The 142,364-nt window shown below is 44.2% G+C and overlaps 1 protein-coding gene across 1 annotated transcript; it reads right to left on the minus strand.

Moving 5' to 3' along the window:
• Positions 1-43,211: 43,211 nt before the first annotated feature.
• Positions 43,212-120,756, minus strand: DNAAF9 (dynein axonemal assembly factor 9; the record flags this gene model as incomplete). Its single annotated transcript, XM_080344013.1, has 37 exons — positions 43,212-43,324; positions 45,143-45,236; positions 46,466-46,531; positions 48,578-48,780; positions 49,098-49,172; positions 49,875-49,981; positions 52,189-52,275; positions 52,635-52,770; positions 58,707-58,744; positions 60,694-60,819; positions 64,080-64,238; positions 65,412-65,500; positions 67,012-67,129; positions 67,381-67,479; positions 67,713-67,801; positions 72,413-72,559; positions 75,653-75,756; positions 78,077-78,164; positions 78,963-79,013; positions 79,441-79,511; positions 80,567-80,678; positions 81,017-81,062; positions 81,519-81,563; positions 81,841-81,917; positions 82,295-82,382; positions 85,981-86,017; positions 86,931-87,012; positions 88,389-88,524; positions 90,657-90,712; positions 91,271-91,369; positions 93,306-93,383; positions 96,643-96,749; positions 97,805-97,901; positions 101,368-101,492; positions 103,102-103,221; positions 109,591-109,670; positions 120,671-120,756. The coding sequence occupies 37 exons, from the start codon at positions 120,754-120,756 to the stop codon at positions 43,212-43,214; spliced, it is 3,531 nt and encodes a 1,176-aa protein (XP_080200139.1).
• Between the last annotated feature and the right edge of the window lie 21,608 nt (positions 120,757-142,364).

Genomic DNA, 142,364 nt, shown 5'->3' on the forward strand with positions numbered 1-142,364 from the left:
AACTCTTTGCAGTGTTTCTAGGAGCTCATCAAACACACCGTTGTTGTTGTGAGATGCCGGCGCCATGAGTTCAGGAAGCAGAATGTGCCCAATCTCTGCGGGACATTTAGTGCTTTTGATTAACAAGAGTTGACTCATTTCTGGTTCAAGTATTCACCTGAAAGAAAAAACAAAACAATATAAAACAAAGAAAAGCGAACTATGATGGAAGGGAACTGTCAAAAGCCCTGTGTTCTCCCTCAGCCTGCGAAAAATAACTATTCATTAAGAGAAAGCACTTGAAAAAGGTCGTCAAAGACAGTGATGCATAAGATGAGGCAACTCAGTGACAGACCCGAAATATTATTCCCCGTGTTGTTCCTTAAAACGCACCTTTGTGCCACAGCAGCTCCCTGCTGTGGATGGGTGAGCTCTACCAAGCAGGAGCTCCCATTGAGGGGTCTTTCCATAGCGCTGTAGATCTGTTCCTGTGCTGCAGCAGTGGGGAAAGGTTCCACCTGCGATCGAGGTCTCAGATGAGAAATCAGGAATTCCACTTCTCCATTTCTTTTTTTTTTTTCCCCCAAACTTCTAATCTCTTATTTTCATGAATACTGAGGGAACAGAGTGAACTATCAACAAGTTTGCTGATGACATGAAGCTGGGAGAGTGGTGACACTGGAAGCTGTGCTGCCATCAGAGACCTGGACAGGCTGGAGAGCTGGGCGGGAAAAATTTAATGAAATATAATAAGGGCAAGTGTAGAGTCTTGAATCTGGGCAGGAACAACCCCAGATTCCAGTGTAAGCTGGAGAATGACCTATTAGAGAGCAGCGTAGGGGAAAGGGACCTGGGGGTCCTGGGGACAGCAGGGTGACCATGAGCCAGCACTGGGCCCTTGTGGCCAGGAAGCCAATGGGACCTGGGGTGGGTTAGAAGGGGGTGGTCAGTAGGTCAGAGAGGTTCTCCTGCCCCTCTGCTCTGCCCTGGGGAGACCACACCTGGAATCTTGTGTCCAGCTGTGGCCCCTCAGTTCCAGCAGGACAGGGAACTGCTGGAGAGAGTCCAGCGCAGCCACCAAGATGCTGCAGGGAGTGGAGCATCTCCCGTGTGAGGAAAGGCTGAGGGAGCTGGGGCTCTGGAGCTGGACAAGAGGAGAACAAGGGGTGACTCATTTATGGGGATCAATATGGAAAGGGGGAGTGTCAGGAGGATGGAGCCAGGCTCTTCTGGTGACAACCAATGACAGGACAAGGGGCAATGGGTACAAACTGGAACACAAAAGGTTCCACTTAAAATAGAGAAGGAACTTCTTCTCAGTAGGGGTGACAGAACACTGGCCCAGGCTGCCCAGAGGGGTTGTGGAGTCTCCTTCTCTGCAGACATTCCAACCCGCCTGGACACCTTCCTGTGTAACCTCATCTGGGTGTTCCTGCTCCATGGGGGGATTGCACTGGATGAGCTTTCCAGGTCCCTTCCAACCCCTGACATTCTGGGATTCTGTGAAAACCAATTAAGAAAAACCCCAACACTTTAAAATCCAGCATTAGAGAGACCTCCAAATCAGAAAACCTGCTGAAGCAACCCATTTATCTTTTTCTTTGACTTCGTTTTTAAATCTCATGCTCTCAAAGGCCACTCTAGAAAACAAACCCATCCCCAGCTTGGATTGCTGTAAAATTCTTAGACATGAGCAGCATCACTTAGACACTATCCCCAACCCAGCAGGTGTTGCACAAATGGAGTAATAAGGTGGCCCTGACGCACAAAAAGTGCACATTTTGGCCAATGTTTTTTGAATCAAGCAGATGGATGGATCACCAGTGTCCAGCAGCTGTCCCTTGTGGAAAATCACAGATTCCAAGTAAATCAAGGGGTTTTAGCTGCAGGAACAACACAGAGTTAGTTTCTGAGCAGCTGGAGTGAACTCACTCACACAGAATCCCAGAATGTCAGGGGTTAAGGGCCCTGGAAAGCTCATCCAGTGCAATCCCCCCATGGAGCAGGAACACCCAGATGAGGTTACACAGGAAGGTGTCCAGGCGAGTTGGAATGTCTGCACAGAAGGAGACTCCACAACCCCCCTGGGCAGCCTGGGCCAGGCTCTGCCACCCTCACCGGGAACAAGTTTCTTCTCAAATTCAAGTGGAACCTCTTGTGTTCCAGTTTGAACCCATTACCCCTTGTCCTACCATTGGTTGTCACCAAGAAGAGCCTGGCTCCATCCTCCTGACACTCATCCTTTATATATATGTAAACATTAATAAGGTCACCCCTCAGTGTCCTCTTGTCCAGCTCCAGAGCCCCAGCTCCCTCAGCCTTTCCTCACACGGGAGATGCTCCACTCCCTTCAGCATCTTGGTGGCTGCGCTGGACTCTCTCCAGCAGTTCCCTGTCCTGCTGGAACTGAGGGGCCACAACTGGACACAATATTCTAGATTCAACCTGGATGCTTTGACTGGAGTTGGGTCTCCCCCCTGAAAGGCATGGTGTCCTTCAAACACAGCTCACCATGGGCTGAAAAGCCAACCTAGACCAACGTTAGGTGAAGGTGCTTGTCTGGAAAGTTTTAAAATATTTCTTTTGCTTTATTTCTGTGTAATTCATCCCCTCTTTCCAGGGAAATAAACTGGAGAAGCGGCTTGCTGCCAATATCTGAAGACTGAGCAATTCTCTCTTGTCTCTTAAATTCTGGATTCCTGCCGAGTGCTTTATGAAATAAAAAATAATAAAAGAAAACCCAAAAACCAGCTCCTGGCTTTCGAGCCAAGAGACTCCCTGAGTCTGGAAGGCTTCACAAGTAAAACAAAAGATTACAATGAAAATTACTTTCTCAATCACACTCTGCATGAGAAGGCTGCAGAACTGTTGCCACGATGGGTACGCCGTGGTCGGGAGCCCACGGCCAGCACTGCTTCGGGTCCCCGTCCTGCAAATCCCAAGTTGCTCGTGGTTCTGCAGAACTGAAGCAAACAGCACGAGACAAGCCCCAGTTTAGAGTTTGATACTTGTCTGTCTGAAATTTGTCCTTGCTCTGCAGTGTTAGTAATGTCACGGGATGGGTATGGCCTGGAGGCTGCATCCAACACAACGGGGTGGTTTTATCTGCTCTCCACCATGCCATGTAACCAAGGTGGGGACAGGACGGCTGGATTTACCTTGGTTGGATCTGCAAATGCCCACCTACAGCTACAACTGGATATAGAAACTGGCCTTTCGTGCCATACGTGGATAATTAGGATCAAATCAGTAGCAGCTTTAGTTGGTGTGGGCAGGTTTTCTCACTTTTCTGGAGCCTGTGTCACTCCCACCTGGCAATTTGAAGCATCCACACAGCCCACCAGCTCATCAAGGCCCTTGTCTCCGCACAGGGTTACTGCCACAGCCCCTCCTCTGGGCTCATCTGATGAAAATTTCCCTTCATTGCATATGCAACATACCTCTCTGCAAGAGTATCTTTAGTTCCTTGCACTGGTCAGGTCGACTGTTTCTGTATCTTGGTTTTCTTTGCGCTGTTTCTCTCTCTGGAAGGAGGAAATAAGTGATTTGCTTTTGTTATACGAGGTGTCTATGCCCCCTCTTGTCTCACCTTTGATCCCAACCCCATCTCCAGGCTCACCTGGTACATCCTCTACTAGCTGCGGAATCTCCAAATGAGTGATCTGGTGCCATTTTACCTGTCTGTCTTCACACTGAGAAAAGCTCCCAAATACAAATCACAGCAATGCCTCATCCCTCTGCTTCAAACCTTCCCTGCAACTTCCCCTTTTCCTGCAACACCTGCAAAAACCTTGTTAGATGGTCAATAAAGCTGCTCAGCCATGGTGACTCATATGGGCTCATCACTTTTGGTGACTCCCTCAGTCTGTCTGGCATGGTTTTTTTCTAATATTTCAATTACAAAAGCTTTTATTTGCCCTTCAGATGTCATCTAGAGAAAGAGTTCCACAGCAAGGACAGCGACAACTTGCTGAATAATGTTCAATCTCATCTTCCTTGTCTCACGGATGAGATGAATCTCTTTCTGTAGCCAGTGGAAGGGATGTGGCCAGCACCCAGGTGAGATGTCACTGATTTCCTGGACTAAAGACCCAGGGTTCCATTGATGGTGAGCTCCACCATGGCCAGACTGCTGTCCATAAGCCTGCCTAGAGGCTTGAACTCATTCCTTGCATCCAAAACTACCTTAGCCAGAGGGGTGTAATTCCTTCCAGAGTCTTTTGCAGTGTTACAGTTGATCTCTGGACCAGGTGGAGACCAGTACAGGGTCACTAATTGCAAAACAGACCTGTTAATGGCCACACACAACTGGAAACACCATTGAGTTATGGCATCTCCTACTCTCCTCAAAGACCCACAGCATTCCTTTGCCAGCCTCCCACCACCAAAATCTACTCACTGGGAATATTTCATCTTTAAACCATCTTCTATAAGTTTGGAAGGTCTCATTGCGAGGACCCAACTGACATGTTGTGCTCTCCCATAGCTGGGTCTGGTGTTCCCTGCTGTCCCAGGTAAAGAGACTGAGCCTGGCAGGGTAAAATCTGGGGGGGACTTTCAATGAAATGTTGCTTTTTTTTTTCCAAAGTAATCTTCTTCTCCTTTATTTTTTTTCCCCTTCATACTTTCAGCCAAAAACCAGGAAAAATTCTTCCAAAAAACATATTTCCATTCAGTTGGCAAATACTTTTCCTCCCTTATTATTTCCTGTCTGTTTGATGGAGAAAATTTTCAATATTTGGAGACAGAGTTAAGATGAGTGAGCAGAAACAAGGGATATGATGCCACTTAGTGGAACATAGTTAGATAATAATAAAGAATGATACTCCAGCACCGGTGCTTCAAATTTTTTGGTTACCTCTATGAGATGGTGTTCTTAATCCTGATATGCACTGGGGACTTCCCAGGGTACTAAGCTAAGGACAAGGGCTGCCAAGTAGCCTGTGCTGTGCAAAGCCAAGATAAAATATTCCCCCTCCAATTCTGAAGATGCAGCCTGATGGCACAGGGAATTTTGCAGAAGAGTGGGAAAATCAAGGATGCAATAAGGTCGAGGCAGATGGAGATGATGCAGAGGAGCTGTGAATTGCTCCATGAGGATCTCACAAGCGAGCAAGACCTGGTGCTCTCCAAGCAGTTCTAATGAGAAGAAAGGGAGAGAAAAAATGCCACCAGCTTGCTGGATAACTCCGCTCTTGACACAAGCCAGCTGGGCAGAGCCAGGGCTGCCCTGCCAAAGCTTGGCTGCTGATAAGGGAAAGCCTCTTGTCTCTTCCCTACCCCTCCTGTAAATACAATTTAGCCTGGACGCTCTGCACAAGTGCCAGGTCTGCAGAGGCTTTGTTTGGCAGCAGCAATGTTAGCGTGTTCGCCATCGCTTTGCAGTATTTTTAGCTCTCCTGACATTAGCAAGGTGCAAAATAGAAAAAAGCAAAACCAGATGACCCTGATTTGGCCCATGTATAAAAGGGATGGGGGGATGCTGGGAGTTGCCGGCCTTTCGCAAACGTCGGAGAGCCACAGCTGTGTCGCGAGCAGGGTGAGTAGGAACAACCCCCAATTTCAAGGGCTTTGCTAGTTCTGCCGTTAGCACGAGATGCTCTGGGTCTCTCCAGGGACACCCGCCACCGCACAGACTCACTGGAGAGCTTTCCCCAGGGTTTTGTCATCCCTCTGCTCTTATTCTCTCAGCTCCTTCTACTCCCTTGTCTGTACCACAGCAGGACAAAGTGCCACATCCCCACGTGGTGTGGCCAGGGTCCAGTATGGCTTTAATTTGGTGACCTCTTTGTGGTCCTCCCCAGTCTCCTTACCACCTCCACCTCCCTCACCCAACAGTTCTTTTGCCAACTCATCATTCCCCATATAATTTCCCTTCTCCATCCCCTGCAAGGCTCTTCACCACGGGGGGGGATGCTGCAGAGATGTCAGATGGTATCTCTCTCTGCATGATCATCAGAGAGTCACTATCCCTGGAGAGGTTTAAAAGATGCATAGGTGAGGTTCTTATGGACATAGTTTAGTGGCAATGTTAGGTTAATGGCTGGGCTCGATGATCTTGAGGGTGTCTTCCAACTGAAATAATTCTATGATTCTATGATCTTGTGGAGGTTTCTATTTGACCCGTTACAGATTATAGAGGCAAAGCAACTCCTCTACTCCCAACACTGAAACTGCACAGACCTGCCGGCGACAACGTTGCCTGGCGTACTTTAAAATTGCATTTATCTGCTCGGAGCGTGGTCAGGGCAGACTGAAATGCGTGCTCAAACAGGAGTCAAGAGCCTGCTGATAGCACAACCATCCCTGGGAAGGCACGGGGTGCTTCTCCTGTTCAAACCTTCTGGGGTTTCATACATTAACATGCTATAATCTCCAGGGCACTCTGGGACATGGGGAAGGGGCTGACCACCCTGTGGGTGCAAGCAGGGATTGCACTAAGATCAATGTTCTAAAGACCTGTCCTCTCCAACCACAGACGCAATTTTTGGGGGAAAGTAAGAAAGCAGCAGTCCCTCGTTATCCTCTTCTCCAAGTGATTTAGGGGCTTCTGAGCTAGGGGTTGGGTATGAAGCATCATGTTTAATGCATCGGGAGAGGAAACTGTTTAGGCTAAAAGTCTAAAAGTGATGCTTTTGCTTAAATTTCTTTTAAAGCCATAAAGGCAGAAGCGATATGGAATAGAAATCAAACATTCAGTTCGAACTCAAGAAAAAGTGCTCAGATTAAAAAAATAAAACCAGGCAAGTGAGGATTTTCATATTTTAGTCACTTAGAGATAAATTAGTTTTTCCACTATTTCTAAGACCCAATCACCAAGGGGACATCATCTTCTACCCCATTCCCAGGCTACTCACCTCCCAAATGCAGGACAGAAAAAAACAGCTGTGGAAAACTTGGGCTTAGATCCCCCAAATCCTTCTGAAATAGGGTACATTTGGCAGGAGTAAACCCAGCTGAAACACATGGAGAAAGGCTGGGGTTCCTGGCATCCGCTGGAATTTATTTATTTTTAAGTTACCATGCCCTGGTTCACATCAGGTAACAACTGTGAAGGATTCAGAAGTGGCCTCTTGTTGCTCACTTAGAAAGTGGCAGGAAAAATCCCTCTGTGCCTGTGACAGCGGGTGTCTGCGCCTGGGGATGGGAGAGGAGCCCAGCAGCGACTGTATCTCACACGCACAAGGACAACTTGAATGTGTTTTCATCTCTTTGTGCTCAGGAGTAAATAGAGAACATGCAGCCTCAGTGGGATGTGCAAAACCCCCACGGCAGCAGGGCGGTTTGGGCTCTGGTTTGGTTGTCCCATAAATGAAAACATCCTACAACCTCAGGACCTATCTTGGGGGCATCTTCCATTGGGGCATCCTCTGATTATTTGAGCATCCAACACTGGATTAACTCATTGGTGCTGTTTGCATGCTCCCAGTGTTTGTACGTGCATGCATGAAAAATAAAATTGGCAAGTCTGGAGTGGTCATGATCTATTATCCCTTCTGGATGAGGCTGTTCTACCTCTGCAAGCCTCAATCCCGAGCTGGGAGGGAAAAAATAGGGTAGCAGAGAGAGGGATGAGTGACATTTTCTCTCTTTCCTAGAAGACCGAGGCCGGTGCCCCAGTGCCACTGCTGAAAACCCAGTCTGCTCTGCATGGGAGAGGGTGGAGGGATATGGAGAGTGACATTTCTGGGCTATGTTAAATGGCTCTCAGCAGGATCTGCTATTTGCCTTGCACAAATAGTCATTTCATGATTAAAAACAACAACAGCAAATAGAAGCTTAACCAAGATAAAACTAGCGAGTGCTGTGCAGACATTAAGGGCATGCAAAAGCTGGGTCTACCCACAGCTTTGACCCCCAAAGCCTCATCAATCCTGGATTGCACCTTTCCTTCCACTTTTTCATGTATTTTCTCCTGAGGTTTTCTCACTCAACAGACCTACATTGCAAGTGTAAAGCAAGGATAGACAAAAAAATGACATTTTTTTCAACAGAACCTGAGTGGTAGAAGCGAATCTGAGCAAAAATCCCCACACACTAGGTATGAGGTGGGAGTCCTCCTAAAGGAAATGTTTTCTGGCAGATGTACCTCTCTGGAGCAACAAAATATTAAATCTACTAAGACTGGATACTTTTAAGATTCAGCTGGACAGGGTGCTGGGCCACTTTGGCTAGACTGTGCTTTTGCCAAGAAAGGGTGGAAGAGACGATCCCTGTAGTCTCGTCTCATCTCATCTCTTCTCTCTCTTCTTCTTTTCTCTTCCTCTTCCCTTCCTCTCCTCTTCTCTTCCTCTTCCCTTCCTCTCCTCTTCTCTTCCTCTTCCCTTCCTCTCCTCTTCTCTTCCTCTTCCCTTCCTCTCCTCTTCTCTTCCCTTCCTCTCCTCTTCTCTTCCCTTCCTCTCCTCTTCTCTTCCCTTCCTCTCCCCTTCCCTTCCTCTCCCCTTCCCTTCCTCTCCCCTTCCCTTCCTCTCCCCTTCCCTTCCTCTCCTCTCCCCTTCCTCTCCTCTCCTCTCCTCTCCTCTCCTCTCCTCTCCTCTCCTCTCCTCTCCTCTCCTCTTCCTCTTCCTCTTCCTCTTCCTCTTCCTCTTCCTCTTCCTCTTCCTCTTCCTCTTCCTCTTCCTCTTCCTCTTCTCTCCTCTTTGATACTTAGCTCTCAGGATGAGGAGAAATGCTAGGTGACTAGCCCTAGTTTCATACAGGGAAACTGAGGTGCCCACTCGTTCCCTGTGCCCACTTGCAGACCCTTCCAACACACACAAATGTCTCCTTGCCATTTCTTTGCAAAAGGAATAAGCCTGAGTTTTCCATTCCCTTCCAGTGCAGAGATGTAAGTGCTGATAACCCACCACTGAACCTCCAACAAACCAGAAGAAAACCCACCAACCTGTATTTGCACTTGGAAACAGGCCAAAGGCTTTTCTCTAGCATTGCCATCCCTCCTCACTTCTGGAATTAGGATAAAAACCAGTACTTTTGGCTAAACCCAGCTGAACAAATCCTGGTTTGCTGTAATTAACCATACAGATAAGAAGGCTCTGAAGTAATCAGTGCAGAGTACATTTTTCTTTTTAAAAAATAATCTATCTTTCCATCAGCAGACCTCTGCGGTTTCTTCACCCCCTTATACACTGCACGAATGAAGATCAGCTATGACAGAGACAAGCCATCCAAATCTCAGACTATCAAAGCAAATGAGACAATTCCCTCCCATCGCCCCAAGAATGCCAACCACCATGAAAAACAAACCACTCAAAGCGTATCTAAAGCTCATCCCAGGAACCACAGAGAAAACGCAATGCAATCCCGAGTAGAAAATGTCTTGCCTGGCTGGAGGGGAGCTCAGATGTCAGATGTTTGCAATGGCAACTTTCCCCTGGAACATGTTTCTGAAGAAACTGGCAACAAGACCTCAGAGAAACTGTCTCACCAGGTCACCAATGTGAACAGGAACAAGGAGGGGGGGCTAAACAAAGTCCCAACTACACAAAAAGTCAGAGGTGAGCCCAAGGATTCCACCTCCAAGGCTGTTTTCACATTTTGGGCCAACAAAGTTAACAACAGCAGCAAAACGACTACCTTCCAAAAGCCACTGCAGAAGTCACCCATGACAGCGAGAAGCTCATTTCCAGCCCCCCTTCCCAATGAAGAGTTAAGCAGCTTGAAAGAAGAGAAGCAGGCTAAAAAATCCCAGAGAAAGACCAGGAGACATCTCTTCTCTGACTCGAAGGTTTTCAGCCACGTAGATGCCCACGTCCTACACGTGAGCCAGCAGGTAGGTCCTGGTGTCCTTCAGCAGGAACAGATGGTGCTGTCAGCAGATGGTACCAACAGCAGATCCACATCCCAACATTCAACTTCTCACCATATGCCCTGCTGACAGCAGTGACAAGGTGTTGCCTTGTGGCAAAATCAGAGGATTTGCTTGTGAATTTGTCCTAACCATGGCCAAAGATCACTGTGCAACCTCTGAGGATCTGCTGCCCACCCAGGACCCACTGCTGCCCGTTTCCATCCATCACTGGTGTGTAGCTGCAATATACAGCATTTGTTGCAGCTCACCATGCAAAACTGGGAAGAAGGGTTGGTGTCATCATGGGATAGAATGTTTTCGGGGTCTCAAACAAGATCACAGTAGGGTAGAGGGATCCTGGAAACCCTTCTAGCAAGGGTGAGAGGGGGAGACGAAGGGACTCAGACCGCAGGATGCCCCAAGGCAGCATGGTCTATGTTTAGTTATCCTGCATACGTGCCGCCTGCATAAAAAACACACAGAAACAAATAACCACACTGTCTGGCCATATTATACATTCAGTACTTAAAAGGGGCCAATAAGAAAGATGGGACAGACTTTTGAGCAGGGCCTGTTGTGATAGGACAAGGGGTGATGGTTCTAAACTAAAGGAGGGAGATTCGGGCTGGACATGAGGAAGAAATGGTTGTCCTGAGGGTGGTGAGAGCCTGGCCCAGGTTGGCCAGAGAGGTGGTGGATGAACCATCCCTGGAGACATCCCAGGCCAGGCTGGATGGGGCTCTGAGCAACCTGAGCTGGTGAAGAAGTCCCTGCTCATGGCAGGGGGGCACTGGGGGAGCTGGGAAGGTGCCTTCCAACACAAAATATTCAATCATTCTATATCCATCAACCCCTTCATATCCATGCCAGCCCAAGTCCTGCTTTTTCTCAAGCAGAAGGCATCGGTTTTATCCTCTTTTCAGGCTGTCTGACACTATACGATGCTCAGAAGCCCAGAAGAGAAGCACTGAATTTTGTAAATCTTTCCCGTTACCTGAACCCCACGCTGTTGGTTCAATTTCTCCCCCAGGCTCAGCATAATTTGCCTAAGCAGCGAACGCTGGACCAATGCAGCACTTCCAGCTTACACGTCAACTTGTTAGTGAGAGCGAAGAGGCAGAAGGAATAATTGTGCTCTCCGTTATTGTGGAAACCTGTAATTTGTACCTAGCCTGAGGCAAGTCTCCCTTGGGAAGAAGGGTGCTTGAGGATGTCAGAGTCTACCTAGTCTATTAAAAAGAGATGAGAGAGGGAGAAAGCTGGAAGATAGGAAAAATAGGGTAATAAACAACCAAAAATACCTCCAAGGCAATGGAGGAACATAAAAACAACTTGTTTCCCTGCTTATTCAAAGTGTTACCTGCACTAAAACCAGGTGCGCTTCATCTTTTCCTCCTATCCGTGAATTATTGGTGCCAAGAGCAGCAGTGGAGCAGTTTACTGACCCCCTGTGAGTAGGTTATTGCACCTTCGGTGATGGATTCTGCTTGGTCAGTGGTGCTGTGGGGACACAGACAGGACTGTCCCCTCTCCCCATGCACCAAGCCCTGGTAACAGTCCCTGGGATAAGGTGGTTGATGGGAGAGCCCCAGGTAGTGCAGGCACAAACCCAAACCTGTTTACTGGCTGTTTAGGAGCAGCCTTGACACAACGGTTTCCTGGGTGTTTTTGGAGAAAATGACTCCATCCATCACCTCCAAACACTCCAGCAGAACCAGCAGCTACCACAACACAAGATGCTCCAACCCATTTCTCCAGGGTCCTCAGGAGGACCAGAATCACTTCGGAACATCACAACTCTCAATGCAAGTCCGACTTTTTACCATCCCTGACTTGAGCAAAGAATAGGCTGATTTAGGCTGAATTTGCACCAAGATGTGCCAGCAGCAAAACATGCAGCTAGATATTTAACGGCTATTATCTTTTTTCCATAGGAATAATTCACACTATTTGTTTGCCTCGCAGCTGCACGCTCATAACAACTTCATGACAGAAAAGCAAGAGGCCAGCAGGAGCACCATCATTTTGAAATAGGTGCTTTCCTGGCTGCATTGTCGTTTTTAAACCCGTATCCCAAGGAAAATCTTCAGCCATTGCAAATGCAGCATTTTCCACAAGCAAAAAGAAAGAAATCTCCATCTGTGTGAAAATATCTTACAGATGGTTGGGGCAGGAAAGTCATTGAGAAATGAAAGAGTAAGGATGGGAGTTTGGAGAAACGAGCTGGGCTAAATTTAACTCGGTGAAAGAAAAGCCTGCTCCTAAAAATGCTTGTGCTGGCACAAAGGAGGGAAGAGCCCAGAAATGTGAATGTGTGAATGGGAGGAAAGGGGCAGAAAGGCTTTCTTTGGGGTCAGGGACGGATTAAAAAGTTAGGGAAGTTTTAGTCATGGGCCAAAAAACTTTTTTCTACCTATTTTGGGGCATGGGTTTTGAGTGAGGTTCTGGAACCTCAAGGTCTGAGTCACAAGTCTGGTCCTCTTCTGCATAAATACATGGAGATGTTAAACATCCCGCTGTGCCTAGTGAAGTGTTGCAGAGTAACACTACTGGAGACACCCACCTGTAGGACAAGACCTTCTGGGCCAGAGGACACGTTGAACTGGACAGAGAGGACACCAGAGCAATGACACTGTATGTCCCAACCAGCTGCTGCAAAGGAATGGGAAATGTTACCTTCATTTCATCCAGCTTGCAACTCCAGCCCTCAGGCTTTTACAAATCCATGTCTAGGAAAAAGGGGAAGACACCCTGTTCTACCACAAACAGCGTTTTTGCATTTTAAATTCGGGGAGGCGGGATGGGGGAATGCAGCTTTGGGGTTTTTGTGGTGTACATTTTCTCTCCAGCAAGCCCACCATGTAGAGCAGCGGTCACCCAGTCACACAGCGGTGACTCCCAAATTCCCTTTAACTCACCCGTCCTCTCCATTGCAGCTGAAGCCTGGGCACGCCGGGTTGTCCATCCAGGCCATCGTCCCCCTGATCACAGCCAAATCCGAGAGCAAACTGGAGACAGTGCGGGCAATATGGTTCTGGCTCTGCCACAACATCGGTAAGTCTGGTCCCGCTGTTTTGCAGAGACGTGAAAAGCCCTTTCTTTATATGCCATCTCCAGGATGTTGACTCTCCATGCCCTGCAGATTGAAGACTTCATACTACTCGTACTGCAGTCATAAAATCATAGAATAGAATCATTTTGGTTGAAAAAGACCCTCGAGATCTTCAAGCCCAACCTTCAACCCAAAACTAGCACTGCCCCATGTCCCTGAGAACCTCATGTCCGTCTGTCCAACCCTCCAGGGATGGTGACTCCACCACTGCCCTGGGCAGCCTGTTCCAATGCCCAACAGCCCTTTGGGGAAGAAATTGTTCCTAATATCTGATCTAAACCTTGAAACGTATCCTTTGACTTCATGAAAGTGCCTGCAGTAGTAACTGGTTCCCACCATGTGGCCCTCCATCCTGGAAATGACACCTGCTTCAGGCCAAACCTACACCAGCACTCAGGTGGCCAGACTCCAAGGGACACTGGTGGAGCCCACCCACCTCCAGTGCATCAGTTTCAACACATCTGAGGCTATTTCCTTGATAATGTAAATTTGATGAGGCTGAGTCATGCCTGGCAGGAGTCATCTGGGGACACAGGAATCTCAGCACAATGCAGCTGCTTTACCCTACTACATCCATGTGTATGAGACAATATGGTTGTCCCTGTACCTCGCTTGGATGGCACAAGGGCTGTTTACATGCACTGGGAACCCAACACCCCTAAGGCTTCGGCAATTCTTTCCCCATATGCAGAACTGTCAAACTCTACAATAATGATGGGTAGAAGAGCTGTCATGGCTTCCAGGGTGGGTAGGCAGAGAAAGAGGGTTTGGCAGGAGAAGGAATGGGATCAGTTTGGAAATAATAAGCCCTTACATTGGCCTGAAATTATATAATATTCTTCCTTTCCTAGAATATGATGTGGATGGCTTCTTGGGGCTGTCTCAGAAGATCCACATGCCGGAGCAGGTCCTACAAACGGGGAGGGCTGTGTGTTCCGGTTATGCCCATTTATGCCAGGAAATGTGCAGGTAAAACTCACCTTGGGCTTTCTCCTCTTGGCCCATCAAAGATCTGAGGTGGAGACATCCATCTGGCACGGGGCTTGCTACACAACCAGCATAGTTTACCCACCACGCCCCTGGGCACAACAGTTGTGTCCCTTCTCTTCTACTTGGAGAAGTAGATATGGCTTTGACAGATCAGCTAGAACCAGTGAGGGATGAGGGTTGGGAGTAGCTGTAAGGGGAGCAGGGGTGTAGATAAAAGCCGAATTTGGCAAGCAGCTTACATGAGGACCTGGCTTCAAGGAGAAGGAAGTTCTACGTACCGTGCAGGTTGGGTTGCTCCCAAGCACAAAGGCTGGTCTGTGGTTATCTCCTCTGTTGGCTGTCCCTGGACAGGGAGGCGGGTTTGAGCTGCGTGGAGGTCCCGGGGTTTGGCCGCAGCCCAGGCTCCCGGGGAGGCCAGTGGTGCCAGCAGCAGAAGAGCAGCCACATGTGGAACGCGGTGGAGCTGGAAGGACAGTGGTGCCTCCTGGATGCTTGCTGGGGTGCAGGGACCGTGGATGCAGAGAGCAGGTTGTTCATGCCCAGGTGAGACACAACTTCCCCTGCCATGGTTCCCAACACAAATGGACAAGGCTCAACTTTGAATACACACTGGAACAGTCATCCCAACTGTTCCCATATACTCCTTAAAGATTGTTTTCATCCGACCTTGAGCCCCTTTTTTCAGGTGCACCCCCAGAGGCTACTTGCAGAAGGTCCAGAGAACTGTTCTGCTCGTCCTCAACTATGATGGGTGCTCTGGGACCTCATCCAAACGTGGGCCACCTACGTGCAAACATTTACATTAAGTGCCTTATTCCCTGAGCTGGGGCAGTAACTTTTCAGATTATAACTTCCCCTTGCAGCTTATTTTTAATGTGCAATGAGTGTCACTTATGAAGTAACAACTCCTCATTTTCAGAGCAACTTTGCTCTTATGTGGTTCCATATGTAATTACTTGAGATTCCTCAGCCCATGCTAAGCAAAAAATGACTCTCATGAAAGTTATTTGTACAATTTAATTTCCATTAACTGCATTATGGGATGGCATTTTTATTTTTTTTTCTCTAATAATGCATAATGAAATAATTGTGGAATTTCTAATAGGTAATTATCTTGCTGAGAACAGTTTAAAACATCAGTGAGTGTGGGTTGTTTTTAGCTGAGCATGGGGAAGAGAGGAGAACGAGAATGAAAGCAACAGGCAGAGATAATAGCTGCTTGTGGGTCCAGCTCAGTGTCCTCAAATCCTTCAGGTCAACAGATGAAACAGGGCTTCACAAGGTGACCCCAACACAAGGCTGAGTGTGTATCTGCAGGTTGACCCACACAGTAAACATCTAAGCAGGGGTGACGTTTAGAATGTCAGGTTAGGCACATTCAGATAGGAACCAAGATACATTTTGTTTCTTGAACCATCCATAAATTCTTGGAAGAGCTTTAAGCCAAGATCAGATGGCATATTGAAATAAATCCTCAAGTAACACAGGCCTTGGTAGAGGAACCACTCAGTCAAATTATCTTCTCTACAGCTCATAAGGTCATCTCAGGTGGTTGCTGGAAGAGGTCTGTGACAGGGCTGGGAACTGCAGATTCAGCTCTGGGCATCTCCACAGGAAAAAACAGGGAGAAAATGGGGGCTGCAGAAAACAAAATGCCAAATGAGAGCTCGGTCCTCCCGTACTGAAGCTGGTGAAGCTCGGATGGTTAGAGGAAGGTCCCTTCTCTTACAGCGGTGCGTCACAACCACTTGGGATGCTGAGGGGTTTCTTGCTCCCTCCATGGTGTCTTCTCCTCTTACCTTGCAGGCATGATGATTTTTTCTTCCTTACCGACCCTGAGCACTTCATCGAGACCCACTGGCCAGAGGACCCCCAATGGCAGCTCCTGCAGCCCCCCGTCTCACAGGAAGACTTTGAGCAGAGAGTTTTTAAAACTTCAGAGTTTTTCAGGCTTCAGCTCTCCCTCCTTTCTCCAAACACTTCCCTCCTCAAAACAGGTAAATGCGAAGCGATGGCTAAATTCTAGTCATATAAAAGCTCACATTCATTTGAGAAACAAGATTGGGTTGAGGAAAATATTTCTCCTCCACAAACGGTCCATCTGTCTAATTTTATGTACACGTTTAGCGTCTAGTAGAGCAGAGTCACATATTTAAGCAATTTCTGAAATGACAGCCATTGTGTGACACTGTGATTGGTAAACTGGGAATTAGGATTCATAACTTATGGTTAATGGAGCCAAATCACTTAAGCTCTTTTGTGCCTGACTTTTCCCATCTAAATCTACCAGCAGTAGCGAAATAGCTTCAACATACCTGAGACACAATCCTCATTGTGCTCTTAAACTTGGGAGGGAAACTCCCAGATAAAACATGGCTTGAAACGTTCATGTTCCATCTTTTGAAAATGAAGCCGGGGGGGTGGGTGGTTTTCCTTGATTGTAGTTTTATAATGATTTTTCGGGTTGGATACAACACGATCTTCTTTTTACCTGGATACACTTTGTACATTCCTTCCCCTGGGTGGACGCTTTCGTGTGTAACCTCATCTGGGTGTTCCTGCTCCATGCGGGAATTGCACTGGATGAGCTTTCCAGGTCCCTTCAACCCCTGACATTCTGGGATTCGGTGATTCTGTGGTCCCAAGAGTATATGGATATATTATGATATATTATTTTATCAAGACAGCAAGCTAGGAGATAAAGCAATCTCAGACTGGGGGGAGTTGTCAGGCTTACAGAAAATGAATGTATGGCAGACATCACCCAGTAAAGCTTTTGATTGAGAGAGGTTGTTACTCACTCAGAAGTCAAACTCCTCCAGCATTCCAGGATGCTGGGGCTTTGCCGAGGTGGGTTCTCATGCACCTTTTGAGCAGCAAGTAGCCTGTGCAAATCAAAGTAAATTGGGAATAGCTGAGAGGTTGATGCTGTGTTTTATTCTGCCTTTGTGCATCTCCATCACAGCACCTCGGAGCATCTGCCACTCAAGGGCACACAGCACCCACATGGCAAATGAAGGAATGGAGACTTGGAGAAACCCTTTTCAGGTCCCGACCACCGGGGAGGCTCCGAGTCAAAGCCAAAAAGCACAATGTTTGCGGTCTGAGCAGAAAAAGAGGAGATCAATGGTCCAACCAGTCCCTTCATCTGTGTGCCAAAGCGATAAATTGCAAAACGTTGACTCCTACCCAATATCATCAGTGGTGGTACAAAAGCCCAAAGGGAAAAATGAGGAAAAAAATAAGTAATTCATTATTCTCTCCCCTCCTTCCCCCAGTTTTTGATAGCCAAAAAACAGAGATAGAGCCCAGAAGCAGCTCAAGCTATTAGATCCTTACTGGCCATTAGCTGCCGTGAGCCAAAATGGACCTGGGGAGATGTTGGGGAACCAATTGCTCCTTCGCACCCCCTGGGCTGGAGGAACTCCTGTCACTCAACCACAAAACTCACTGTATGACCTGGGCTATAGGCACAGTTTTCTTTCTTCCTCCAAAACTGAGATGGAAGGAGATTTTTTTCATTAGAAAATTAAAAAAAATGCTAACTTCCCCCCCTTCTGAATTTCTTATCTTGTGGAGGGAAAGAACTGTTTTCTTGGACCCAATCTGAAGAGTTGAACCACTTCAATTAGCCTCCACAGCCAGCCCCATATCAGAAGTGTGCTTAAAACACCAAATTGCAAACCCAGATTGTGAACCAAACCAGATGTCTGGTTTTGTTGATGCAAAATTATGGTTATGTTGATCTAGGTTGATGGAAGTAAGCCATTGTTTCACAGGGTACACTTAAGCATCTAAGGCAAACTCAGTGCAAAAATACTTAAGATATATGGTGCAAAATCTGCCTATTTTCCTGCTTTGGTTACTGCGGATCTGTTCCTGCTCTATTATATTTAAGCAGCTCCCATCTGCTTAGAAGCTTTCAGCCAAGATTCTTCCTACAAATCACTCTCTGATGGTAGCTGAAGGTGGGATACCTTGAAAAGGGATCTGATTTTTAGGAAATACCTGGCACTCACCCTCTGAAAATGCAGCTCTTTTAATTGCTAACATGGCCCAGGCATTAGGGTTGGGAACCACAGTGATGAAGGGCATTCAGTCCTATGGAATTAGGACTTTATATGATTATTTTTTGTTGTTTTATAGAATGGCAGTCATTGGTGGCTTGTTGTAGACACAATAGCAAGGGTGGGAGAGGGAAAGGGAAGCATTTTAAACAAGGCTTTAGGAAATTGGAAACATGCTTATACTTGAACGGTGGGGTTTTTTCCCCAAAACAATTAACGCAACATTCATTGATCTCCTGTAGCACTGAGCGTGCTGACATGGGAACACATCCCCAGCTTCACCTGGCCTCCCCAAAACACAGCAATCGCTAATGCATGGCTTGAATTATCGCAATAAAACAAACAAATGTTTGTTTTAAACGTAGCCGTTAATTATCTCCTTGGGTCTCCCTTCCTGAAGCCAAATGCATCGCTGGCTTCCCTATCTCATCATCGCTGGCTCTGCTGCATACAATGTTCTGTTCTTTGCTTTCTTCCTAAAGATCCTAATACGATGCAGCCGGTCAGGCCAGCAGCTTTGGAAACTAGCATAGAGCGAATTTAATAACAAGCAAACCTGCAGTTAATAAAGTCTGTCATCAGTAATGTCTCCACTGAACGCTTGCCAGGAGAGAATTGTTTGCACTTACTGTGTGAGCCAAGTCACAGCTTTAACAGGCAAGGCACAAATAAAACCCAGCCTTCCCATTCTTTTCACATCTCTGGTTCGACCTACCAACAAAAACTGTGGGGCAAACAATGAAAAAATCCAAATTCAAACAGGAGGTGGGGGGGGGAAGAAACTAATTCCCCCCATTATTCATTAGATTATGAAATGCATTTCATAATCTAATAATTAGCAAGGGACAATTTTTTTCAGCATGAATCTGGAGTCTTTTGTCGTTTCACGTTAGCACCCGAAACAAATGGGCATTGTGCACAGCGCGGGTGCCGATACCAGCCGCGGGCTCCCATGGTGCCATTACCTCCCCTCTTTCCAGCAAAAACGTGATAAGGATGGGACGATGCAGAGCAGCCGCGCTCTGGACGTGGGACAAGCCACCCTTGGACACTTGAGAACCCTGGGTAATGAAGAGCAGGCTTAATTTCCACAGACCTTGAGGGTGGTGGGTTTAAGCACACACCTCAGGACATCTATGTGCCAGCATCAGGCTCTGTGAAGCACCCTGAGATCCTTCAAGGGCACCCTGAGATCCTTCAAGATCCTCAAAGTCTTGCTCCCTGTGGCCATTTTTCTCATGCTTTCATCTATGCCTGGAGAAAAACAGGTATATTAGTAAAAGACCATTAAACTAGGGTTTTCTAATCAGGCTGCCCCAGTACCTGTGGCCTCACATGGGATGATGCAGCTCACCACGTGTTGAGAGCAGCCTGCTGTCTGCTGGTTAGATGGTCCCGTCTTCTTCAGGGCCAAGACGTGAGGGATTGCCAAACCTTGCCCTGTCTCCATTGCAAAATCAACCAACCATCCCCTTCTGTTCAGGAGCAGATGGAAACCCTTTGGGTTCTTGCTGCACCGAGAAGTGCTCTGTCTTACTGCTACATGGGTTTACAAGCAGTAAGATGTGGCACGTGGAGGGTGGAGGTGAAACCAAGGCCACCGTGACTCTTCGCCTCTATGGTGACCTCCCCCAGAGGTGCTTTGTTTCTAGGTGTGAAGGTGGGTACAGCTTGGCTTTAAAGCCACCTGCTGCAGCCTGCCTGGGGGAACAGGTTGGTTTGCTGCTGGGGAGGTGCTGAGTGGTGTATGGTAGCCCTGAGAAGGTCCACCAAGGAGTAAGAGTCTTTTGGAAAGACCCTCAGCACTTATCCACCAACCATGGTACCACCATGAGACACCCATACCAATGTACATCTACTTTGGACCTCCTGCTCTCCCCAGCTCCCCAGTTAGTGCTCAGTCCAAGCCAGAAGCTTGTGGATTTTTCATGATTTGGTGAAGCCAAAATTTAGAAAAGAGATTTTAATAAAAATAATGGGAAGAACTCAATTAGTTCCTAAAATGTGGCAGTGATGTGGGAACTCCTAGCAGCCAGGCTGGGATATTTTGATCCTCCCAGCTGCTTTACTGGTTTGACACACCAGCAGCTCAGAGAAACGACTCCAGCTCAAGGAGCCATGTAACAATTACCCCCATGTGCGACACCATTAGCTTCGTCTTGGGTGTCTCATAGCCCAAAGGATAACTATTTGTACCTGTCCCCTTCCACTCTAGATCCAGTGGTTTCATCCTTTATCTTCCAGCAAGGGAAGAAGAATGGTAGAAGGTGAAGAAGGGTCTTGCTAAGGTCCTTCAGCAGGTAGAGGCAGAAAGAGAAGGAGAATCAGGTCTCTGTCTCTCATATGACTGATCTGGGTCAACACTGCAAAAATGCATGCGTGACACTGATGATAAAAGGCTTCTAAAAGGTGTTTTGTTCACCCTTCTGCAGCCCATGGGGAGGTATCAGTGATGCTGGGGACCACCCATCCAACAGAGTTCACCTACCAGCTTTCCAAACTCCAGGGTACCACAACCGGAGAGGATGTAGGAGCAGTTCATGGGATGATGACTGTGTCTGAGAACAACGTGACCATCAAGGTGACTCCACCAACCAAGGGCTTGTTCGACCTCATGATCTTCGCGCGCCACGCAGACTCTCAGGACCCTTACAACTGGGTGTGCTCCTACCAGATCCAATGTCTGGAACCACACAATGGAGAGAAACTGCCTGAAAACCCGTTTCATTTCTGGGGTCTTCATCAAAAGGTGAGAGATTTTGGTATCAGGGAGAGCAGCCACAAAGAGGAGATGCTTGTTGCTCCACAGGGAACTTTGCTCTTGACTCTCCAGACATCCCAACGCTTGCTTGCCACGTATGAGCTGGTTAATAAAGATTTAGATGCTGTTCTGAGCAAGAAGTGCCTGGCTGCTCAAGCTGAGGAGGAGAAGCTGAGTTGCCACGTGCTCTGTCCTTTCCAAGGTTATTACCGGCTGTCTGTGTTTGTGAAGGGTTTAGGAGGGAACACCTTCAGGAATGTGGCCAATTTCCTCATTCATTGTTTGAAGCCCATCAACCAGAACGAACTCTTCCCCTCGGGGCTGAGCATCCACTGCGGGAGCGGGATCAGCTCCAGCAGCCATGGCCTCTCCAACCCCAGCCACACTTCCCCCATCATCACCACCAAGGTGGGAAAGTGCAACATCACCTTCCACACACTCACCGATGTTGAGGTGATGGCCAACCTGAGTAAGGACAAAGTCATCAACGCCAAGTTCCCCTTGGAGAGGTACGTCCTGGTCACCCACCTGAGGACCAAAGTCAGCGTGTGCGTTGTGCTCCCTGAGTCGGGCATCTACAAAGTGGCGCTTTTTGGGAGATGCGAGGACCAGCAGGACTTTGTCCACATTTGTGACTATGTTATACGCTGCTTCTCCGACCCCAGCTGGCCTCCCTTCCCCAGGGTGTACAGCCTGTGGAGAAGAGGCTGCGTGCTCCTAGAACCGCGCACGGGGGTGCTCCAAGAGCAGAGCTGGGTCCGGTTCAGAGTCAAGGTGCCCAAAGCCTGCCAGGTTGTCGTCCTCGGGCAGGAGAAGACGGTGCTGCAGCAAACCCCGAACGCGGTCTGGGAAGGGGATGTGTTCACCGGGGCCGAAGGGATGCAGGTCAAGCTGGCAGCCAAGTTCAGCCAGCTCTGCTCCTCCTTGGAGGTCATCCTGGCATTCGAGGTGGAGGGTGGCTCACCTGCCACCATGGGGTGTTCAGGTTAAGCCACAGAGAAGTGCTGGGAAGGACTAAAAAAAGCCAGGGAAGGAAGCAAATGCTCTAAAACTGAAGGATAGTGAGGAGACACAGAGAAAACTCCCATAACTTTACGGTATGTCAGGGGGGTCTGGGTGTTACCCGCAGAGCTTTTCTTCCTGCACGATATCCAGATACTTGCTGGGGCCTCCTATCCACTTGAAGATGTTGCCACTGTTTAAATCAGCACCAGCATATGGAAGGCTCCTAATACTTTGCTTCTGTCGGAGGAAACCATTGTTCAGCTTCTCTACAGGAAGGATGTCTCATTGCTTATTACCAGCTTGAATAATTGTTTGGAATGTTTTGTTTGACATTTATTCAAGAACTTGGAAACCCGCATAGTTTCTTTCTCTTGAGAGGATAACAGCAACAACAAAATCCACAAGCAAACTGGAGCCAACAGCTTCAGATCGTAGCAAGATATTTAAAATGTAAATGTATAGTACAGCAAGACAGACATCCTTATAGAGGCCATGCTTGGGCAGAGGAAAGGGGAAAGGAAATAAAGATATGGTGTATTTTATAATCTATGTCTTTAAAATATCTTCTGGGACTTAATTATCAAGGATGACATGCAGTTATATACCTACAAGTATTGAGGTCTTGAAATGTAGAGAGGGAACTGTCAAGGAAGCATCTCTGTAGCCAAAGCATCTCACTGCTGAGCAAAAAGCACAGGCAGTTCTGCTCTTAAAACTCTGACACATGCTGCAAGGAACCACAAACATCAAATTATTGAAAGCAAAGTCAGCATTCATACTTAGGTGGGCTCAAAGACACACAGTGGAAACTCTTCCCTATGCCCGCACATGACTGGTGCTTGAAAGGGGGATTCTGTTCACAACAATGAAAAGAACAAGAACTGTGGATTATTCTTTGATGCTGTGCAAAAGATAGTAGGGGAACACGATCTGCTTTCTTCCAATCTGCCAATTTAAATTTGACTCGTAGCAAAAATTCAAGTAGATTTGAACTTTTTCTGAGCATGGAAATCAGTTAACGCAGCTAACGTATAAAGGTTCACATTTCACACCAGGCTTCCTGGAACCATGCTGGTGTGCTGGAAGATTACCCTGAAGAACAAAGTACAGGGCTACCTTGCACTAAGGGAAGCACTTGCAGTGGCAGACATCAGCTTGACTCTTGTGTGTGGTGCTAGAAACAATTTAAGAAGTACAGATCCCCAGATCTTTCTCTTCTGACCCATGTTCTGGCTAGTCCATATTGGGCCATACACTTGGATGGATGAAGGAAAGAGAAGCACAAGGTGACTCAGCTCCCTTGTGTGTCTTTCAGAATAACCATAGACAAAAAAACCTGCTCCTTGTGAGGCTGAGTAGATACTCAAGCCCAGCCTGAAAAGTCAGAGGCCATAATGCTGCTGGCAGTCAGTGTTGTCCTCCATACTGTCCCCATCATCTGAGCATCTTCCATGACCAAGGGTCTTCTGACCACACTGTGCTGCCTGAGCAATGAGGATGTTGCTGTGCAGCTCTCCAGACCTCCTCAGCGCTTCCCAACCCCTGTGTTGTCCACAGACAGCACCAGCAAAGAAATTATATCTGCAGACCCAGCAGGCTCCCAAAGACTATTTTTGCAAGTTTTTTTCACGGAAGGATTTTGGCTTTCCGAGCAAAAATGACTGACAAGTGAAACGACTCTCGGTTCCCGCTGCCATATTCCTCTTCACGTTTTTTTCCCTTCCAGTCAGTTTTGCCGTTAACTTTTCTCAGCTGTGCCCCTCTGACCCTCTTGAGCCACTCCACATACTTGTGTGTACACACACTTTGTTAGCTGAAACTGTTCCACTTTACCCAAATTTAAGCAAGCATTCATGATCACATACCTCCAGGGAAAATCCAGCTTCCAGCTCAGTGATTAATTCTTCTTTATCCATCAGAATGAGGTCCAGATTAGCGTTATCTTGAGTTGGGGTCCAAACAACTTATGTCAGAGTATAATTACCTGGAGGTGCTGAGAACTTTCATGATACTCCCACGGGGGATTTTTTACTTCAAGGACCTGAAGTCAATCTGCTCATATTTCCTCTCTGTGCACACTCGGCTATAGCATGTACCTTATTTTAAATGTCATTCTTATTTACATTTACATATCTCAAAGCCTGTGCCCAGAGCTCTAGGAGCCTTCGCAATAAACACAAGCACCAGTGTTCCAAAAATAACAGCCCTGGGCAAGCATCACTCATGAAAATACAAGGATAAACAGAAGAACAAACCTGTGTCTCTCCTCCTCTCGCCCCCTCTGCCCAGTAGGATTAAATTAAGTAAAGATATGCTACAACACATACCTGCAGCTATAACACACCTAGTTCTGAGCAAACTTAGTTCACAAAGTCATTAGGAGGCCTCCGGGCATGCGTCAAGCTGTGGATGGCCGAAAACCCAACAGGAGGCTGTACACAGCTCTACAATCCATCTTGGTTGAGAGGCTCCTTTACAACCAAAGTCAAAACAGGTAAGACCATGAAGGGCTGAACTAGAAACCCACGTACTAAAAATGCGTGCCTTTCCCAAGGTGAGACAGCAGTCACCATCTGCACCGCGCTCGTACCTTCCTTCATGGACCCACACACAATGTCCGCCAAATGTGGTGTCCGGACTCCTTGGCTTTATACATTTCCCTGTGCTACGTCTGTATTTGTCTTGTAATTAGCATAAATTATGTTAATATTTGTTTAGGTTGAGTTTATCCAATGAGTCTTTATCATTGAGATGTCCACATACTCTATGTTTTCTTTGGCTTCTTGTTGCACTTCAGTGCTATTAAAACCTGAGATGACCATCCTTTCCAACCTATGCTTGGACTTCATTGAGTTTGTTGGATGGGGAGCAAGGGTGTTGGAGTTTGCAGAAACAAATGAAGATGTGTAGTTAGCTGTCACACTGCAGCAAATGAACAGTAAGACAGGAGTTAAAGTTTTCCCGTTTATACGTCAAATTTGGGATGAATTTAATACTCAGAGCACAGCCCTGTCCATGTATGTCCATGGGTTTTCTACACAAGGAGATCCTGCAAAGGCTGAAGTCCCACAAGGCAGCATGGCAATATTGTTCTTGCACACTGTGCTGTTCTTATTGCTCAGGTTTCACCAGCTTTGAATCATAGAATCATTTTGGTTGGAAAACACCTTTAAAATCATTGAGACCAACTGTTGACCCATCACTAATCCATGTCCCTAAGAACATCATCTACATCTATGAAAGACCAGACCAGACCAGACCAAACCTTCCAATCCCTAACTTGCTGTGATTCTGTGAAATGCCTGCATGTGGTCAAATAAGTCCCACAACGAGTATGAAAAGAGCACAAAAACTGCTGTACTTTGGTCAATCAGATCAGAGAATATGCCAGGAAAACCAGTCCTTACATTACCCAACTGTTTTCAAAATACAGAAAGACGGAACAAAAAAAATCCTCTTCAAGTAGGAAATTAAGAAAATTTCAAACTTTTCTCCTTTGGTCTGACAACTGGGATTTCATGGCGAAGTTGTAAGAAAAAAATGGGTATAGACAAGAGGAGTATCTTTAAGAAGTGTGTATCTGAAAGCAGAGCTAAGCTCTTTGGTGCAGTCAGAAGTGATGTGTAAGCAAGAACAATCTTGTGCAGTGAGTCCCTGGGGATCTGACAGGGAAGACGAGTGGGAGGGAGGAAGAGCAGGGTAGGGGAAAGGGACCTGGGGGTCCTGGGGACAGCAGAGTGACCATGAGCCAGCACTGGGCCCTTGTGGCCAGGAAGCCAATGGGACCTGGGGTGGGTTAGAAGGGAGTGGTCAGTAGGTCAGAGAGGTTCTCCTGCCCCTCTGCTCTGCCCTGGGGAGACCACACCTGGAATCTTGTGTCCAGTTGTGGCCCCTCACTTCCAGCAGGACAGGGAACTGCTGGAGAGAGTCCAGCGCAGCCACCAAGATGCTGCAGGGAGTGGAGCATCTCCCGTGTGAGGAAAGGCTGAGGGAGCTGGGGCTCTGGAGCTGGACAAGAGGACACTGAGGGGTGACCTCATTCATGTTTACAGATATATAAAGGGGGAGTGTCAGGAGGATGGAGCCAGGCTCTTCTCGGTGACAACCAGTGATAGGACAAGGGGCAATGGGTACTAACTGAAACACAAAAGGCTCCACTTAAATTTGAGAAGAAACTTGTTTGGGGTGAGGGTGGCAGAGCCTGGCCCAGGCTGCCCAGGGGGGTTGTGGAGTCTCCTTCTGTGCAGACATTCCAACCCGCCTGGACACCTTCCTGTGTAACCTCATCTGGGTGTTCCTGCTCCATGGGGGGATTGCACTGGATGAGCTTTCAAGGGCCCTTCCAACTCCTGACATTCTGGGATTCTGTGATCTTTCAGAAAAGCTTGGCTGTGGCTCATGTCTCCACAGGCTGGAGTACAAGAGGGACTGGAGATAAACAGACATGTGCTGGAGGTAGTGCCATCCGCTTAAAGACCAGAGATGTAATAGTGATAATGCAAAAAAAGATGAATAAAAAACAATCCTTAAAGAGGAATATGAGTATATAGCACAAGTTTGGTCGTGGGAGTCCTAATTTCCACAGAAAAAAAGGAGAAAATGATGAGTAGGCATTTCTGCACATGGCAGGAGAGAGACCTTCGAGAGCTGAAGGCTGGTGGGAAAGCCTCAAAGCGCATTTCTAATAACAACAGAGCTCAGAGATTATCTCCTGGGTAGCCTAAGCACCGGGCAAACACATCTCCCAGATCCCACATTATTAAATGTTTAAGCCACAAACCCATTTAACAAAGCTACCCGACCATGGACACCTCGTTAGCATTTTCGTGACTGGAGCCAAAGATGTTTCATCTCCAGGGGCTGCAAAAACAAATCTCCACAGGATGTAAGCTGGGCAAGAATAAAAGAGAGAAGGAAAAACTTCCTGTCATATTAAAGAGCCAACCTTAGGAGAGACTTGCCAAGAGCACCGGAGTGAGGAGAAAACTGCGACATCACATTTACAATATTTTCCTTGTTTTACCAAAGTCTCCGCTATTTTCCATCCGTGGGTACACTGCGTCCTCGGTACCTACATAAGAAAAGGACTCGTGCTATCAGCCCTTCTGTTTACTGCGAATAAAAGCGTGGTAACCAAGGTTACTTGGGTTTTGCTCCTGTGATTTTCTGTTCCCAGAGAAAGCAATGTTCCCCCTCCCTCTTTTGGTGGGTCACTGACAGCAGCTCCTCAGTGCAACAGGGCTCCACTGTGCTAAACCCTGAGTGCAGAAAGACGGGACCTCCCCAGCAGATCCTGGGGTCCTGGGACAGCAGGGTGACCATGAGCCAGCACTGGGCCCTTGTGGCCAGGAAGCCAATGGTACCCGGGGTGGGTTAGAAGGGGGTGGTCAGTAGGTCAGAGAGGTTCTCCTGCCCCTCTGCTCTGCCCTGGGGAGACCACACCTGGAATCTTGTGTCCAGTTGTGGCCCCTCAGTTCCAGCAGGACAGGGAACTGCTGGAGAGAGTCCAGCGCAGCCACCAAGATGCTGCAGGGAGTGGAGCATCTCCCGTGTGAGGAAAGGCTGAGGGAGCTGGGGCTCTGGAGCTGGACAAGAGGACACTGAGGAGGGACTAATTCCTGGGGATCAATATGGAAAGGGGGAGTGTCAGGAGGATGGAGCCAGGCTCTTCTGGTGACAACCAGTGATAGGACAAGGGGTAGTGGGTACAAACTGGAACACAGGAGGTTCCACTTAAATATGAGAAGAAACTTGTTCCTGGTGAGGGTGTCAGAGCCTGGCCCAAGCTGCCCAGGGGGTTGTGGAGTCTCCTTCTGTGCAGACATTCCAACCCGCCTGGACACCTTCCTGTGTAACCTCATCTGGGTGTTCCTGCTCCATGGGGGGATTGCACTGGATGAGCTTTCCAGGGCCCTTCAACCCCTGACATTCTGGGATTCTGGGATTCTGTGAAGACACAAGCAGGTACCCTGGGGTGAGATGATCCAGGGACTGGCAGTTTTCACATGGTGGTTGTGGAGGCCAGTGCCTCCTGGGTAGAGTTACCTTCAGGAGAAGATAAGCTGTCCCAGCTGTCCCCCAGACCCTGCTGTGACGTCTCTAGGAACAGTCTCACAGCCCTGGGAAAGTCTTCTCAATTCCTCCCAGGACCTACATTTGCAGAAGGACACTTGGGCCGTTACAGCCGTACCACTAATTAGCTTTTTGTCTTGAGGGGTTTTTGATGCTGCCTTGGATCAGAACAAGGGTCCATCAAAGCCAAGGCAGGAGCCATAACCAGTGCCAGGGGAAAGTGATGGTCACCTTGCCTTACCCTTCCAGTTTCCAGCAATCTGCAGTCTCCATCCTGGCAGACACCAAATGAGAGGAAACGGCCTCAAGTTGCACCAGGGAAGGTTCAGATTGGAAATTAGGAAAAATTTCTTACAGGAAAGGGCTGTGGGGAGTTGGAACAGGCTGCCCAGGGCGGTGGCTGGGTCACCATCCCTGGACGGGTTTCAAAGGCATATAGAAGAGGTTCTCAGGGACACGGGTTAATGCCAGTGTTACATTGTGGTTGGACTCGATGATCTTGAGGGTCTCTTCCAACTGATATTATTCTATTTCTCTCTGATATTTCCCTCTACGCTGTTCTGCTTAATGGCTCTTGACGGAACACGTTTTCTGCAAAATGGGCTTTCTGGACCTAGTTACACTTTTGTAATGTCGTGAGTTGCTCCTGAGTTGAACCGCAAATTGCACAGAGGAGATCCCAAAGAGGATCCTGGTAGCTAAACCCAGCCTTGCTGGGAAACACTGCCGTGCTTGTACAGACCAAGTGCAGCAAGCCCTTCTGATCTCAAAGCATTCGTTCCAGCAAGGAACAGCAAGAGCTGGCTCAGTCCTTCTATATAATGATGGATTAATAACAATGCTGACTATCTGGCTGGAGAAGGGTATGTTGCATTCTCGTTGCTTGGCATAGCTTGGTTAGTGATGGCATTTGGCTCTGCCCAGCCAAGCGTGATCAAGCAGCAAGGACCAAACAGCTGTGAACCTCATGAGAAGAAGCTGGTAGATCTCAAGTAGCAACAAGGGAGCCAGTGTTGAACAAACCTCCTCATTGGGTTCTTTGACCCCGATGGATCCTTTCTAAGCTCAGACTCCAAGGATATCCAAGCATACATCTGGTTTCCCCTTTCCAAGAGCTGAGAGAGGGCTTGAGGGAACATCCAGCCTCTGCCCATCGACCTTTTGTCCACCTGTGCTTTATAGACACAGAAGAAAGGACGTTTATTCTTTTTAATTGTAGTTTTTCAGGTTTTCCTTCTTCAGAAATAATTCTTTCCTTGGAGAACTTGGTCCCCTGTGGTTAAGGTGGCATCACAAGATGGGGCAGCCAGGCTTGGGGGTCCATTTTCAGGCCATGTTATTGTCACAGTCCCAGCTCCTGTGTAATAACATAAGTTCGGTTTTATTTCACTATCTCTTTGCTAGAAATGTGCTTAAACTCTTCTTTATTTTCCCCCTGAGCCTTCCCTAAGGACAATCTGAATTGAAAATTTCAGGTCTCTCAAAATGGGAATAAAACATAGCTCAGATCCCCAAAAATAGCTGCAAAGAAGGAGCACAGAAGGAAGGAAACAGCTGTGTGCTTTGTTTTGTTTCTCCTTTCTTTTTTCTTTTATCATCACTCGGGAGGACAACAGAAGTAACCTCTGCTCTCGGCCTTGCAATTTGGGGGAAGAGCTCCATGCAGGGATCTGCAGCCCCACGTGAACTTCAGGGTCTCTCAGGTGCTTTGACATGGTTTTATTACACTGGATCAAGGCTTCCCCCTCCTTACATCATCTGTAGAGCTTCCCAGAAAGCAGGAACGCAGAAGCGCTCAGAGTCTTCCAAGCCAGCAAAGAGATTGGCTCAACATCTTTTCCTCATTATTTTACCTTCTTTCCTGCCTCCCTCCTACGGAAGGCAGCTCTGCAACAGCATTCGGGCTAAGGGGGTGTTATTTCTAACACAGGAGAAGCGATCAAAGCCACCCCTGTGATGTCAGAGCTGTCTGAACACGTCCATGGAAAGAAGGACGAGTCTTCGCATGCACCACAGATAGAATCACAGAATCATTTTGGTTGGAGGAGACTCTCCAGATCATCGAGTCCAACCATTAACCTAACACTGACACTAAACCATGTCCCCAAGAACCTCGTCCACACCTCTTTCAAACACCTCCCGGGATGGTGGCTCCACCGCTGCCCTCAGCAATGGGGACAGCAGAGGGAAGGATGGAGCCCGCAGGTATCGAAGCCAGGTGAGCTAAGGGCAGCCTTCAGCAGCCCTGGTGCTACCAGGCCAGGCACGTGAACCGGGCGTGATACAGCAGCAAAAAGCTGGTGATGAAGCAAAGGTGCATGTAACTCAGCACCAGGGTTGTACTCCGAATCAGCAACCATCTCTTCACCCAAAGCCCAGCAGCTTTTCTTTCTGAACGGGGTTCAGCAGCTCCTTTTTCTTCCACTGGAAATGAAAGAGGAAATCTGGCTGCGTATGATATGTAATTAATTGAAAGGCTCTGACTTACAGAGACAAAAGAAAAAGAAGGGAAAAAAAAGCCGATTCAATTGAGTTATAAAAATTAAACTGTGATGTCCTGGTTAACAGGTTGAGACCAGCTTTGTGAGAGCTGAACTATCAGTTAACTCTTGAAGGGCTGACTCTGGACTTGCTGCAATGCATTAATAAATGCCTTCCCCAGGTAAAACTAAGTGCATCCTTCACATTGACTGAGCTTCCCTTTTGCCTTGAAGCATGATCACCTCCAGCAACCCATGTTCTCCACAGCATGGGACTTTGGGAGCAGCAGTTAGGAAGGAGAACACGGTTAGTGACAGCATTGCACGGACAGCTGCACACCCAAAAGAGAAAAACACAGAATTACACAACTAAGAAACCTCTCGAACATCCCAGTCACAAAGAAAACACAGGTTTTCTCCTCATCACCCTGTAAGTAGAATACAAGTGCAGATCGTGAGCCTGGACAGCAATAGGAAAGCTGAAGACAATGAGCCGCACAAACAGAGGCTTCACAAGACCTTTAAAAGATTGATGGATGAGGTTCTTAGGGTTAATGGTTGGACTCAATGATCTGGAGGGTCTCTTCCAACCAAACTGATTCTATTTATGGCTGAGCCATTGAAGGCTGCCTGCACCAGCGCACAAATTGTGCTTGAAATGTCAGATGGGCAGGGTTACCGAAGGCAGAAAAGGGATGAAAACATGTTCGTGGCAAGCAAAGGACACTTGGCCAAGCAGACTTGATGCAGACAACCATTAATGTTCACATAGAACAAAGAGGTCAACCCGAGGCAAGGGGAGAACACCTCCCTGGCATGTTTCAGGGGTTGTGTTCCCCACAGGAGGTTTTGCCAGTGGAATCCTCCGGGCTGCTTTTTGCACACATTAAACTTTGATTGAAAATGAGTGTTATTTTCCGACCCTCACCGGCTGCCAAGAAAGTGGCAGATGGGCGAGCTCAGCGCTGCCTGCGAGCCGGATGAACCAGGAGATCTGCAAGCAATGAACTCCTCCGTGCGTCCCAGAGGGACCGGTGAGCTCAGGACAGGGTTTAATGTACCATGAATGACGCTGGTGTGTCCCTCCCCTGTTACCACGTTCCACAGCATCAGGTGGTGCGTTGCCATCTAGATCTGTAAGGAAGGAAACTTGCAGTTGGAGCCTGGTTGAAGCGGGGAGAAAGAAACCCCATGAAAAGATGCTCACGTTACTTCATGGTGCCATAATCCTTTCCTTGATATCAACACCCTGGGCTTGCAACATTTCTGATTTGCCTTCTTTCTCCTGGAGGTGAGCTCTGCCCTCCAATGCTGCTTCGGGACATCATGTTCATCATGATCCCAAGAAACACTACAGGCTGGGTGAAGAGGGGCTGGAAAGCTGCCCAGAGAAAAAGGATCTGGGGGTGTTGATAAACAGCAGGGGAACATGAGCCAGCAGTGTGACCAGGTGGCCAAAAAGGCCACCAGCATCCTGGCTTGTATTAGCACTGGTGTGGCCAGCAGGGCCAGGGCACTGACCGTCCCTGTGCTGGGCACAGTGAGGCCCAACCTCGAATCCTGGGGGCAGTTTTGGGCCCCTCACACCCAGAAAGGCCTTGAGGTGCTGGAGCGAGTGGAGAGAAGGGAACGGAGCTGGTGAGGGTCTGGAGCACAAGTGTGATGGAGCGGCTGAGGGACCTGGGGGGTTCAGCTGGAGAACAGGAGCTGAGGGGAGACCTTCTGATCTCTGAACTGCCTGAAAGGAGCTTGGAGCCAGGGGGGTCGGGCTCTGCTTCCCAGGAACAAGCACCAGGAGCAGAGGAAACAGCCTCAAGTTGCGCCAGGGGAGGTTGAGGTTGGATGTGGGGACCAATTTCTTCCCCAAAGGGCTGTGGGACATTGGAACAGGCTGCCCAGGGCAGTGCTGGAGTCACCATCCCTGGAGGGTTGGACAGACGGACATGAGGTTCTCAGGACATGGGGCAGTGCCAGGGGTGGGGAATGGTTGGACTCCATGATCTTGAGGTTCCTTCCTAACCAAATGTTTCTGTGGTTCTAAGGCACCGCCACGGGAAGGTCCCACCAGGCTGATGCTGCACACCTCAGTGCTGCGATTGCCAACACCTTCTCCTCCCCACACCCACCAAAGCAGCCTGCTTGGGTTTTCCTGCAATCGAAACCAATGCTGAGCCTTTCCTTGTTTGGGTGCATTGATCTGGGCTTGGCCTCCCATTAACATCAAAGTTAACATTACAAAGTGCTGGGTAGATGCGGTTATGCAGACATTCATGTCCAGATAAGACCACAAAAAACACCAGTCCCCCATCCAACAAATCCCAGCAATTAGCCATACCTGACCGACCACAGCCACCCCTCTGCTCTCCAGGGGTGCTGCTCTCATCTTTTGTCCAATTTTTGGCAGTTCTGCACCAACCACGTCCTCACATCTGGAGCATATTCCCACTTCACTATTGAATCAAACAATGATTTGCTTGTGTTCATGCTGAGGTTGGTGGGAAGCAGGAGCATGGAGATGCTCAGGGTCTCAACAAGGACATCACTGGGGCTCTGAGCAATCCCACCACCCTTCCCCCGCCTACACAGGTAATATTGCCCCATCTCTGGTCCACAGGTGTTTTTCAAGGGGTGGAACCAAGGGTTTGTTGTTAATTTCCAGGAGCTGTGCTGCTCCTTAGTTGTATCAAAAGGCCCCTGTCCTCCTCCTGGGGTCCCCATCCAGCTCTACCATTCAAGAGAAGAAAGTCAGACACCTCCTTTTACAGGAGGAATAAGCCAATACTGTATTTCGGTGGAGAAAACTCCGCAGTTGGATGCCCCAAGGAGCAGCAGTGGCCTTGTCTTGTGGCAATGGGAGTAAACAAAATGATTTCTCATGGGTCTTCCTATCCTTCTCTTCATCCCTTCTCCTCTCCCTCTACACAGCTTTAAACATTTTAATCACAGAATCACAGAATGGACTGGGTTGGAAAAGCCCTCAGAGATCATCCAGTCCAACCCTCGGTCCAACTCCAGCCCATTGACTAGATCATGGCACTAAGTGCCATGGCCAATCTCAGTTTCAAAACCTCCAGGGCCGGTGAGTCCAGCACCTCCCTGGGCAGCCATTCCAATGCCTGACCACTCTCTCTGCACAGAATTGCTTTCTCATCTCCAGCCTCAATTTCCCCTGGCAGAGTTGAAGCCCATGGCCCCTTGTCGTATTGCTGATGCCTGGGAGAAGAGCCCAATCCCCACCTGGCTAGAACTGCCCTTCAGGTAGTTCTAGAGAGTGCTGAGCTCACCTCTGAGCCTCCTCTTCTCCAGACTAACCAAGCCCAGCTCCCTCAGCCTCTCCCCATAGGGCTTGTGCCATAATGACCACTTAGCTTGGCAGCAGAGACCGAAAGGACTCAAAGCAATGCCCATCACTGCCTGTACGTTGGGTGAGACAACAGCCAAGGCACAGGGTTGATGGGAAGGAGCACACCACGTTTCTTTCTGCATCCACCCCATCCTCTCACACTCCCCGCAGTGTCTCATCCACTGCTGCTGGCTTGTTCCTTCACTCTGACCTCTCCGTGAGCCAGGAAATTTTATATTATCAGAGCTTGAACCCAAGTCACCAAACAAACAGCCACTAGCAGACAGGACACCCTTCCCAAACCAACCCAGACCTGAAGGGTTTGTGTTTCATTTGCTTCGCAGCAGCAATTTTAATCTGCAGAATGGACCAAGTGAGCGCAGCCACCCTTTCCCCGCTTCCCTCTCTCACTTTCATGGGATTTACTTATTCCTCCAGTCTGGCAGCCAGAGAGAGAAGAAACCCACAGGTCTTTGCTTTGAGAAATCAGCACTATTCTAACGTGACCATGTCCCACTGCCAGGGAACAGGTCCCTGGGCAGGTGGACAACATGGCCTTTTAGCAGATTCATTTTAGGGGAAAAAACCATAAAAAGAAGGCATAATTCAAGGAGATTTTTAACCTCATCTCTTGAAGAAACAAAGCTGCAGTGACCACCAGGAGCGGTCTGCGGTTTTGTCACCCTCCATTAACACCTTCTGAGCTTCTGGCTGACCCAAAGTGGGTGTGAAGAGCTCAGGGTTCTTCCAGCTAAGCCATTTCTGCAGAGGGAAGAGAACCAAGCCATGCTCACCACTGGGGACACACCGCTAAACATCAGAAAACCAGAACCGGCCACCTTTGCATCCCCGCCCCAGGCTGGACCAGCAGCCAGGATGCACAGGAGGACATGAAGATGCTTCTCTGCAAGGACAGCTCCTGCCTCCTCTTTCTGCTGTATCAGGACCAGCCAAGTCCAGGAACAGCAACCAATTTCTTCATTTTCATCCTAAAATTAAAGCAGAAGTCATCTGTGAGCGTCCATAGTCACTAGCGCACGTGAAGATGTGTGTTAGGTAGATGCACGTCACCCTGGTGGGCCATTTGGGATGGAATACACTGAATAGACACCACGTCTGGCAGCACAAGGCATGTAAGAGGCACCATAACTTCTAATTCTGGTTTTGTGTTCTCCTTCTTGCCAACAAGGGATGTGTCTGCTGGTACAGGATGAACTTCAGCCCTTAACTCAAGAGGTTCCACAGGGAAATACAACAGAATTCTCTATTGTTGCACAGGAAACATGTCTTTAAACAGGCTTCGGCATCAAACCTGCCTCTGGGACCATCACCGTCTGCTGGTGACATCCCTTCCGACCTCTAGGAAAACACTTCCTCCCCGTTTACCCGCCAGGTGGAGAAACCTGCAAATAGCCTCGGAACATCGGGAGGGCAAAATTCTGATGTGATGCCCACAAGCCACCTTAGATGTTCTGCATCTCTCTCCAGAAGATCCTGCAGCCCATCCTTACCTTATGTCCCCGCTATAGCCTCTGCTCTTCGCCAGTTCCTCGGTTATTTATTACTGGAGAAGCGGAGAGGGGATGTCATCAATGCTGATCAATATCTCCAGGGTGGGTATCAAGAGGATGGACCAGACTCTGTTCAGTGGTGCCCAACGACAGGATGAGGGGCAACATGCACAGACTGAAACACAGGAGGTTCCATCTGAATATGAGGAGAAACTTCTTCACTTTGAGGTGCCAGAGCCTGGCCCAGGCTGCCCAGAGAGGCTGTGGAGTCTCCTTCTCTGAGACATTCAAACCCACCTGGACCAACCTGTGTGATCTGCTCTGGTGACCCTGCGTGAGCAGGTGGGTTGGACTGGATGATCTCCAGAGGTCCCTTCAACCCCAACCAGGCTGGGATTGTGTGATTCTTTCTCCAGGGTTTCAAAAAGCAAGCGGAGGCACGAGGAAAGTCCATGGACACCACCAGCTCTTGGACTGACAAGATAAAGAGTTAAAGCAGGCGAAGCAAAAGATTTGGAAGAAAAAAAAAGGGTTATGTAATAAATCAGATATTAGAAGGCAGGAAGGTGCGCTGTATAGAGGAATCAAAGTCCGGAACAGGATGTATATAAAGCAAATATTGAACTAACTTAGATAACACAGAAAAATAGAAGATTCTTGGTGGGGTTAACCAAAGGCTCAATTTTAACTATTAGAAATTTCCTGTTTCACTCGTGTCGGGCGGTGTTGCAGTGATCTATACAATGCATTGTGTGCCTAATGATTTCCTAGCCATGAATGGGGCACTCCGATTTTACTTTCCATGCTTTTTTTTTTGTCTGTCCTGGAGCAACAAAGCTATTGAAATCCTCCAGGCCTTGCCCATTGGGTGTTTTCTTTCCTACCAAGACATCAAACTACCCTGAAGGTTTATTTTAAGCGAATTCAATAGGAGGGATCACACAAGCACCTTGTCGAAAGCGTACAATGGGAGCCGAACCCAGGGCTATTCAATTAACAAGTGCTCTATTTCCATGAAATTCCTGTTGTGAATTCATTACCTTAATTAGGTTAGCAATTTATGAAGCTAACAAGGCACCGTTTGTCTGTGGGACACGTAGGCAGAGAAATTCCAGATTAATTCACACTGGAAGGAAGAGGAGCTCATGAGAAGCGAAGCAGAACTGGAAACCTTGGCAGATACTACCAGACTCCCCAAAATGAAAGAGATAACTGAGAGTAAGGAATAGGAATAAAAGCCCCTGACTCAAGGGGTAGGTTTGGATTTACCTAGGAAAACCCAGCACATCTCCCTTAGGAATGAAACTCATGTAGATCCATAGAACCATTTTGGTTGGAAAAGATCCTCAAGATCATTGAGTCCAACCATTCCCCACCCCTGGCACTGCCCCATGTCCCTGAGAAGCTCATGTCCGTCTGTCCAATCCTCCAGGGATGGTGACTCCAGCACTGCCCTGGGCAGCCTGTTCCAATGCCCCACAGCCCTTTGGGGAAGAAATTGTTCCCCACATCCAACCTCAACCTTCCCTGGTGCAACTTGAGGCCATTTCTTCTGGTCCTGGCGGTGCTTGTTACTCAGGAAAAGACAGTAGGGATCGCCACCATCTACTCCTTTTCAAAGCATTTTAAGCTTTACATTAGTTGAGGGCTTTGCTCTTCACATACTCCTGTTAGTAAGGTGAGCACAATGTTCCCACCATTCAAGACCTTCCTCCCAGCATCTAACCTGCATTTTCCCTTGGCCACCAAGCGCCCTAAGTGTTGTCAGGCCAAAGCAAGGCTCCTTTTCAGCGTCCCTGGATGAGATGGGAATCTCCATCCACCCTGGTCCCTCTTGCTTATGTGTTTTTAGAGTATTTATCTTGTGAGCACAAGTGAACAGAAAAGCACAAGTTACCCCAGTGATCTGTGAGGTCATCTCCCACCACACTGGCAACATCGGGCCCTTTCACATCACAGAACCTACTTGCATTTTCAGATGTTTTTCCACCAGCCTCACATTTAGCTTTTCTTCCCTGGTTCTTCAAGTGATAGGAGCTCAGATCCCTCCACAGTATCTTCATTATTTGATTTTCAGTGCTACCTCCAGGTCCTCCACATCATTCTCCACCATTTCTTGACCCTCCTCTGTACATAAAACAGCTCTGCTTTAGAATCTTAGTGAATTTTCTGTATAAAAACTCTTGTAATGAAGACGATTTACATAAAACGTCCACTGTGCACGTTCCTCACGAGATCCACCAAATAACCTCCTCTCAGCCCAATTCTCCTTGCAATACTGACCGCTCTCATCAAACCTTCAGCCAGTTCCTGACTGACCTTGTGACTCTTTATCAACCCCCTTGGGCTCCAAATTAACCGCTTCCCATCTTGAAAACACACCAGATATACCGCCCAAGTCCAGGTAGATGAGACCTTCCATGTCTCCTTTACCAACGTTATTGGAGAAACTCAGGTTCATAAGGAAGAGTCTGAATGATAAGGGGGACAAAACAGTCAACCCCATGCGGTCCTTCCCAGCCGAGACTTTGCAGCTCCCAGGACACCCACCTGCGTGTCCCTTCCATCCCTGTTGGCTGCAAGAAGTTATTTTGGACCACAAGAAAACAACCAACCAACCAAAATGAAAAACTTCAAACAAAACACAGAAACAAACAGAAAAAAACCCCCATATAAACACTTAAATCTTATGATTTTTAAAGCAGAGAAGATCTTGAGAGTCCCTTTCACGGGAAGAGGATGAAAGAAGTCCTCAAGGTTAATTGGAAGGAGTAGGATTTAGCTCCTGCATTGGTGTCAACGCAACTATCAACTTATGGTTAAGTACAGCGATGGTAGAAGTGAAGCGGATTAAGATCCTTCACGTTACAACTGGTTTTAAATTCTACCCAATTGGAAGCCCACGGTCTAAATATAAAAGAGCAGCTTAAAAAAAATACACCCAATTTCCTTAAATCTTTATATCTCAGTTTGGATATAAACCAACCGCCTTTCCTCTAGGTTAGAAACCTAATACTCTCAATGCTTAAAAATTCCAGTTTAGGAAATAAGGAGCTTATTAAAGACGCCAAGGACAGACAGCAGATGGATACGGTTTATTGGTCCTTCCCATCACATCTGAGTTACAAGTGTAAAAGTCACACAAACTGCGGGTATAAACATGTAAAACAATACAAAAATAAATGGAAAGGTAATTTTCTATTTACTGAATCAAGTTGTGTAATAAATACAGTAGGCAAAAAGCTTCAATCACACCATTCAGCTTAACTGAAGTTACAGTAGTGTTCGAAAAGACAAGGTTTTAACTTCAAGTTGCAAATATTAAAGCGTTGAGAACTAGTATAAAAGTGAATTTTGGCACATTGTACAGTGAGAAGTGTTACATTAGTATCTGACCGTTGTGTAAAACGAAGCCGTTTCTCACTAGCTTGCTGAGGTACATTTTTAAACAATCTAAAATTAGATCGACGATGCGGTTCTAACGACTCACAGTTGACAATTCACTATACTAGTTACAATTTTTCCCTTTTAAGAATACCAAGGTATTCCAGAGCTTAAATCTGTGCAAATTCAGAAAAGTTTCAATTAAAAAATAACAATAAGAACAAAACAAACTGATTAGGGAACTTTTGCATGCAACTTAAATCCTCCCCGCAATCCCTTGTGTTAATTGCAAAGTGTAAAATGGGACTAATTGCACGGCTTAATATAAAATACTCGGAGATCGCAGCGCGGGTCAAGTTGCAAACGTTCCTCTATGTTTGTCCCATTTTTCTCCCTATAACTTCAGTAACTTCTGATCACACTCATTCTCGGTGAGGAAAATACAAGAATCAAACCACCACCACAAGGTCAGCAAAGCACATAAACCCCTTGAGGACTCTCAGCACTTCGCAATATCCCAAATGCCTGGACACAGAGCGACTCTTTTCCATTTTCAAAATACAGTAAAAGATAAAGCAACAGTGTAATGGCACTTTTTTATTTCTGTATCCAAACATTTGCGGTTTAGAAACTGTGCTTTTTTTCCAATAGGTTTTACAGTAGGTACAAAACTTTCAAAACTAGAATTATCTTAATCCTCGTCTTAACAGCGAGAAACCAGATTCCCCTCCAGATGGGGTTTAATTCAGTATAAACATCTCTGACCAGAGTACAAAAGTTACGTTCACCTCCTAAAAAAACCCCACAAAAGTGCTGCTGATTGTTAGAATTAACTCCAAAATAATCAGCAACTGCTATTAAACTATCAGCAGCATCGGGCATTTACACATTTCAGTCCTCAAAGAGTTTTCTTTTAAATGGTTTAACCATTTGTGCTAATATTCTTCACTAGGTTAAGTTTAAGTCCTTTCACCAAAACTGGTTTTCCTTTAAAACGCGACGCCCATTTATTTAATACTCGGTGAATAAATGGTGTCATCTGCAAGGCACTACTATGTTTAAAGGATTCCATCGTCACAGTTTCACTATTTCGGTATTTTTTCTTCTGTTTTAAAGTCACAGTTAAAAATTACCAAAATATATTAAAAAAAAAATTGAGGTAATCAAATTCTTTCAATACCAAAATATATTAATTGGAATAGTACCAGTATGGTGAAAGGTCTTGATAATACACAGCTATTTACCATATAGCATGCAGTACAGTATATAAGTATATACTAGGCCTTTGTTCTTTGTTCTGCCTCAGTTTTTAAGGAACAGCTCCATTTGCACAGTAACATGCCCATTTTTAATACCTATTTCCTTCTTGTTCGGAGGGCACCTCGCTCGTAATTACAACTCCCTACACGTCACCCCAAAACGAATTCGCCCCGTCGACACTTATTTTCGAGCGCTGCACGAACTGGAGTTCTTAAAAAGAGTACAGCAGAGCAAAATAAGCTACAGTATCTTTATCTATCGTTCCATCAATTGCACTTCAATCTACTTTCGCTGTTGCCTCACAGCATCAACAAAGTTGATGTTGACAAAGCGTCAACCAAGTGTCTGTTGTCTCAGCCACCGGTATTAATTCTGGTATTACACCATCGGAACCACTAATCTAGAAATATGGCTTATGCATAAGGGAATTTATAGTGACAAGGAGCACAGTGGGTTTACACTAAGTTTATTGGCTGAGAACTAAAATCGGTTACGAATTTTCTAATGCCCCTTTTTATTTATTGCAGCGTTACGACCAGAATTTTGTACTCTACTAAATTCTGGTTTGATAATTAAGTTTCATGCAACCAACTATACTTAGTTTGTAAACCCCCGCTAGCCCCAAAAATCCACCGCTAGCTACGTTTAGTCTACCAGGCACTACAGTATATTAAGACTAAAGTATAGCCATGCATAGATAAACTCACGAGCCTTATCACGATGCTCTATACCTGTAAATACGGGTTACTTACCCCCAAAAGCCTAGAAACACAAACTAATCTCTGGCTTTTATTGTACTTTAACAGGATACAAGTAGTTTATAAAGTCTCGTGGTGTGCAAAAAGAAAAGAGTATTAAATTCAGACAGCTTTTTTTAAATCTAGTAACGAAATCTTATCAACGTCTATATCCCAACCTGCAGCACCTGGAATTTCAGAGTCCAAAGGTAAAAAATATGTCTCTTAAGTAAGGCATAAACTGTCTATAGCCTTAGGGTTGATGGCAGGGGTTAAACCTCATTTTCCTGCCACAGAAAGAGACCCCGTGGTCGCGTCCAAATTACTTTAAGTGTACTATAAGACATTATATATGTGATTTCTTACTGCATTAGATGCGTCTGATGGAAAAGAAAAGCTGCAGTTGTCTTCAAAATTAAGCTGTTCCTAAGGCAAAAGAATGTGAGAATAAAGAATTCCTCCTGGACTGTTTTCACTTGACTAAAGTCTGCACGCTACAATAATCTGCTTATATAAATAAGCTTCAATAAGCATCATTTAAGGAGCTGCTGGGGTACCTTATAATCCTTCAGTCAGTGACCTATGGAGTCTCACTTACAATTGTACTAAATTAAAGAACGACTTGCCAGAGTTCCTATTATGATATCATTTAGTAAATGTAAAGGTTTTGTTGCAAGTACTTTAAACCGGCGTATCGGTTTAGTGAAATGTTACGGCGTGCAAATCCTTCTGAAAGCTTCATCAATATTTCAAGTATGTATTTTGATATTTTTTACCTTTGGAAATCAGTCGTTTTGAGGAAAAGGAATTCTTCGGCTAAAGAATCTCCCTCCTCTCTTGCTTTTATAGTACTGAAATAAGAATCCTTCAGAGATCATCTTTTCAGCAACAGCAAGTTGCAGATCATCGCTATTCATGTCATATATTCCCTAGAATACCACTAACAACGCTGGGAAGAAAACAAGATATCTCTGATTATCTCGTTTCACCCTGAAATGTATCAACATTCCCCCATTTCTCGCTTTGGGAACACCCTAAAAGCAGTAGGATTAGCTACCTATCCAAGTTTCTGTATTGTTCCCCCATTTCTCGCTTTGGGAACACCCCTAACAGCTGTGGGATTAGTTATTCTTGCCAGGTTTTTAAATGTTCCCCTATTTCTCACTTTGCAAACACACCTAACAGATATAGGATTAGGTACTCAGATGAGTTTTTGAAGCGTCCCCCCATTTCTCGCTTTAGGAACACTCTAAAAGCAGTAGGATTCATTACTCATCTGAGTTTCTCAATTGTTCCCCCATTTCTCGCTTTGGGAACACCCTAATATCTGTGGGATTAAACACTCATCCAAGTTTTTGAAGAGTTCCCCCATTTCTCGCTTTGGGAACACCCTAAAAAGCAGTAGGATTAGCTACCTATCCGAGTTTCTGTATTGTTCCCCCATTTCTCGCTTTGGGAACAATCCTGACAGCCGTGGGATTATTTACTCAACACAGATCTTTAAATGTTCCCCCATTTCTCGCTTTGGGAACACCCTAAGAGCTGTAAGATTAGGTTCTCATCCAAGCTTTTCCAGTGTCCCCCCATTTCTCGCTTTGGGAACACAGCGACAGATACAGGATTAGGTTCTCATCCAAGCTTTTCCAGTGTCCCCCCATTTCTCGCTTTGGGAACACGGCGACAGATACAGAATTAGGTTCTCATCCAAGTTTTTCCAGTGTCCCCTCATTTCTCGCTTTGGGAACACAGCGACAGATACAGAATTAGGTTCTCATCCAAGTTTTTCCAGTGTCCCCCCATTTCTCGCTTTGGGAACACCCTAACAGCAGTAGGATTAGCTACCTATCTAAGTTTCTTTATTTTCCCCCCCTTTCTTGCTTTAGAAACATCCCTAACAGACATGGGATTAGTTAATCAACAAAGATTTTTAAATGTTCCCCCATTTCTCGCTTTGGGAACACACCAACAGATATAGGGTTAGACACTCATCCAAGCTTTTGAAGCATCCCCCCATTTCTCGCTTTGGGAACACCCTAAAAGCAGTAGGATTAGGTACCTATCTGAGTTTCTTTATTGTTCCCTCATTTCTCGCTTTGGGAACACAGCGACAGATACAGGATTAGGTACTCATCTGAGTTTTTGAAGCATCCCCCCATTTCTCGCTTTAGGAACACCCTAAGAGCAGTAGGATTAGGTACTCTTCTAATTTTCTTAATTGTTCCCCCATTTCTCGCTTTGGGAACGCCCTAACATTAGTGGGATTAGGCACTCTTCCGAGTTATTTAAATGTTCCCCCATTTCTCGCTTTGGGAACATCCCCCAATCCCACACAGCGACGTGCACCACTGCTCATCGGTTGCTCCTGTGCAAGAAATTCCAAGGGACACCCAGGGATTAAAGTGGTTTGATTATCTGCACGACGGACCAATTTCACCATCACATTCCAACCTGCCAGGAAACAATAGTTTTGCTTCTTTTCTTCTTTTAAATAAATTTCCAGGTGACGTTTTTTACAGTCTGGAATTAAGGTGAAGTGGAAGCAAACCCAACAGTAAAAAGAACTAAGCAGTTACCATATTAAAATGCCAACCTTACAGGAATGATCTTAGTTTTAAAAGGACTGCTGAAAACTTGAGTTAATTTTCTAGTTAACCAGCAAGGACAAGAGCATTTTTGGTTACTGACAGTAGGTGGTTCGGAAATGCAAAGAACGCACGTGCTTATGTCTTCTGCTCAAAGAGATCGTGATATTCTTGTTCTTCTAGTTCTCTGTTGTACTTCTCTATTTCCCTGTTGGCTTCTTCCAAGTAATCGTTCATGAATTGGTCCATTACTGAGATTGAAAAGCTGAGGAAAACACATTTGTGTTTCATTAGGAAAGAACACAGGGGTGTGAAGGATTGAAACAGAGAAACGAACTTAACAGCAGAGTCAATTACACTGTTAAGCGGCATCCTTTTATTTTATCAGCACTGGGGATCATCCTCCATAAGTGCTCCAACAACTGGATGCTCCCGCATTGCTTATATTCAAATAATTATTACATATTCATTACAATTTTGGGAAGTTTTGACATACAATACACCTATACTAAGAAATAACTGATGATGTTACTTATTATTGTTTAGTTTCTTACTTACAATACATCTATTAATTATTAGTTAAATATTAACTAAGCACTTTGCTTCCACCCAATGTATTAATTAATCTTTCGTCTCCCGCTTGTCACGTAGACGGATCTAAAACTTGAAAAATATCCCCTCGTTTTGCAGGTGGTTAGAAAGCATTTATCTCATGTCAATTGGTTAATGATGGGTATGTCTTTTATAACTTAATCATGGTATAAATTAATTTGGCAGCTTCTCTTCAGGATGTGCCAGTTCAGAGACACTTAGAGAAAGCAGAAATTCAGTATATAACATTCTGGGGATCCAAAGTCAGAGCTAATCACAACTGCTCTGTTAGTGGGGAATAAGGAGTTGCAAAATAGCCATTTCCCAGTCAAGAGGAAGAACATAAGATCATAAATATAAAAGAAGAAGAATATAAAATATAAAAATAAGAATATAAAATCAGTGCTTTACCAGTGCTTGTATCTTTTATTGTCAAACACAAGATGCTGGTAAAGGTTCAGTGAATAGTCAAGTCCAAGTTTGTCATTAGGCTATTTTCTGCCAGTATAACTTAATGAGGAGCTGACCCTGCAGACACAAGTCTTGGTTTCAAATTGTCCCACAGGGGACAGAAAACAACTGTTTGTTCTTATTCCAAAAGAGAATCACAGAACCCACTTGGATTTTTGTAAAGTTTGTTAAGTTAAAGTGAAAAGTAAACTGGAAAGATCAAACCAAATTTGCAATGTTGAGAATAAAACAAGAAATGCAGAGGCCCCTACATCAGCTGCAGTTTGTGTTCTGTACACTGACACCAAACAAGACAAGCAAGGACGGTGCGTTTATCAACGTGTCTGTGTCACAATTTGATAGGCAAGTCGTCCTGCTTGCGAAGCTGAAATAGTTTTAAAATAAGGTTTTACTTGCTTAAATGAGTTTTAAAAGTGATCACAAAAAATGCACCTAATTCTGCACGCCCCACTGACATTACTGTGATGCATTCAATGAGGTTTTTCTTATACCAAGTTAAGAAATGAGAGCCATCATTTAACATCAGCTTCACGGCAAAATATGTCACAGAAAAAAACCTGTGATGTAGTAAAACCTAAACCAACCTCTGGTTGTTTTTCCTTGAGTGTGTGCACGCACATAAAATTATATTCCTTTGGAAGTTTTATCAGTCATGACCAGGCATTAAGCAATATTACAGCACTGTTTGGTTTGAAAAACATTCCTTTGACAAGCTGTGGCCCATAAATTATTCTCTCCGTGAGCTCACACGCAGTTTTGGAATTGTTTTGTTGGTTCTATTCTGCTCCTTAGATCATATCTCTGAAAAAAGGGTTTAAATAGTACGTTTTAAATGGCAAATAGCCATGCACAGATTTAAAGAACACCATTCTTCCCTTCATATAAATACCTGCAAATCAAACTGACGCTTCACTACTTCATCTGCTTTGACAGTCGGCATTTCTGATTCGCATAGCCTGTTGCCTACCTAAAACCTTCACCAAAAACACATATCTTGTAAAGGATACATGGATGGTAATCCATTTTGTCACCAAAAAAGTTCACAAATTGTGTCCCATTGTAAAAATAACCAGCTGGAAGCGGATCCAAGTGGCGCTTCACCTGCATTAAGAAAGAATATACTGTACATTAAATATTTTAAACTCAAAAATGCTTGGAGACAATCCTAACAAGCTTTAAAAGATCCAAGAAAAATTCCTTGTGCTGAATTTAGCAGTTAGGGAGCAAGGTACAGCTTCTGGCTATAAAAGAGTGATCCAAAAAGCCAGTATGACAAAGGACATCCATAAAGAGTAGGGGAGTTAGGAACAGCAACACTAATCATAATCACACCAAATTTTTAGGAACCCAACTCCACAGACAGCACTTAAAACCCAAGGGTAGCTGAAGAGGGCAGGATTAGGCATTTGGGATGCTAAATCCTGGGGTGGATTAGAAGGGGGTGGTCAGTAGGTCAGAGAGGTTCTCCTGCCCCTCTGCTCTGCCCTGGGGAGACCACATCTGGAATGTTGTGTCCAGTTGTGGCCCCTCAGTTCCAGCAGGACAGGGAACTGCTGCAGAGAGTCCAGCGCAGCCACCAAGATGCTGAAGGGAGTGGAGCATCTCCCGTGTGAGGAAAGGCTGAGGGAGCTGGGGCTCTGGAGCTGGACAAGAGGACACTAAGGGGGGACTCATTCCTGGGGATCAATATGGAAAGGGGCAGTGTCAGGAGGATGGAGCCAGGCTCTGCTGGTGACAACCAATGGTAGGACAAGGGGCAGTGGGTGCAAACTGGAACACAGGAGGTTCCACTTAAATCTGAGAAGAAACTTGTTGGGGGTGAGGGTGTCAGAGCCTGGCCCAGGCTGCCCAGGGGGGTTGTGGAGTCTCCTTCTGTGCAGACATTCCAACCCGCCTGGACACCTTCCTGTGTAACCTCATCTGGGTGTTCCTGCTCCATGGGGGGATTGCACTGGATGAGCTTTCAAGGGCCATTCCAACCCCTGACATTCTGGGATTCTGTGATTCTGTAATTTGCAAGTAACAACACGCACAGGACAGAGTAGGGGAAAAAAAAAAATGGGGAAAGGCCCTTACAGTACCCAAAATCTTCTCCAATATCTTACACTTCCCCCTGCTTTTTAGGGCTGAACAAGATTTATATCTCAAATCCCCTTTGGCCAACCTCAGTTATGTTTCAAGTATAGAAAAAGACACTAAGAGCTTCAATATTTGAGTACTCAGCACACTTGTTATGGCAGGTATGGGAGATGCGCTATCAAATTAATGGATATTGAAGAAAATCAGGCAGAAGAAAGGCGTGTTATTAATTAATTATTAAATTAACTTACGTGAATGTTCTTTATCTCCTGAAGGGTCAGCATGCCTCGGGTTTTCAGGGCTTTCCTCTGAGGTTTCTGTATGAAGAATGAGAACCCCGTTATAAACTGAGTGACAACGTGATTATCACAGTTTAGTGACATTAAAAAAAAAACCCAAACCATATAAAATAAATTCTTTCTTGAAAATGTGGGTAAAGGCTGTGAAATCTCTGATCACTTGCTATCATGCTTAAGCACAGCACAGCATGTATTTTAAAAATTAAATTCTGGATAGAATTATTCAATTATATTAAAGTACTCACAACTATGTTCTGAAAACAAAAGTAAAAATTAAGTGATTTCAAATAAGGCGCCATTAGAGATGACAAATCTAAAAGGCTTTTTAAAAATACAACTTTAATACAGCTCTGCTGAAAGAAAAAAAAGAATAACAGTCTAGTTTATAGTCTGAAAGTCTTATAATTCATTTATTTCATGCAGCACCTCTCAGGATTCTCCCTTATGAGGAAAGGCTGAGGGGGCTGGGGTTCTTTGGCTTGGAGAAGAGGAGACTGGGGGGTGACTCATTCATGGGGATCAATATGGAAAGGGGGAGTGTCAGGAGGATGGAGCCAGGCTCTTCTGGGTGACAAGCAGTGACAGGACAAGGGGCAATGGGTTCAAACTGGAACACAGGAGGTTCCACTTAAATAGGAGAAGGAACTTGTTCCTGGTGAGGGTGTCAGAGCCTGGCCCAGGCTGCCCAGGGGGGTTGTGGAGTCTCCTTCTGTGCAGACATTCCAACCCGCCTGGACACCTTCCTGTGTAACCTCATCTGGGTGTTGCTGCTCCATGGGGGGATTGCACTGGATGAGATCTCCAGGTCCCTCCCAACCCCTGACATTGGGTGATTCTGTGATTAGTCGAAATCCTAAATTCACCATGAGTAGTGAGATTGTACAAAGACTATTTGTAGTTTTGAATTTCTCAAAGGGGAAGCACTTCACATGTGTGATATGTATTTGATTTTAAGTTCCAAGCTTTCAAAAAATTAAAATAATATTCTATGGAGTTCTATTAGTCAGGTGATATATACAGTGCATAAGACATCACCACAGAAGTTGCCCTGAAGTAACAACCTGCCAGGATAACAGAGGTGAGAATCAGAACATCCTTGGAAATATTAATAGCTCCAAGAACAGACTGCAAGAAACATCCCTCCATTCCTACACAACTTTTTAGAGATACTATGCAAATCTTAAGCCACAAAGCAGTAACCATGAGTATTTTTAACTAACAAACGTTCTAAAATGGGCATCACAAAAGAGCACAGTTGGAACCACAGGCTCAGGTTCCAACTGGAGCGCTAAAATATCTAATTGTTACGGCTAAGCAGTTTATGTTGAAGTATATTTCCAAATCAAACCTCAAGATTCACTTCCTAAGACAATATGTAGCGTGGCAAAAATAATATGTGCTGGTATTACTTGGCTATGTAGCATTGAACCATCTTGTCCTGCATTCCTAGTCAGGTTGTGCCAGTCCCTGTGTAAAATTAGCAAGACACCACAACTAAAAATTGTGCGTTCTGGGCTTCTTAAGATGCGCATATTCCCTGTTCCCTACTCCAGCTTCTACTGCATAGGAACATTAGCCATGGAGAAATACATGAAGTCTCACATAGCTGAGCACTTAAAAAAATAAGCAAGACAAAAGAACTGTACCCTCCATTTCAGTGGATTACTTCCAAGGAGGTTTAATTTAGTGAATCAAAACAAGTTTTCAGCTTTGCAGCGTTCAGGTACTTCAAGAAGATTTATTTAATACTACATTTTAGCTTTTGGCAATCAGGTCTGAGCTAAACCATCTTGTGTTTATTCTGGACAAACTCCATTTGCTCAAGTGTTCAAGAGCGGATCAATCCATGAACAAGCTGTAGCAAATATTAAAACAATACACAAATTACAATAAGCATTTGCAAACGGTTTGTCTGAAATACATTTACACCCTGCAGTGCTAATACCTTGGTAGAAGAGAAAGGAGATTAACAAAAAAAAAGAGCCAAGTTGAGAAATTCAGATTCCTCCCTTTTGTTAAACGCCAAACAGGCTGCACTGAACAAAAATAAACATGCCCACGGACCTGTTTTGCGGTTTCTCGGAGCCAATCTTTGATATCCTCTTCCTTAAGAGAGCAGCCCACGAAGACAAGGAAACATTCCTGCTGATTGCTGCAATCTCTGTGCTCACTTCTGGCATCAGGAGGAGTCGGCCCCTCCGGAACAGGCACGAGGCTCAGGGAATTCGATGATGTGTTGTGACAGACTTCAATCACCTTATCAGAATCTAACAATGAGAAGGGAGGAGGAGGAGGAGGAGGAGGGAGAGAAGAAGAAGAAGAAGAGAGGAGGAGGAGGAGGAGGAGAAGAAGAAGAAGAAGAAGAAGAGAGGAGGAGGAGGAGGAGGAGGAGAAGAAGAAGAGAGGAGGAGGAGGAGGAGAAGAAGAAGAGAGGAAGAGGAGACGAAGACAAAGAAGAGAGGACGAGGAGAAGACATATCCAAATAATTGTTAAGCTACTTTAACATCAGTGCATTGGTGTATAAAGAATACAGCACCTAAAATACGTTTTCAAATACAATCATAAGTAGTAATTTGCCCTTACCTGAAAACTTAACTTTGCCCATGATGTGATAAATATTTCCAGAAAAAGGACTTGGCTTGAGCAATGACTTAATCGCTGTTTGAAACAGAAGGCAAACAGATTATCTCACTTATTGTTCTCGTCCTTGGCGAAGCTTCTGGTCAGACCTACGCTACAGGTCTCTAATCCACATCCTAGTGCTTGGGGGAAGAAGCCGCAGGGTCCCCCGCAGCCCCGCTACGGAACATTTCTAGATGTTCTCATTTCTTTGCTATGGGGTAGGTGGGAAATAACATGCGTTTGGCATAATGAAGGCTTACAGTGTGTGGAAAGTAAAATGGTGCTCCTTAACACTGCTTTGCTAAGGAGAGAAGGAGAGGCATGATTATGTATCTACTCTAGAAGCCTAACACGGAGCTGAGCCTATTTTCTGGTAGCTACAAAGAATTATTTGGCATAAAAGTAGAAGCTGACCGTCACTTATAAGCTGTATTTCGACACTACTAAATAAAATTAAATGGAAAATAAAAAGCAAACATATGAAGATAAGTGTCTTGGTCTCTAGAAACCAAATATTAAATTGGATTTTCATCTGAATAAAATTATGGGTCAATTTTCCAGAGCAGACACTAAAGACGACAATTTACTGTACTGTAAGGAAGGAAAGCTGCATTTTCAATTAAAAGTTTACTTCAGCAGTAATTAAATAACTCTGCTTACATCAGAGCCTTCCTTCCCCTCTATTCCTCAGTATTTCAAACTGGGATTTAAATCAAGTCAGTCAAAGTTCACTTGTACCTTTGCACTTGGTCACAAATCGTGTTTTTTCTAGAGGACGATTAAACCACACACAGATCTGAACCATTGGAGGGAAGACGGGCCCAGCTCTGTATTTACCTTCATACCTTCCAACAAAAAATACATAGGTTCAACATATAGAAAACACACATGCTTGTGCTTTTCATCTAACAGCTGAAACATCTATTATTTCACCCCAGCTAAGTCTTGCTCATAGGAAGAAAAATATGATGCTTTCTTCTCTAAGACACCCACGAAAATGTGATACTAACAGTAGGAGGTTGTTCAAAAAGCTCAGAGCTCCTTTTGAGGCTCTTCCTGCTGCATTTCTTTTTTTCTTACATACTACCTACAAATTATCCTTTTCACAGTATCACAGTATCACAGTATGTTTGGGATTGGAAGGGACCTCAAAAGATCATCCAGTCCAATCCTCCTGCTGGAGCAGGAACGCCTGGGTGAGGTCACACAGGAACATGTCCAGGCGGGCTGGAATGTCTGCAGAGAAGGAGACTCCACAACCTTCCTGGGCAGCCTGGGCCAGGCTCTGACACCCTCACCATGAACAAGTTTCTTCTCAAATTTAAGTGGAACCTCTTGTGTTCCAGCTTGATCCCATTACCCCTTGTCCTATCATTGTTTGCCACCGAGAAGAGCCTGGCTCCATCCTCGTGGCACTCACCCTTTATATATTTATAAACATTAATAAGGTCACCCCTCAGTCTCCTCTTCTCCAAACTAAAGAGACCCAGCTCCCTCAGCCTTTTCTCATAAGGGAGGTGCTCCACTCCCTTAATCATCTTTGTTGCCCTACGCTGGACCCTCTCCAGCAGTTCCCTGTCCTGCTGGAACTGAGGGGCCACAACTGGACACAATATTCCAGATGTGGTCTCACCAGGGCAGAGTAGAGGGGAAGGAGAACCTCTCTTGATCTACTAACCACCCCCCTTCTAACACATCCCAGGATGCCATTGGCCTTCCTGGCCACAAGGGCCCAGTGCTGGCTCATGGTGATCCTGTTGTCCACCAGGACCCCCAGGTCCCTTTCCCCTACGCTGCTCTCTAATAGGTCATTCCCCAACTTACACTGGAACCTGGGGCTGTTCCTGCCCAGATGCAGGACTCTACACTTTCCCTTGTTAAATTTCATTAGGTTATTCCCCGCCCAACTCTCCAGCCTGTCCAGGTCTCTGATGGCAGCACAGCCTTCTGGCGTGTCAGCCGCTCCTCCCAGCTTGGTGTCATCAGCAAACTTGCTGATAGTGCACTCTATTCCCTCGTCTAAATCGTTAATGAATATATTGAATAATACTGGCCCCAGCACTGACCCCTGAGGCACTGCACTAGATACTGGCCTCCAACTAGACTCCGCACCATTGACTACCACTCTCTGGCTTCTCTCCTTAAGCCAGTTTGTAACCCACCTCACTACTCTATTGTCTAGACCACACCTCCTCAACTTAGCTGTGAAGATGCTGTGCTTTTGTGCTTTTAACAACTGTCCAAAGGTTTTAAATACTTTCTTTTCCTGCTTTCTCTCCCTTTGGTTCCACAGGCAGCTCTGACATCCCAAGCTTTGCGCCAGTTGACTTCAGGAGCTTTACTTGCGTCCAATTTAGAGCAAGAATTATGAATAAAAAGCTATACATGCAGAACCGGCAAGGTATGGTAAATACATCCTGCTTCTAACACCAGAAATGTGAGTAGAAAACAGTCAGACGGCATTTAGAAGGGCTGACAGGTTTAGATTTTCTGCCAAGTAGGTGCAGCACAGATAAGTGCAACAAGATGTTGTAAAGAGCCCTGAACCATGAAAACTATCCCTCGCTATTAAAGACAAAGCTTGGTACCGTTGTGTTATTGTGCCCTTCGCCTCTGCCAAGACTGTCAATAAAGTTGCTGGGTTTTATGAATAATTGTTCTGCTAATAGCTAGACTGACATAGTAAGTTCATTCCAGTAAGGCTGAGTAGCTGTCAGAAAGAAATTACTCAGCTCATTATTGACCTCACCCATCCCAATCCTTCCCAGTTCATTCCCAGAGGGCTCTTTTCTATTCTTCTGAAAAGCAACAGTAATCTTGCCATTGATTTAAATGGTGTCCAGAAAGGATCCTTTTCCCCATAAAAGGATGGCAATCGTCTATCTACTACAAATACTCATCAGCTCTCTCTTAAAAATGATTTACAAAGCTATGGCCTGTTCCAAACGAGTAGTCTTGAAAAAAATATACATATAAATTAAGTTAGTGAGACTTTTTAATCTTCAAGTTAATTAGAAAAACAGTTTTAATATTTCTCAGTCTAGATACTTGCCAGCCAGGATACATCAAATATCGAGCTCTCATCATCTGAGGATTTGAAAAGCTGCTTTCTGAGAGAATTAATTCAATATCCTCATTCCTATAAAGAGATAAAGATGAAGATATTTAATTTTATAAGTTCAATAAAATAGCTACTATCTGTATACTACTTACATCAACCAGAATGCATTAGTCACAGTAAAATTAAGAGTATTTTTCCCTTAGTGTGACAGCTACAGTAACATAAGGCATACTCGGCAAACAAAAATATACATTTCCTAATCCCTGTATTTATATGACCATAAACATCAAGGGAAGATTCTTTTACGTGAGAAGCAATTACGAAAAATCTGCATCTCCTTTGTGTAAGTTACCAGAGTCAACCAAGAGAATACAAGTTCCTAAGTGCCTGTGTCCCATGTGCCCAAAGTGACGGGTACTGGCCATGACGAACGTTACCTTGTCACAATCCCGTTCTCAGCCAGGATGAAGGAAACAGCCGGATTTGCCGCTCGAATGAGGCTCTGCAGCTGCACAAGCAGCGGATGCTTCTGATCGGTCGCGTGACTTGTGAAAACCACGTTACTCACCAGTCCTGTGTAAGGAATTCAGAGGATAATTTACACGTCAGGTATGCACCAATGGCTAATTCATGGTTAAGTGATATAACAGCCATTCTTCTCTCATTTTCCTTCCATTTTACTACATTAAAGTTATCAGAGGAAAAAAAAAGGTGAACAAAAAGAATCACAGAATCGACTGTGTTGGAAAAACCGTCAGAGATCATCAAGTCCAACCCTTGGTCCAACTCCAGCCCATTAACTAGATCATGGCACTAAGTGCCATGGCCAATCTCAGTTTACAAACCTCCAGGGCCGGTGAGTCCAGCACCTCCCTGGGCAGCCATTCCAATGCCTGACCACTCTCTCTGCACAGAATTGCTTTCTCATCTCCAGCCTCAATTTCCCCTGGCAGAGTTGAAGCCCATGGCCCCTTGTCCTATTGCTGATGCCTGGGAGAAGAGACCAATCCCCATCTGGCTACCTTCAGGTAGTTCTAGAGAGTGCTGAGCTCACCTCTGAGCCTCCTCTTCTCCAGACTAAACAAGCCCAGCTCCCTCAGCCTCTCCCCATAGGGCTTGTGTTCAAGTCCCTTCCCCAGTCTTGTTGCTCTTCTCTGGACCCGCTCCAGCACTTCAATCTCTTTCCTGAGCTGAGGGGCCCAGAACTGAACACAACACTCCAGGTGTGGCCTCCCCAATGCAGAGCACAGGGGAAGGATCACTGCCCTTGTCCTGCTGACCACGCTGGTTTGGATACAGGACAGGACACCATTGGCCTTCTTGGCCACCTGGGCACAAGAAAAACCCAAGCAAAGAACCTTTCCTCTTTTGCCTACCCAGAAGCCAACCTAACTTCACGCTGTGGAACAACCAAAGGCAGAATTATCATTAACTAATTACTTTGCATCTAGAGGGCAGCCAGCACAGACACCCATTATTTGTCACAACCCATAGATGTGCGTGAATGACACATCCTAAAGGAGCCAAACCTTACAAGTCACTGGAATGACTCGAAGAGAAAGAGGCAGGATCCTGTAATCTGGGAGTTCTAATGAATTAGTGAAAATATTATTAAAAATTAAAAACATGAGCCTACTGGTACAGCACCAGTCACTGAGGATGACTGGACTACTGGGGAAGGGATGCTATGGCAAAACAAGCTACACCAGGGCAAGATATTTCTCTTTCAATTAGGTTGTGTAACAGAAGTCATTTAGACTCAGTTAATCAAAAGAATCAATTAATTAAAAGAATAAATTCACACAAGAATCAAATTGAGAAGGAGTAGTTTAACCAAATATAATAATGTTTAAAGCCTCTTGGCAAATTCAACGTGTAGAAAGATAAATAGGTAAAAATAGGTTTGGACTCTGCTGCTGCTGCTTCCGAAAACAAGGGAAGTCTGAACCCACAAGGCATCAACAAAGGTAACAAACAATGAGGTAACACACTGACCATCACAATGGGCACCCGGAGGATCCTCATTAAGGAAAAGAACACGAGACGACATAGCGCACTGATCTCGGCACTCATTTCAGTGTTTCTGCTTTCCAATTATATCAAGATGTTACAGCAGAATGAATTTCAGCCCAGTTCCCCGGAGACTGACACCCTGGGATGTCACTGGTGTCCCGAATGCCTTAGGAACGTTAGTTCTTCGCTCAAGCTTTGTGGCTCATTTCAGACCCTTTCCAGGTACAGAAAAAGAAACCCTTGACTATCCTTAAATGATTGAACCAGGACGCATTTCCCTGCCCCCAGCTCAGCACTATTTAAAGCAGAATATGAAGCTCACACTGTGATCTGCTGCCTACAGGGATTCCTGATCTTTACAGAGTCTTTAAAGCACATGGATCCTTGCAGAGGTATTTTTACACAGACGTTTCTACTTCCACTTCAGCTTCAGAAAGATTTAAGTTTTCTCCAATACACAGTTACTCTTCAGAGAGACTGGAGGGGAGTACACATTTAAAAACTTAAGTCACACGCATGCTTGAAATTATTATGTAGATCATGCAATTAAGATGAAAAGTACAAATAAGCTAATCAACAGCCACCACACTGTGGGTGTGCTATGCATAATGGGTTTTTTTCTTAATAATCCCAAACTTGATATTGATATAAGAGTCAAGTTTAATTAAAACAGTTATAATTCCTCTGGAGTTGGCACAGAACAATAAAAAGGCTGTATAATATAAACGTTATAAAACATACATTAGTTATAAGCACTGTGCCTTGGAGAGAAGTGATTGTCAAAGACGAACCTGCCAAAGCTGAAAATTAAGAAAAAGATTGAAGAATAAAATATCTCGCAAATCGGAGCCCTGTGCATCTTGTCTCATGCACCTCACCCATCCCCTTTCCCCATCAATCTCCGCTTCATTTGCGCTTGTCTAAGGGGAATAGTGTTGGGCACCAGCTGTCACTCCTGCCTGTAAACTCCCACGCAGCCTTAAGTAGCGGAGCCTGCTCAGAGCCCAGGGAGACCCTGTGAGCTCTGGCATAAATCCTGTAGGTGCCAGCATCATGTAAAAATTGGCCCTGGGTTAGGAGGCAACAGTCCTTGACACTGGACTGACCCACAGGTACTGGAATCCAGAGGAAAAGTAACTTTCTGAGCACTGAAGACGCCCACACAGCTTCAGTAAGAAAGCATTTTGACCTTTTGAATTGTCACTGCCATCTCCCTTTCTACTGCATTTTAAAGACCACCCAGTTTTGTTTAATTTCTTATTAATACATCCATCTAAAGAAAATAAAAGTTTTGCAGCCTGGGGCATAGCATGTATAATAGAAGCAATAAAGAATTATAGAATAGTTTGGGTTGAAGGGACCTCCCCAGCTCCCCCAGTGTCCCCCCTGCCATGAGCAGGGACATCTTCACCAGCTCAGGTTGCTCAGAGCCCCGTCCAGCCTGGCCTGGGATGTCTCCAGGGATGGTTCATCCACCACCTCTCTGGCCAACCTGGGCCAGTGTTTTACCACCCCTAGTGTCAAAAATCTCTTCCTTATGTCTAAAGAATGAGGAAGAAACAGGGATAGATTAAAAGTCTGCATGCTTTACAGAAATAATGGATCCTCTTTGCTCCCGAACATACAATGGGCATATTTAACAGCGGCGGCGTCTTAATCTGTAAATCAACTTCATATACAACACAAGAGATGCCAACAGGCACTTAGACTGGTAAGGTGTCATCTTACAGCTTCTGTGCAAGAAATAAAAAGGTATATTTGGAAGGAGACAGAAGGAAATTACAGCAGACAGATGGCAGCAAGATATATATATATATATATCTATCTTAAGTTCAAACAAGCACGCAAGGGAGAAACAAAACAAAACTGCTAATGATGGTCACTTTGCTCAAGGCTTTATCTGTTCTCTCTGATCCTCATCCTTTTCTGTTAGTTCTGTGATTTTCCAAGCTCTGGCATAAATCCTGTAGGTGCCAGCATCATGTAAAAATTGGCCCTGGGTTAGGAGGCAACAGTCCTTGACACTGGACTGACCCACAGGTACTGGAATCCAGAGGAAAAGTAACTTCTGTGATTTTCCAAGCAGAAAGCGTCACCCATGTAAAATGATGTCGTATCGCTAACGTGCACAGCGCCCTCCGATCACAGAGAAAGCCACACAACAAACCTGGAGAGAAGTTAACCCCACTCACTCCCAAACTCTGGAAGGTAATTACGTGGACAAGGTGAGCATCCAAACGTCTAATGAATTCCTCCTTGCCTGTATCCATATCCATCTTTTCTTACACCCGTAAGTTTCTGCTTTCATATTTGTACAATCCCCAGTCTTGGCCCACTTATGCTACAACAACACAAATAATAATACTGGGCTGCACGACAGAAAAATAGGATTAATATCTCGGCAAAGAGAATGTCTCATTAAATATTGCTATTGTTGAGCCAAAACCAAAGTCTCAGTTATGTAGAAGCACATGATTATACAATTCTGCATTTGGCTGGGAAGTGTGAGACTGCACCGCATCTCAGTTCCAAGCACACTTTTCCTTCTAAAATCTTTTACACAAAAAAACACCCCTATTCCTGTGAAACAATTTGCTTCACATGAACAGACCTCTAGGCTATCTAATGTCATGTTTTGTATCTCAAAACTAGATGACAAAACGTTGCAACATGCAGTAACAGTCGCTGCCAGAATATTCTTCTAACCTCTGGTATTTTGCCTTCTTTCAGTGCTTGGGCCATAGGAAAATCAGCTGTGCTTGTCTTCAGCATTTTCTAGTTCCTCCTCAAACAACAAATTCTCACCCAATCAGGTCTGTACAAATATACTTAAAAAAATAACAGGTTTGAGCTTTGTTTTTAATTTTGTCATGAAATAAAAATGTATGCTTGGACTCTTAACTGCTCAACAGTTATTAATATTTCATTATAGTCTTAATTTTGACATTCTCCTGCTCTCTTAAATTTCACAGAATCCCAGAATGTCAGGGGTTGAAGGGACCTGGAAAGCTCATCCAGTGCAATCTCCCCATGGAGCAGGAACACCCAGATGAGGTTACACAGGAAGGTGTCCAGGCGGGTTGGAATGTCTGCACAGAAGGAGACTCCACAACCTCCCTGGGCAGCCTGTTCCAGGCTCTGCCACCCTCACCACGAACAAGTTTCTTCTCATATCTAAGTGGAACCTCTTGTGTTCCAGTTTGCACCCATTGCCCCTTGTCCTACCATTGGTTGTCACCGAGAAGAGCCTGGCTCCATCCTCCTGACACTCCCCCTTTCCATATTGATCCCCATGAATGAGTCCCTCCTCAGTGTCCTCTTGTCCAGCTCCAGAGCCCCAGCTCCCTCAGCCTTTCCTCACACGGGAGATGCTCCACTCCATCTTTGTCGCCCATGGCTATAGTCTATTGTTCAGTTCGCCAATTTGTAGCACCAACATTTTTTTTCCAAATAAAAACAAAATACTGACTTTTTATAATAGCACCTCCACGCTTTCCCGTTTGTTCACAACCTCATTCTTTCAGATTTCATTCTTTTGGGCTCCCTTCACATATGGATAAGAGGCAGCATAATTCTGGCAACAAACAGAGCACTACAGCCTAAATAGCCACAAGAAAAGTGCAGCATCCTACTTTGACAACTATTTTAGTAATTATAAGCAAAATTAGAGTCCTGCAGTTCACTCGGGAAGACAGCAGTGTAAGATCAGAAAGTCATGATGCAGTAACTGCGGTCTGACAGTGACTTAAAGAAAAATCTCAACTGTCTTTGGTCTATCCAATTTAAGACTGAGCTTATAGTGTGCCTAAAATAAAGATTATCCGACAGTAGAGAACTGTTCTCATATATACACATGCCACATGTACTGGTCTTAATGTTGTAAATCAGTTGTACATTTGTTAAAAACAACTGTAAAGGTGCTATAGCCAAATTTACTAGGTCAGGATGGATAGTAACGCTTTCACGTCAACAGCTGCTCTAAGTTCTGAGCCTGACACGGAGGACGATGCGTTTCAGAGTCAGGATATAAAATTAAATATATAGGTAAGAAACAGTTGTGCAAGTGAACGTTTTCATCTGCTGCAATGTCAAACAAACCCTGCAAGGATCCCTCACATGGCAGAAGAGGATATGAAATCACGGTGACAAGTTCATTCTTCCCTGTCTATAATAGCGGAAAGGTGATGAAACTCAGATCTAATTTTGCTCCTAAATTAACATGAGTGACTACAGTTCAAGTTAAGCAGTTTAACTCCTGGTCTTAGGAAACCCAGCCTCCAGATGAGGAAAACCATAATGCCTCATGATCCACATTACATCTTCTCTAGGCGCTTATGATGTTTAATAATGTAGGCAGAGATTGTTCTGCACAGATGGTTCTTATCTCTAAGAATTTATCACAAACCTTTGACTACGCGCATTTACAGTGTATTTCTTTGGCCATATGGATCAGCTACTGTTCTGTATAGCTCAAAGTCAAGAAAAGGGACACATACCTTGTGAACACTGGTCCAAAAACTTGGGAAAAAGCAGCCTAGAAAAAAAAAAAACAGAAGTTAATATATTAAGAAGAGACATTATTATTATTATTTAAGTAAAGCATTTACATTCATTTAGACAATGACAGCTAGTGTCTCATTATCCAAACCGTTTTCATGTTTCCTTTCTTCAGCCCACATAACTGGAATATCCCCACAGGTTGTATCTTTTAGTTATTCCCCAAAAATGAGTTTTGGAGATGGTTTTAATTCTTTAATGGATTTAAGAGTTAATTCCCACCACATGATTTCTTCTGTATTCTCGGAAGTCAGGAAGGCTTCAACATTGCTTTAATTCCTATAGAAACAATAGGAATTTTAAGCTTGTCCTAAAGAATTGTGCCTTCCAAACATGGTGGGGGCTCTTCATGGAAGGACTGTATGTCCGTAATGCTTTCTGTATATATCACACCAATTTCTGGTAATGTGTCAGACAAGTAACAATTATTTTTATGAGCTTTATCATGCACACAAAAGCTCCAGAGATAGTACTTTATCCATCCCCCTTCAACATGGAGAAAAGCTTCATTCTCAGCTCATGGAAGAGCCAGATCTCTGCAGTAACAAACTTTGAGACATGGAACTGTTTGGATTTTCTTGACTGCAAAAGTTTCACATTGGACATTAAAAGTGAAATAGTCAAAGCTTCCCAAGCGAAAGCCTCGTCATTGGCAGCACGTGGCTACTCAGTAAGTTCTTATCAGGAGAAACTTCAAAGCGAGACACAAAGAGTCTACGGCACCGGCTAAACCTCTTCCTTCAATTGCTGCTGCACTTCAGGAGACAAACAATGTTAGTCAAAGGATTGCAGGCTCCTGCTGCTATAAATACTGCTCAACGCCATGATCAGGAACACGTAAGCTTAAAAAAACCTCTAGAAATGGAATTGTCTTTCCTATAATTATGCAAAGAGAAGTTTAAACAGCATTCCGGCATCAAATCACCGATATTTTGTGTCGTCTTGATTATTAATTTACAGTCTTTGCCATGGAGACAAAAAGAAGCAGTAAGAATGTCTATTTATTGACTAGTGCAAAGCACAAGAAGTATATTGGTCTGTGTTTTAAAAACAGTGAGGAAGTGGAAGGATTGTGATTTATAGAATGCTTGGGCATTCACCTCTAAGCTGTGACACAGTTTTACCACAAACAGCAGCAATGCTGAGAACTCTGAAAACTGTACCTGCTTTAACTTTTATCGAATCATCTGCAAGGCGTAACTGCAAAATTTAAGTATTACAATTTTACAGATAGGTCTATGAAATTAGTTCCATGTTGGTTAAAGTGTGGAACACACACAAATACTATGAAACAGCAACCAAAACACAGGATTTAAAAATGTCAGTGACTTGGCTTTGCTACCGTTTCCTCCCCACCCTGTGTTTGCAGTAACCCAGGATATCAGATTTTAATACTTGCAATGGTTTTGCTTCCGTGCTTTGTCATTCTCTTCCACTACACTTGCGGCTGTTTCCCCTAAGCTCTGTATTTTAGATCTGTAAAGTCTTCATTTCATATCCAAAAGCAGTGGCATGATCAATAACCCAAACTGAGATGCAACTCTCAATTTTTAGACGGACTTATAAAAAGATGGTAAGAAAAAGAATGACTTAAAAAGCACATGAGAGGACGGTTGACTGTCCGGTTTTTACAAAGTCCTTATCCAGAGCACATATATTTAAGCAGCATGCTAATTAAAATCTCTGTTTATTCTTCCACAAGCTAAATTTTATTAATATTACATATAATTATATACCCAGTGGAAACCAAGTGTCATCCTTATAAACCAAACACCACTTCAAAGTTCATCCAAGCTGGATTAACTAGGAGTTTTATGAGACTGAAGACAGTTCAATGGCATTTAGCCATTCTCTAATTAATTTAAAAGTGATCTCATAAAACTCACATATCTATTTTCAAGCCTGTAAAAATATTTCAAATTATACCTATGTTCCATATAGCAACTCAGTGGCTCTACACAAGTATTTACTGCTCCAATGGTGAAAGAAGACTTCACATCTGGGTCAGGATGAGTTTGCAGAGCCTGCACGACATCAATAACATCAGTATATCTGTAAGAAAACACAATGAAATACAGTTTCAGAGAAACATAATGATGTATTTCAACATCTAGTGAGAAGTCAATTGCTTGTAGAATGTCAGACTTCTAAAAGAGCCTACCAAAATACTAATAAAGCGGTTCAAGTCTTGGTAAACCCAGACAAGTTAAGCTGACTGTAACATTACAGAATCACAGAATCCCAGAGTGTCAGGGGTTGAAGGGACCTGGAAAGCTCATCCAGTGCAATCCCCCCATGGAGCAGGAACACCCAGATGAGGTTACACAGGAAGGTGTCCAGGCGGGTTGGAATGTCTGCACAGAAGGAGACTCCACAACCCCCTGGGCAGCCTGGGCTAGGCTCTGCCACCCTCACCATGAACAAGTTTCTTCTCAAATTTAAGTGGAACCTCTTGTGTTCCAGTTTGCACCCATTACCCCTTGTCCTGTTACTGGTTGTCACTGAGAAGAGCCTGGCTCCATCCTCCTGACACTCCTCCTTTCCATATTGATCCCCAGGAATGAGTACCCCCTCAGTGTCCTCTTGTCCAGCTCCAGAGCCCCAGCTCCCTCAGCCTTTCCTCACACGGGAGATGCTCCACTCCCTGCAGCATCTTGGTGGCTGCGCTGGACTCTCTGCAGCAGTTCCCTGTCCTGCTGGAACTGAGGGGCCACAACTGGACACAATATTCCAGGTGTGGTCTCCCCAGGGCAGAGCAGAGGGGCAGGAGAACCTCTCTGACCTACTGACCACCCCCTTCTAAGCCACCCCAGATACCATTGGCTTCCTGGCCACAAGGGCCCAGTGCTGGCTCATGGTCATTTGTTAGAAATAAATTATTGAAAACTACAGAGAAAAGCAGTATAAACTTTGCAAGGAGCAACTGTAAAGTCCGGCTTTTAGGACGCACAAAAAGCATAACGTAATAAAAACAAGTTATGCCTACTCCCAAAGCACATTAAGCACTAAGTAAAAACAAATAATTTAAAAAGCAACACTTGTTGCTTATCAGCATCCCAATTTAAACGTGCTTCTATAATTAACACTTCGATTATTTATCAGTACTCCAGACACTGCTCGATTATACTTCTGTATGGTAGCAACGTTTGGGTGAACCTGAGTTTTCATTGCACCTCTTTACTTCTCAGCCAGTTCCAATCTTCTCTCCAAAGTGTACTGTCAGCTATCAAATTAATGGATTATCCATAGAACTCCAGCTACTTTAATGCTGTCTATATCAACACTCAGCTACCCAGAAAGAACGGAAAAGCTATAATTGGTCATTACGAAGACAGTGTTGCTACCAGAACATCACTTTGCACATCACTTAATTTGAACCACTCCTACTAACTTTAAGAAAAATAAATAATCTGACTAACAGTGTTAAAAAGCATGATTTTCTTCTATCAGAATGGGTCATAATGAAAACGCTAAGCTCCATATATATGCCCTTAGTGATTATAGTCTTTATGTCACACCATATCACACTTTCTACAATTAATCTATATTCTGAGCCAACTCTAATTAAAATTTACCAAAAGGCGCCCAGTCATCTAATGCCTTAAAGACAATAGATCTTCCCCTGAAAGAAACAGGGAGCTGCTCCACCCACAGTTTTCATCAAAACAATTTCAACCTTTTAGCAAACTTTCAAAGAAAATAATACATGAAAGGCAGGGCGAGAGCTCGGCTAACATGCTTTTCCACGTTCTCTACAAGGTGGTGCATTTATTCCATGGGGTTTTTTTCGTTTGTTAGCAGCAAGACACAGGTCTGTTGGGGAAAAAGGAGGAATAATTCATTTGTGTGCTAACGGACTAAAACACGCTACACTCCCTCTATATATTACGATAGTGATAACAATAATCATCATCATCATAATCATGCTATATCAGCTAATATTCTATAATATTAATCTGCAGCTCCAGAGCGCAACTTGCAACACAATCTCAAGCTCCCTCTGTTCTGTTGCCCCCATCTAAATCTACGTCTTTCAAGACAACCAGTACAACACTGGTCTTTAAAGACAGAAAACTAGCATGAAGATGCCCATCCAGCCTTTGAAGGACAAATATCTCTGTCTAGGACCTACCCAGAGGGGGAATAAAACCACACACAACTGCACCAATAAATAAAGTGCCATTTAACAGGAGTCTAAAATGCAGCTGGAAAGGGCAAGAAAACTTCTTTTAAGAAGCCAAAAATCACAGTCAGGCTCCTAAATAGGGAAGATGAACCAAATGTAGTTTCCTTTCACTGAAGGAAACATTGGATACCATTGTTTCAACAGAGTGTCAAGCAATAAAATTAACAGGTTGCAGATCACACAGAATCACAGAATCGACTAGGTTGGAAAAGACCTCAGAGATCATCAAGTCCAACCCTTGGTCCAACTCCAGCCCATTGACTAGATCATGGCACTAAGTGCCATGGCCAATCTCAGTTTAAAAACCTCCAGGGCCGGTGAGTCCAGCACCTCCCTGGGCAGCCATTCCAATGCCTGACCACTCTCTGCACAGAATTGCTTTCTCATCTCCAGCCTCAGTTTCCCCTGGCAGAGTTGAAGCCCATGGCCCCTTGTCCTATTGCTGATGCCTGGGAGAAGACCCCAATCCCCACCTGGCTACAACTGCCCTTCAGGTAGTTCTAGAGAGTGCTGAGCTCAGCTCTGAGCCTCCTCTTCTTCAGATTAAACAAGCCCAGCTCCCTCAGCCTCTCCCCATAGGGCTTGTGTTCAAGTCCCTTCCCCAGTCTTGTTGCTCTTCTCTGGACCCGCTCCAGCACTTCAATCTCTTTCCTGAGCTGAGGGGCCCAGAACTGAACACAACACTCCAGGTGTGGCCTCCCCAATGCAGAGCACAGGGGAAGGATCACTGCCCTTGTCCTGCTGACCACGCTGGTTTGGATATAGGACAGGACACCATTGGCCTTCTTGGCCACCTGGGCACACTGTTGGCTCATGTTGAGCTTCCTGTTCATTAGCACCCCCAGGTCCCTTTCTGCCCGACTGCTCTCCAGCCACTCTGTGCCCAGCCTGGAGCTGCAGGGGGTTGTTGTGGCCAAAGTGCAGGACCCGCCACTTGGCCTTGTTGAACTTCATCCCTTTGGAATCAGCCCATTTTTCCAGATACATATGTAAAATAGAATTCACAGAGCACCACGCTTCATGACTGCTACAGAGTGATGGGAAAGATTAAAAACTCCCCGGAAATGGGAAGGGAACAGAAAATTCCTTATTTTATGTGACAGTTCAAACTGTTTCAAACACTTACCCTTGCAAGACCACCAAGAGCCGCTTGTTCTTTTTAGCATAGCTGGACTGCCGGACGCTGAGGTTGTGCTGAGCCTCCAGGACACTGGAGAGGTAACGCTGGAAATGTGCTGCGCTGAAACACTCCGGACTGTCCAGGGTTTGCCGATAAACTATCCACCTAAGCAACAGAAAACAACAAGTTAGTGTTCTATGACATCACTTTCCTTCTTTCTATTTTGAACTGATGACCAAAATATCTATTGGGCAACCCCTGAGATTCCACAGCTCTCACACCACATGGGGAAGAGGGATGTGCTTGGTTTTCTATTATCTCCAGCATAAGCACATTCTTCACGTGGCTGCCAAAAGGTTTTGTGGGGTTTTCTCTTTTGTTGTCTTTTAATAAAACAATGGTCGACAGCTTCTTCATTGTTAGAGTAATTCTGATCTTTGTTAGCAGTGAAGTACAACAAAAATAATATGAATCCAATTAAAAAGACTCGGGGCATGAAAATATTTCACTGCAAAAATAAAATCACGATGATATTTGCAGGAAAACATTATTAAATGTATTATTACAGACCATTCAGAAGTCACCTTGCATCTTTGCCCTAAAAACAGAACCACAAAACGCTTCTGCATTAACTTGCTAATATCAAGACACTGAGTCAAAAGTAATAAACAAAAACCACTGCAGAACATTACAAAGATTAAATGCAAAGGTGTTTGGCTGTAAGATTTAAAAGGACAAGAATTTATTTTTTGATTGTCCAGACGCTAAATCAACACCGAGAACGGCAAATTCCTACAGCAGATTTATCTTACTGCCATGCAATAGAAGCCCTGAATATACCTCCTGCTATTGCAGAATAGAAACCAGGTCAGATTAAAAACAATGTTGTTGGAAGGACTGTCAGTGCAGTCTTTTCTGCAAGAAAAATACATTTTAGACTCACTATCACAAGGCAACAAATGGAACCTCCTCCCCATTTCTGATGACTTCCAAGGCAGGATTCATTTGGCCCTTTTAAGATGATTTTTAACAGTTTGTAGCATCAGCAATTGTTCCAGACACACATCAGAGATCTACAGCGATACTTACGATATTCTTAATATGGAATAATGACAAAGAAATCTCCTGGGCTGTTTTTCTTGTCTAAATGTCTAAAATCTATGGGTGAACCTACCGGGCGTAGCACAGTTAAATGAGATACCTGAAATAATGGAACTGGAATAATATACTCTAGTCTGCTGTGGAGAACTACTTAAGGTTGCTCGTAATATTTCATAGAATTGTTGAATCATAGAATAGAATTTCTGACTTTATTGTTATAAATAGATATAAATATACCTTCCATGCTCCTTGTTAAAAGTGACAAGAAAGCCACACAGATCGCTGCAGCGGCATCCGGGAAGACCAGTTATAATGGTGATAACCACCTAAAAACCAGGGAACAGACAAGAATGGGGGCGACTTGAGGACTAGAAATGAGCTCCGACAATTGTACACACATTGGTTCTCTGTCTTGATAAAATCTTAAGTCTAAACACAAACTTAAATGACACTTAAGCACAGACAGTGTGGAACTGTAATTGTGTTTATGCAATGACATGGATACACATCATTCTAGAAAGATGAGTTTCCTCTTGGTTTTCATACTTTAAACACATGGGAAGGATAATTAACAAATACAGCAAACAGTATCATCAAAACCTTGACATGAAAGTGGAAGTATTAACGCAAACATCAGGAAAAACACTGGAAGAGGCACCAAACAGGTTACACTTCCTATGACAAGTGTATATTCAAATACACAGAGCAGTATTTGAGCAAATTGGTTCAAAAAGTGAGGGTGTACATCACACACAAAGAACAACTTGGTGTTTCTATAGTGAAATGAACACATTATACACAAAGTCTATTGCAAAGTTGCATTTTGAGTAGGATTGGTGAGAGAGTGCACAAGAAAAGCTGTAACATATCATCAGCTTTTCCACACAAAGCGCCTCTGCTTCTATTACATTTGAAGGCAAACACCCGCATACTGTTCATATCCTATTCTCAAATCACTTTAGGATGCTCACAGAAAACGAGTATTTGTGATAACAGAGAAGTAACCAAGAAAAAAACCACAGATACTAAGTTGACACGAAATTATACGATTTGGTATGAATGTTATTGACAGATTTTTTTTAACATACACAAAGTCACACTGACCTTACAATGTGATTTTAAGACATTAATAAGGTATTATTAATTAATATTTAATTTAAGCATCAGTATGGTCTCTGAACCAGAGCCCAGGAGATAAGGCCGTCACCGTATTGCATTATTCAAAGAGAAGGACTATACTCCTGCTGCTTTGACTTTGTTGCTTACAGCAGATTTCAAATGCTGGAAAGCTACAAAGCGATATCTTTTTGAAAATGCTATTTAAAGCACTCCTTCGGTTTGACAATTGTTATTGCTCCTATAGAGAACTGAGTGTTCTACAGATACTATCAGCAAATGTTAAATATCATGTGCTGCCTCTATGCTATTTAAAGGACTTTTATGTTCCAGAGAACAATTCAGTTAAATTATTCAGCAATTCATAAAAACAAGCTCCTGTTTTAGGGCTCACTCTCTCTGGACATTAGAGAAAACCATTCACTTGATGATCTACGCCTCACTTTCTGCCTCTGTTTTATCAGTCTGAAAGGCCATTAGCACTTCTAAAAGATTGTTTAAATGAAAAACAAATAAGGTAATATAATCAGAACAATTTAACCTAGGAAACAGACTTGAAGCCAGTTCAGTGTGAACTGGTGGTACTGGAAAGGAGGCAGAGAACACAGTTAAACATCCACCAGTACTTACTGCATTACCTGCAACACAACTCATGACAGGCGGAAGATTTGCTAAATATCCTATATTAGGGATAGGAAGTATCGTGGAGTTGCTTCCTTACCTTATCGCTTTGTGCTTTGCTCTCGGGAATGATTTCTGCCTGTTGCAATAAAGCTGGAAGATGTGCTCTCATGACCGGCTCGTGACTGACGCTGCTGACAGCAAAATGCCGCACAAACCTGCCCAAAAAGAGTAGTTTTCTTTGCTTATAATCAAGACCAAAAGACTTCACAGTTGGGAAATTACTAAAATGAGGTGATTAAAAGGCCAAACAGAAGCTGCCTGGAGAGGAAATCATCTCAGAATAAAAATACCGAGTGTGAACAGAGTTACTAAATAAGCAATTTTTAGACAAGTATTACATATACCAAAGTATTTTTGCATTATTGCTGACAAAAAGGATCCCTTGCAAACAAAAACCATTTCTCACCTCTCTAATTCTGGAAGGGCAGCAGATAGTTGCAGCTCCCTGTATCTTTCCCCAGAAGAAAAGGACGAGGCATTAAATAGCTTCTGAACAACGGAATGCCTAAAACAAGCAGATTAATTAATTGGTTAGTTAAAAGAGACCTAGACGTTTATTTTCTTTAAACCAGATGGCTATGTAGTAACTCGTATAAAAAAACCAAAGTGAATATTGCACTAAGAACGCAGTGATTCGTTTTTGCATCATTATTGCACTCTTCAATAAGGGACAGCAGTTTTCTGATTGTAGCACACGATTAATAGACAGTTACACTGGAGTAAGCAGCACAAACTTACAGTCTCTTTTGTTCCACAGACAGGAATTCTTCCTGGACAACTTTTAAAGATAATCCTGAGTTTGTCGGGTTTTGCCACGAAGAGAAAACCTGCAACCAACCAGACCTATGCATAAGTGCCATTATTTTGCAAAATTCATTTTCGATTGATTTAGGAATTTTGTTCATTAAAAAAAAATAACAAAAGGCATTTTAACTAGCCATTAAATATCACACAATCACAGAAAGGACTGGGTTGGAAAAGTCCTCAGAGATCATCCAGTCCAACTCCAGCCCATTGACTAGATCATGGCACTAAGTGCCATGGCCAATCTCAGTTTCAAAACCTCCAGGGCCGGTGAGTCCAGCACCTCCCTGGGCAGCCATTCCAATGCCTGACCACTCTCTCTGCACAGAATTGCTTTCTCATCTCCAGCCTCAATTTCCCCTGGCAGAGTTGAAGCCCATGGCCCCTTGTCCTATTGCTGATGCCTGGGAGAAGAGCCCAATCCCCACCTGGCTACAACTGCCCTTCAGGTAGTTCTAGAGAGTGCTGAGCTCAGCTCTGAGCCTCCTCTTCTCCAGACTAAACAAGCCCAGCTCCCTCAGCCTCTCCCCATAGGGCTTGTGTTCAAGTCCCTTCCCCAGTCTTGTTGCTCTTCTCTGGACTCGCTCCAGCACTTCAATCTCTTTCCTGAGCTGAGGGCCCAGAACTGAACACAACACTCCAGGTGTGGCCTCCCCAATGCAGAGCACAGGGGAAGGATCACTGTCCTTGTCCTGCTGACCACGCTGGTTTGGATACAGGACAGGACACCATTGGCCTTCTTGGCCACCTGGGCACACTGTTGGCTCATGTTGAGCTTCTGTCCATTAGCTCCCCCAGGTCCCTTTCTGCCCGACTGCTCTCCAGCCACTCTGTGCCCAGCCTGGAGCTGCAGGGGGTTGTTGTGGCCAAAGTGCTGTGGCCAATACTGGGTTTGCAAGAATTCAAAATATGGAAGACGACTCCACAGATCAGATTTTCTAAGCTTCTCTTTGGCTTGTCTGGAACTGTCTAACAAAACTTGACTGAAACGGTCTCGTTTTCCTCCATCTTCATAACTGGGAAAATAAATCCTAGGAAAAACATTTCCCTGCCAAAACAAGAGTAACATTCACATCTATCTTTTATTTAGAATGTATTCTAGATACTTATAATTCATCTGCGCTACAGCAGGAACTGAATTAATCTAAGTCTCCTTTAAGTCGGATTGTGGTTTTCATGAGGTAAGATTGCAGCAATCGTTTCCAGAAATTTAAGAAAACCCTGTTCCTTTGCAACAGAGAAGGGAGCCCTCGGCTTCTCCAGGGAACGGCGTTTGGCTCAAATCCTGCTGCTCCAGCCAAGTCCCATTAATATGAATGGCGCTCTGAACCTAGAAATCAGATTCAGCTGAATCACACAGTCATTGGAGTGTTCGGTATTTCCCTCCTTTTAATAAGGAAAAGCAACAGCCATTGTCGTTTTTCACAATAACTCGCTGCAAGACAAAACAACTGGGGGGGGAAAGACTGCTTTCCATTAACGAATGGGCATCCCAAACGCAAGGGCACTGAGATAGAAACCATCAAAACAAAATAAACTTTGGATATTAACAAAGACAATATTGCCGGTGTAGAAGGATCCACGCGACTAAACAAAGAACCACTTCAAAACATGTATAAGAGACTAAGGGAAATGCCTATGGGGGTGGAAAGGACTGGTCAAGAGAAAATGGTATTTTAATAAGTCAAAGGGCTGGGGGTAAAGTGAAAACATTGGTCAGACTGAGACAGAACTCAAAGGAAATTAACTGAATGAACATTTTAGAATAAAGAGCTGCTACGGCATTAGAGAAGGTGAAGAAAACCAGGTAAATCAACACACTCCAAAGCCAAAGCACATTTTCCTGCACTACCAATTAAAGTGAGGATGTGAACAGCACTGCTCTGTCTTGGCAGGATCTGCAAACCAGACTCCAGTTCTGTGTGCTCAAAGTCTTGCAAAAATCTCAGTTATGCAGAATTTAATACACCGGGATGTGGAGGAACAGGCAATTGTCGCTCCCTGTTTCAAGGAGGGTTGGAATAATTAAAGCTTAGGTCCAATGAACGAGGTATCACATCGTATAATTGTACAAGAGTAAAACCAGTACCAATATTTTGTGAATCTCTGCAACTATAGGTCTGTAGAATGATTACGATGCCTGTGAGACTTAATACCATGCAGAATTTTAGAAAATAGAAATATCAATAGAAAAATCAATAAACTTGATGGTAAATGCTAACAAAACACAATAATATGTTTCCTTGGCTTACACAAGCAGGCGCACACGATCTTAAGAATCTTTTTTGTTCATGAGATAACGTCTTCAAGACAAAAGACACATCGCATCTACTTGAACTTGGTGAAAGTAGCTGGTGTGGTGTCAGAGCAGCAACTACGGAAGTGAACTGCAGCTCAGTACAAAGCTGGTTGGTAAAATGGAGGAAAGATCTAAAGAGCACCAAAAAAAGGCAGCAGAAGGTTGGGGACACTGACCAGAGAAGCTCAGGGAACGTCCCTGTGACACCCTTTGCAATGAATCTGGCATACACTGAAGTAAACCGACAGCATTTTGGGGAGTTAAGTTGGGAGACACTCTACACAGCATTGAGATGCTTCATAGAAAGAGAGATCTAACTGTAAGAATGGAAGAAACGGAAAGAAAAATCAGAGGAAGGTACAGATGGAAGCAAGAATGAGCACACAAACACTTGTAGAGTGAGCCGGAGCATCAGTGAGAAGCAGATAAAGGACTTGAAGGGGTTTCTTAAAATATGAACGTGATCTATTAAGTCAAGGCAGCAGTGAAAAGTAAAGGCAAACCAAGGGTAGCACTGAACATTTTGCCTCTTTCCAAGAAACAAGGACCCTCACATCAGGTACTACACGCAGCCTGGATATCTGCAGCCAAAAATAACATCAAAAGAAAAGTATTAGGATGATCAGAGGAAAAGTGAGCTTTTTATAAGTAGGGATTCAAAAGGATCTGGTTGTATTTGATCAGGCCAAATAAGGCAGAAAGAATAAAAGCAGACCTAATGAAATAGGCTGAAAACTCAAACCCAACCAACCAAAATGTTCCCAACCATTCAAATAGTGGAATGGTGGGAGGAATCTAAACACTCAAGATAAAAGAAGGAGAAATGTTATGGTAACATTAACACTACAGTGGGGACTGTACTCACTGAGCTAGGCGGCCTTTTCCAGTCCAGTGTCATGATCGATTACTAAAACCCTCGTTAAGTCCTAAAATTTCCAAGCTCATTTCCTCAAAAGTGCTATTGTTATAAAGTTTGGTTTATTAAAAGCCTCTGCATTGTAACGCAAGAAGCCAATCTACATACAGAATATACAAGGCCATATGGGATACTTAAAGATTTTAACAAAACTTCCCTAAGGATCACAATCCGAATGTGTCTAACCACAAAAAAGCACAATAGAACCTCTGCCACGACATACAGTCGCTGTAGCCAATTAGACAGCAGTGCTACATTTAAAATGCAACGTCGAGAATACAAGATTTTAGAGCACCCACTGGCTTCAGAAGACAAAATAAGAGCACATGGTGAACATTAAACTTAACAAACAATAGGTAGTAATGCATACATAAGTTAAAGTTTCTCACACATGCAAGTTTCTAAGACTGGGAACAGTCAGGCTGGACATGAGGAAGGAATTGTTGTCTCTGATGGTGGTGAGAGCCCGGCACAGGTTGGGCAGAGAGGTGGTGGATGAACCATCCCTGGAGACATCCCAGGCCAGGCTGGACGGGGCTCTGAGCAACCTGAGCTGGTGAAGATGTCCCTGTCATGGCAGGGGGGGCAATGGGGGAGCTGGGAAGGTCCCTTCCAACCCAAACCATTCTGTGTTTCTATGTTCCTGGGAAGGTCTGCGTAGCAGGGCAGTTTGTGATAATCTCATATCTGCAAGATCGATGTCATCGGTTACAGAGAGAACCAGCTTCTGGTTGGAAAAGAACCTCTGGAGGGCTCCAGGCCCTCCTCCTGCTCCAAGCAGGGCTATTGCTGGCAGTACAGGTCGGCTCAGCCAGCACGTCGTCCAGCCCAGTTTTCAACATCTTCAAGGGTGGGGACTCAGTGCTTGGGTGAGTTGTTCCTGTCACTGCACCAGCCCCCTACTGACATTCAGTCTGAGTCTTCAAAGCTGCGATCCACAGTCACTGCCCCTTTTTACGCTCTCTGCCACCACCGAAAAACTTGTCTGTAACAGTCCTTCCCACTGCAACACCCTGATTTTATATAAAGGGTAAGCAGCCTCAAAATCATATCCACCATGTCTCTCAGTGCCCATCCCATCAGCTTCATGGAGGAGGTTTTCAATGTATTTCCAAACCTGCTGCTCCCTCAGTACTAACTGTCCCTTCTCCTTTCTAAGCTATGTTTATTCAGTAAGATATAGGAAAAGGTTTTGCTTGTGAAAACTGATGCAAGACCGACCTCGAACTTTAACCTTTCCTATATTTATAAGGTGACAGGCTTTAGTGGCTCAGCTAACGTGAGAAATAAACCCCTTCATCTTTCCTAATTTAAATAGTTAAAACAGACATCAACCACCTGACCCTTGCCTCTCATCTGAAACACAAACAATAATCGCCTGGTTTTCCCTCCACCCAACTCAGTATTTTTTAACTTTACCTGTGAATAAAAAGCTTTATAAATCTTTGTTTTGGGGAAAAGTGCAATCATCAAAAAGTTGTCTTGGGTATGGAACTCAATTGGTAGATGAGCAAGGAAGGAACTTTTGACGTCTATGAAGAGAGCAGCAACAACACTGTTAGAATCCTAGAAAAAGAAGAAAGAGGACAAATTATAATTAAAAGTTATTGAAAGGGAAAAAAAGGCTCAATGTATTAAATAGCAGAGAGCAGAAGAGGATTACTCATAGCTAGGTATGTGTAAAGACCTGAACATTCATTATCTTGCATAGCGCAGCTATGGAACGGAAGGATCAACTGCAGCCACTTACAATATTTCTCATTTTCTACTTCGCAGTTATTAGTGATACAAGCTTTAAAAAAAAGCATTTGAGGTTGTTCTAAGCACCTCAGCTTTGTCTTGCCTAGAAAAGAAAGTTTGTGTTTTAATATCTGCTCTTTTCCCTCCACCAAAAACCTGACATTACGCACTTTCCTCTGCTAAGGCTTCACAACAAAGCCACTTTCATCTATACCCACACATCACCTCTGACACGGATATTCTGAAAGAATGAGTTAAATGGAAGCTAAAGAGAACAGAAGGATGGCATCATGCTATTACAAACATTTATTATACCATGTTTCTGACTTGAAAGGAACAATGCTGCAACTATCAGGCCTGGAATTTAAAGTGTAGGTCACTTGTATGTTGGAAGCATCTGTTTTTCTCTCTGATTCTTTAATAAGCATAAAGTTCTACTAAATCTCTTGTTGCTTCACCTGAATTGCCTTCAGCAAATCAAAGCTGAAGCCCTCAGATCAGCCTCCCTCAAAAACACCCAAGTTAGGTTGTTCTATTTTGCTTCTCAGAAAAGACCACCAACCCTTGGTTTTCTGCATTTCAACAATAGACATTTATGTACAACTTTGCAGGATGCTGAAGTGTTTTATGCCCGAGCTTTGACTTGTAACTCTTTTCACACCAAAGTATTAGAAATACAGTAAAATTCAGCAGTGTAAAATAACCCTGGAAAATAGGGATTCCATTGCTTAGGGCTTGAATCAGAAATGAAGCAACATCCATCTCCCTTTCAACAGGAAAAGTGGGCAGAGAACCTCTACTTGCTGATTTTCAAGAAGAAAAAGCTCGATTTGGGAAACATGTAAGAATGGGTATAAATATAGAGACATTTGCAAACAGAATCTCTACTCTTTGTTGACCAAGGGATTAATGATAAAATAATCCTCTCAAGTCACTGAGATTACTGAAGAACATACAAACACGCTCTCCTGAAAGAGAACAATTTCTCTGAAGAGAAAATGGCTCTTGGAACATGGTCCACAGACCCTGGATTCTGCAGGACAGATTGTAGGTTTCATGAAGAACAATTAAAAGGCCAAGTCACACATGTGAAGTGACCACCAGAATGTGCTTCTCCTTCTGGAAAATGTTTAGGGTTCCGCAAATTGAAAAAAGCTGAAAAGAAGCTGCGATAATCCCCACAGACATAAAGTTTAAAAAGTCTATTTTAAAGTTTTACAGGGTGTTAATGTTGTGAAAACATTTTACTTAATATTTGTTCGCTTGATTAATGGCCAAAATAAATGCTGGGCTTGGTTACTTACAAGCTGAAATACTTGGTCTTAAATAAGAGTTTAAACCCGAGCACATGGTGTCTTAAAAGATGCCTTGATACAGCTTGAGACACTGAATGGCTACAGATGAAAAATACATAAACCTGGGAGTTTGGAGACTGGGTGTCAGTTTTCTTTTAGTGCCAGGATGGCAGATACTAAGAAAGAATAGATATGTCTTAGGAAATAGATGCCTGACTCTGCTAAGATTGGGACTGTTTTGGCTTTAGACCTTGACGATACAGTTTGTGAGTAACCTACCCTGTCCTCCATGCTAAGGAACTGTGCTTTTCATCACTTAAAGCCTTTGCTGCTTTTATTTTAATCCTAGTGTTAAATCATCCTTTCTTTTCCGTCAATATTGTTGTTGCAAATACTTTTGGAAAAAGCCTCCTAACAATTACCCTTCTTGTCCTGTCACTTCTGAACATTTAAAGCTCTCCACCCTCGCATTATGCCAAGCCAGTCGAACAATAAAATGCTCCCTGTCAAGGTTTAGCTTTACACAAAAAATCTGGCACTGGCTCAAGAATGATCGCCAGGTCCCATAAATAGCCAGTTTCATGAAAGTGAGTGTCTTGAATCAAACAATAGAAGGAAGGTCAGTGTTAAAATAGCTTCTTAAACTACCAAGGGGCAATCCATACGATATACAAGGCAGCTAAGGTAAGATTCTCTTCACTGCTGTGTTTTCACCTTAATTGTATCACATACTTTTATTGTATTTTACTGGTTTCCTCCATTATATGATGAAATCATAGCAACACAATGCTTTCTGGAGGTCACTAAACAAATGGGGAATACTGTACCTGAAGAAAATAGAAACCAAAGGAAACAATAACCAACCAAAATAACCTTTTTCCATTCTGAAAAAGTGATAGTTAACACAGAGTGTCAGCGTTGAAGAGGAGAAACAAAACTGAGTTGCCATTGTTAACCTAAATCTTAATTCCCACTAAACCAGAAGACCAAATCATTACCGTGGCAAGTTGGCCAAGTGAAATGATTCAAGCTGATCACAGGAATGGCGAAGCTCTACGCCTGATATTGTGTCTTTTACTGCAATTAGTCAGAAATGTGTGTAATTACAGTCAACATGCCTTTCCTTCTCACTTCTCAGCTTGGGAAACGCGAACCCGTCGTTCCCTTCACCCTGACAGGAGACAGACACCGCTCGTGACCTCTGCAGAGATAAGTACGACACTGCCACCAACGTTTGGCTCAAGGTTAAATCTATTTTGAACAGAAGGCGGCATTTCACCCCCCAATACACCACAGGACTTCACAATGCCTTGAACTTTTCTCTATCCGTCACTTAAGGCTGTGGGATGTTTCATGAATGCCATGTTCTGCAATTTTCCACGCTATGAAGACATATCGATAACTTGGTCTAATACAAAATTCTCCCCTCCTTGTAACTTAGTTAATCAGTAATTTCTTAAACAAACCAATACCAAAAATGTAGAGATCTGCGTCAGTTATTACAGTTTTACACACACGCTTGCAAAACTGCAACTGAAATAGAAACTTCGTACTCGTACCCTAAAGAAAGATTGTTAAAAATGGACTAAAAGTTTATGGCAGTAGGAACGAAACAAATACTCACCCCATCATAGAAAGCAATGGAAGTCATGTGCTTCTTTGGGATGGAAATGCTGCCGTGGTGGGGATCAGAAAAGAGAAGGCCGTCTGAAAAGAAGTGCACTTTGCCTAGGATTTGAAAGACAAAAAATGTATTAGGTCTAGATCAATATTTCAGTATCAGGTGATGAATGCCACTGCTTTCTGATGAAATCCATGCTCTTGCAGAATTCTGTTATGCTTAATCTGTGGTACATTTGAGTGAAGGTTTGGGATAGTATGTAGACAGCATTCAGAGCACAACCATTCCATCTTTCCTGGATCTCCCTATCAAGGGCAGGAGTCATGACCCTGATTGCATTTGACTTAAATCTTATCCTCTGGAGTCCATATACTAACACATGCAATGAAGACAGTGAAAGAAAAGGAGAGGAAAAATACAATGACAATTTTCCTTTCACTTCCTGACCAAGACAATGTTTAAAACAGAAAAACCCTTTATCTGCAGGCTTGGATTTTCTTTTGTGTATAGAGACAACTGTTACCGGGCTCACAAATTCCCTGGAGGCCAACAATCTAGTGACAGCCAAGAGAGATGCGGCATTCATTCCATTTCTGCTTTTCTTGCCATCTTACAGACATTTTGGTCCTTTACAAACCTGCACGACCAGGGAAAGCAGCTGGAAAATGAGAAAAGGCAAGGCTAGAGGGCGTAATGGAGAAAAACCAAAGCGACATCAGCAAAAAGCTGATTTTTGACTGGCATAAATCCGTGAACGAATGACTACGGGGCTGCCAGCTGGATCTGTGCTACCAGCGCTGGGCCAGGTATTAAAAGCAGGAGCAGATCTCACACAGGGAAGCACATAAGTCAGCAAAAGGGAAAGGTTAAATACTTTATTTGAAGGAAAAAAAAAAAAGGAAAAAGTGGCGTTATTCAGAGTTACATCCCGCAAAAGAAGCCAAGCAGCAAGGTAACTAAAACATAGAGCTAAACGCGGCCGCACATCTAACACAACCTGTCAAACAATGCTTGGGAGAAGTAATAAAGAAAGATGTTTTCATCTTGAAATGGCAACTTAGAAGAAGATTTTAAAAACTGTTCAATATTAAGGCTTTGTTTTCATAAAGAGCTTGGTATGAAATCCAGTCACTACACCTAGATATGATTTCAGGCCTGTATCTAGCGCAGTGCCTCAGGGGTCAGTACTGGGGCCTGTATTATTCAACATATTCAGCAATGATTTGGACAAGGGAATAGAGTGACTGTCAGCAAGTTTGCTGGTGACACCAAGCTGGGAGGAGTGGTGACACTGGAAGCTGTGCTGCCATCAGAGACCTGGACAGGCTGGAGAAATAGAACAAGGGCAAGTGTAGAGTCTTGAATCTGGGCAGGAACAACCCCAGGTTCCAGTGTAAGTTGGGAATGACCTATTAGAGAGCAGCGTAGGGGAAAGGGACCTGGGGGTCCTGGGGACAGCAGGGTGACCATGAGCCAGCACTGGGCCCTTGTGGCCAGGAAGCCAATGGTACCTGGGGTGGGTTAGAAGGGGGTGGTCAGTAGGTCAGAGAGGTTCTCCTGCCCCTCTGCTCTGCCCTGGGGAGACCACACCTGGAATCTTGTGTCCAGTTGTGGCCCCTCAGTTCCAGCAGGACAGGGAACTGCTGGAGAGAGTCCAGCGCAGCCACCAAGATGCTGCAGGGAGTGGAGCATCTCCCGTGTGAGGAAAGGCTGAGGGAGCTGGGGCTCTGGAGCTGGACAAGAGGACACTGAGGGGGGACTCATTCCTGGGGATCAATATGGAAAGGGGGAGTGTCAGGAGGATGGAGCCAGGCCCTTCTCGGTGACAACCAATGACAGGACAAGGGGTAATGGGTTCAAACTGGAACACAAGAGGTTCCACTTAAATATGAGAAGAAACTTGTTCGTGGTGAGGGTGGCAGAGCCTGGCCCAGGCTGCCCAGGGGGGTTGTGGAGTCTCCTTCTGTGCAGACATTCCAACCCGCCTGGACACCTTCCTGTGTAATCTCATCTGGGTGTTCTTGCTCCATTGGGGGATTGCACTGGATGAGCTTTCCAGGTCACTTCCAACCCCTGACATTCCAGGATTCTGTGACAGAAATGGCCAGTTCGTGCATACTTTCAAATTTTATCTATGGAAAAAACCACCTCCCAGGTCTGCAAAGCCTCATTGTAAATCATGTCAGAGTCCCACGTGCCTCAAAAACAAGCTCAGAGCTCTGACAGCAATCCTGCTGCTAGGACTGGGAGTTTCAAGGTTGGGGACAAAAAAGAACGGAGAGTTGTAAAGGCAAATGGAAAGAAAGCTTAAGACAATGGCATAGGTACACTCACCAGATGCGTAAATCCCAAAAACTATGCATCTCTCACATGTTTAAGAAAAAAAAGTGGACCAGCTCCTTAAGTAATTGAAAAACCACATCTCACCTTGTGCAGGCGTGGCCTGGGGGTGGCTGGAACAAATATACACCCCATCGCCTCCGGTGAGTAAAGTGCCCAGGAAAGATTTGTCTTCCTAAACAGGAAAAACAAACAGTAATATCACAGACTGCACCAAGGACTGTAATCCAGGAAAGAGTTTCTCATGGTTTTGCTTCAAACCTAAAGGTTTTTAAATAGCATCTGTCAGAACTTCTTTTTTACAAAGAGTTTTAACGTGCATCGATACAGAAGAGCCAGTGAAAGATACAGCATGGCGAGGATCATGTTTAAAAGTACTTCCCCCCGTTTTGGTTTTGCTGGTGGCTATAAAGTTACAAGTTATTGTCACAACCACAGGGCATGGCTTTTTGTTTTCAGATTGTCAGTCTACTCAACTAAAAGTATATGACAGCAAAATAAATCTATTCGTAATGAAGATTTCTGGTAACCACAAATTAAACCACAAATGTGAAACTCATGTTTCCAGATCCCAATTTTATTCTATTTTTTTTTTCACAGTGCTTAAAGTGTTTGTCCTTTAGACATTTAGCACACTAATTAAGTTTAAAGAAAGTTGCATGTAGAGTGGCATTGAGTTTTGAGGTTGGTTTTGAACCATATGAGCTCCATGGGTAATACTCAGTGAGACTTCCATGAAATCGTAGCTTTATTAGAACTCTTTTTGCTCTTGGGTTTTGTCATTCTTTGAAATAAAGAAAACCTCAAACTTTTACACACAATGTTTTGGGTTTTGTAGGTTAACGTTTGAAAAAGACAGGGCAAAAAAGGCAAATCTTTCATAGAAGAGGAGCAACAAAAGCCCCTTTTGCCAGCTGCTCAGATTTTTTGCAATACTGGTTCTTGAGAGTTGGAGAAAAATGTCTAGTTTTACCTTCAATATGTGCTGTGCCTTTTCAGAGAGTTTCACGTCACTATCTTCAACCTGTAGCCAGAAATAGTTCCCATTTGTATTGTTAGCAGATAAAGCAACTCTGTTGTGAAATAAAAAAGCACAACCACAAGGCAACCACAGATAATAAAGACCAGAGTGATTCAAAGATGGATTTGTGCTCTTCAGTTCTGTGTTACTGAAGTAATTCCTTGAAACGCATTCAGGGATACTCCCCATTAAATTGTTTTATAGACTAAAATGATTTTGTATAGTCACAAAGCAGCGTATCCCACTCAATCTCATATTTTATTAAGAGTTTCATCTCCAAAGTTAAAAATCACAATAATATAAATCTATTAATATACTGTTTCAATTCACAAATTCCATGTTTTCCCCTCACACATCCACACCCTGACAACAAGTTTTCGTTTGTGAAACTATATTTATAGGAAAAATCAAAGTAAGTTTGTGTACTAACCAGCCAAGAAGCGAATCTTGGGATGGCTGCGGTCAGGATTACGTGGCTGGTTTCTGAACTAATGCTGCCATCTGCAGGGAAGTAAATGGAAAGCAAAGTGGTCTAATAAAATCCATATAATTCAGACTGTTCAATGAGATACTTTAATGACTTGAAACGTCTTTAGGAAATATGAACATATCCTCATTATTTTAAGGAATGATTCGTGTTTAAGTGAAGCTTTCACAGCAGATTAGTTCTCGGTCTTCTCGTGCTCGAACATACACACAATTGTTAATAACACCAAAATACATCCCTGCTTTTATTCTAGCCTTAGGGTGTGCCTCTTACGCTTCCTTACCACATCTAATATCTTTGCCTAAAGCTACAGATTTCCCTTTCATCCAACTCTTGTCTGTGAACTACCCCAAATTAGTAGCCCATGACTCCCGCTTTTGAGGTCGGACTGCTAAATTTAAGCTAAAATCCCTAATATTAGTGTTTGTGTGATTAGCTTCTTCCTTTGCTCCCAAGTGTTCTGACTCCCATGGTTAAAAACCCACAGCCTGTCTGGATACAAGAATTGATAAATATTGTTCAGACAGCATCAATATCTACATTTCTTTGTCACATGTAAACAATGTGAAAAACATGCACTTGTCTAAAGTTCTGGAAATTCCTCGGTATCCTGCATTTTAAATGTCAGGCTGTTCCAAAAACAAGCTTTCTACATATCTTATCCTTTCTTAGTTTTCTTTCACCTCTTCCAAAGAGGAACTGAAATTAAAGCGTATCCTATAAAATTAGTGTTACAAAAGCGATGAGAGAGAGCTGTTCCAATTTCTTCACAAGACAGAAAAACATTCACTAAGACTTAAAAACTTTTAGGAAGGGTAGGATTGCACTTGAATTCTTACACCTCATCCCTGCTGTATCACAAGGCTGTCATAAACCCCAAGTCCTTTCCATGAGCTTAGAGAAACTGTCTTGGTACTTAAGATATTAATTACTAGACAAGCTAAAATTTTTCCGTCTTTTAATTAACCCAAAGGCTTCTATTGGAAACAGTAGAAGCTCTTTGGCTCTTCTGTCACAGCAAAGTTAACAGAACCACGACGTCAGGGTTAGAATTGAAAGTAGTTATTACCTTTCTCTTTGACTTGTATCTGTGATGTTAGAAATGACTCTGAAAAGACAACGGATCCCAAGCATCCTCTTCCCGTGAGCAAGTCTGGAATGTCAAATACCATCATAGACACCTACGGCAAACAACAGAAAGGAAGGGAAAGCAGAACTTGAAATATTTCACTTGAAGCAGCAAAGTCTGCATCTTTTAAACCTGCTCAAACACAACAGTTCAACATCACGGCAAAAGTCTGAGATCATAATTCTATGTTAATGTTTTATTCCAAAATCCACTGTCTGGCTTCATGTTCAGACTCAGTCTTACCTCGGTTTCAGCAGCTGAAATCTGTCTCATCCCTCTCCTCCCATTTGTATTTGTGAAGATAAAAATCTCAGCATGCCCCATAAAAAAGCCACTCGAGCGCTATTTTCTAATAAAATGTATAATCAGAGGACTGAACAGCTTACTCACCGTTTTAATCAAACACAGGCTATCCTCATTATCTAATGGAGTGATTCTAAAACAACAAAGATAATGAAATATTTAAAGGTTAGATCATTTTGAGCGACTTTTTAACAGCCAAAAAAAGCGATTTCATTTGAAAATCAGCTCTTATTTTTTGTAGCCCATTTCAGTCAATTAGACAGCGCGGGGATTAAAAAAGCACAAGCTCGTGAGATCAACTCAATTAAAACCACAGTTTTAAAAGAACCTCCTAATGGGCTCACGCTGCTTCTGCTCATTAACAGTTCACAAAATTTGTCTGCCCCGTTGTTTTAGGGTTTTTATAAATCTTTTTAAGATTCCACAGAATTACAGATCTGAAACCATTAAATGCAAAAGCACTTAGTACGTCTTGTATGAAATAAGCGAATGTAATGTTTTCTCAGAAGTTCTGACACAGGAAGAATACGCTTATTACTGTATTAAACCCACTAATTAATAATGAGAAGTGTAAGGCAGCGATACGCACCTTCCATGATTATTCACGGCCTGAATTTGAAAAACGATTTTGGAGCTGTAGAACAGAAATTGTATTGGTGAAAAAAGTGTTTCGTACTTCTCCTACACGTCAAAAAATACTCAATTTTAGACTTAAAGGTAAGTAACTGCTGAAGTGATTTAAAAAACGCAGGAAAAGACAAATGAAATCATGATAATGATTTTAAAGGTGTATTATCAAGTCTCAGAATTCAGCAGCCAATCAAGTTCACTTTAAAATTAACATTTTGTGTGTTTTTTCCCCAAAGAAACTAATACATCAACGCAATCCATCCATAGTTGAAAATACATACCGTAATGCAGATTTAAGTTGAGTCAAATGAAGGGTATCTAACGCGGACATGAGCAGCTGTTCCGCTACCTCCTTGGCCTGTAAAAAGGAAATGGAGAATAAAATCTCTCTTCCCATAGTCTAAAATCCCAGATAAACAGGAGACCAAACACTAAACACGAAACACGACCACACTGATGCACCAGGCTAAAATTTGTTTCATGCCATGTCTGATTTTCCTTATTGTAAGTTTAGGAAAATTCACGAACAATGGAAAAAACAGCTGTAAATGGATTACGATTAGATATTCTCTGGATTTTTTCTTCAACATAATTCAGAAAGACTGATGGAAGCCACAATATTAACTTTATCAATGTTAAGCAGTTGACCCAATTTTTTAAATTTTGGTTTGTCATCTTATATTTCAAGAAATCCAAACCGACAATGACAATGTACAGAATGGGTGCTTCATTTACCTTGGATTCAGTGGAAGTTTTAGCATAGCACTCAATGCCAGCAAGCACAGCCTCTACAACAGCAGCATAGATTTGCGACAACAGCGCACTGAAGAGAAATACAAACACAATATTTACTAGACAGACAGAAGCTTTTCCTCCTCTGTTTAAAGGAGTTTTTCCCCTCTCATAACACAACTGCCTTATAAAGAATGGATCCTTGTTCAAAAGAGCATAGAAATAGGTTTATACTTAACCTCTCAGTTTCAAAAAATAAATTAGAGCGAGTAAATTGCTCAGATTTGTCCTGGTTTTGTTAAAAACAAGACCGGTTCTCTTTTAGTGATGTTTCTTTCAGCTCAGTTCTTCTAGGTGCCTGTACCTCTCTGAGTTTTAACCTGCATATTTATCCTCGGATGCTGCACTCGGTGCTGATAAGAGACCAACGGGATGCTGAAGAAGCTCGTGTTTAGGTTTATTACTATAGTAGCCAAGAAAGACTGATAAGTTTTCCCCCGTTCCGTTGTGAGGGGGCGTGTTTGAGGAGGGGTGGATGGAACCGGTGACTAGAACTGACCAGCGGAAGTATTCCATCCCATCATCATCATACCCCTATATAAGAGGGTGATCACAGGGTCACTCTCTTCGCCCATGGCCGGCATCTGGAGAGGCCCCTGTCTGTCTGTCTGTCTGTCTGTGATCCACAGCCCTCAGGCCCTGCATCCTGCACCCAGGTCCCGCTTTGCTGTGCAGTCCCGCCCGTGACTGCCGGGGCCTGAGCTGCAGCTGCTGGAGCCGCCAGCCCCGCAGCCCCAGCTCTGCTGCTGAGGGACGCAGCTCCGCACCCAGCACTTGACATTGGCTTTGTATATTTTCTATATATATTCTCTATTTATTAGTAGCATTAGTAAAACCCTTTGAAACTCTCCAACTTGAAGTCTAAGTCTCTCTTCCTTTCCTCTTATCTTTCCAATCACCTTTCCGACCTAAAGGAAAGGGGTGGCGGGAGGTAAAGGGGATAACAAGGAGCATCCACCACGGTTTATTGCTGTCTTGCCTTAAACCTTGACAACGGGAAGTTCACACCCTCACGTTTGACAGCTCCCTTGAAATTAATTTCCCCATCTCTTATTTTGCAACAATGATTCTCATCAGCTTCCAAAAGGTGCTGGAGCAACTGCAGCGACTCAAACTGCCCAACTATCCTGACCGCCCTGCCCACAACTCAGCTCCTAAAGAATCCAACGTGAACAAAAAGGATTGCTAAAACTGTTTGATCACCTTTTAAATTCCTGAACTATTTCACCCCAGTTTGAAAACAATAGTCCAAAGCACCAGAAAACTTCTGCAGCTTGCAAATAAAAATAAAGGATAAAAATAATGGACTAGAAAACATCCTCAGACACGTGGTGTGAATTTTGGGGTTGTCCTGTGCAGGACAGGAGTTGGACTCGATCCTTGTGGGTCTCTTCCATATATATTCTCTATTTATTAGTAGCATTAGTAAAAGCCTTTAAAACTCTCCAACTTGAAGTCTAAGTCTCTCTTCCCTTCCTATTATCTTTCCAATCACCTTTCCGATCTAAAGGAAGGGTTGGTGGGAAATAAGAGGATAACAGGGAGCGTCTGCCACAGTTTATTGCCGCCTTGCCTTAAACCTTGACAGGATTACATAATATTTTGGGAAAAAAAACCATCCCAGCTTGGTCCAAGTCCCTTCTTCAAAGGGAATTGAAAAAATGATACAGAAATAACCAAAGATTAGAAGTGACTTGTAGCTCCAGAACTATTGAAAACACACCCAACTGCGCCCGACTAATAAACATCAGCTAAATTGGAGCGAAAAATAAATACATCACCAAAACAACCCTGTACCCCCAAACTTTAACTCCTCTGCAACTGCGAGATGCGGAGGGAGGACAGAGAAGGATGTGGCGTGTGAGCAAAACACAAAGCGCTGCCCAAGGATGGGAATAAAAGCACCTGAAGCTCCCAAACACAACCCAATGTGGGGGAAACTCAACATGCACCACACACCAAGCAGCTTAAACAAGTCCTGTCAATCCTCTGTTCTTTGAACTTCATCCCAAATAGCAGCAAGAGATTTTAAAACCAAACCTTCGTACTACTTTTTGAGGTTTCTTCTCTGTCATTTCATGTACTAACAGATGCATTTAACTTATGTTTTCCATACATACTTGTTACAGGAAATGTATAATTCCTCCTGAGCCTGTAACCATTCCTGTCTTCACTTAAATTCATGTATATATTTGCAAGAAAACGCTTCACAGTGGGCTGTGCTTTACATTAATATGCTATAGTTACCTCGCTCTTCTTCCCATTTTAAAATTTTAACACTAACCATGCAAAACAGAAAAAGGTGGGGTTTTTTTAAGAAATAATAGTATAAACATATTAAATATTTTCTTAATATTTATTATTTAAGCTAATAAAAATACAAATTTACCCCAGGGATGCTTAAAGTGATGCAGTCACTTCATGCAATTCAGCCCATCTGTGCTCTAGGTCCCAGTTCCGCTTCCTAAACACAGGTTAATTTGTACTAAATATTTTCCACCTTTTCCTTCATTGGAAAATCCTGAGAAGTCAACAAGATTAACTGCAAACTAATCCTGAAATCATGAGGCCAAGTTTGCCCCAAAAAGCTCATTTTGCTCTTGTTGAAACAACACAGAGACCCTTCTAAGAAACAGATATTCTTATCAAAATACTGCTTTATCAATAGACTCCTGCTTTACTTAGAAACCCTCTAAAAATATCAGTTAAAACTGTATTTAGCAAAAAGTCTTGGAAGTAGGACAAGAAATACTCTATATGTTTGAGGAGAACATAGATCTATATAAAAAATTACCTGTCGAAGCCAACTTTACAATAAAAAGATGAAAAATGTGCTGCTCAGTCTAGTAACTTCATATCATAATTATCCAAAGTCAAGAGTGCTTATAATGAAAGGTGATCACTGCAACATCTTTAATATCTTGCTAACATGTCATGCATGCTTGCAATATGCTCCACTGCCAAAGCAAAAACAAGCTACTAAAATTAAAGATCCCAATTAGCAAGGAGGACAAAACCTCTATGGAAAAGTCTGGTTGATGAAGCTGGAGAGCGCTACCCAAGCAGACCCTCTGCTGTGCTCTTCAAGCTCAACAGGTACGTACAACACATGGAGAAGTGGACATCAAAATGGATAAACAGTGTTATTTTGCAAAGCTCAAAATGTGCCGAAGCTTTGCAGACGACTAATAACAAATTTCAGAAGTGAACTTGTATCTATCCTTTAATATCGGGAAATTTCCTTGCAACTTTGAGTGTCCCCATTGGTGTTTTCACTAAATTTAACTAATCTCACATGCTGCTCAGCTTAATGAAACTAAGTTACTTTAACTTCTCTATGGAACATGCTCTCATTCAGTTATAGATAATTTTCCTCTCTGTTTAGGTATATAAAGTACATTCTAATTCGAGTAAGTGTTAAGATAAAGCTTTAGTAAAATATAAGTTGTACAGGAAAAGGGATATCACACTAACAACCCCTAGTCTGGGCATCATGTGAAACCCTTTCATATTCACTTTATTCTAAATAAAACTGTAGCTTTGCAAATGCCAACAGCCACTAAAAGCGCTTGTGACCTACTAGCAAAAGGTAGAAAGAGTGAAGAAATAAGAAAAAGTCGGCAGCTTACACTTGTTCAGCTTGCTTGTGCATCTCATTGTCATTTCCTGTATTAAAAACAACAAAACAAGTTTGTTTAAAGCACTTTCGGAAGCGTTTACACACAACTTCTTGGGTATGTTATTTCTGCTGTGTATCTTACACACGTATTTACTTTATTTATAAGTATTTATATGTTTGTTGATTTTAGAAAAGAGCAAAGAGGTTAACTGAGTGCATACATAAGCCAAGACTAAAAGCTGCATCCCCTAAAACCAGCTGCGTTGGGTCAGAATAAACATCTCTCATGCTGTATCTTGTCTCCTAAATTGGCCATTCCTGGATGCCCAGGAAAAAGCACAACTAGAACAAGCACACGCTGTGATCCCTTCTGTTTTGCAAACTCCAACCATCCTCTCATCAGGTACTTTCTGAGCTGGATGTGGTTTCAAGATAAACAGTAACCTAAAGAGACTGATTGGTCCATAAACTCATGCAGCTGTTTCAAATGGGTATGAAAATCAAGATAAAAGTCACATAATTTTCTCTATAATATTAAAAATCCTCAATTGTTTTGTAAAAATAAAAAAATTAAAATTTAAAACAAAAAAAGACAAAACAAAACACCAGAACAGGCTCCAATTACTGAATTTTGGGGACCATTTTTCTATAAACCTGTATGGAACAGGGACTCTCCACCTTCACACTGAATTTTGATGCAAACACAAACCCTTCTTGGCCTTTGAATCATTCTTTGCGAATATCTGACAGGTTTTTGCACATGAACGCATGTAGGATGTGCAAGGGAACAACTCTGCTACAATTTCATGCCCTGGCTACAGAATTACACAGTATCCACCTCTCTGTGGCTGAATATTTATAAAGGGAATCAAAGTCGTGTTTAATTGCTACAAATTTTAAATAACCAAAGAGAATTGTTTGAAATCACTGCTTGGTACTCTGGATTTTAAATAAACTTACCCAGGAAAGGAATGTGAGTGGTTCCAAAAAAATAGGTCCTTGAGCAAGCCAGAGGTCCCTTTGGAGACACACACTGCACTACCTGGTTGTCGGTATTAATGAGATATAAAAAGGCCTTAGTAAAAGCACTTGGTGCAATAATTAACAATAAGTTCCCCTCAAGCCTTCTAACCACTGCCATACTACAGAAGGGCACGACACAGACTGAAACGGCTTCGAAAAAAGCGACTTACGTTTTCAAAGGTACATTTCACTTTTGACTTGACCTGAATGGTTGGAAGGCTTTGGAAAGGAGTTGAGCTCTGACTTCCTTTAGCGTTAAGCATGTTTTCAATTTCCTACGTCAACTGCTCTTTTCATGAAGAGGAAAGTGTGTCAGGTTCCCATAACTATGCTCGCACTCGGTCTTATTTACTATTTTCAGGATACCCTATTAAAACAGTGTCACCTTTACCTGTAAATAAACCACCTTTTTAAGAACAACGTCAGCATCTAATAGGTGGAGCAAGTACCACCATCAGGAAAATAAAAGTTGTATTATGAAAGATATTGAATGCTCTTAAAACAGCAAGAAAAGAACACAAAATTGAAAGCGTTTTTACAGATATACGGTTATGGAGAATGAGCCTTTCTCAGGCTTTTGACCCACGTCCAGAATACTCACATCCAACCATTCCTACAGCAACTACGCATGAAATGTTGTCACAAGACCATAAAAACTCATTCCCTCACTCATACGCTCACTCCATGATGACCTGGACTCCACCACATCCATCTCCTCAACAGCACAACCAACTCGGCGCCCGCGGAAACGGGGCGAACTCCACCAGGCGATCCGCACGCTACCTCTGCTCCTTGGCCGCGATTCCCTCCTCGGATCACCCAGAGGATCTCAAGTCCCCCGTTACGTCCCCTGCGCGGCAGCCCAACAAGCCATCGACCTCATCATATGTTTTAAAACTTAAGGTTTTTTTACTTGAAAACGGAAACAAGTTAATCTTACAACTTGAGCGGAACATTCTCGGAACACCCAAAAGACTTTTCAGTTTCACTTGCTAAAATGCGGATACAACTAAATATCCTTTGTCTATCCGTAACTATCCATTTCTTTTTAAGAAACAGCTAAGCAATTCTGATTAAAATAAAATCTATGTGTCAGAGTTAAGTACATCATATACAACCATCAGGAAGATTTGCACTTCGTGAATAGGACAAATGTCCTCAGAAGTAACGTTTCCCTCTCCCCACCCCACACACAGCACGAGTGTTAAAATAGTTCATCAATTCCTGATTAAACATCCAGTATAGTCTGACTTGGAAAGAGAGAGTGAAAAAGGAGATTCGTTCCTTGAACTTGCTCACCCTTAAGATATGTTTTTTGATGTTAAAAATCAGGTATTTAGCTCATGGAAAGTGAACATCTGCTTAAAAACGTCAGATATTACTTCAAAGTCTTACCATGTGCTTCGCGGTGCTCCCACCAAGGCCGGTGTTGCGAACCAGATGTCCTTCTGATGGAAAGTTAAAGTTCCCAGAGTTCAAGTTGTCCTTGGTTGAGTGGCTACCAAACAGAACGAAGGGCTGGCGGCTCGGGCTGAGGAGAAAAGAGAGGATCACCACCAAAATACCTGAAAAAAAACTGGTGAGCAATGAATGAAATCCAAGCTTTCACGTCTGTGGACCAATTATTGAATTTCTGACTAAAAGAGTAGGACAAAAATAGTTCACTACAGCTTCCCATTGAGTTTCAAAGGAAAAAAACTGCTTAAATTAACAAGACTATCATTTCTTTTATCACAGTATGCTTGGGATTGGAAGGGACCTCAAAAGATCATCCAGTCCAATCCCCCTGCTGGAGCAGGAACGCCCAGGTGAGGTCACACAGGAACATGTCCAGGTGGGTTTTGAATGTCTCCAGAGAAGGAGACTCCACAACCCCCCTGGGCAGCCTGTTCCAGGCTCTGCCACCCTCACTGAGAAGAAGTTTCTTCTCAAATTTAAGTGGAACCTCTTGTGTTCCAGCTTGATCCCATTACCCCTTGTCCTATCATTGTTTGCCACTGAGAAGAGCCTGGCTCCATCCTCATGGCACTCACCCTTCATATATTTATAAACATTAATAAGGTCACCCCTCAGTCTCCTCTTCTCCAAACTAAAGAGCCCCAGCTCCCTCAGCCTTTCCTCACACGGGAGATGCTCCACTCCCTTCAGCATCTTTGTTACCCTACACTGGACCCTCTCCAGCAGTTCCCTGTCCTTCTTGAACTGAGGACCCCAGAACTGGACAGAATATTCCAGATGTGGTCTCACCAGAGCAGAATAGAGGGGAAGGAGAACCTCTCTGACCTACTGACCACCCCCCTTCTAACCCACCCCAGGATGCCATTGGCCTTCCTGGCCACAAGGGCACAGTGCTGGCTCATGGTCACCCTGTTGTCCACCAGGACCCCCAGGTCCCTTTCCCCTACGCTGCTCTCTAATATGTAATTTCCCAACCTATACTGGAACCTGGGGTTGTTCCTGCCCAGCCGCAGGACTCTACACTCGCCCTTGTTAAATTTCATTAGGTTATTCCCCACCCAACTCTCCAGCCTCTCCAGGTCTCTGGATGGCAGCACAGCCTCTGGCATGTCAGCCGCTCCTCCCAGGTTGGTGTCATCAGCAAACTTGCTGACAGTCACTCTATTCCCTCGTCTAAATCGTTAATGAATATATTAAATAATACTGGCCCCAGTACCGACCCCTGAGGCACTGCACTAGATACTGGCCTCCAACTAGACTCCGCACCATTGACTACCACTTTTATATACAAGAACATGTCTCCAGGTTGTTTTTCAAATCACATTAGAAGAGTTTTTTCCTCTCTTTTCAAGTAAATTGCCTTGAAAAGCTGACTAGTTTAAACCCTGATATTACTATATTGGAATTAAACAAACTTATTTTGGTTTTAGCTCTGGCTTTAGGCCCAAGACTCAGCTGAAGAGGTCAAGGTTTTTCTTTTCATGATTTAAATGCAAACAACATAGGATGCTGAAAACAATAAAGGACATTGAACTCCACTGTTTAGTTCCAAATAAAGAAGAATCTGCGGAGACATTCAAGTAGCTCAGCAACCTTTATTTAGCTCAAAACAGCAGAAGGTTTGGGTTTGCAACATATGCCAAACAACCTTCGTCCCTCAAAACTCTACGCTAAATAAAATCAAGCTGATCTGTATTATCCAGCTTATATTGGCAAAGATTTGGGTTTTACACCACTCTGCTTTAAGTGTTGGTCTTGTGCATGTCATGACTCACACAAGTATCATGAGATCTATAACTTTCATATTTTAATTGGTTTTGAGTAGCATATAAATAGGACCAGCATTTTCAAACATAGGTGTCCTGTGCAGTAAGTTAATGAGTCTGTTTAGATATCTGGCTATGAAGAGGTTGACTATATTAGGATGCACAAGGTGGATGGTTTCAAACATATTGACATTGTATATGTACTAATTACAGCATTAAATCCCATGAAAAATCGGCTTATCCTTCCCAGAAGCACCTTCACTTTTTCTTTTAAGATGAGACGGAATACACTGAGATGGTCCCAAAATGAACTGTAAGCATTACAGCAGAGAAATATGGAAATAATATACCGAAATATGGAAATAATATACCGAAATACGGAAATAATACACTGAGGTCCTAGTGACACCACAGTTTCACAGGGAACAACGAGTAATACCTGTTATCTGTTATATGGCTTGAGATCATTCCGTGACTGAAATAACTTCTGAAAGGCTGTGAAGAATTAAAAACAAAACCTAATTAACAAACAAATGAACTGAAAGTAATTTATCATTACCAAACCTGAATAATCCTTCTCAGAGAAAACTCCTATTCGAAAACTACTTCCAACCTCCATAAAGAAACCCAAAAACCTCGTATATGCTTAAAAAGCAACAGCTACTACCAAAAAGCACTGTGGTATTTTTACTTGTGCTGTGTTACCATCAATTATGTTTGAGATTTGACGTGTACATACTGAAGCTTCCACCGACATGAAAAGTCAACCTACCTACAAATCGGGACCTGTTGTGCAGATGTAAATTAACTAAGTTTGATGATTAGTGAAGAAACACTCAATGAATTACATCAGGCAGTGCCAAGGATCATGTCATGGATAGGAAAGGTGGATGGTGAGCTTAAAAAAACAGGTTTCTACCCCTCAAACATAAAAGGTGAGATGGGATAGGGAGGAAAAATAGTGAAAGACATATAAAAATCACCAATGCTGAATACTTATTAGTTCTGCATGGATGGCAGTAGCAGTTCAAAGGGTTAGTGAAGCAGACGTACCTCCCCAGCCTGAGATTCTGACAGCTCCAGAATGAAGGGAACTTCAGTATCGAAGTTCGCAAAAAACTTGGTCCACTGGTGTTCAAAAATCGCTAAATCCTATTAAAAAAAAATCCACATTATTAGTAAGGTGTTACACAAGGGAAAGGAAGTCACAGATGGTACTGAATGACCCAACATCATTTCCATTTCAGTATGCAGTATAGAATCCAGCCTGCCCAATGAACAATAAATACAAGAAAATCAACATCTTTTAAAAGGTAATGACTGCTGGATTTTCAGGGGTCTTTTGGGGGTGTGTTTTTTGTGTTTGTTAGACATTTGGGGTTTTTTGGAGGCAGGAGAAGGAAAAGGACCAGAGCCCTTTATCTGCCTTTAACCTAAGGAAGCACCGTTTTGAGATCGCTCGTCATTCAGACCTCATCTTTCCCATCAGCCTTCCGAAATCAACACTTGGACAGGTTTAATTGTCAAGTTTTAAATCTGTACGTGGTTCTCCAGTAATTGGTACCTGACATTAAGTAAGATTACGGACAGAAAATGAGGAGCGGGGTGGGGAATTTGGGAAGCTCATGATGTGCAAGGGGCAGATGATCCCTTCTTTATTTGTATAAGTGGAAAAGGAAACATCAGGAACACCTCATTAAAGCAGAATAAAAAAGGAAGATGACTACAGGTAAGTGTTGCATTCAAATTAATCGAAAATAAATCAGGGAATTAATAAAAAGAGTGTGTCACGCAGATAAAGCAGGAACCTAACAGAACCAGGCAATTTTAAAATGCTCTCAAGATTGTTTTCAGTTACCTGTCACATACAAACTTGGAAAACAAGAGATTTTAGAGTGTGTGGATCTTCAGAGATACAATAGGCAAAACCTGAACTATGATTTTAGCAGAGGTACGATACAGTATTTTACTTCAGCCACTTCATTAACGCAGCAATGAATGAAATTCAGGGAGTAAAAGTGGATGAAATCTTACAAGCTTTCCAAAATCCTAATAAAGCCTTGAGGTTTAAAATGAAGGTTTTACATTTAGAGGGAAAAAACAATTGTTGGAGAATATTCCAGGCTCAAATAAGCTCTTCATAGAAGCTACGAGTGACAATATTGTCAGTGACAATATTGTACAGAACATCCTTTTAAATGGCAAGTAGAGGTCAAGTCAGAATGTTCTAAAATCAAAGCTGTGTTAACAAAAAGGTATCAACATATACCAGCTTCAAATGCTCTTTAAGTCCACCTAACTTCAGCCTCACCAAGAACACCATTTATAACATCATCAATTTTATGATAGAGTTGGATGACAACCCCATTCATTTATTTTTTTCAGAAAATCTAAAGCCAATTTAACAACTTACAGGTTTCAAACTTCAAAATTGGATAAATAAGTCAGTTACCAGCTTAAGAAAAATCGAGACAATGTTTCTCACTTCCACAGGCAGAGGGAAGTGAAGTATCAGTTACTATTTAGACTGATAGCCCGTATGACATTTTAATTTTCATTACAGCAGCTGATTAAACAACTAAATTTTATTAATAACAGATACTTACTGCTGAACTTGCTACAAATTAGGAGCCAATTTTGCTGCCAAGCTGGAAACTGATGAAAAAAATCAGCAACAAAATAATATCTACTGATGTGTTGCTTTCTTCTCCAGCACTGAGATCAGAACGCATTAAATCGAGAAATGACTTTATACTGTGTTTTTATTTCACGAAGCGCCAGAGCAGCCACTGTGTGTCACTGTTTCCCATCTAAAGTAGTTCCAGAGCAATCCCAAAAAGTGCTTTTTTATTTTTCCTGCAATTATGGCTGTAAATTAAAGTGGATTCTTTTTCCCTGTCTTGCTACAAAAGGAGGATTTCATGGACTCTGTGGTAGATTTGAGGAAGGGAAAGAGGCCCTGAGAACAACAGTGAACACTCAGCAGATTAATTCTGTACATTCTGTTAAAAACAAACCAATAAAATCACAATTTTGCTCTGTGGCTACATTAACAGACCAGTCCTTGAGAATATTTCATCCACATTACCTCAAACAGCAAGTCCTCCAAGGAAACTGGATCCATTTTGCTGTACGTCTTCCACAAATCAACGCTGACATCCATTAACTGAAAAAGATTTTAAATGCAAAAAACATCATGAAAAACGCCACAGATTCAGGTTTAAGCCACATTGAAACAGACCTTCAGCACATCGCCCAATGCGACAGCCCTTAACTACGAATTTGGAATATTTTTACACTACTGGTTACAAAGGAATGGACCAGATTAAGTGTTGTGGATGCTTCAGAGCCTCATTTCCTCAAGCGAGGCTTCAAAGCATGTGCAAAGTTTTACTTGCATCTTTCAAACAAATGTGTGGGGAGACCACACCTGGAATCTTGTGTCCAGTTGTGGCCCCTCAGTTCCAGCAGGACAGGGAACTGCTGCAGAGAGTCCAGCGCAGCCACCAAGATGCTGAAGGGAGTGGAGCATCTCCCGTGTGAGGAAAGGCTGAGGGAGCTGGGGCTCTGGAGCTGGACAAGAGGACACTGAGGGGGGACTCATTCATGGGGATCAATATGGAAAGGGGGAGTGTCAGGAGGATGGAACCAGGCTCTTCTGGGTGACAATCAATGGTAGGACAAGGGGTAACAGGTTCAAACTGGAACACAAGAGGTTCCACTTGAATTTGAGAAGCAACTTGTTGGGGGTGAGGGTGGCAGAGCCTGGCCCAGGCTGCCCAGGGGGTTGTGGAGTCTCCTTCTCTGCAGACATTCCAACCCGCCTAGACACCTTCCTGTGTAACCTCATCTGGGTGTTCCTGCTCCATGGGGGGATTGCACTGGATGAGCTTTCCAGGGCCCTTCAACCCCTGACATTCTGGGATTCTGTGATTCCGTGAAATCGTTTCACAAAGTTTGTCAAAATGCAGTTAATAGGCAAGAACAGTATCGGCTGGTGCAGCCAAAAGGGAAAGATGAATTTTCTGAGACAAGACAAACAAGAAGTAGATTCCAAGGTGACTCATCCTACACACCAGCCAATTCTTGCTGTGAGTGTAATGTAAATTTAGGCAAAACTTGTTTAACTTAATATCTTCTTCCAAGTAATAAGATGCTGAACAGTATTCAAAAATATATTCTTAAGGGACACTTGTGTCTGAACAACTTCTGCATTGATAGGGCTCCCCAACACTCAATAACACAACGCTGAATTTTCTTCAAACTGCTGCTTTATAGTTATCCCAGTTATTCATATCATTAGATATGGCAATAATTACTTCCCAGACATCTTGGGCATTCACCCATCAGTAAATTCTCTGCATTACAGCATCCTGAGCACGTGTGAATTCTGTAGTAAGAGCAAATGCCCTTAAAACACACAAAAAAATATATTAATATGTTATCACCATTAGATTATCTTCAAATTTAACAGCACAGAATGCACAGCAGCGAGAAAGTCAGTTTGAGGAGATAAAAATGTACAAGAACACCCCCTTTTATTATAATAACAGCAGAAGTATTCATTGATAGATCACTTCCAGTGATTCCATATGTACTTCCTCCCATAGATCTGGTTTTTCCCTCCCCATTGGTGACATAAAGCAGCTGCCTGACAGAATTACGCATAAACAGTAACGTCAAAAGTTAAGAATGTCACTTTCCACTTCAAATCCCCTTAAGACTTGAAGGAGGAAGAAATCAAGAACTCGGGTTGGAACTGGCTGAACCACCAGAGCTTAACAGGCTTCAAAACAGATACTGAGAATTTGCAGTGATCTTTTCTAAGGCTGCAAAAGTGCCATAAAAATCGGTATTAACTCCCGCAATGAAAGAGGAAATCACAGAACCACAGAATGGACTGGGTTGGAAAAGACCTCAGAGATCATCCAGTCCAATCCTTGGTCCAACTCCAGCCCATTGACTAGATCATGGCACTAAGTGCCATGGCCAATCTCAGTTTCAAAACCTCCAGGGCCGGCGAGTCCAGCACCTCCCTGGGCAGCCATTCCAATGCCTGACCACTCTCTGCACAGAATTGCTTTCTCATCTCCAGCCTCAATTTCCCCTGGCAGAGTTGAAGCCCATGGCCCCTTGTCCTATTGCTGATGCCTGGGAGAAGAGACCAATCCCCACCTGGCTACAACTGCCCTTCAGGTAGTTCTAGAGAGTGCGGAGCTCACCTCTGAGCCTCCTCCAGACTAAACAAGCCCAGCTCCCTCAGCCTCTCCCCATAGGGCTTGGCTCTGTCTTTACAAAGTCATTGCCACACTTTCATGAATCCGGAGGGGCTCTGACAAATTAATTGGCAAGGGTAATTAAATACCCAAATAAATCTTAAATTCACAGTCATTGACTAATTTCAGACGTGAGCGAGGGCTGCTGATACCTCCACAAGGATGCTCATCTGTTTGCACTTGTATTTAATGGTTTTGACAAGTTCACACAATAAGATCATTAGAGGACTAGTGATGGAATGAATAAAAAAAAGCACGAGGAAAGGTGACAGTGAAAGCAGAGAGAAGCGCACTTGAACTCATATAATAAGTTTTTGAGCAAGATGTACAGTGCTACATGTGATGAGACTTTAATAATGGTACAATTAATTCCTTGGGCTTTTTTTCAGGTGTCAGAAGTCAGACAAAGAACATTCTGGCTGTAAAAAGCGAGAAGAAAAAGAGGACATCTGCATTTCTGTGGCAAAGGTCCAAGAAAATGAAATACAAAGCAGCTTCAAACGAGTACATAAATACAAAGCTGTGCTCTGAAGATGCTGCTAGAGTATATTTAATAAATAAGCAAATCAAATTACACAAGTTGCTCAGAGTGGAACAGCAAATCATTAAAACTAGGAGCGCCATCCAGAATCTTGAATGTTGCCCTGTTGATGACTCAAGAATATATAATGTCTGTGGGTAAAGTAGATGCATCTCTTGTGTCAAAACCAGTGACCCAAGAAATAAAGTCACTCCTGATTTTCTCAGTTCAGTTCAAGGCATTTGTCACTAACCGGCTTCTCTTGCACTACTCTTGAAAGTCTATATCCATCTAACGGAGTTTAAAGTAAGTGTTTTCTGTTCTTGGTAGATGAGGGTCTAGAAGATAAGGAAAAAGTTCTAAAACACAACAAGGAACCAAACAACCATGGTTTATCAAGACCAGAGTGCTGTGTGCTCCAAAGAGTCTCTTGGCAAGACTGTAGTGTCTCCATCCTCACACATTCAGTTTCATAAGATCCTGAAAAACTTGATCCAACTTAGCAGCTCATTTGAGCAGTGAGTCAGCACTGCATGATCCTAAAAGGTACTTTCCAACCAAAATAACTCCATGATTCAATTTCTGCTTCAGAACGGAAACAGAAGGAAATGAGAAATGTAACTACTCACTTCATATTTCATCGTAAAGAAGCCATCGCCTCCAATTCCTTCCAAAGCAAAAGCCTGTACTATTGGCCACTTCTCAACAATGAACATGTCAAATATCTGTAGATGACCTGCAAAAGAAACGTTTCACAGAAACATTCTCACACCCATAGCTTTAGAAATTCTTTTCTCTACACCCCAAATTTTGTTCCTTTTTGTCCAGCTATTGCTTTAATAAAGAGTATTATGTCTCCTTCCAAATTTAATTCCAAGGCTATTAGCAAAACTGTGCCCGTTAAAATTCAAGATAATAAACAGGGAGCTTTGCTTACTCCAATGTCTTCAAATATTTGCCCTTAAGTAAAATCCTGTCACCATTATCCCCACATTAATCAGATTTTTAATGCAGGGGGGAGGACTGTTCAGACTGGCCCTCATAGGTGAAGCTGTGAGCCATCTCAAGCATGATTATTATCCTTAAGCTACACACCTTCCTTAGATAATTCCTATCAAAGACGCGCCATCCTTCCCCCATTAATGATTTTCCAGGCAATCAGAGCATATCACCCTTTCTTCGAGGAAAGCAATGAAGAAATAGGAATTTAAAACAAAATAGCTTGGTTTGAACTTACGTGGTTCAAAATTAGAAAGCAACTTTTTAGGGTTTTTTTCTGCCTTTTACCTACTGTACTACGGATCCAAAACCCCACGTGCTTATGCACAGCGTTGTCTTGGCTTTAATCACTATTTTGGATACTGCAAAATACACTCTGGTGAACAATGTGAGATGACACTGTCCAGGCTGCTGGGTTGGCTGCAGATCATAACAGGAAACCATGCAGCCCCGTTTCTGCAGCGCTAAAAAAGGAAACTTGCATAATGAAATGTTTGTTCTTTCCTTACAGAAGGGAGTATTTATCTGGAGCTCCCATGTGAATAGAGAACGTCTGTCACGGCAGGACACGCTCCTCTGAATGCAAATTATTTCTCACACTTGAGCATTCACTCTTCAGATTGAGTCTAAGGGCTTCCATTTCTCAGTAAGAAACCCAACTCTTAAGGAAAAAGAGGCTGAAAGGAAACTATTGACGTATTAATCCTTATTTCTTACCAAAGAAATCTTCATTCCCTGAAGTGCATTGACTTGCATGCTGCAAAACTATTTGCATAAGACGAGCAAACCCACCTTGGCAGCTGTACGGAATACCAATGCGGGTGCAATCTCGAACCATGTCTACAAAGCTGGAAATCTTGAATTCCTCTGCAGCTTCTTCATCTTCATACTGAAAGAAGCCATTTAAAATAAAATCTGGTTAGGGCAGGCCTAATTCCATCATTAGTTTTGCACAAAAGAGAATATATATTGTACTGGTTTAATTCTACAGCAAATGTCATGTAATCCACTACAATATTACCTATGGCTTCCAGAAGCTAAAGAATCTCTTTAGTCTGCATATTTCCTAAACTATATCATGGCAGAGATATATTCAATCCAATGGAAATTGTCCTTTGAAAATCAAACTTCGGAGCAAGGTTTTTAATAAGGTTCTATGAAGACATAACTATACACTTTATTTTCAGCTTTCAGTGACGTCTTTCAACATCATCTACCAGATTCTGGACAATTTTAAAGGAATAGAAGACGCTTTGAGAAAGAGTCAACGAACGCGCCACAAAATAAAACTTGTCACTGAGGGAAAAATAACATAAAAATACCAGTTTAACAACACTAAACCAGAAAATCCACCTGACAAGATACACCCTGGGTCACAGAATGAGAATAAGAGATGTACGTAGGAAAAGGAGGAGACACCACCATGCAAACACTGTTTTGCTGTTGCACGCTCGTAATGGGTTGAAGTCGCCTGAAGAACAAATATCATCCTTCCAGCTCGGAAAAGCATAAAACTGGACCGGTGAGACAAATGACACGAAAACCACTTTAAAGCAGAACAAAAAACTAAAAATGAACTCTGATTTTTACCTGAAAAGGCACAGTTTAGTACCAAGCCTAAAACCAACAGGTTGGGTAATTCAAGAGTCGCTTTCTGGAGAAAGATCAGTAGGCGGTAGTGGTTTATTTGATCCTATTTTTTTTTTAATATACACCGCTCTGAACTTAGTATCAAGGTAAATTACATAATCATGAACCTTTTGTATATCGCTCTTGTAAGCTCCAGTTCTTTATTTTAAGAACATGTTCTTTGAAGACAAGCCTGAATTTAAGACGTAGCCCAAGTCCTTCCATGTTCTTCCATCCCAGGAAGCCAGATCAAAGCCTGGGTTCAAAGCCAAGCCTCAAACAACCGCTGGCTTCTCAAGACTTAAAATGCCATTAGAATAAGAAAGTGGGTTTTGGCAGGGTGCTAAAGGCTTGCTCACTATGTGCTATTGCAGGTATCCGAGACCGTTCCAAAAATGGTACGGTCTTGACACCCAGAAAGCTTATAAAGTATGCACCAAATTTTGATATTTTATCATATTAGGCCATTTTTGAAATAGGTATTCTTTAATAATATGCTTTTTTTCTTTTGATAACGAGGGTATTCACTTCAATTCCTATGGTCTAGTTAAAGGTAAGTAAGAAGGAAGGAGAGGCTTTGGGTTTGGCCAGATTTATCTAGAGCTGTGCAGAACCAGGCATGACGTGGCTTTTATTATTCATAAAGCGCTGGAGCTTTTTTGATCTTCCTAAAAGCAAGGAAAAGTTATTTCTATCACTGCAAAATATATATATATATGCTTAAAAGCCACTTCAGGCAACCCTCCTGTAAACAGGATGCACTTAAAGCCTGACACGGCAATGTTATTTTTATTTCTCTTTCAGAGGTTATCTTGGAAACGGGCAATTCTTACAGATCAGCAATTTGACTCGAAGCACATCGCTCAGCTCATTCCCATGAAATAGCAACGAAGTCGACCTTGTCTTTTCAACTTCAGAAATCAAAGTTTTCCAGTCATTTCCACAAAGCACATGGTTTACCTTTCCTGCTCGAACATTATTTCAAGCCAGCACTGTGTGATTAAGTTTACTACTTACCACCAGAAATCACATAAAAGCCCATTAAGCAGATGCAGCTCAAAATCTGAACAGCTGAGACTGCAGTTTAGCCAGCAAAAGTGTGTTAAAACCCCTCCAGTCTTTGTCGCAAAACGCATGTGTTTTACCACCATCAGGTACACGTCAAGATTTGCCCTTTCAGTAGGGATCTGGCAACAGAAAAGCCTTACAAAGCCAAGCTCTAGGTTTTGCTAAGACATGTTTTAACCTATAGCTCAGCTGTTTACATCTCAACGAGGATCATCCCCTCTGTGCAGCACTCACGGGGCTCTATCTAGACCATCGCATCCAGTTTTGGGACCCATGGACAGGACAAACTGGAGCCATCACAATGATCAGTGTTGGGGCACTTGTCCTATAAGGAAAGATCCATGGCCGGACCTCATAGTTGCCTTTCAACACCCCCAAAAACGTTCTTGAGATGCTGAAGCCCAGTTCTCCCGTCTGCAGTGGTGGGATGCACGATAAAGAACATGATTTCAAACAAGAGAGGTTCAGATTGGGTAAAAGGAAACACTTTTTCACCATTAGGACAGCCAGGTAATAGAGCAGAGAGCCAAGAGAAGTTCTGCAGTCATCACCCTTGGAGGCTTTTCAACATCTAACTGCAAAAAAAACTCGAGTAACCTGATCTGATCGCATCGCTAACGCTGCCTGAAACAGGAGGCTGGACAAGATCATCTACAGAGGTCACTTCTAACCTGAATTATTTCATAATTCTGTGATTTAAACTACCAAACAGCCACACAAAACCACAATCGATCATAGGCCTCATCACTCTCCAGCTGCAAACTCAAGGGAACAAGAGGTTTCTCTCCCTGACCTGCCCCATTCATTCTCCCACCAGTTTCACCCATTGGCATCGCAAGCTAATTCACTCCCCTCAGATTTCAGTATAACTCTAATTTAGAAAAGGAATTACACAGCACTGAACAGAGGGGGATGCGTCCCATGATGGCATTTAGGAAAAAGCATTCCCAGTCTCAACTGGAATAAAAAGGTTCTTATTCTGCACCTAGACAAGCAATATTTTCATGTTTTTACTCCTCTAACAGTACTTTGCTATGATAAACACAGCTTTTCTAAGAATACGTTGATTTTTAAATGCAAGATCAAACTCAGATCTAGTAACCACAGTCCAATGAAAGTGAGCAACAAAACTCAGCTTTTTTCCATACTGAGGACAACAGCTCTTGCAAGGAAGAGTTGAAAGTTAAAATGAAAAGACATAAGGAAATTGATTGACTTATATGGCTTACTAAGCAAGTATTTTGTAATATTCTAAAACTATTGGCAAGCAATGCATTAAAACACTGCTTTGGTAGCAAATAAGGCTATCACCGGAAATGCTGACTGTAGTACTTGATTCAGACTCGGCATTTCTCACATTAAAGTTTCTTCCTCATTAAAGGTTCATTGACTTATGTCCAAGCAACAGTCATTAGTGGAAGAAGGGAATAATTTGTCTTCGTGATCCAAAAAATACAAAGTATTCAAAACATTTTTCTTCTTGCAAACATAAGAAAAAATATTAATACCCATATTTATATATACACAGATCACCCCCACTCCTGAATATGAAACAGAAGAAAAGCTTCTGGAAGGAATGTAAAAACAAATTTCACTTTGAATATCAGTTCATTAGCAAGTCCATTAGCAATGCTCATCTGCATTCATTTCACACTTACCTCATTTTCAGTCAGACAGTGAAAATGGAGGTTCCTCCAGTGTGCCACATAGGGCAAAAGATGATTATAATTCACAGGGTTACAGTACAGATGGACGCTGTCAGGTTTTATTAATATGATTATATCTGCAACAAGCAGAACAGATATTATCCCAGCATCAAGACTCCACACGCAGAATTACACAGGCACAAAATAAAAGAACAAAGAAACTGAACAGAAAACATTTTTCCTATATTGTGACTCAATCAAAGAAAATGTTTCGACTATTTGAATACACACTCATTCCCCACTTCTTTAAAAAAGAAATATTTGGCAGCCATAGCCGGTTCCAAGGAGAACAGTACTTGTTGGTGTTCAAAACAATTGTGGGTTTATTGGGAATTCTTGCACAGAACTTGCATCAGCCCAGCCTTTGAGAAGCCAAGAGGGTCAGTGCCCAGTCCTTACAAAACTCTAAACTAGAGCTTTTCTTGCCTGATATTACATCAGAACATCAGGCCAACTAAAAACTAGCACTATGATCTATGGGACAGATATTCAAAGTTTCATGCAAATAAAGGAATAATAATCTATGAGCACAGTGAGCAGCCACCTTTTAAATATTACAGAAGTGAGTTAGTATGTTAAAGAAGAGCTCTGGTATTTTAGAACTCCAGAAGTTTGAACACACAGTAATTCGGAACACATGTACATTGATACCATGACTGAAATATGGTAAACTGCATCAAATACTTCAGACTAAACGAGGAAGATATATAAGAAAATGTGCACATTTGTCCAGAGAAGAGGAGGGAGCACAAGGTCCATGGGTACTTAAACCATCTCCTTTTAATTTTCTGTGATTATGAACAGCTTGTGTTGAAAGGGCTACAACCAACTCCAACTTTGCTCATCCTGTGATGCACAAAACTTATCTTACCTTTTCAGGGAACGTTAATACTTATTGTAGCCAACAAGCCCATAGTCTTTCTATTTGGCACATTAAAAAGGTTTTTTTGGGGGTTATGTTTGAAGTAAGGAACTAGAAGCAGGGGGTACTCGGGTAGCAGAGTATGTTGGACTAGAAGAAATACTGGAATTGCAGTCATGTTTTTACCACAAGGCAAAGGAAGACTGTGCAGTAATGTAGAAAGCCTTCAAATCTGGAAAATATCTCTGTGATTCTGTCTGCAGGTACATCAGCTGGAACAAGCTGAGATTTGAGGTCGTGAATTGGGAAATTAAGTCTTTTCCAGGACAATTAGTTTGTAAAACGGGCTGTATTTTACTCCTGAAAAAGCTAAATTATTAAAAATAAAACCTACAAGCAAATAAACCCAAACAAAATCGGGTTTACCCCTTTAATCAAAGCATCTAACAAGGCCATTGTTGTTTCTCTAATCCTGAACTAAGATATTTTTGTTTTCTGAGCATAGTATCCAATGAGACACGGAAAGGGCTGTGGGGCATTGGAACAGGCTGCCCAGGGCAATGGTGGAGTCACCATCCCTGGAGGGGTTTAAAAGGTGTTTAGATGAGGTTCTTAGGGACATGGGGTAGTACTAGAGTCAAGTTATGGTTGGACTCGATGATCCTGAGTGCTTCTTCCAACTGAAATGATTCTATGATAATGGGCTGTATTTGTCCAGGTTTAGAACATTAGAGGAACATTTTGGAGGTCTGCCCCTTTTTCTTGTTCACCCTCCCTCCAAAGAGACCAAAGAAATAGCTCAAAATGTTGAGTATGTTACTCACCATCAAGAACTTCTTCAGGAAAGCCAGTTCTTTCAAAGTCATTGTTACTCTGGTTGTACAAGCCGAAGAGCAGATAGTTTGCCAGTTCCCTGCAACCTTCATTATATCGACTGTCTATTCCTGCAAAAGCAAAACCACATGTGAAGTGTGATGTGTCCTAACGTTGTGCACCTAAAAAGTCTGTTTTCTTCCCTAACAAGAAAACTTTAAAACAGCAATATTAACTTAACTCACATAATTGGTGGGCACTTACATCTGTTGAACATATTGTGGAAAGGGGGAAGTTTTTTTCAAGTTCATTGCCACATGCTGACATTCCACTCTTGACCTAAATCCACAGGCCTTGCTTAAAAAGCATTAAGTAAGTCTAGTTTTCCACAGTGCTCTGTACCACTGAAGTTGAATTTCATCTAGTAATTCAATCTGAAACATCTGTCTGTATGCAGCATGCATTCTAATTAATATGTTCTTGATTGAAGCTTCCTAACAAACTAATCCTGTGACCTAAATCTCCTGCTTTAGGATACATGATTAAACATTATCAGTATTACAGTGCGGTCCCTGAGTCACCAGAAAGCCAGTGCGGATTTCTAACGAATCATTAAAAGATACTCTGATAAAACATACGGTGTATGAGCAGCTTCCAATGAAAGCCTTTTCTGGTCATTAGGAACATAAAATTAAAACTACTGGAGATGTGAAGAGATGCAAGATTAATATAAGAAAAAGGAAACAAGTCACAGATTTAGAAAATGTTTTCATCTCACAGTCATAACTCCTAATTCTACTGTAATACATCAAGTTTTTTCCACAAGTAAAACTATGCACAAAACAACATCCTCAACATCTACACTTGACAGAGGTCAGAGTCTCAAAATTCCTCATAAACACTAACGTCAGGTTTTCCTACCATGTTATATTAGGATACAGTTAGACGGCTGCCAACAAATGAAGACTTGTTACCAGTGGCCAAAGGAGATCAGTACACTGATAATGTCAGAACTCAGCCTGGGTGTCCGGGTTTCAGGACTTGCATCGGAAATCAAAATGTGCAGGAGTCACCTGAACGCACCAGAAATTTGCACAAACCCTATATTTTCCTAATTATATCCCTTTTTTAAAGCTGTATTTCAGCTTTAAAGTGCAAACCAGATGCTACATCTGCATCCAGCTATGGAATCCAACATCTTAATTAACTCTTTTGTTTAGTAACTGGCCTTTGGATACATCACGTATTTTCCAAGGCATCAGATACCTGAGGTGAGGCTACAGAAGAGACAAATTCAATCACTTCACGTTGTCCTGAAGTTATGGATGTCTGTAATATTGCTCCTTGCTGATGGCTCCATGGTTATTATTACCAATAAACACAACAGTGTTGCATTCCTTGAACTGTGTTGGGAAAGGGGAAAGCTCCATCACACTTGCCCCGGCTTTCTCAGCCCTCAAGAAACCTTCCAGCCACAGTCTTTGAATCCTCATTCCTCTGCTATCGAGCTTCTGGCACCAATCTGTTCATATACAAGTCCTTGAAGCGTGGTCTTTTTAAAACAAGTCACAATTCTGGTGTTAGGAGACATTCCTTGACAAAGGGAGTCTCAAGAGCCTTAGCAGTCAATCTGTAACTTGCGTCACGGCATCAATAAGACTCAGCTAAAGGCGGCTCAAGGCAAATCACTCATTTTTTCCCCTCTGCTGCAATGCTCCATCTTTGCTGTGCCAATAATTTTCTGCATAGATTGCCCTGGAAGCACGAAACAGAGGAGAGAGAACACACTGTGTCTTCTTATTTTATCTACATTTCCAGCCCCATGAAAGCAGATATACCAATGCAATCAAGAATTCAGTGGGACTGAACACACTAATATTGGTGCCAAATCCCTTGTCTCTAGGTGGGATTTTAGTTAAAATCAAGTATGGAGACTCCCTTCTTCCAGGAAGGAACCATCCCATTGTTCCAGGGACCTCCGTTTAAACTTAATCCGTCTCCTTGAAACCAGATCTAGCCTTGGAAAGCCAGCACACACAATGTCCTGAAGATAATCTCTTTTACTTGCTTAACTTTTGAAGGCCACCAGATGAGCACTAATCAGGAGTTGGGACAGTCCCTTTCAGTGGCAGCAAGCTGGTGGATTAGTTGTTCTGCAAGCAGCATTACTTGTGTTTCACCAGCAAACATCACCTATCAGATCAAAAGTTAATCTAACAAAACACTATCGACTATAAGCCAAACACTCCCCAAAAAGGTGGTGTGCTCAAAGACAGGCCAACAGAAGAGTGAAGCAGAAAAGGGAGCAGAGGATTAAAAAGTCAGGAAGATCAGAAGGAAAATGAGAAACTGTCCTTATCTACTATCCAGGTACATCAGCTCTTCTGTAGGCTTGACGCAGATCTGTCTTCAAAGCTAAATACCAAAAACCTGCTTTTACAGTTAATGACAAAAGGGAGGGAAGACAAAAATGTTAACAAGGGGGACAGCTCACGCGTTTAACTCTTGTAAGAAAGGCCATGGCTGAGTTTATTGTCTGCAGAGCATTGACAGACTAGTGGGGAAGGAATTAGGGTGTTCTAAAAAACACCAACTCCGCATAATATCTGCTTTTGTGGAAGTGTTTTTTTGTTTTTTTAGTATTCAGAGGCTTTAATATTATTCTACAGAAACATATGGAGTTAAATGAGCAGATACAATTAGCAGAAGATAAACAGGAAATGAAACAATGACAAAGATAAGATACCTCCAGAAAGCATATCAAGAGTCCTCAACAGAACAATGGTAAAGGCCATTAATTAGGAAACCCCCACACCTGTCTCCAGCTGAGCTGAGTTTAGTAACTCCCAGCCTGTTCCTAACCCATCACAAGGGTGTAGTTAGACAATGACTCAGTCTATGAGCTGCTGCCCATGGAGCCAAGCCTGCTCCTTCTCCTGCACTCAGAGCTTATCTGGCCTCCCAACAAGCTGATTCAGTTGGCTAAATTGGTAGAAAAAGTCTGGACAAATACAGGGGGAAAACGAAAAAAAAAAAAATATATATATATATATATATATGTCTGCTTGGTAGGATGAACCAGGTGCAAGATATCAAGCAACCACCAGAACTGATGCAAAATGCAAGTGAGTAGGAAACAGAGGAAAGGGAAGAAGAGCAGTCTAGGGACAGGCTGAGACTTCTGTTTTGCTCAGCAAAAAGTATTCAGCTTCGCCATCTCATATCTGCAATTTCACAGTTGCTAAGCTGACATAAACACAGCCTACAGGTAACAAGAGTCCTGGGTTTTGTCCCAGCCGTGCACTCCTGGCACGTCCTTAGATATCAAAACAAAGAAGAGTTGTTCCACAACACATTAAACAGCCACGGGAGCTCCAGGGCCGCCAGGGAGGGCGCAGGAAGGTGAAGCTGGAGAGGGTGGACAGGGCACCTTTGGACAGCTGCCCAAAACCAACATGCAGTTGTGGAACTGCCCTCTGAAAGTAGCACGATAACCATTAAAATAGTCTCCACTGGGAAAGGGAATGGGATGAATAATCAATGTTGGTGAGATTTCTCCCATATCCTCCAAGCAAGAGCTCTCTGCAGGTTAGATATAAAAAACAAAGTAAAATAAACTAAACGATTTACAGCCTCTAAAGTGTTCCTGTTCTCTTCAGAGAGGATAAAAACCAGATATTAATGTCTGTAAAAGTTCTCCTTAGCCATGCTGAAGTGCAAACCAGTTTGATCTACAATTAGAACAGCTACAACTACAGTCGGATGTGCACACATACCCTACCAAAATGAAACACGTATCCTCAGAAATCAGATCAGCTTCACCGTGACCTTCAAATCTCTGTTGGAAGCTCAGATGTGAGAAAACACCGACGTTAAGAAAAAAATACAGTATAATGTAAGTAGTTTGAGATACTGTTTTCGGAGCAGCTTTAACAGCAACACGCTCCAGCTTTTTGCAGATATGTGATGTGCCAACCTCCAAATTCCTTTTCCCCGTCACTTGTGGTGTCTTCTCTCCCCAGCAAAAAATGCCAGAATGCCACCATTCAACCAATTTAAAATTAGGTAACAGTATCCTTTTTAAAAAATTGGCTGTAACTATATTTAAATAATTTTATCAATAATTAGCCAGTACTCATCTCTCTTTGGAATCCTATGATGCTGGTTTTAATTTCAGTATAAATATTAACCTACTCGAAGCGAAGCTGTGAAAGTTTATATTGTTTTTATCTCACCACCCAGTGTGTAAAATTGAAGTCGGAGTGGGGGAAATGCATTAACTCCAGTTCATTAAAGGCAGCCAAGTGAAATACAACACTGTGAAAAACACAAAGTTACAAGAGTATCTACTTTCCATACAAGCCAACAGGACTCAAACTGTAAGACTACACATTTTTTGCCATCTGAAGCTTGTATTTGAAGACAGATTTAATACATTTACAGAGTGACATGCCTGCTTAATCAGAAGTTATGTGAGAAATTCAGCAGGCTACATTAGACAGGTCAGATTAGACAACAACGGTCCCATTGTGGGTGCTGAAAGAGATTAGGGCAAAGCATGAGTCTAATAACAAAATACTCTTCCTATATTTCCATAACACAAATGCTTGTTTATTAAGAGGTATGGGCTTATGCATGGACTTTAATACCCCACGTTACACTGCGGATTACACAAAGCAATTCCTTTTGCCTGTAGAGTTTTCCCTAAAGCCGTACAATGTTTTGAGTGACTATTCTTTGCTCAGGACTTACTGCAGCATCAAAACAAAAATAGGTATGAAATACCAGTGTCAATGGTGAGGAATAAGAGATGGCACAACTTGCTGTATTTTATGAAATTATAGTAGCATCAAGGGAAAAAATACAAGGACTTTATCCTGTATGATTAAGTTTCACTGGAAGGTTGACACAGTGACCTTACTAATGTTACTACCTAGCTAAATACTTCTTAAACTCTTACCCTGGAGAATGTGGGATAGGAAGAGTCACGTTATACAGTCAGCACGGACTAAAACAGAATTAGGTTACACACATTTACAACACTGTTGCCATTCGGTAAATGAGCTTCTTCAAGTTTTCTTGTTACATCATTAAAAAATCCAAGCTGTTGTATTATTTCCTAATGCAAGCCCATTACTACACACAGCTTCTTTACGGATACATTAGACATCTTCATCTTTAATGTAATACATTAGTTAAGCCATCACTCCTTAGTCCTATTGTCTAAGGAATTTCAACCACCATCCCTGAATTTTTCCTTTAATATCTTGATGTCAACTATATAATAAGAAAGAAGAGCCAACGTTACATACAGAAATGCAATTAAAGCAGTACAAAAAACCTGTTCCTTTGCTACACCACACTCACACACGTGGCTTTATTACATATTATCCTTTTCCGCCAACCCCAGAAGAAATAAAGCACTGAAATCACATGCTGGTTTATGCCACTATTTAACTCGTAACTGCTTCCCAGATTTCTCATGTGACTCTTTAAATGCATTTCAAATTACCCCTCCTGAGGCAAGACCTCCCCTTCCCTGTAAATTTAGGTTTTTATTAATTGTGTCAGTTTTCTGATTATTCCCCCACTCCCTACCAAGCCCATTCTCAACCCCCACGCTCCACAGCTCTGTGTATCATGATCCCTTAACCTCGATGCTCCTCTGCTCTTCTCCAGCCCCTTAATCTCAGCACCTTCTAATCCTTCCCTGCCAGCTGCAACGCATGTGCCTTCAGCCTTGAGCTTTTCTGCCAAGAAAGCAAACACAGCCCACCCAGCTGAATATTTACTCCAAAGAGATACAGATTAAATTATTCCCATCTTTCCTTCAATTTGGACATGAACAAAGATTCTTCCTTCTCTCCTCATACTGAATTTTCACAAGACTTGCAAGAATGCTGATGGTATTATTACTATTGCAGCAAGTTGGCCTGAAATTAGTAAATAGGCTTAAGAATTTACTTAGGGAGAAAAGAGTGTAACTGTCAGACAGCTGTCCATTCACTGTGAAACAGGGCTGGGGCTTGGGCCAGGAAGATCATAGAATCACAGAATGGTTTGGGTTGGAAGGGAGCTCTAAAAGTCACCCAGTGCCCCCCCTGCTATGAGCAGGGACATCTTCACCAGCTCAGGTTGCTCAGAGCCCCGTCCAGCCTGGCCTGAGATGTCTCCAGGGATGGTTCAGCCACCACCTCTCTGCCCAACCTGGGCCAGGCTCTCATCACCCTCATCATAAGTCAAATTCTTCCTCCCGTCTATCCTGAATCTCCCTCCTTTAATTTAAAACCATCACCCCTTGTCCTATCACAACAGGCCCTGCTCAAAAGTCTGTCCCCATCTTTCTTATAAACCCCCTTTAAGTATTGAAAGGCTGCAATGAAGTCCTCCCAGAGCCTCCTCTTCTCCAGGATGATTGACCGTCCTTCTGAAACTCATATTATCAGTGCAGTGAGAACAAGGCGGGGGGAGGAGAAGAAAAAAAAAGAAGTAAAACTAACCTAAAATGCAAAGGATTCCATCAGGTTGAGATTTGCTGCTCTGCGTCAGGATACTCTGAATGTTTCGAAGGCGGCTGCAGCTGCAAAAGAAAGAGAATTCATGCTTGAGGTCAGTGGGTTTACAGTGCTCCAATTTGGTAGGCTCTAGAGTTGACCTAGCTTTTTTCTTTATTATATAAACTAAGTGGATGCAATTCAACTCGGGTATCTGTTGTTTGAAATACATCTGGATCTCATATCAAACAATCCCCAGATTATTTTTTTCTGTCAACTAAAAGATGAAGTACACAGCCATGAGAGAAGACCAGAACCCCTAAGTACCCCTTCTAACCAAGTGCCCTGTTAATCTCTAACCTCTAGCAAACATTTCTGCTCAAGTTTCCTCCCACCAAGCCAGTAACACTCTTCTTCTACCACAGGAATAGCGAGCGAAGCAACATGGGTAGGTAAAAAGTTGCCAAGGGAAGGGACTGCGGTGGGTCCTGCACCCCAAGAGGAGTTTGCAAAAGATGATTTTCAACACCCCCAGCACCACTGGACACTTGCACTCTGTGTAACTACACAACACAGATACATCCCAGCTTCTTATTTAAGCTTCAGGTGCTACAGTTCTTCCTTGCATCTGGCACAACTCTCTAGAATTGTATTTAGTCCATAATGGGAAAATATAGAGCCAATACTCTCATGAGACAAAAGAACAGCTCAACTTCACAAGGGTGTCACTTTTTAAACAGGGATTTTTTTCCTCTGCAAGACAAATTAACAAACTGAACTTATATTTGTGTGTTTCCAGTCAAAAAGCAAACCACAGCTCAAACCAACTCTAAACGAGTAATACTTCATGCAAATTATAAAAACAGTAACGTTTTTCCCCTCTACAGCCAAAGAAGTATCTAGATCATTTTCATGAGATGCACGTTACCTTTCTCACGACTTTTGTACTAAAACAATTCATTTTTTCTAAAATGAATGGTTAGGGAAAATTGTAAGGCTAAAGTATCATTTTTGATGAGCCACATTAAAAAGAAATGAAATAGTACCAAGTCTTGCCAAGATTTTAATAAACTTTATAGAAGAATTCATTTTGCTTAATTTAGTTGTCCAACATACATCTTAAAGCCGGGCAAAAAATTCAGCTACAAGAGCCACACAGAGAGTAATAGAATTTGTGCTTCTAGGCAACATTTTGTGAGCTTGTTTTAATACAGATAGATGGCAAGAAATGTCACCATGTTACTGAATGGGTGTTCTTGTTTATATAACCATGAGCTGTTCAGCTCTAGGAAACAAATGCCTCTTCCAGCAGCACTGCAACACAGCTACATTTGTGATCTCAAATAAACAAGAATTCCTGTTTTTGTAGCTTCTTGAGCCAAGTAAATCCAGATAGATCTACAATACTACAATTATCATGCTCTACTTTCTCTGAAAGACAGAATGAACACGAAAGGTTTACATTATAGCTAATATAAGTACAATTCGAGCATCCGCAATAGAAGACAGAAAACATTTGAAGACGCTTTCACAGGAAGCACAAAATCAGTGCAAAACACTCCCGTTTTATTTTTCCCAATATTAGGTTCCCTAATTGAGTCTGAACCCCTCAACTCTTTTTTTCCAGAAACTTTCCAATCCATTTTATATGTTGCACTGTATCACAGACCACCATGTGAATAAATAGATGTTTTGATCCATTCTGAAATACCAAAACAGAAACTGAAGCCACCGATGACAGCAAAGACACCTAAACCAGGTACAACCGGATGTTGTTGCCCATGCAGGTGATGCTATGAAGTCCATGAAAGAAACGCTGAACTTCATGCTGCACATTTTTCCAACTTCTAATTATTTGTTCTCTAAAACGCAACCTAAAACTGAATTACATGGGTATCTGATCTTAAGATTCTGTATCTTATTGTGGAAGATTTTCGTGCCGTCATTAAACAGGACTCCAGACCAGCTGGGCAAGATATCATCTCCTATGATAAGATAAACAATACTCATATTTTTATACTTCCCAAGTCACAAGATCAAGAGGAGAATAAAGATTCTAGATGCTTCGCTGTGGGCACAAACAAATTTGCCTTATTTCATGTGTCAGTATGCAAACAAACCCACCGTTATTTAAGGAGCAGCTGCAGGCATGAAGAATTGCTAGAGCCCCTGTAAAACACTAGGGAATGGAAGTGCTTCATGTATAGACAAAGCCCGAATGATAACAAAACAGCTTCTTAATTTATTAATTTAAGATAAATTCAGGTTTCCCGAGACCATCTGAAGGACGGACAGAAAGCAAGACAAGGACTTGTGCAGTGACACAACAGCAGCTTCCAGACTGACTTCTATTAAAACACTGACCATATCAGAGGAGGCATCTTCCCGCTGCTGCTCAGAGTGGGAAAAGAAACTGTCATTAAAAATAAATCTATTAGGAAAGCTTCCAATCCAAAGGCACAAAGGTAGAGCTTTTTAATCAACTCCTCTCATAAACAAGATGCAAAAATCCCTCTTCTCTTCAGCTTTTACTCTCAAGGCAAATTTAAGCAATTCTCCAGCCAAAGACAGGTTTGTCTGCATTGTAAAATATTCTTTAAACCTCTTACGCATTACAAACACAGCATGAAAACATACCTTGATTTGGTTATGATTTGTTTTCCCCTTCATCGATCAGTTTTGAAGGAACGGTTAGAACTAAATTTGACAAAGAACAAGTGCGAAACTCACGAGGAAAGATACTCCCATTCATTAACACATCCTTATAACACCAGGTAAGTCATTCCCAAAATCCTTAAATTTCACACTAACAGCTCTGATGAAAGGGAAACATTATCAAATATATTTATAATTTTAAAAAAATAGTGGTATGAGCCTGTCAAACGAGACCAGAGCAAAGTAAAATACACAAGGTTTTTGTCTTCTTGAGCTCCATGAAAGTTATTTTCTGATGTATAACAGTAAATTGAGGTAGTGAGAAAAGTTCTCAAATGAAGCTGCTAAGAAACTTCTGCCAAGCAAAGCTGATTGTCAGTGTTACATTATCTTCAAGAGACAGACCTGGTATAAAAGGAATAAGCACAGGGCAAATTAAATGTTCATTATTTCATCATGAGATGTTCGACCATAAAGATGTTTATTTACATCTCAATATTAAACAGCCTCGAGCAAAATATTTTCCTCGCCTCATGTAAAGAAGCGGTTTCTATGAAAGAAATCTTTGAAAAAACTTCTTCATCGAAATATTTTCCATGTTATTCCAAGTGTGTCTAAATCATGACATTCAAAGGCTGACATTATAAAGAGAAGACTTCTGTGTCAGAAGAAAGACGTTATTCAGAAGTTGTGAAGAGAATAATTAGAATTCTTACTACATGCTTTTAAACAATGCAAGTAAAATGTGGATAAAGTCAGGATTTTTTTTAAAAATGGCATTTCCTTGCATTTTGCATTAAAGAGTCATCTGACAAAAACAAAGAAACCACCCTGGGAACGAAATTCCATGACTTTTCCCGCTTCCAAAGCCAATGCTCTAGCATGGGGATGAGTTCTGCTCCTTTTCATTTGACCATAGGAACACAATTTCAAACAGAAGCAACAAAGACCGCCGGTATAACCCTCTGGGCTTCAGTACGCTCTCCTGGAAGATGTGGCTCTGGATGCACCCACATATGTAACTACAGCTGAATTGTAATAACTCGAGCCTGAAAAAATCAGCATGAGGTGTGCTGAAAAAAAACACAAAGCCTTTTTCTAAAGAAATGCCACATTTCTGAACTTCAGCGAGACTTGAAGATATGAGATATTTAAACGAGGTCTATTGCAACCATATCCAACAAGGCAACCACAACCAGGCTGCTCGAGAAGCGGATAAGGAGTTAAAGTGTGAATTTTTTTAACTGTTGAGCAGAAGATGCAATTTCTACATCAGCTTCAGCCGCTATAGGAGCCCACGGTGCCGCAAGGGACAATCTCACACTTCTCGCTGCCTTTGTACTTACATTAACAGTCTCGAAGCCACGTGTCAAGGCACATCAGCTTATGGATCCAAACGAACGCTGGCCCAGGAATTAAAGAAGAAAATAATAATGCTTTCAAACATCAGCAAGCTGATGTGACTGCTGACAAAGGCAGGTCAGAAGGCAAAGCCGCATTTTGGGCTGGCATCTGGCAATAAAGCGCGCTCGGGCCAATTAAGAAACTATACATTGAGGTACTTGATATTCTGCTAATCTTGGACTAGATCCAAAAAAAGAAAAAGGGAGGGGAAGATAATTGACAATCATTAACTTCTAAGAATTAGTGCTCGTCTGTTCACGTCTTCATACTAATTATGCAAAGCACCTCGCTTTACAACAGCCTGGCCTGTCACACTTTGGTAACAGACACGGCGCTGCAAGCCATGTGTGTTGGCAAATAAAGAGAATATTAACAACTCTGCCTTTCTCAATTGCAAAGAATAAAGATTTTTAAACAGCGCCACGCAGCATTTTAATTTTCATTTTACACGTTTCCGCAGCACGCTGCTTTTTTCTGCATCTCTTGGTGCTCGCTGAATTTATTCTGCGTACAATCTTGTTGTAATCCACTAGTACTAACGCGGAGACAATATTAGCATTGATCGCTGATTGATTCCCGATGGATTCCCGCAGGCTGGGTCACCATATGTCTGGGATGGCCGTAGCTGTGGGTTAACATGCAATTCAGCTGACAAAGGAGGCGATCTCACTGCGTTGAGTAGGTTTTGCTTCATATTGGCAGATGTTACGCTCCTCCCCCACAAAGGCTGGGAAGCCTTAAAAACCCACATGGGGTAAAGCTTTGGTAGCAGGGAAATAAGGGGAAAAAATCTGAGACACCCGTGGCAAAGCTTGTGCAAATCCTCATATGAATAAGGTTCGTCTTCAGGCAATGGCTTGAGGAGATTCATGCTGTCTACTTAAGACATTGGTATTTAACATTAAGCACTTCATTTTTTAACAATAAATAAAGAGACTGGAAAGATAAACCAGTTTATACTTCTTTCTAAATCTCATTTCTTCTTAACTTGCTGCTACCACCATCTGTTTCCACTCTAACCTCCAAAAAATCAAGCTTATTTTTCATGGGCCTTTTGTTGACCTGACAATTTCTAGCAGAAATATTATTATGGTCTGCTTATATTAGAGCATGGGGTTTCCCTGGATTTCTCACAGTCTGACATTATCACCGTCTTAACATATTTGTGAAAACAGAAACCAGAAATCAGACTAAGTTAAAGAGTCTCAAGATTTCATTAATTTCAAAAGCTGTTTATTTGAAATTTAGTATCTAGCTTAAGAGTAATATTCTTTCTCCATTTTATGCTTTCTTAGCTCATTCAAATAACTCTGTTTTGCTGCTTGGCACTCACAAAAGACAACAGCTCTCACCCATCTTAGAATACATGACAATTTCCAGCTATTTTTGAAATTATTCTAGAATGAACAGAGGGAACTTCACCAAGAAAAGATTAATGCCTTTAAAATCACTTAGCATGTTTAGGAACAGCGAGTAGCAAATACTAAAAGTGGACATAAATGAAGAAATTTCAACTCTGTGTGCATTTTGCAAGACCAAAGTCCTCGTTTTGTGACTTGAAATGGACAGTAATTTTCAATTCTGCAATTCAGAGAGCTCAGCACACACAGGAACAGGCACAAATCTCTCCTTACCAAACATTTGGAACTACCCAATGCCGTTTGCAAACCATGAGCTTGTTCAGGATCTTCAGCATATCCAAACTGCAGCACTATTTATTAGAAATTCACATCGCTGTTCACGTTGGTATTTTCTACAACCGTAGCCCTTCGGCATAGTCGTTTACTGTAAGTAACCCACAGACTGAACCTCAACATTAGCGAATGGGCTGGAAACAAAGTCCTTCCGTGGATGCAATTAAATTATAGGTCGCCCATCACCTACACACACACGTGCCCGTTAGACCCACAGCCTCAACGCACTCTCTGTTTAACAGGCTGATTTACCAACACTTCACTTTATTAAATGGCAGCATGTTATAGAAGACACCAACAATTCCCCCTCAAAAAAACATTATCGCCTGAGAAAATGTTATTATTTGAAGAACTAGGGAAGAGTAGCAGCTTGAGTGTAATTATTCTGCCATCAGTCAGTTCCTGATTAGAAAGACAAGACAAGTGGCTGGCACTTGAGCAGAAAACAGAAGTTAAGCTACAGTGCCTAAATCTACTTTCAGAATCCATTACTGGACCACAGCCCCCACAGCCAACAAGACAGACGATTTACCAATAAACATAATAGCTCTGCTCCTCTTCTTGGCAAGTTTTCCTTCTCAAGCACTTATTCCACCTTTTACACAGAATCCCAGAATGTCAGGGGTTGAAGGGCCCTGGAAAGCTCATCCAGTGCAATCCCCCCATGGAGCAGGAACACCCAGATGAGGTTACACAGGAAGGTGTCCAGGCGGGTTGGAATGTCTGCACAGAAGGAGACTCCACAACCTCCCTGGGCAGCCTATTTCAGGCTGGTAAGAAGTTTCTTCTCATGTTTAAGTGGAACATCTTGCGTTCCAGTTTGAACCTATTGCCGCTTGTCCCATCATTGGTTGTCACTGAGAAGAGCCTGGCTCCATCCTCCTGACACTGCCCCTTTCCATATTGATCCCCATGAATGAGTCCCCCCCTCAGTGTCCTCTTGTCCAGCTCCAGAGCCCCAGCTCCCTCAGCCTTTCCTCACACGGGAGATGCTCCACTCCCTTCAGCATCTTGGTGGCTGCGCTGGACTCTCTCCAGCAGTTCCCTGTCCTGCTGGAGCTGAGGGGCCACAACTGGACACAATATTCCAGGTGTGGTCTCCCCAGGGCAGAGCAGAGGGGCAGGAGAACCTCTCTGACCTACTGACCACCCCCTTCTAACCCACCCCAGGTCCCATTGGCTTCCTGGCCACAAGGGCCCAGTGCTGGCTCATGCTCATCTTGCTGTCCCCAGGACCCCCAGGTCCCTTTCCCCTACACTGCTCTCTAACAGCTCATTCCCCAACTTATACTGGGTTGTTCCTGCCCAGATTCAAGACTCTACACTTGCCCTTGTTATATTTCATTAAATTTCTCCCTGCTCAACTCTCCAGCCTGTCCAGGTCTCTGATGGCAGCACAGCTTCCAGTGTCACCACTCCTCCCAGCTTGGTGCCATCAGCAAACTTGCTGACAGTCACTCTAGTCCCTCATCCAAGTTGTTGATGAATACATTGAATAGTACTCGTTTCTATTCCTACCAACACTGTAGTCCCCCATCCCTCTTAAGTTTGGCCACAGCATAACACCCAATAGACTCTAAGCCATTTTACTTCCCTAACATGGTAGAAAAATATCCACATTTGCGGAATGGGCTTTGTTTCTTTTTTTCCCCTCCTGTACTGCACCAAGTTCAATTAGCTCCCTCTTTGTAGAGCTAAAATACAGTGCATTCCTTAAAAAAAAAAAAAGAAAAATAAAATCAGTGAAACTGTGCTATTATAAAAACCTGAACCTCAGCATAATTACACAAGGAACACATGGCCGCAAACTGTTCATCTTTCAACACTGATATGTCCCCTGTTAAAACTGGTTGGGAAACCACAACAACTCTTTCGTCCCTGCACCACCATGTTCTCAAACTCCCCACTGACTGCTCCTCTGAAGCCAGAGGAAAAAAGCCACATACTTAACCACGACGTGATTAAAAACAGAATGGTTTAGAGGATGAGAATATTAGGCATATAGGCAGAGACAACATAAAAATGAACCCAAGTACTCATTTTGCACTTCCCCACATAGACACACAGTGAGAGTATCTGTATTATGTTATCAACATGGGTAATTAATAATGAGGATTTGCCTACTCTGCTTTACATAAAGGGAATGCAAAATTGGGTGAGTCCAGAGCCCTATTGAATAGAACAAATTTGCATTGATTTTAGATGGTGATATTTAACAAAAGCATTTTGTATTGTTAAGGAAAACACTCGTTCGCCACTAAACACAGACACATGAAACATGACATCACCCTCTAAAAAGGCACATCCTTTTCTGGGCTCTACTCATCTCTTACTTAGGGGATTTTTTTCTTTTCATTTACAGAACTATTCTTTACACTCGTTGCTACAATGCGGAGGGTCGCTGTGGTAAACTCCAGCTCCCAACACAACACAGGACAGAGCGAAACTCTGAAGCATGTGGAAGAACTCCAAGAATTATCTCAGGCCGTTTCTCTCTTCTTTATATAGTCTTAAGAATTTTTCCATTCCTGTTTGGGACTTGGGGGTGGGGGAGGAGGGTAATAGATTGTTTTGTTTTAAGTTATTTTTATTAACTGCCCAGTATCTGCTGACTGCTTGGGAAATTTATTGCAAACACTGGCCTCCCTGCCTCCATCTGGCCTGAAAAAAAATGAAACTGCACAAGAACGAATGTTGAGGAGGAATAAAATTAACGGATGACATGGCTCCTGCAAACACGCCGAACTACAGATGCTGTCTGGATCTCCCAGTGGAGCTCGAAAGCTTGCAGATGTTCACAGAGAGTCTGAATGTTCTCATGACAACCCTAAACCGGGATCTCAGATTACAAAAATCACTCATACAGAGGCTTGAGTGGAAACCATTTTCTCTTTCAGCTCTTTCTTTTTACCATCTTGGTACTTCGTTCCTATTCACAAATATTTAGATACTTTCCAGCTATAAATAAATACTAAGCTCTTCCTAAACAAGTAAGATTATTTACTCAGTAAAACACATATTTGTAAAGGTCACTTTTCCTTTCCCCTTATGATTAATTTCATTTCTAACTGCAGGCAGAGAGGGAACATAAGCATCACCGAACAGCCATGTTCCTGTATTTCAAGCAAACACAACGACCTCCATTTCTCTCTCACAGTGCAGAATTTCTCATTTCACACACATGCTGCCTGAAAAGCAAAATTCCTTTTATTCCCTCCTTGAACAAAATATCAATTTTTTTTTTTTAATATGAAAGCTATGGCAAACATAACCATACCCAGGCAGCTCAGCCAACTGTTTGTAATTTACATGTAATTCTGCAATTTACATGCAATGTCCCGGTTACTCTATTGTCCAACCGCACTGGTGAATACTTCCATGTATTGTGCTATGACTATTGAAAGCATCAGGCACTTCAGTTCCTGCTTGTTCTTTGTGATATTCAGACACTCCAGCTAATATGCTGTAGCCTAATACACACACACACACGGGCGCACCTTAAGTCTTTAAAAGGAACTAGAGCTTTAGCAACCTGACGATACCTGAGCTGACACCCGAGCTCCCACAGAGCCCACGCTATCATCTCACATGTCCCCACACCCCATTTCTTGTCAAGTTCCATCCTCCGTATTTTCAAAGCTCAAAGAATGTTATTGCCTTTATGTCCTCAAGCAGGACGAGCCACCCAGCAGGTCCCCACACACATACACAATCTCCTTTCTCTCCACAATCCTTCAGCCCCTCCCAAATTGCTGCTGTCCCCATCCTAATTCAGGTTTCCCGCTTTTCTCAAGCCCTTTTTCCCTGACTTCCAAGGTAACCCCACATCCATCCCTTTCCAAACCAGACCCAGGCTCAGTTCCCTGCAGTAACACTACCCCAAACCCACCCCTTCCAGATCAGCCTCTCTCCAATGTCCCCAAATCTCTCTTTTTGTCCCCCAGTCCATCACAGCCTCCCACCCACCCTCCTCCAGCAGGATCCACGATTCACCCAGAAGATCAAGCCAGACCCTTCCTGTCACCCCATCAAGGCCATCAATGCTTCTCACCTGCAAAATCAGCCACCCCGACCATTCTCCATCCCTTCCACCCACAGCCCCTCGAATTCTGCCCCTAATGCTCCAGCCCCCCAAAACCACCCCAGTGGCTCCAAATCCCCCTGAAATACCCTGCAAAACCCCTTGCACACCATAAAACCTCCCCTTAATGTCCCCAACCTATTCCAGCCTGCCCCAGCACCTTCAAAGCCATTAGAATCATTTTGGTTGGTAAAGCCCCTCAAGATCATTAAGTCCAACCACAACCCAGCCCTGGCACTGACCCATGTCCCTGAGAACCTCATCTTTGAATATTTTAAACCCCTCCAGGGATGGTGACTCCAGCACTGCCCTGGGCAGCCTGTTCCAATGCCCCACAGCCCTTTGGGGAAGAAATTGTTCCCCAGATCCAACCTCAACTTCCCTGGTGCAACTTGAGGCCATTTCCTCTCATTCTGTTGCTGAAACATCATCACTCTGTCCGTGTGCTCATCCTCCATTGTTCATTAATTTGTTATTTTTTATGTCTTAACCCCCCACCCCTACACACACACACCCACACACATACACACACACACCCCTTCCCAATGCCCTTAATGTCTTATTTTCTTCCCAATCGCCACCTCCAGTGTCCACAGCTCCTCCCCATCAACCCTTTGGGAAGGGGTTGCATAGGGGTGCAATGCTGAAGGAGTGATGGGGGGGATGTCCCGGGCGTTTGGGGTGACAACGCTTTGGGGAGGCCAGGGGACATTAGCCCCGTGGGGTTTCAGGGTGTAGGGGGGCTGGGGTACATCGGCCCCGTGGGGCTCCAGAGTGGGGGTTTCAAGGGCACATTACCCCGTGGGGCTCCGAGGTGGGGGGGTCCTTGTCACAACACTCCGTGGGGCTCCGGGGGGTCCCTGTCACAGCCCCCCCCGTGGGGCTCCGAGGTGGGGGGTCCTTGTCACAACACCCCGTGGGGCTCCGGGGAGTCCCTGTCACAGCCCCCCCCGTGGGGCTCCGAGGTGGGGGGGTCCTTGTCACAACACCCCGTGGGGTTCCGGAGGGTCGCTGTCACAGCCCCCCCCGTGGGGCTCCGAGGTGAGGGGTCCCTGTCACAGCTCCACGGGGTGCTCCGAGGTGGGGAGGTCCTTGTCACAGTCCCCCCACAACCTCTGCATCACCTTCAGTGCCTCAGCTCCCTTAACGCCCCAGCTCCTCAGTGTCCGCCGGCCCCTCCCTGTCAGCTCCTCAGCGCCCACCCTGCAGCCCCTTCCACACCCGCCGCCACCTCGTCCCCGCTCCCCGTTACCTGACGAAGGCCTGGGCGGCCCGGGGGCGGCGCGGCTCGGGGCGCTGTGGCGGCAGGAGGAGCGGGGAGCGGCCGCACAGCGCCATGGCGACGGCGAAGCGAGCGCGGCAGGAGGGAGCCGGCAGCTCTGCGGCCGCTGCGCCCCGCCCCGCGCAGAACGCACCACTGCTCTAGGGGGGGGGGCGCACCACCCACCCTCGCTCTCCGCCTTCCCGGCAGGGCAGAACTCAACCTGGCTTTCTCATCACCTCACACGGAGCGGGGCTGGAAGGGTTTCTACAGTCAGCAACAGCTGTATGCAAACACTGCGGGGGGGTGCAGATGGTTTCCCCCTCCAGAATGAGTGGGCTCGTCCAACTCCTGCCCCCGCGCACACACCCCCGGCGCAGACCTCATTCCACACCACCCACCCCACCCCGCTCATGGGCGCGTCCAATCCACACTACAGCCCCCCCCCCTACCCGCCGTGGCGTGGGCTCGTCCGACCCCACGGAGCCCCACGCGTGGGGGTGATGTTTCGATCTTTTCCTTCCTGTCCTTTCATTTGAAATTCATAAAGAAAAGGAAAAATGGAGATGGAAGGTTGAAACAAAACAAATTTACCAACCGTAACGTTTAATTTTTCCATAGTCCAGCTACACTAAAAGACATTTCCAAAGACCAATTTATTGTCATGTAAGTCTTGGTGGATTTTTAAGGCCCCAAATAATTCTTATTGAGAACTGCTGGTGAAGTCCTAGAGACACATTTTTCTCTTATCACCAAATCACATTGGGAGGCTGGATGGTTGCAGGTATAAAAGTAATTATTTTGACAGTGTGTATTCTAATGACATGTATGTATGTTCATATACATATGTATGTATGTTCCTGTCACACTCCCCCCCCCTCACCCCGGAGCCCCACGAGGGGTTGTGACAAGGACCCCTCCACCCCAGAGCCCCATGGGGCCGATGTACCCCCGACCTACCACACCGAAACCCCACAGGGTGATGTCCTCACGCCTCCCTGAAGCATTGTCCCCCCTAAACACCCCAGACATCCCCCCATTACCCCCTCAGCATTGCACCCTCCATGCAACCCCTTCCCAAATTACCATTCCCCCCACCACCGTGCCCCAAAAAGACAGCAGCCCAGTCCGGGCATCCCTATGGAGTGAGTCCCCAGCGCCCCTCTATCTCCTATGGTCCCTTTGTGCTACCCCCCAAAACAACCTCCCCAAAATCCCCCCCTTTCCGCTAAGCACATCTGTGCCGGCCATGTCCTGGGACCAGCACAACCACTCTCACAGACAACTTTAATTCTCTTTACACCGGAAATTGGGGGTGCGAGGAGAGCAGAGCCCGCGGTCCCCCCTGCAGACCGTCCTGCCCAGCTTGCCACAGGCTCTGCATTTTGACCCCCCCTCCCTAATCTTTCCCGTTTTACTGTTATTGTGTCTTTCCACCATCCCCTTGAGTCAGCGTGTTGCATCATCGCAGAAAACTAAAAAGACCCAGCACATCCAGCTTCCAGCACCGTGATACCAGAGCAGGAATTCTGGGTCCTGCACACAAACACCCCCAAATACTCATAATTAAAGGACGAAGGTCAACACGATGTGGAGACAGGGTTTAATGAACCATGGAGGGGCACATAGCTCGGAACCTATTAATCACGCATCCCCCGGCCGCGGGGAACGCGTCTTTCTCCCCGTCGTCAAACCCCTGGGGAAAGGAAAGCTGCCCATGGCATGACAAACGGTTGAGGAAGCATTAAGGTAAACTGCTCTCATCCCCCATGTCGTGCTTTCCCCCCTCCAGAAAGCCCAACGTCAATCTGTGATGACCAAACCCTCGTTGTCGTCCTTGCTAATCACCCCGGCTACTCATCCCTAGTGGAGAATGAGATAAGGCTGCTTGTCTGCATCGTATTTTGATTGTGCTGCTATTTGCCAAGAGCAGCGTGAAGCCCTAAACCTGCAGCCTTTGGGTGTGATGGGGACACGGGCTGCTAAGAGCAACCTCCTTTTTGCTTTGCGATGGAACCCCCGATGCAAACGGGGAGCGATCGAGGACTCTTGTGCTCCACACGCACCTCGTTCTTAACTCAGTGCAAGTGAGAACATGTTGCAACGTGTTCTTTCTTTTTCCCCAAAAACTAAATTGGACTTTGCTCACTGCTGTGGAGCAGAGAAGACAAGATAAATACACTGGGCCATGACCCAGCTGCCCTGGGGCAACTGGGAAGTGTTTTAGCTGGCCTAATCAATAAACTCAGATGGGTGCAATGTACAGATGTGCCTAAGCCATGGGTTACACCACCCAGCCCCATCCCATGTGTTGGCACCACCTCCATTCTGAGCTCTCCCTGCTTTTTGAGCCCCTGGACTTGCTTTGAAATGAACTTTCTAAGGCAACATCAGCAGTGGGAAATGAAGCAGCGAAAGGAAAAGCAGATACCTCCAGCGCTTGTCAGCATTGCTAAAACCTCTTGGCTTCCCTCCAGAAAGCCCCTAAAGTGTGGCCCTCATGCATTTCTTGTTGTATGCTGAATGGGGCAATCTCCTGCTGGTTGTGCCATCCTAGTCCATGGACTTCCAGCTTCCAAAAGGTTCTCCCAGGCTCCTTCCACATCCAGCACTCATGTAGGGAAGGGGACATGTCCTAACAGAGTGTCTCTGTTGTCCTTTCCCTGCAATGAACATCGTCCTTAACCTTTAGGTGCTGTGTTGGCTCCTTCCAGCTTCTCCTTGGCAGGCAACCAAGACCCTGATGGTCATGATCCATCACCACAGGGGTGTTCATGTGCCTGCAGAGCTCCAGAAACACAGCAAGGACATGGTGAGAGACGAGAGGGGACAGGGATCTTCTCAGGACAGGGTTTAGTGCAATTTTGACCCCCAAGTCTCTTCTTCCAGCTGAGAAGAGAAGGCATTTTACACTATAGGTGCATAGCACCAGGCTGTTACATGCAACCCGGCATTTCCCTTGGGTGCAGGACGATGCAAAAGCAAATCAACAGCCTGGAAAACACCCAAGAGAGAGGTCAGACTTCCTGGAGAAGGAGGAAAGTGGAAGGGGAAAGGGAAGGAGAAGGGGTGTCTGGCAGCACGGCTGGGAAAGGACACAACGTCAACTGTTGTTCCCGCTCCCTGGCTTCCTGAGCTTTGCTGTCCCACTATTGTTCCATGGTTTGAAGGCTGCAAAAGCTGAATGAGATCCACAACAACTGCCGAAGAAAGGAAAAGGAAAGCAGAGTGCTCTGGAAGAGGGGGAAAGCTGCTGCTGATGTTCCTTGCTGAGTCCTCCTGACCTAGATCTTGTCCAACAGTAAACCACCAAATCTGGGTTAAGTCTCAGTTCACCTGACCTGGTAGAGCTCTCTCTCGCTGTGCTTTCAGCTTGGGTACCTCAACGTTGGCATCGCCTGTGGAAACAGCTGCCTTTGCATGCTCTGCCGTGAATACCTTTTTATTTTTAGCAAATCCCTGCCACACTGATGGAGAAAACAATGTCGGATACACAGAGGCCAAAAATAGATGTTGTTTGCCCCAAGACATGCACCTGGAGAGCTCCTCCATTTCCCCACCCATGAGGGACACCTAAACTTCTCACTCTGGGCCGGCGGCTGTATTTTATTAAAAATGTAAAGTATTCATCCTATACTACTGACACACACAAGTCAGCTGCGGGAAGGCTTTGACATCCTGGTACATGCTGAAGAGCCATCCATGAGCCACCCTGGAGGACTTTCCAGAATGCTGGAACCCCAGTTTACCAACAGGAAGACCCATCTCCATCCCTTGTGTTTGGTCAAGTTGGGGCAACCCCAGAAATAAACTCAGAGGTCCCAGCTCCAGCTCTCGTGATGGTGCCAAGCGCGGCTGAGATGCAGCTGGTCACCATGAGCATCGACAGCACAACAGCTACAAATTAAAACAAGCAAAACAGCTTCAGGGCTCACACAAACCTCACACTCAGCTTCCTATGAGCCAATGATCCACCTTTTGGGGCTTGCATTTATATTTTCTTAGCCTTATGTATCATCAAGAATACAACGAGCCATTTTCCTACTGTAACAGGACTTTTAAGGAAATAATTCAGACTTATTAGAAAGAAACAAAACGTGCCATACTTGCATTGTAAACAAACAAAACCTGCTGTGTTTTGTAAGGGTTGTTTTTTCCTCCCTTCTGCTTAGATTTATGGGATCCTGTTGTGTTTATGGGATCCTGTTGTGTTTATGGGATCCTATAAATGTTTCAGCAGAGTCCACCCTCCGGGCAGTGTCCCCAGAGCAGCGGATGTTCATACCAGGGACAAATCTGCTGCCTACAGAGTTCTATGAAAAAGTTATGAATAGCACCAGACAGGGTTAAAACAAGACTGTAGCAAAAGTTTCCTACTTTTGACTTCAGGAGGGAAAACTGAATAATAAACGAGGGTGGTGATAAAACCCGCCTACTCCATTTATCCAAGTTCTCCAGGCTAAAAGATCTTATTCTCAAGTGCTATTTTGGGAGGAGAGATATTAAGATTTCCTCTACTCTTAAATTATAGTTTTATCCTCGTTGCAAAAGACAGCCCCCAAGTCAAAGAAAATACAAAGGCAAGTGTGTTCTCCAGCAAGCTGAGGTCTGCACGGTTATACCACCATGAATCTGGCACCGTGCACCCATGAAACACAGGGTGGAGACGCAGGAGATGATGGAGACATGACAACATGGCACATCGAGATCCTTCAAGCACAGGAAATGTATCGCAAAACCAGCAGTGCTGACCCCAAGTTATAGTCACTGGCCTTTGTAAGTGAAGAGTTTAGCTAAGAGGGAGAGGGTGACTATGAACTGGAAGGGGTTTATTAGATGTTATAGATGCAATAGCAAACCTCATGCAGGCAGGGAAATCTGAATTTGGGGCTGCTGGTGGTCATTGCTGAAGATGCCTTTGATTTCTTCAGAAGTGGTTGGGGCAGAGAGGTGTTTGCTGCCAGATGGGGGAACCGCCATCCCTGGTAATAACGTTGCTTCTTAATCCCAGTCATGGCTTCTTAATCCCAACACAGTCCGAGACATCTCCAGGAGCTACAGTATGACACTGTCTGGTGAAAAAAGAAATATTATTCTGTTCTAAATTTTTACCCAGCATCATTTCCACGGTGTCGCTCTGGCTGGCTCCATGGAGTAAAACTCAGATTTCATCAACCCACTTGCCATGTGAACTTGGAGGTTAAAAGCAGCATTTTCTAAAGCTGTTTGACAACGTCAGGTTGACCAGTGTGGGATTTTGTCTGATGAGAAACAGGCAATAATTGTCTGGAGTGACATGTTGGCTTCTCTCCTCTAACCCCCTGGATGCTCCGGAAAGGCTCTGCAAAGGGGGAACATCCTGGATATGCCTTAGGATCACAGAATCACAGAATGTTAGGGATTGGAAGGGACCTCAAAGATCACCTCGTCCAAATTCAGGTGGGAGGGGACCTCAGGAGGTCTCCGATCCAACCTCCTGCTCAAAGCAGGGTCAGCCATGAGGTCAGACAGGTTGCTCAGGGCCCTCCAAGAATGCAGACAGTGCAAATGCCCTGGACCGCATATCCCAAACCCCAAAGGTTTCCTTGGGACCTGCTCCTCACCATCTTTTTTCCCTCCCTTGGATAGAGTAATTTCAGCCTCGGATGTCTGTAGGAAGCCAGGACCTACAGCACTTGCTGTGTGGCCTCTCCTGCATCTTCTTATCTCCAGAAATACCTTCCCATCTCTCCCATCTCACCTCCTCCGGGGCTCAAATCCCTCCTCTCACTGTGCTTCACCCTTCCAGGAGCCTCCTCTCAATGCTGCCTGGGGATACACGTCTTAAAACATGATTTAAGCCAACAGCATCTGATTTTACAGCTCTCCAACTCGCTCTCAAGTCTCTACCTGTCAACCTCGACCATCAGGCTGAAACTTCAGGCAATGCAACGTCTTCAAAGGCTGGATGTGTTGGCGAAGAGCATCGCTGAGGTTGAGCAGAGCTCCTCAGCTGGTGGTCCTGGAGAGCTCTGGGCTCCCCCTGAGAGGTTCACAGAAAGTGACTAAGAAAGCAAATTTGCCGTCATGCCTGTATTCACTTTAATTCCATTGCATCCCACTGGAAAATGTGCGGGGGCTCTATGAAGGTGTGAATGAGCCGTGTTGCACTGGTGTACCTCTCCTCGCAGCTTTCCTCTCATAAATAGACTCCCAGAAGCTGGTTTTCTCCCTCTCTGAGACCATTTTCCTTCCTCTCTCGCTCACCATTTTTCCCAGAAGGCAGCCAGAATTTCTGCTTATCTAGAGCTTTCACACTCTCGAACTCCTCGTTTCCAGCTCGAAGGGTTCCTGGCTCTGAAAGGCTGCGAGACGGCAAGGCCAGGGATGCCAGGAAGGGAATATCCACCTAACATTTTCATCTCCTTTCACCAACATTTCCTTTAAGCAAGATATTCATGCTGCCGATGGCAACGTCTTCAATGGCTTCACACTCACCTCCATGCTCAACCCAGTGTTGACCACCTTCTTTGCAAGAGGAAGGAACCACCAACGGTGCAGCTGGAATTGGGACTTCATTCCTCTGAATTCCTTTCTCTCGTTTTTCTCCAAAGAAGGAGATTTATATCTTCAGACTCCATCACTAATTTCCATCCCGCAGGGTCACCAATGCCTTTCAATCTCCTTTCAAACCCCTTGGATGGCAAAATGCAGCTCCCGACCAGGTTCCCCATGGAATTTCGTGAACCTCTGGTGAAGCAGTTGCCTTGCTGACCATTTCACCTTGCACTCTGCTTGTTAGATCCAGGGGAAGGAAACAGCAGCGAGATCATTTGGAAAACTATATTTTTCTGATTTGCTTTGCCCAGGAGTCTGATTAGTGAGCACCGATCAGCGATCACCTTCACCCTCTGTGCTAATTGAAATTACACTCATTTCTTTCATGAAAACGAAGGTGATAATTAAAACCAGCATCACCCCATCCTCCTCTTCCATCCAGAGCGAGGAAGGCTGAGCCCCATTTGGCCAATGGGCTGTGGGACGTGTTGGGGACCCACAGGTGGGACAAAACCAGCAGCCAAAGGACCACTCTGGGCTCAACTCCCAGGTTTTGTTCAGTGACAGACGGGGACAAACACATTGTCCTCCCCCGAGCTGTTTATTCATGCAGTTGATGTTCGGCACGGGGATGCGCTCAGCAAGCATCTCTGCGTGGCAGCATTCAGGGCTCGCGAGCCGCTGCATCCCTCCGTTACCAAGACAAATTAGAGGAATACAGTTAATTTTATGGCTTGCTTTGAAGCCACTAGGCAAAAGGATCCTTTGCAAATCACATACATGATTACAGAGGTTTGGAAGGCGACGTGCAGGGAAAAATAATGTCAATTCATTGCCCTTCAGCGTGCGGGATTTTTGCATCTGGAAGAGAGAAAAAGAAAACCACTCGCTTAAGAAACAAGAAGCAGAGCCTAAAAGCCACCCTTGGGAAGGAAATCTGCTGAGAGCTTCCCTGTTCCCAATTATTATTGAGAAATACGCAGCTTGGCAAAGCACACAGGCATAAGCAGCTGTAATCTTGATTTACTAATAAACTCTTTCCTCTCCACCGCTAGAACAGTTACGGCTGGAAAGTCAAATGCTAAAGCCTGTTGCTTAACAGCTGGGGAAATCTCCACTGAAAACCAGGGCTGGCAGGCAGGCTTCACAAAAACCCTGTTCCAATATTGCTGAGCAACCTTTGCTGTGTTCCATGAGCTAAAAGAGTCTTAAGAGACTTAAGGGGAAGACTAGGACCCAGAAGTACGACCCGGCTGTGAAGAGCTTATGGAGAAGACACAACATTGATGCTATGGATAGCCAGCTGCTGAGGCTCCCTGAAAGCTACGCTTTTGGCTCCATGTCTTAAGAAATAATGGCCAAATATTTGCTTGTTGACCGCTCTCCGCTGCAGGACTGAACGCTGAGCGCTGGAGAGGTTGAGCTTTGCTGGATCTGACTTCTTCATGACTCAAGAAACTCCATGTCTTGCATCACCGCAGCCTCTTTCAGCAGCTCCCATGGGTTTTCTTCCCAGTTTACTGCAGAGAGGACAAGCAGGAAGCATTTGGGTAGAGATTATTTCAGATTATTTCACCTTTGCCAACATCATCGTGTTGTTGCACACACCATGGCCCAAGGGGGGAGCTGGGGCTCTTTAGCTTGGAGAAGAGGACACTGAGGGGTGACTCATTCATGGGGATCAATATGGAAAGGGGGAGTGTCAGGAGGATGGAGCCAGGCTCTTCTGGTGACAACCAATGATAGGACAAGGGGCAATAGGTGCAAACTGGAACACAAGAGATTCCGCTTAAATATGAGAAGAAACTTCTTCCTGGTGAGGGTGGCAGAGCCTGGCCCAGGCTGCCCAGGGAGGTTGTGGAGTCTCCTTCTGTGCAGACATTCCAACCCGCCTGGACACCTTCCTGTGTAACCTCATCTGGGTGTTCCTGCTCCATGGGGGGATTGCACTGGATGAGCTTTCCAGGGCTCTTCAACCCCTGACATTCTGGGATTCTGTGACCAAAGATCAAACCTGTGTCTTTCACAAGAAAAAAAGTCCCAATTTAATAGGGACAGCAGCCTTGATTTCTCATCCCTGGCCATGGGCAGGAGCTGTGTCACTCCAATCCTGATCACAAAAGCCTTTGTGGGCTCTTTATCCCTTCCACTAAACCCACACCAGCCTCTACAAGACCGTGATTTACTACTTTCTACCCACCCCAAGGGCTGTCCCGGCTGGCACAACAGCCGTTTGAGCACCAACGGCTTTCTCAGCTGGTGTTTGTAAAGTATTAGACGCAACGGGGTGATATCTCAGCAGGGAACCCCATAGGACCTTATTTATTGATTACCATTAGCAGTAACAATACTAATAGAGAAACAGAGAGATTAAACCTTTCCAGAGCTTGGTCAGCTGGCTAACGGGCTTGCTGGGAAGCGGTGCCACCAGTTCTTTAACCACACGGTGTTGTCGGGGGTTTTTTGTGTGTGTATTTTGCCCCCAAGACGGCATCCATCTCATCACCCTCACAAGAGGGGCGGTTAAATCCCACGGAGCGCACACCGCTTGTCGCCGTCACCTCGGGTCACTCGGCTTGACGGGCGGCGTTGAAAAGAGGCGGCTGGTTTTCTGGTTCCCCCGAGAAACGCAGCCTCTTCCCAAGGGGTTTTCCCACCGCTTCGGCTCACCCTTTGCCAGCTTTCCTTTGGGAAGGGGCATTGTCAGCCCGTTCCTGGAAGTCATGCGTGACACCCGGCGGTAGCAGCAGCTGGGTTATTTATGTTAGCTCCGCTTGTCGGCTGGAAATACAATGCGCAACGAGGGTCTCCGGTAGCCGCTCGCATAGGGATGCAGAGCACACAAGCAGAACTGAAATCACGGCTTTCATTGAAGGAAAGGATCTGCGTGCCTCCTAATACCAGGAGAGAAAACAAACAACAAACACCTCTTTAAAAAAATCACATGCTTTTCTACGCAGCGTCTTATGAACCGCCTTTAATGGGAGAGGGCAGTGAGTCAACTATAACCATTCTGCATGGAAAAGCTGCCATTCCTGCAGATATTTTAAATGAAAAGACAAAATTAATCTACCAGTCTTTATTTTTTTCCCCAACCATCCGATGCAGCTGCATCTGAGATGAAACATGCCAGTGTGCAGCCACCAGCTAAAAGTCCCCCAAAACACAGAATACAGCTTTTATCGGCTATTTTAGGTTTGGGGCTCTCTATGCAAGTACTATAGGGGAGATTCGTGGTGTCAAAGCACCTTTTGAGGTGCTTTTGGGGCAAAATCTGGCCAAGATTATGTGGATATGTTAAAATTGGTCTGAGAGGACAGAAAGGAGGAGGATGCCTGTGTGCCAGACCACAGATACGCCCTCCAGGTGGGTCATGAAGGAACATCCATCATCACAGGCTGATGAGCGCACAGTAGGGATGTGAGTCTCCATGCTCTTGTGCAAAAGGCTCCGGATGCTCAAGCAGAGAGGTTGGTAACAGATTTTGGACGGGAAACAGTGTCCCATATGCTTCATTTGATACAGGGAATTGACAAATAATTAACACTTAAAAAACTAACACTTGACACTTAAAGAACTAACCCTACCCCACAGCACTAGACATTTAGAGAACTGACCCTTTAACCCACATCACTATTGCCAAGCCTTGCTTAGCTCTGTGTAACTTATTCTACGAAAAACAGGACTTCCCTGACGCCTTGCAAGGATAATAATCCTTGGGTGCATCCTTGAGGCATCCTTGGGTGAACTAGATTACAGAAACTTGGGCACAGGACAGGAGATACGCCAGTTTTAACCAACTCAGCAGTCTGAGACTCAACCAGCTCATCACACTGGATCAAAGGTGACCATGTACAGAGAAGAGGACCCGAGGTCATGATCACTGTGCAGCCGCAACCAGGAGGAGCCGGAGGTGGAGACTATGGAAATGGTCTCCTGAATTCATTGTAATAAGAACCACCTTCTCGGGGACAGGTTATGAAGATGTACCGGCGTTCCTAAAACTTTCATGAATATGTAACACTTTACTGCATTTAACCAAGCTCACAGGTATTTTACACACGCATTAGGTGAAATGATTCCCCGTGTGGCCGGCGTCGTAAATAAATGCATACCTTCCTTATAACTTCAAGGGTTGTAAGGTCATTCCGTGCCTCATGTTAGCCCACTGAACCTCTATGTTTTGCTGCCATGAATGAAAATCAGCTTTCTGCAGCTCCCATGTTCCCAGGGGCAGTTCTGCTGCCAGTTGCCCCAGCAATAAAGCTTCCAGCCTGTAGCCCCTCAGCACCCAGTGCAGAAAGGATGTTTAGTCCGTAATCCTGTTAAATATGTAACAAAATGTCTTAGTCTTACTGTACAGTAGGTTTTCTCCTTCTCCACTCACAAGGGGTAGAGCACGAGCCCTTTGCGAACATCTGTTGGCTCCAAAAGTCATGGGGGGGTTGCAGCTGCAAACCAACGCACAGAGCTATTAGCAAACGATGTCTCCATTCCCTCTTCACCCTAAAATGGACTTATTTACTTCAATGCTCACCATGGCACATGAATCACAGCCATGAGAACCGTCTGAGTCCCAGCATTTTAGGAAGAGACATTAACCAAAGCAGCCGGCTCAGCCCCCTGGGTCCACGAGCGGGATGGGGGAAAAGCCTCATGTTTGCCTTCCCCAAGAAACCAATTGCCCATCTGGGCTGTTAACTGGAACCTGGAAGCCACATGAGAAAGATACAGGTCCCCAAAAGACGGGTCAATATCTGTGCGCATCGCAGCTGGTGTGACGATGCTGCTCCTGCATCCCCAGCGATGGGCACAAGGACGGGGCTCAGCCAGGCTGGCTGGCATCTCATTTTTTGATGCGGAGATAATGAACATCATCCAGGAGACCTGAGAAGGAGCTGCAGCAGATTCCTGAAGAAAAAGAGCCAATTTTGGCACAAACTGACATCCAGATTCCCATCTCGCCTGGTGTGAACATGTGGCACAGGCCGCACAAACCATATGGGGACGGAGAGACAACCCCGAGCGTCATTAACTGGGAAAATAAATACGCGCTAGGTGTCTCGCCTCTGCTGTCCAGTTTTCTATCTGGAACTAATTTTGTTGTCACTCTGATGAGTGACGAGATAATTGCTGCAGCTGGGCTATTCAGCTTCTTCCAAAGAAACCCTTTTTTCATTAATTCGGGCGGTGATTACACACTCCCAGCCAAATTTCTGCTGCGTGTAACCCCATTAAGGCAGCGCCTTTACCCTGGGGATGGGCTTAGCCCTCGCTGTTTAAATAGCGTGTTCGCTTCTCTTTGTTCTACAGGACACAAAGAAAAAGCTTTTTCCTTAAACAGAACAAAAAAAATAAGGAAATCTGATGTCTTCCTGCGCAGAACAGGACGCTTAAGATGATAATCAAGATAATTAGAAATGAGCCATTCTTGCCCCAATATCAGGAAAATGGGTAAAATATTGTTTTCTAGAGAGTGCTGAGAGGGGGGAAGGAGGAGCGGAGATGCTGCCCTTGCATGGTAGATTTGGGGACAATGACCAGAAACTATTCCCTGAGCAGCTGGGAGAGATTTTGAGTGGAGGAATGAGTTATGCAGAGGAGGGGAGCTGCATAAAAACAAGGCAAGAGCTAAAAAGGGAGGAGGGGGGAAAGATATTTGCTGCGATGGCATCTGCAGCATCATCCGCAAACCCCTTGTGTTGGTGCTCTGTGTTTTATTTCCATGCAAGCAGTGCGATGCTCCTCCGATCTGCACTGGCAATATCATATAAAAATATGAAATAAAATAGAAGGTTTGAGGTCCAGTGATACAAAACAAGGTTTCATTGCTGCTTCTGTTCACAAATGAATAACATGAGGAAATAGGATTGTGTGTTGAATAGGAAGTGTCTGCAAAATGCAAGTGGGGTTTGTGTGGGTACAATTCCTATTTAGCCAGCACAATAATACCCACTGTTCGCTAGCTAAAAGGAAGCTAAAATTGGGATATAAACCAGCATCCTCCACTGACAGCACAGAAAGCAAATTGCTTATTTGTCAAGGGAAGGGCGTGGGGAATGGCCCGTCTTTGACCTTGACTTTGACCTTGTCTGCCTTTCCCTTGTGTTACCCTGAGCTTCTCATCTGGCGTTTTACCTTGTCCCATCTTTATAAAGGGAATAATAGGAACCAAGCTGTCAAGTTCAATGGCAATTCATAGCTGTCGCCCACACGGGAAACAAAGGAGTTGGGCTTTTATGCTACAGCCTCCCGGCAACACTAATTTCAAGCACAGCCCTTCAGCAAAGTGCTCTCTTGCAGCCCATTAAATGGAAACGAACCATTGATCTCATTAGCGAATGCGCTCGCAAGGTTCGGCCCTTCGGCTGCCGCCGGCTGACAGCTTTGGGATGCTCTGAAGGCAAAAGATATGAAGTTCTGTGAAGGCAAAGTGTCCTATCTTTTGTCAAAAGGAGTGTTTTCACAATCAGATGGCTCATTGGAGATGGGTTGTATTGTCACCGAGATGTGTGTAGCCCCACGGGTGAGGAAGCGTAATGCTCATGTCACGCTGATATTTGGTACAGAGGTACCTGCCTCTGCCTTGTCTCTATCAGGACTTTATCATAGAATCATAGAATCATTTCAGTTGGAAAAGACACACAGGATCATCAAGCCGAACCATAACCTGACTCTGGCACTAACCCATGACCCTCAGAACCTCGTCTAAAGGTGTTTTAAACCCCTCCGGGGGTGGTGACTCCAGCACTGCCCTGGGCAGCCTGTTCCAATGCTCCACAGCCCTTTCCATGAAGAATTTTTTCCTTATATCCAATCTAAACCTCCCCTGGTGCAACTTGAGGCCGTTTCCTCTCGTCCTATCACTTGCTACTTGGGAGAAGAGACCAACACCTCCATGCTCCAACCTCCTTTCAGGTACTTGTAGACTTTCAGAGCAATTCCCAGCATTTTCCCCCCTTCTATCACAGCACCTTGGAAATCTGTGTTGAAATTCTAGCTCACTACAACATGCCAACAATTCAAAACTTACTATGAAACCAAAAGCCACCAAAATGTACCTTCAGAGTAACTTGGGAAGGAGGACATTTCATGATGCTCATTTAATTTTCAACACATACCTTACAGTTACCTCTGCAGCATCTCCACGGGCAGTAGGAGTGAGTTCTGTGTCATCCCAAGTCCCCTTGTGACAATCCCATCATTGCAACTGAGCATCTCCATGAAGGAGGTGGCATGGTGTCCGTGTCTCCGTGAGAGCTTTGGGATGCGCTAGTTAGAGCAAACGAGGTCACTTGGTGTAAAAGCATCCACTGATTTAGGAAATCCTTGGAGTTTTTTAAAGCCTGGAGCTTTGCCTTTGCTGTGTGTTGTGGGGTCGAGTGTATCTGTCACAATGTGGCATCCTGGAAGAAGCCTTTGCCAGAGTTGGTCAAGAGAACTTTGTTGTCATGGTTTTAAGAGTTAAACCAGAAATATAAAACAAATGGTTTCATAGAATCATGGAATCATAGAATAGTTTAGGTGGGAATGGATCTTCCCAGCTCCCCCAGTGCCCCCCCTGCCATGACAGGGACATCTTCACCAGCTCAGGTTGCTCAGAGCCCCGTCCAGCCTGGCCTGGGATGTCTCCAGGGATGGTTCATCCACCACCTCTCTGCCCAACCTGGGCCAGGCTCTCACCACCCTCAGGGACAACAATTTCTTCCTTATACCCAGACTTTCTAGTTTCATATGGGAAGATCTCACTGCTGTTGCTGAGCTCAGACAGAGGAGCGAGGCCGAGGAGATGGGATTTCAGTCCTAACATCTTGCTTCAGGGAAGAAGTCATGAAATCACCACACCTCGCTTAACCCACACTAAAATACAATGAAGACGCATCAGCTTTTGTGAAGCTCTTGATGCAGATGAGTCAAAATTATCCAAGAGCATGTTGCTCGTGTTGGAATTGCATTGCAAACCTTCTCGCAACTAAACTGCCGCAAAGAACATGCCCAAGTTCCTCCTGTTGTTCAAAAGCAGTTAGAAAACTTCCCTTGGATTAAAAGACAAAACAAAAAAAGAAACCCAAAACAAACCACAACAGACAAACATGTAACATACGTCAGGATTTTCTTAGGAAGAAGTCCCAAGGGAAGACCATGATCCATGTCTTGGCCACAGAGAGGGGACTGCAGCAGTGAGAGGTGAGGACAACCCGATGGCACGATGGGGGATTCCAGAGCAGATCCAGAGGATGTGGGGAAGCTTCAGGAGCCGATTACACCAGCCTGCCTGTTCCTCCATTTAATCGGGGGGCAAGATTTCTCTCCGAATTTTTACTTTCCCAAAACCCACATTGCTAGGGGATGCACCTTTTAAATATCAGCAGTTTTGACGGTGGTGACCGGTCATTTCTTGACCATGTTTATAATCTGAAGAAGACTCAGCCAGAGCATAACCCAGGGCAGAAAACGGTTCAGCAGGATGAGACTCGGGTGCCCATCGCATGTGCAAAACTTCCACTGTGCAATTTTTCCCCCCACCTGTGGCTGTGGGGAAGATGGGCTGCAAAAGACTCCTGCAATTCTTCGTAACATTCTTATTAACTTAGGCATATCAGATTGCTATTAGCTTAAATAACACCTCAGAAACATTTACACGCTTGAGAAAACTTTGCTAATGTAGGAAATGCTCTGCACTGGGAAGGTTTTGCCACCTGCTATCAGAATTTATAGAATAATCCTTTGTAGCTGCACCTATATGTGCATAGGTGGGTGCGCTCCTGGTTTCTAAGAGCACCAACCACAGAGGCTGCCCCAAATTTGCTATTAAATAGCACAAAATATATTAGGCTGGATGTGTGTTGGGTTGTGAGCTGATGTTTCTATCTCCAAAGGCTTCGTGCCTCTCACCTTTGCTGCCTGCACGGAGATGTGCTGATCCGGCTCCTTGCTTCGCAGGCACCAGGAGGCAGCAAATACACAATAAAGGTGCAAAGCCAAAGAGAAAAATACATCCCGGCTGTTGATTTGCCTCTTGTCCTTGTTGCTGAGCTGGGGAAGTAGCAAAATGGATCACCATGTTCCTGGTTTTAATTGCGGCAGCTTCTTCTTTCTGGGTCTGCAGAGTTTTGCTGGCTCATGCTGTTCCCGTCCCTTTACCTCCAGGCAAAATCTGACATTTGCTTCTACCTGCAGCGTGAGGTGCAGCCAGATCCTGAAAGCAGCCCCTATGTCACGGTGCCAGGGCTGGAAACTGCAGGAAAGTAACTGCTCTCCTGGCTTCTGCATGGAAATAGAGCTTGCTTTGGGGGCAGAAAATACAGCGGCTGTTGTGTCATTTCATGCCTTAAAATTCGGTGATTTGGTGTAACACAAGGCCTGTGATTTAATCCTGGGAATGTACGAATGGCTGCTCTGGACCAGGGGAGATCACAGAATCACAGAGTGGTTGGGGTTGAAGGGACCTCTGGAGATCATCCAGTCCAACCCATCTGCTCACGCAGGGTCACCAGAGCAGATCACACAGGGTCGTGTCCAGGCGGGTTTGAATGTCTCAGAGAAGGAGACTCCACAGCCTCTCTGGGCAGCCTGGGCCAGGCTCTGGCACCCCAAAGGAAAGAAGTTTCTCCTCATATTCAGATGGAACCTCCTGTGTTTCAGTCTGTGCCCGTTGCCCCTCATCCTGTCACTGGGCATCACTGAAAAGAGTCTGGTCCATCCTCTTGACACCCACCCTGGAGATATTGATCAGCATTGATGAGATCCCCTCTCAGCTTCTCTTCTCCAGGCTGAACAGCCCCAGCTCTCTCGGTCTCTCCTGATAAGAAAAATGCTCCAGACCCCTCAGCATCTTTGTAGCCCTTTGAGAAGCTCTCAAATTAAGTCAAGGGATAAGGAGTCTCTGCAAAGGAATCACCATGGCCAGCAAAACACAGCTGCAGCAGGAGAGATCCCTGGGGAAAAACCACCTTCTTGTGATGGCTGCATCTGCAAAGCAAGACGTGGTCATTTCTGGGGGACATCAACACCAGGGCCTTGCAGCAGACTGTGGGTACCAGGAGATTAATTCTCTCTGCTGTGTGTGAAAAGCATTTTTCCTGCCTCCTCCCCACGCCAAAGAAATACCCGGTTATAGCCAAAAAGCCAAAAGAGTGAGTCTAACCCCAGATGGGAGACCAGGATTCTTGAGAGATTGCCATGGAGAAGAGCACGCCCATCTAGAGAAGGAAGAACTCACGCCGCCAGGTTGTTTTCTTCAAAACTTCCTCTGAAGCGATATATATTTTGGTATATTATAGTCCCTGCAGAAATGCAACAGTGGATTAGACGTATGAATTACCTGCACAGCAGATCTTTGATATTGCACAGCTCTTCCATATGCCAGAGAAAGACATAACCAACACTTAATAAATAGTCAGAAGTTAATGACGCAATATTTATATGGCAAATAAAAAGGGGGTTTAACACATTTTCTTAAATGGAAAATGACGTTAATGATCTGAACAGGTTGCTGAGGGCTGCGTGGGGATATTGCAGCACTGTTTCTGTTCGTTGAGATGCCTCCAACCACACGTGCTCTGGTTCCACCACCTGTCACCACACTTGGTGGAGCATTCCCACCTCCAGGTCTAGAGCAGAAGGGCACCAAGAGGTGCTCTGTGCTCCCAGCCTTGCAACCTCTTCCCTGCTGTCCAAGAAAACCAGCTGTGGATATTTTGTGTCTTGGTTGTATTGGAAAGTGATGCAGCAAAGCAGCTATGCTCCTGAAACCCTCACAGTGAATCAGCTTATCCATGTTTTTATTGCTTCTCCAATGTCTCTGTGTTGTGTCGCACTCTCTTGGACAGACTTTGGAGGTGCCAGGGCTACACAAGGTTGAGAGAAATTCTTTAGGGCACTCCTTTGGCAAATGGTTAGACTGAGTCCTAAAAACTGGCAGTGGAATAAAGAGACACAACTAAGCCATTGCACTTGCAAAGCGAAGTTCATCTTCATGGCGTGATGACCATCCTCTCCAGAAATGGTCACTGTGACTTGATAATCAGTGAGCAAACCATCTAGAGGAACACAGACATAGGCATTTCAGCTGGGTGTCTAGAATCAGAGAATGGTTTGGGTTGGGAGGGATCTTGAAGATTATCTAGTTCCAATCCCCGTGCCATGGGCAGGGGCACTAGACCAGGTTACTCAAAGCCCTGTCCAGCCTGGCCTTGGACACTTCCAGGGATGGGGCATCCACAATTCCTCTGGGCAGCTTGTTCCAGCACCTCACTACATGATACTGGATGGGCATGATTTGATGCCTATTGCATTTCTGGGTAGGAAACAGCTTGTCATCAGTAAAGGTAAAGAAAGAAATGTGAACGCCAAGTGGCTGACCTCCCTAAACTTTGTGGGCACACCTCGCTGTTAGTTCAGCTTGATTTCCAAGGTTGTTTGTGAACCACTGGTGAAACCTAGGACTTAGAAAAGTAGGTGGCTACACTGGGTTTGGTTCTTGCATTTATTGTGAGGTGCATATTTAAGGAGGTTTTCGCTTCTGGAAGGGCTGACCGTGCAGCACAAGACATACAGCAACACTTCATGCCACATGTCCTCAAGACAAAATCCTGCACTCCAGGTCCAGGTGCTGAGCTCCCTGTGAGTGATCGCAACATTTATGATGGGCTTCGTCAGCTACATGGGAACTGTGGCAGAAAAGGCATTTCCAAGAATGGTGGGAAGTCATGAACCTGGAGCAGAAGCTGCAAGTGCATCACTCCATCGTGGCCACCAGGACTGTTCCCTCACTCTGACACCAGCAGGTAGGTGTAAATAAATCACTGGTGACCCAGAGGGCAGCGACCTGGCATTTTCTTTTTTCTGCAGGAGATCCCAGGGCCCCTTTCTGAAATGTGCACAGTAAACACACACCTGAGTGAGACCACACCTGGAATCTTGTGTCCAGTTGTGGCCCCTCAGTTCCAGCAGGACAGGGAACTGCTGGAGAGAGTCCAGCGCAGCCACCAAGATGCTGAAGGGAGTGGAGCATCTCCCGTGTGAGGAAAGGCTGAGGGAGCTGGGGCTCTGGAGCTGGACAAGAGGACACTGAGGGGTGACCTCATCAATGTTTAGAGATATATAAAGGGTGAGTGTCAGGAGGATGGAGCCAGGCTCTTCTCGGTGACAACCAATGGTAGGACAAGGGGCAATGGGTAGAAACTGGAACACAGGAGGTTCCACTTAAATATGAGAAGAAACTTCTTCCCGGTGAGGGTGTCAGAGCCTGGCCCAGGCTGCTCAGGGGGGTTGTGGAGTCTCCTTCTGTGCAGACATTCCAACCCGCCTGGACACCTTCCTGTGTAACCTCATCTGGGTGTTCCTGCTCCATGGAGGGATTGCACTGGATGAGCTTTCCAGGGCCCTTCCAATCCCTGACATTCTGGGATTCTGTGAGATCTCTGGGTATTTGCAATTCATAGCGCTGGGACATTTGCTCTGGGCAGAGGATCAAGCTCCTTCTCCATCTCTCTCTCTAGGGATGTAACTTAACAGGTATTGACTCAGTAAAGCACAACATGAACTCAACAGCAGTGCTGTGACAGATTGGTTATTCCTCTGTGTACTCCTTGGTCTCACTGTGGACTTTGAGTGATGCCAACTGCAAACAACAGCATTGAAATCATGTACGCTCACTCCCCGAATCTCCCTGCAGCACGTGCAAAAGCCCCATTGACCCAATCCCTTTCTTTTTTTGCTAATTTACATCCTCTCTCCTCCCCATGAAAATGATTATCCTTCCAAGCCAAGAGCTGAGCACGGCTCTGGGGATCCCATCAGGATGGCTGAGTCCATGGACAGAGTTAAGCAGGGCAGAAACTCTTTAGGATTCTGCCTGAATTCTCCCACCATGTAATTCAGCTTGTTGGCACAGGATAATACGAGTTGCACTAACTTGATGAATGTCTTAGATCATCTGCAGACTAAACAGATGCTGTACGGAATAAATACACCTATAACTTATTAATTTCAGTCGACTGAATGACATCCTTCATGCAGCCATGGAGGAGGAAAGCGGAGATGCGGCTTCAACAGGGCTGCCCTAATATTGATGCTGCATATTGCAGCTAGGCATACTGCATTTTTTTATCTCTTTAATATTTCAGCCCCGCTTCCAAAGCACAACACCTCACTGGGATAAATTACATCAAGAAGCAGAACTGAAAACTAAAGGTGCAGGGAAGAACAACTTGCATTCATGACTCTGTTTCTAATACTGCTGAGGTCCTTGCAATCAGCTGGATTTGTCTTCCCAACAAAGACGTGGTAGAGATGCTGTCACCCCCACCTTACAGAGCTGGCTCAAAAGCTTTTGAAATAAATACTAAGTTTATTTATACTTCAATCTCTCACGGATTCCCTTAGTTTTGTACCCAAATACTTTAAAGCATTAGTGCTAAATGACCTGCTGCAGCTGGATTTTCATCCCTGGACTAGTTAGGGAATGAAATCATCTGTGCTGGAGCCATACCTCTGTAAAAGTGTTTCAGGGACTGAAAATCCCATTTCAAGTTATTCAGGCACTGTGAAGCCTTTAATGCTTGCAAAATTCAAGGTTAAAAAATAAATAAGAAAGAAAAAGAAATAAGAGCAACACACCATCAGCTTCTCTACCGGTGTGAGAGGATAAACAAATCCAGCAAGGTGAAGTGATCAGGTACGTGTCCGACGGGCACGCCAGCAATGCTCAGAAACTCGCTTTTTGCATGGATTCCCCACAATTCCCTGAGGATTAGAGAAGCTTCTTACTATTTTTGGATCACAAGCTGTGGCACAGACACGCTTGTAGGGTTCAGAGAGGTGGGAACACCATGGGGCGGGCCAGAAGAGACGTGACCCAGGGGAGTCGGTTTGGGTGATCAAACCAGTAAACGATTGGACTGGTTGGAAATATCATGGGTGTGCTTTTGAAAAGCACAAGTTGACCGGCGAGTTTTGTTCGGCCTTGCATCTGACACTCACAGTATCACAGTATGTTTGGGATTGGAAGGGACCTCAAAAGATCATCCAGTCCAATCCCCCTGCTGGAGCAGGAACACCCAGGTGAGGTCGCACAGGAACATGTCCACGTGGGTTACCCCTTGTCCTATCATTGTTTGCCACCGAGAAGAGCCTGGCTCCATCCTCGTGGCACTCACCCTTTATATATTTATAAACATTAATAAGGTCACCCCTCAGTCTCCTCTTCTCCAAACTAAAGAGCCCCAGCTCCCTCAGCCTTTCCTCATAAGGGCGATGCTCCACTCCCTTAATCATCTTTGTAGCCCTACGCTGGACCCTCTCCAGCAGTTCCCTGTCCTGCTGGAACTGAGGGGCCACAACTGGACACAATATTCCAGGTGTGGTCTCCCCAGGGCAGAGCAGAGGGGCAGGAGAACCTCTCTGACCTACTGACCACCCCCTTCTAACCCACCCCAGGTACCATTGGCTTCCTGGCCACAAGGGCCCAGTGCTGGCTCATGGTCACCCTGTTGTCCACCAGGATCCCCAGGTCCCTTTCCCCTACACTGCTCTCTAATATGTAATTTCCCAACCTATACTGGAACCTGGGGTTGTTCCTGCCCAGATTCAGGACTCTACACTTGCCCTTGTTAAATTCCATCAGGTTATTCCCTGCCCAACTCTCCAGCCTGTCCAGGTCTCTGATGGCAGCACAGCCTTCTGGCGTGTCAGCCACTCCTCCCAGCTTGGTGTCATCAGCAAACTTGCTGACAGTGCACTCTATTCCCTCGTCTAAATCGTTAATGAATATATTGAATAATACTGGCCCCAGTACTGACCCCTGAGGCACTGCACTAGATACTGGCCTCATAGCGAGTCAACTCTGAAGCCAAGGACCATGTTTCTGTAGAGCAAGACCAAGGGTTTTGGGAGCTGCCAAGTTTAGGGGCTTCAGCTTTCCAAGGGAGAGGAAGGGGAAAGCGGTTTCTGGTTTGGAATGAAAACTCAAGAAAAAAGAAGTTCTCCGCTTCTCAAAAAAACAACCACATTGCAGCCAGCCCAGGTAAATGATGTCAGCCTGGATTCTGGCTCTGCATGGACCTTCTTGCATTGGAGCTTCTCCTCTGTTGCTGGATGACAGGCAGAGAGTAAGACCTGATGTTTGCGTCACTTCTCTCTGTCA

The sequence above is a fragment of the Nesoenas mayeri genome (assembly GCF_963082525.1).
Source record: "Nesoenas mayeri genome assembly, chromosome: 4".
NCBI classification, from domain to species: domain Eukaryota; kingdom Metazoa; phylum Chordata; class Aves; order Columbiformes; family Columbidae; genus Nesoenas; species Nesoenas mayeri.